Below are 144,179 nucleotides of genomic sequence, written 5' to 3' on the forward strand. Positions count from 1 at the left end.
CTAAATCTGATAGTAGAGAAGTTATGTTGAAGATGTACCATTTGATTCACTGTTGCTCCGTTTAATATCTATGTCACCTGCAAGAACCTAGTGTGTGCAGGTTGATTATCTACATATTATCAGGTTATACATTATTATATCTTACTTTACTATATATTTTCACCATTCATTTTTGTTATCATTTACAGTATCAGTTGCTAATTTTAACTAATTGGCCAGGCCCAAAAGACTATTACCATCTGTTTGTTCTTTAAATCATTTGATATGTACATCAGCAGGGGAGAGGAACACTTTTACCAGCCTTCTCTCCGCCCCCCCCCCCCATCCCTTCTGTGCGGTAAGGGATAAGTAGCTTATCCTCCGCATTGTTTTGTTTTTTTCTGGAAGAGTTTCGTAGTCTCTGCCCAGTTCGTAGAGCCTCTACTTAAAGGGACACTGAACCCAAATTTTTTCATTTGTAATTCAGAAAGAGCATGCAATTTTAAGCAACTTTCTAATTTACTCCTATTATCAATTTTTCTTCGTTCTCTTGCTATCATTATTTGAAAAAGGAGGCATCTAAGCTTTTTTTTGGTTTCAGTACTCTGGACAGCACTTTTTTATTGGTGGATGAATTTAGCCACCAATAAGCAAGGACAACCCAGGTTGTTCACCAAAAATGGGCCGGCATCTAAACTTACATTCTTGCATTTCAAATAAAGATACCAAGATAATGAAGAAAATTTGATAATAGGAGTAAATTTGAAATTTGCTTAAAATTTCATGCTCAATCTGAATCACGAAATTAAAATTTTGGGTACAGTGTCCCTTTAAGTTTTTCCTCTTATATATGTAAAAAGGCTCTCCGGGTCCTAACAAGAAAAATAATGCTGTGTCGTTACTTTTAGATTGTATGTTCCAACAGTTTTACTATGCTTATTAGATTATCAGAAGATTATTTTGATCTAAGTTTTACTAGTGTTTTTTTTTCTGTGACTTTATGTGATGTAATATCTTAAGATACTTCATTAAAACTTATTAGACCTGTTTGAAATTGTTTGGTCACAATACTTTTACTAGTGTATTTGGTCTGATGTTAACTGACGCTAACTGTAAGTAACCTATGTGTCCTCCCTGAACTCTGAAGGGTATGATCCCACCAGTGGATCTGGCTGTCATGGATGACACGGCTAAGTCTTAAAAAAAAAAAAAACGAGGAGCAGAAAAGTTTGATATATAAGACTATGATGTATCGTTTCACCATGTTGTTATATTCACTGTACTGTCAACTTTTGTGAAACCTCTTGTATTCTTGTTTACCCTGTCTGTAACAGAATTTATTTGCTACCTCAATAAAAAAAATAAAAAAAAAATAAAAAAAAAGTTACCAGTGACGTACAGACTGGAATGGAAGGAGGCGAACCAACTGTAGCTATTTTTCTTGAGTTTGCAAAGGATTTTGACATTGTTAATCACACAATTTTAATACAAATCTCAAAGCCTTGGGATTAAATAATAAATCATTAAATTGGTTCTGCTCTTACTTATCAGACAGATCTCAATTTCTAACAATGTCTCCAGCTCTCTCAAAGTAACATGCTGTGTGCCCTAGAGTTCTATTTTAGGACCCCTCTTGCTCTCTATATTCATAAATGATCTTCCCTAAGTTTGCAAAACATCACCTGTCCACATGTATGCAGGATTTTTAGAGGTCAAAAAATGGATCTGTAAAAATAAACTGTTTCAAAAAACAGTAACCATGGCTTTTGGGATGAATCAAAAAATTAAAAAAAATAACGGCGAGTTAACTATAATTACATTATCAAACTCAAAGTTGGCCCCTGTGCACTCCTATAATAATGTTGGTATTTGGCTTGTCCCAAACCTGTAGTTTGGACCTCATATTGACAAACTATTGTCCAAACTGTACCTAGAATTAGAGCCTTTTTTTAAAAATAAATCCTATCTAAATCTTGAGGTTAGTAAACGTATTGTACAATAAATGCTGATCCCAGCAATTGATTATGGGTATGTTGTGTATGCGTCAGCACCTCCCCTATTTAAGAAAACTTGCAACTCTCTAGAACTCATTATGCCAATTTGTCCTGCAATGTGATTACAAAACTCATCATTGTGATGTTTTGAAAGAACTAAACTGTCTCTCGCTTGACTTCAAACGCTTTCTTCACCTATCTTGCCTTGTCTATAACCACATTTCTGAGAAACTCCTGCACTACCTGAGCAGTATGCTCACTCCTGCTCCCCACTCCCCCTGTAACATAAGGCCCTCTTTTTCCACTCTTCCCTCCTCCATTCCCTGTTACAACAGGGAAGTTGGTCGGCCGGTGCTCTTATTCAGAGCTCCTCAACTTTGCAATAACCTCCCGGAAAGCAACCTGAGATCTTTGAAAAGAAAGATCTCTATCTTTACAAACAAATCAATGTTGTAAAGACTGTAAATGATATAAAGACCTACCTTGTGCCTGTGTATAGCTATGTAAAAATATAAAACAAGTCACATTACAACTTAGTTCATGCCCTTTTAAATCCTGTGATCAAGGTTTATCTGCACATTCTGTATATATTTTTTCCTTTTCTCTCACCGACCAAAGTGGGATCCAGTTAGGGACCTACAATCAGGGGATGCAAGTGAAGCAGTGCCTCACCTGTCATATGGGGCAAATAAATCATTAATCCTTCATGGTAAATAATATATATATATATATATATATATACACACACATATTCCATGTTAAGCTATGGAGAGAGGCAGTGAGTAGGTCTGTCTCTCTCCATAGCACAACATGACTACTGTTGTCTACGAGCTGCAAGCTCCAGCGTTTTCGACTGGTGGTTAGAGCTCAGCATGGCCAATAAGTCCCCAATTGAGGCAGCTCTCATAGCTGCCTCTTGGGGGGAGCCAATCAGTGCTGGTCACATGACCGGAGTTACTGGAGTAGACTCACTGACTGAAAGGAGAGAAAGAGGTGGAGCAGTGCTGGGGAGTTGGGAGCAGGGCCGGTGCTAGACTATTTTGTGCCCTAGGCAAGACCTGCTACTTGCGCCCCCCTCCAAAAATCCTCCCCCCTCCCCTGCATATGAAATGACCCAATTTACAAACAGAAGCAGTCTGAAGTCTGTATATATCAGTATCAGGTTCTTTAACCCCCATCCCTATATTAAGGTGTGTTACCTGCATTTATGTATTGACATGACTAAGGACTAGAGGTCCGAAACGTTGTCTTGTATTCTTTGAATATCCCAATAAAGATGGAATCTTTTGCATAAATTGGTGAGTGCTGCTGCCTTCTTTGGACTGTATTAGCAATTTACAAACAGAAGCAGTTTGAAGTCTGTATATATCACTATACATCTTTACAAAAACACACCCAGATGGGCTATATATAAATCAATCATCTACAAAACATGTATGCAAAGAAAAATCTAGTGTACCAATGTCCCTTTAACATAATGATTAATCATGTGAAGTAAATAAATATTTGTATACATGGTTTTGTTCAGGGTTTTCAAAGTCTTGCTGTATAAATTTATTAATAAGGGGCTAGCTTGTATTGGACAATAACAAGCTACATACTGTACATGAAGAGGCAAATATAAAGAGAGGGATCTATACATAACCTTATATATAAGCCACCATTGCCTGCCTAATTACAATTATAGGCCAGTCACTACACATTGTCACCCTCTCTATAAAACAAACCCATGCACTTACTTACAGGCCAGTCACTACACATTGTCACCCTCTCTATAAAACAAACCCATGCACTTACTTACAGGCCAGTCACTACACATTATCATACAATCACCCTCTCCTGTATAAAACAAACCCAGTCACTACATATTGTCATACAGTCCCCTCTCCTCTATTAAACAAACACATGCACTACACATTATCATACAGTCACCCTCTCCTGTATAAAACAAACCCAGTCACTACATATTATCATACAGTCACCCTCTCCTCTATTAAACAAACACATGCACTACACATTATCATACAGTCACCCTCTCCTGTATAAAACAAACCCAGTAACTATACATTATCATACAGTCTCCCTCTCCTGTATAAAACAAACCCAGTCACTATACATTATCATACAGTCACCCTCTCCTGTATAAAACAAACCCAGTCACTATACATTATCATACAGTCTCCCTCTCCTCTATAAAACAAACCCAGTCACTATACATTATCATACAGTCACCCTCTCCTGTATAAAACAAACCCAGTCACTATACATTATCATACAGTCTCCCTCTCCTCTATAAAACAAACCCATGCAATTACTTAAAGGCCAGTCACTACACATTGTCATACAGTCATCCTTTCCTCTATGAAAAATGTCACTGTCCCTTAGCACTAGCTGACAGTCACACCCTCCCCACACCTCACCCATCATCCCTACAAAACCAACTTCACACAGTTGTTTTTCTAATTATATTGTATAAAGAATAAACTGTTCACTTTAACAATCTGCAGAGAAAACCCATGGGTGTGCAAGTATCTTTAGTTTAAAGTGCAGCCTGTCAGAATAACAGTGACAATTATGCAAGCAAGTGTATGACATTTACACTGACTGTGGGACATGGGTGAGACTATAACAGCCATTATACATATATATATATATATATATATATATATATATATATATATATATATATATATATATATATATATATATATATATATATATATTAGGGCTGTCATTGTGGTGACAGGGGTCACTGGGCTTTTGTAAGGAGGAGTGGGAGGAGCAGGGCAGTGATGTTGCTAGCTGTAGCTGTCACCTAACCTGGAGTGCTGCAGTTATGAAAATGAGCCCCTCTGTGGTAAGTAAAAGTTGATAACTCCTTTTGAGTAGTGTTCTGAGAACAGCTTTTCCACAGCCCATATATTCAAATGGGCAGTGGGAAGCGGCTGTTACATTTTTATTCCAGTAGTTTTTTGTGAATGACATGCTGTCTTAGATTTCCCTGGGCATAACATGAATAAGGAAATATACACTGCATCCTCAAGCAGCATGTCTCAAGTCACATAAGGTAAAAATGATTTATTAAAATCTTCAGCCTTTTCTTGTCTCTTTTAAACACATTACTTATCTCTAATATTAGTGTTCCAATATTTTCTTAGTTGTCTTTAACATTTTTTTAAATCTTCTAGTTTAGCCAATGTTAAATGTTTCTATTACTGCTTATTCATAAAGTTTGATTTTTTATGTAATTGATTAATGTTAAGGGAACAGTTATATGCATCAGTGTTTGGTCACCTTTAGTGGTCTTATGAAAACCTTAACAGCCTTCACAAAACACACCAAAATATATATCATAGTACAGCTACAAGGATTGGAATTCTTAACAATTTATTTATTTATGCTGAATTCTGAGAATAAGGGTAAAGGTTAGCATTATTTAATTGTGACTAGAAATATCTTTGTATTGTAATTTTCACTTTCTTTAGCCAAAAACCACAAATAAGTGAATATTTTTTTATTTTATTTTTTTCAAAAAAGCTTTATTGAAGAGTAATTATACAAGTATGATAAAACCACACAACACATAAAGAATATACATGGTAGAATCTCATCACAATAGTGGTAAAGTAAGTCATACACTTCATTTTGATATGTACTCTCGTCCTCAGACCTATGCTGAGCGCGAACGTTTACAAGCTTATACTTTAAACCAGTTTTGATATATTTTTAAGACAATATAATATTCATACTAGATGAGGGAAAGGGTAAAGCAGGGGATAGAGAATAGGGAGAAAGAGAATAGGAGGGACTGAAGAAGTAAGAGTAAGAGAGAGAGAGAGGAGGGAAAATGCTGCGTGAATCGCTCGTCCCTTAGGGAGTTAAGCTTTATGTTGTGCCATGCCAGATTGCTAGCAAAAGTTCATATGGTATGTGGTTTTTGAGGTAATGGTGTCTTTCTAAAAGCAATATTTCTTCCACTTGAAGGTACCATTCCCCCAAGTTGGGGATGGATCGAGTCTTCCACTTTCTAGGAATTAATTTCTTCGCACCTGTGAGCATAATTAACAACAAGGCAAGGTGTGTCTGACTTTGAGTTTTAGGCAACCTCAGAAAAAGTAGAATCTCCGGAGTGTCCGGGATAGGAGAGTGAAGGATCTCAGGCATCCTTTGAACGACCTCTGTCCAAAAAGGTGTCAATGTAGGGCAGGACCACCATATGTGCCACAGGGAGCCACGTGCCCCGCAGCCCCTCCAGCACATAGGGCTGACAGTCGGAAAAATTTTGTGGAGTCTTACTGGTGTCAAATACCATCTGCTTATAAGTTTAATATGTGTTTCTTGTATAGTCGATGAAAACCGATGATTTTTTAATTAGTTTAAACGCCTTTTGCCACTGTTCTAAGCTGATGTCCGACCCAAAGTCCTCCGCCCATCGTATAGTGTATGTCGGGAGTGTATCTGTCCCCTGTAGGACCACTATCTTATATATGAGAGAAATGAAGTGTCTCTGCAAAAATTCTCCAGTACACAGACTCTCGAAAGAAGTAAGAGATCTGCCTAATTCTCGTTTGTGTTTGTGATTAGAGAGGAAGTGTATCAGTTGATTGTAGTGCAGCTAGGAAGAAAAAAATTTAGGTTGAAAGTCCCTAAGAGACTCTTGAGGTTTAATTTTCCCACCCTCCACCACACAGAGGATTGAGCCCTCCTTAATTTTATAAGGTACGATTCTATGGAATCCTATTCTATGATAAGGGATCTCAGGGTTTTCAATAATTGGCAATACGGGAGAGGGGCTTGTAGAAATATTAGTAGAAGTCGCAACAGTCAAGTCCCAATTATTAAACGTTTCCTCAAATAAGTGATATCTATTGATTATTTTTGGGCGCTGTGCGGGTGAAAGCCATGCGAGAGTACCAATGTTACTAACTTTAAGGATCTGTCTATCCAGGGCTACCCATGCTTTGTGATTAGCGTTATGAGCCCATTCCACAATCCTCTGCAGGCCTATTGCCTTTTTGTACAGAGAGATGTCCGGTATACCCAGTCCACCTCTGTCTCTTGGTAAGTACATAGTGCGCTTAGGAACCCTGGGTTTGGTGTTAGCCCATATATATTGCTCAATAAGTTTCTGCAGCTGAGCGATATATCCCCTAGGTAGAGCTATGGGAAGTATTCGGGGCAAGATGTTCATCTTAATAACCCCTGTCCTGCCCAGCCACGAGATGTATTTGTTTTTCCAGGAGGAAAGGTCAGCTGCGACCTCGCTTTTAAGAGGGGCGTAGTTATACTTAAAGAGGTCCGCAGGGTCAGGGGTCAAGAATATACTGAGATATTTTAATTTCTTAGAGGCTAGGGTGATCTTGTACTTTTGCTGCATATTCTGCACCATTTTTGTACATGTGTTAATATTCAAGAGTTCTGATTTACTCAGATTGAGGGAGAAATTAGAGACTTTGCCATAATCTTTTAGTACTTCTAGAAGTTCAGGGAGCGACTTTGGGGCGTTAGGGTGTACAAAACATCATCGGCATAGAGCGCTTGCTTGTGTTCCGTTTCCCCCACTTTGATGCCCTGTATGCGTTGATTTGTCCTCACCTTATGAGCAAGAACCTCTATAGATAGGGCAAAAAGTAATGGGGACAAAGGGCAACCCTGCCGAGTTCCATTTCTTATATCAAATGCATTCGATAAGGTGCCATTGATTGTGATCCTAGCATTGGGACTGGAGTAGAGTGCCATGACATAATGTACGAAAACCTGGCCAAATCCCATCTTCTCCAATACTCGACGCAGGAAAACCCAATTTACCCTGTCAAAGGCTTTCTCCGCCTCAGTGGAGAAGAGCACCATAGGGAGGCCTGAAATTCTAGCGTGATTAATTAATTGAGTCACTTTGACGAGTCCCACCTGATCATTACAGACCAACTGCGGCAAATATTTATTAAGTCTGGATGCTAAAATCTTCGCTAACAACTTCATGTCCGAGTTGATCAGGGAAATAGGTCGGAAGTGTCCAGGGGAATCTGTGGTCTTGCCCGGCTTGGGAATAACCGTGATGTGTGCCTCTAAGAGGACACATGATAAAGTGGGGTTGTCTCGGAGACTATTGAATAATTTGAGGAGCGGTCCGGCCAGAATCTCTTTAAACTTTTTGTAATAGGCCGAGGAAAATCCATGAGGCCCTGGGCTCTTAACCCCTGGGCAATTTTTAATGGCGTCGTAGAGTTCCTCTAATGTTATAGGGGAGTCTAAAAGGTCGGATTCCTCCTTCGAGAGAGAGGGGAGGTCAATATTATCCAGGTAAGAGTTAACAAGGGTTTCATGTTGCGAAGCATCAGCCGTTCGGCCTGGCTCACATGTTAGGTCTTGTATATTGTATAGAGAGTGGTAATATCTGTAAAACTCATTGGCTATCTGCTCACTACTACGCAGCTCTCGACCATCAGCTGATTTGAGGGAGTGAATGTGAGAGCAAAGCTGCCTCTTTTTAAGGGTTCTTGCTAGAATTCTGCCTGGTTTATTACCTCACTCATAATAATGCTGTCTCAAGTGTAATGCTGTCTTTTGGTGGGATTGCGCTAAATGCTTTTGAAATTCAGTTCTAGCCTCCTTCAAGTGATTTATAGTAGTACTACAAGAGGGGTCAGCCTTATGTCTTACTTCTAGTTTAGCAATCTTGGATTGGATATCATTATATTTGGTTCTATATTGCCTATTGAGAAAAGCCATGTGCCTAATCAAGGCCCCTCTGATCACGCTTTTGTGCGCTTCCCATATGACTCCTAAAGAAGAGGACGGATAGGTGTTGATCTCAAAATATTCCTGTAACGTTTTGAGTATGTTGTTAAAGATTATGGGGTTATCTAGGATAGAATCATCTAATCTCCATATTTTTTGTGTGATGGGAATATCTGGCCATAATATCGAGCAAGAAACAGGGGCGTGATCCGACCAAGTTATATGGCCAATAAGGCAGTGGTGGGTGATCGAAAGACCACAAGAGTCTGTTTATATGTAGTCGAGCCTAGAGTAACTGTTATGAGGTATGGAGTAGAATGAGTAATCCCTAGCTGTCGGATGTAATGTGCGCCAGACGTCATGTAACTTTAGGTTTTTAAGTGTGTCATTGACCTGACTAATCGTGGAGGTGGGTGTGCAGGACACCCCTCTCGAGGTGTCAACTAGAGGGTCGGCCACTAAGTTAAAGTTGCCCGCCAGGTATGTGATACCTCTGGAGTGTTCCAGTATAAGGTCAGATATCCGCTTAAGAAAAGTCTCCTGTCCTTGGTTAGGGGAGTATATTGAGACCAGGGTAATGTAATGACCAAAGAGAGTGCCCACTAAAATCAAATACCGCCCATTAGAATCCCTTTCGATAGGTGTCATGAGAAATGGGACTGACTTGTGGAAAACTATACCTACCCCCCCTTTTTTATTTTGGCCCGAGGCGAAATATGCTAGAGGAAATAGGGAATTGTGCCATTTAGGCTCTTTACCTTTTCTATAGTGTGTTTCCTGCAGGAGGATTATATGACTCTGAGATTTATGTAGTTCCCTAAAGGCAATAGAGCGCTTGCCAGGGTTGTTTAGGCCTTTTGCATTAATGGTTGTGAGGTTAATTGAATGGTCACCAAATTTTTTAGACTTATATTGTTGGGACATATTTTCCCTATTGCGTCCGAGGAAGGAGAAAAAAATAAAAGGGTGGAAAAGATAAGGGGGAAGTAGGGGAAAGGGAAGAAGTAAAGCAGAAACAAGAAGGAGGGTGAAAAGCCGAATAAGTGCTACAAGGTAATGGAGATAATGTGATACCTAAGATTTTGGAAAAAAACCTAGGTGCTGTGGTATAATAGAGAATTATATACCTTGTATCTAACAGAAAATACAGAGACAGGGGAAAAGCCACTTTACTGACGTGAATTATATACAAGATAGAAAAAAAATCAACGTTATATTTATAGCATATTTTAGCAGTAGTGCTGACCAACCTTTGAGTTAGTGTTCGAAATATAGCAGCACCGGTCAACCATGTCCTGTGAGATCCAGAGACCAGCCCAAAGCCCCCTCCCCCCTATTTACTTAGGGAAGCGTGTATAACAAGATGAGCTTTATTTATGGGGTGTGACTTGGAAACCCTTGTGGCCAATCAAGTTATCAAATAAGGGGCTGGGGCAGAGGCCAAAGTGGCCTAATACATGGGTCGCGGAGTGCCGCAAAAACCCAGTGACCTGTATTCAAAGGCTAATTGGATTTTTATTGAAACCCCATTAGGAAGGGAAGGCTATATGTTGTATGCATCACATAAGGGCAGAGCGTCATCAAAGATATAAGCAGTAAACATATTAAACTATTAAACATAATAACCGGAACAGGCAACTGTGCATGAATGAGCAATGCCCTTTATGCCCGAACATTTTTACTCTACAAAACACTTTTATAGCATCATATAGAAATACAAATAGTCCCTGACTGTGCAGAAGACCTGGTTGATAAAACAAAAACATTTCAGAACAGATTGAGGACCAGATTTCTGGCATTAAACAATGAGAAGCGTATTAAACAAATAAACCTCAGTGAAAATAGAAAAACAGGTCTTCTCAAGCACACTGGATGCCAGTCCAAGACAACTTTTGCATATACAAAACATTCTTAGGGCATGTTTAAACAGTAATAATTAACACATTAGTCCCATGAGGAACCTGAGTTTCTGAACCAGAAGGCAATGAGTACTTTACCCCACAGAGTCTTCATCAGGGCGATCTCTTTGTGGTCGAGAGGGAGGCGGTGGCCTCTCCATGTCGGATCCGCTTGTAGAAGCGACCGGAATCGCCAAGCTTTCAAAGAAGTCCCTGTGATCCATTCCCGGCCTGAAAATATATGTTTTGTTGTTATTAGTAGCGATGATTGAGACCGGGAAGCCCCATCTATAAAGGACTTTGTGAATTCTGAGAACTGATGTAATATGTCCCAGATCCCTCCGTTTTTGCAGAGTCATGGGGGATAAATCAGAGAAAACCTGAATTTCTTCGCCCACATGGGTAATAGGATGTTTCTTTCTGGTGCCCTGTAGGATTTCTTCCTTATCCTTATAGCTTAAGAATCTAACAATTATGTCCCTCGGAGGTGCTTTATTAGGTGGTTTGGGCCTAAGAGCCCTATGTGCCCTCTCAATGAGAATCTCAGGGGATGATGGGGAGTCCTTGATGATTCGGAATAAGGCTTGTAGATATCCTTCAATATTCTGAGGGGAGACAGCTTCAGACACACCACGAAATCGCAGGTTGTTCCTGCGCCCTCTATTGTCCATGTCCTCAAGTTTGTCATTGAGGAACTGCAGATTGTCGGTATGGTTTTGTATGTCAGTTGCGTTTTGCCGTACTAAAGATGCGTTGTCATTTGAGGTCTTCTCAATTTTAAGCACCCTAGTTTCAAGTGCAGAAAAGTCCTTTCTTAGATCCCAAAATAAGCTCCTCATCTCACACAAAACGCCCTGTATATCCTCTTTAGAGGACAAGTTATGTATGTCCGCTTTAGTGATACACTGAGAGTGGGTGGCATTACTATTTGGGGTGGAGGAGCTCAAGGGGTCCTGTGATCCTTCCATATCTCCCCTAATGGGGTCACTAACTGTGTCTATAGGCTTGAGGTAGTGGCTCATGGGCTTAGAGGCTCCTATCTTATCTGCTTTGCTAGCCCTTTTGTTAGGCATACCCTTTGCAATGTGTCAATAGGTGAAGTCAAATAAGGAATTTACTGATCCTGATAGGCCTAATTAACAAGCCTTAGGAAGTGGCAGTGTGGAAGGGGTGTGTGTTCTTGGCCTTGTAACTGAGACACCAAGTATTAAAAGTTGTGCCGTTGCAATCTACAATCCCCTGTGAGGTAGTGAATTTCAATGTGTTCACCTGCTTGTTGCTATCTATTATCACAGGAAAGACTCAAGGAGGTAATATCCCTGCGTTCTGTATATCAGGGGAATATGTCCCCCAAGGGAAAAATATATGCCTGTCCCCTTTGTAGCCGCTGATGAAGGCGTGGGTCGTTTTAAGGGGAAGAATTTATATGCTGCAAAGAGGCCCTGCTGTTTGAGCCTTAAATATTGGTACCTGTTATGATCCGTGTGTTGTTTCCAGCCCCTCGCTCCCCTAAGCTCTTTGTAATGTGGCCGAGAGGAGTCCCGGTGCAACCCGCAACACTTAACTTCCTGTCGGGTGCTGGGGCCACTGCTGCTGCATTGACGGGATGGTGCACAGGGAGCTCTAAACTCTCTCCTCAGTGAGCCGTGCCCGAAGGCAACTAAGGTAATGTTCACCCGTGCCGCTACTATGCCTCCCTGCTCAGGGATCTCGTGATAGGCCGGGATTACGGAATCAGGCGTCGGGGGTTAGTTGCGCCGCTATCTCCACAAGTTGTGCCTGCAGAGAACAGGTTGCCAGTTCGGTTATGCTCTTCCACCAGAGGTAACTCCTCACCCAGGGCGGATTGCCGGGTCTATTTTGTTTCTGGAGATAGGGTTAGCCTTCACGTGGGAAAGCGGCTTTGCTGTGCGGGTTAGATCCCAAGTAGTCATGAGGAAGCAGCTCGGCTCCGGTCCATAAATCTTGTGTGGGGCAATAAAGCAAAGTTAGTTTAGTACCAGCACTAAAAACTTGAGGTTGGTAAAAGTGCTTAATTACTATAAAAAGCTATAATGTCAGTATAGGTGGCAGGAGCTCTCCTAGTGTGCGACCATCTTCCTGTGTGGTCAAGCTCCGCCTCCAATAAGTGAATATTTTAACTGTAAATAATAACTACTAACATCCAGACTGATTATGGTCTTCCAACGGCTATTAGTCTAAGTCTCCTAATAATTAAAGGGACACTGAACCCAATTTTTTTCTTTTGAGATTCAGATAGAGCATGCAATTTTAAGAAAATTTATAATTGACTCATATTATCATTTTTTCTTCGTTCTCTTGCTATCTTTATTTGAAAAAGAAGGAATCTAAGCTGGGTTTTTTTTGGTTCAGACCCTGGACAGCACTTTTGTATTGGTGGGTGAATTTATCCACCAATCAGCAAGGACAACCCAAGTTGTTCACCAAAAATGGGCCGGCATCTAAACTTACATTCTTGCATTTCAAATAAAGATACCAAGAGAATGAAGAAAATGTAATAATAGGAGTAAATTAGAAAGTTGCTTAAAATTTCATGCTCTATCTGAATCACGAAAGAAAAAATTTTGGGTTCAGTGTCCCTTTAAGGGAACATTAAGGAAAATAAAACAGCATTCCAATATTCCTTTATTATTTGTTTCTCCAGCTTCTGATATAAAATACCTCAGACATGTATACTTGCTTTACTCCCACCAGAATAGCTGGGGTATCTCCATCATACTTAATTATGATGAATTTTACCATAGCCCACAACTTTATACACACTGATTGCACTTGTGTTACTGCACTGCTTATTATTTATTTATTTGTTTTTTTTAATAAAGGCCCCCTAGTAAAATATTATATAACATGAATGCCAGCTGATATATTAAGACAAGATGTGAGGAACAAATAAAAGAATTAAAAACACTGATTTAAGGCCACACTTCTGTTTCTGTGCTAAATTAACTATCTGCCTCTTGCCATTATTCAAGGAATGCTCAAAGGGACAGTCAAGTCCAAAATAAACTTTCATGATTCAAATAGGGCACGTCGTTTTAAACAACTTGCCAATTTACTTTTATCACCAATTTTGCTTTGTTCGCATGGTATTCTTAGTTGAAATCTAAACCTACGAGGTTCATATGCTAATTTCTAAGCCCTTCAAGGCCGCCTCTTCTCTCAGGGCATTTTGACAGTTTTTCACCACTAGAGGGCATTAGTTCACATGTGTGATATATATATAACATTGAGCTCACGCATGTGAAGTTACCTAGGAGTCAGTACTGATTGGCTAAAATGCAAGTCTGTCAAAAGAACTATAATAAGGGGGAAGTTTGCAGAGGCTTAGAAATAAGGTAATTACAGAGGTAAAACGTGTATTAAAATAACAGTGTTGGTTATGCAAAACTGGGGAATAGGTAATAAAGGGATTATCTATATTTTTAAACAACAACAATTCTGGTGTAGACTGTCCCTTTAAAAGGCATGCAGTAACTAAAATGTAGCATTATTTATAAATCACGATGGTAAATCCTAGCGTTTGTGAAAACGCTAGAATTTACCATTGGAACAAATAAAGGGGAAGTATAAAATACTTCATGACTAAAAGTGCCCTTTATTTGTTCCAATGGTAAATCCTAGCGTTTCACAAACCTAGATTTTACCATCACTAAAGTAAACCCTTTATACTTGACCTTCGGCATTCTGCTTTACCTGCCTGTCCTAGATAACAAAATGAGTATAAATAGTTGAACTGTATTTGCCTAATATAAAGAGATTTGAATTAGTTACTTTATCTGTATGCGTGTGTTGTAAAGAATGCTAAGTGTAATTGTGCGATTTGCTAATTTAATCGAGCTTCTTGGGCGTATCAGACATAGCCCGTGCCTCACTATATGACACTTATATTTCGCAATCCCGTACAAATATGCAAAGTAACCTCTAGCTCCTAGTAATAATACGTATGTGTTTATCATAGAAATGTATTTGGGGAAACATGTTAAATAATTCAATAGGTTTCAGCATTTAGCTTCATGATCTATGTAAATTTGCAAGAATGCATCCGGAAATACGATACTTCAGTATTACTATCACTGGAGCTAATGAACACAGGGCTTATCGCGTACTACACGCTGCTATGTTGTCATGGCGACACAAGCTTGTGAATGATTGGATTGGATATATGACATCAGCCCGGGAGCTTCCGGGTTCATGCCATTAGCTGATTCCGTCTATTTAATTGGTTGTCTAGCGCTATTTCGGATGACGTTAGTTCCGAGTCCGGTAGCTTTCAGGATACTAAGAGCAGCGATCTGATAAGCTGTAACTATGGCGCCCAGAGGTAAGTTTAATAAATCTGGAACATTTTAATGTATTTACTGAATGATGTTTTATATAGCGTAGCCATGCGAATGGCATTACAGAGGAACTTCTGTTTTAAAAAAATGCATAGATTAAGTCCTGCTCAGGAGCTTTTTTTGCATTGCCTTTTATTAGCAGCACACAGTGAGCCAATCAGGAGCAGCATATACACATATTTAGCAGCATATTCACATATTTAGCAGCATATACACATATTTGCCAAGCACCGACTGGGATATCTGTGATGCCTTAGTTCATTTCAATTTCAAGCAGAAGCATTTTGGCAATTACAATGTAAACATGCTTGTTTGTTGTGGAGCATACTTACATATACTTCCATATATTTTGTGCTCCCAGATTTACATTTCACAGCGGCTTAGATTGTGGTAGCTTATGTCGTGCCAGCGTATACAAGAAATGCATCACCACCTGCACACTGAGCACTTATGGATATGCTAGTAGTGTGCTCCATAAGTCAAGTTCACAGTAAAACATTATCATTAAAGCAGTGATATGCTTTATTAAAGGGGCATTCAACACTTTGAGATGGTGATATAAAATGATCAATCGTGTATATAAAACATTTCTGCAATATACTTTCATTATTTATTTTGTTCCCTTTTTGTGTAATTCTATTCTGAAATTGTGATCTTTTTAGTTCCTGTTATAAATGGAAGTGTAGAACTCTGTTATATTCCACACAGCCATTAGCTTGCACTCTAGTGACCTATTTATAACTGCCCCAATTGGCTACAGCAGAGAAGGTAACACAAGTTATACATGGTAACTCCTATTGTTTTATAGACACTGAAACTTTACACTTTTTTTTGTCAATATTTAAACAATGTATTCAACTTTAACAAATAAATCTACATGCTATTTTCAGGCTTATCTTTTATTTGACTGCATCATTCTATCAAACATTGATTTAGTGTTTAAAGGGACATGAAACCCAAACATTTTCTTTCATGATTCAGATAGAGAATACAATTTTAAACAACTTTCTAAGTTGTTTTTATTCTCTAATTTGTTTAATTCTCTTGGTATCATTTGTTGAAGGAGCAGCAATGCACTACTGTTTTCTAACTGAACACATGGATGAGCCAATGACAATTGTTATATTTCTGCAGCCACCAATCAGCAGCTAGAACTTAGGTTATTTGCTGCTCCTGAGCCTACCTAGATAAACCTTTCAGCAAAGAATGACAAGAGAAGGAAGCAAATTAAATAATAGAAGTGAATTGGAAAGTTGTTTAAAATAGTATTCTCTATCTGAATCATGAAAGAAACATTTTGGGTTTAGTGTCCTGAAAGTCAAAATTAATCTTGCATGATCCAGACAGAGCATGTCATTTTAAGACACTTTTAAATTCACTTGTATTTTCAAATGTTCTTTGTTCTCTTGGTATCCCTTGTTAAAAAAGTATACACACATATCCTACACTAGTGGGGGCTATTTGCTGATTGGTGCAAACACAGATTTGTCTCTTATGATTGGCTAACTAGATGTGTTCAGCTAGCGGCCAGTAGTACAATGCCGTTCCTTCAGCAAAGGACAACAAGAGAATGAAGCAAATTTGATAAAAGAAGTAAATTGGAAAGTTGTTTAAAATGGTATGTTCTATCCAAATCAGGAAAGAAAATATTAGTTTCCTGTCCCTTTAAGTAAAACACAAAATTCTAGTAAAAGCTATTTAAAGACTGCTTTTAATCAAAATTTGAACTGAACTAATGTGCATTTCCATTTTTTGTTCAGGAATGTCAAGTTAAGACCAACATTTAATTTTCTGTGGCTCTCTTTATAAGACAAAAAAGAAAGGGGCTTTCTTTCAAAAAAACAAAAGCACACATATTATTGTATGCGTTTTTGTGGAAGCTGTGCATTTATAAAGACAAATGCATCATGTGCACACAAAATACAGATGCCCATTCTGTGTTCCAGAGAGAAAATATCTTACTAAGCATTCATACAAATAACAATTCCTATTTGGTTTGTGTGTGCACGCAAAACATACTGTGGATATGAAAATCAAAATTGTAGGCTCTTATCTGAATCATGAAAGCTTATTTTGACTTCAATGTCCCTTTAAGCCTTACCAGATCATTCAGAGCAAGCCTTGCTATGGAATGTGTGTTTTAATGTTAATTACCCTGTGTTTTACTTCATTATTTTGTGATTTCTCCCCAGAAAATGTCAGTCTGCTCTTCAAGTTGTACTGTTTGCTGGTTATGACTTTGGTTGCAGCAGCATACACTGTACTGCTGCGTTATACAAGGACAGTACAAACGGATATGTACTTTTCAACCACTGCAGTCTGTATCACTGAAGTTATAAAATTGGTTCTAAGTGTATGTATTTTGGCAAAGTAAGTGTCCTTTTTAATTAAATATAAGAGCACTGTTTAAATATTTTAAAAAAACATTTTTAATTATTTTTTTTTTAATTTAAAGCTGTTTTGTTCATCATTTCACTAATAGAAGCTCATTAACTAGTACAGGAACATATGTTTAAAAAAAACAAAACAAACACCTCCAAAAAATGAACATGCCTAATGTCCCTTTAAGAATAAACAATAGATTGAACTTATAAAAACATATATTCTCTACTGCTAAATAATGTTTCTTTACACCTCCAAATTAGTATTTGTTTATCTCGTTTGTTTAGATTGTCACATAGATATTGTATTTTTGAATAGCAGAATCCATTAGGACGTTTAATTACTTTATCAGTGCTCCCTATTCCAGTTTTTGTTTTTTTCTTGTATTTTACTGGGATGAATTCTTTCATTAGGTGCTCTGCACATTTATACGTGTATTTGTTGTGTCAGGTTCTGGCTTGTTACGTAGACTACTAGACATGAGTATTATCTTCTATAAGCTTAACCTTAAAGGGTCTTATAACGCAAAAATAACATGCTCATTCATTGGAGCATATAAGTTAGTGAGCCTAAATAACTAAACACATATGTAAAGTCAGACTCTAGAGCTACAATACTTAAAGGGACACTGAACCCAAATTTTTTCTTTTGTGATTCAAATAGAGCATGACATTTTAATCAACTTTCTAATTTTCTCCTATTAAATTTTCTTCATTCTCTTGGTATCTTTATTTGAAATGCAAGAATGTAAGTTTAGATGCCGGCCAATTTTTGGTAAACAACCTGGGTTGTTCTTGCTGATTGGTGGATAAATTCATCTACCAATAAAAAGTGCTGTCCAGAGTCCTGAACAAAAAAAGCTTAGATTCCTTTTTCAAATTAATCTAGCAAGAGAACGAAGAAAAAATTGATTATAGGAGTAAATTAGAAAGTTGCTTAAAATGTCATGCTCTATCTGAATCACAAAAGAAAAAAATTTGGGTTCAGTGTCCCTTTAAAGGGATATTAAACCCACATTTTTTTCTTTCATGATTCAGATAGAGCATGCAACTTTTTTTTCTTCGTTCTCTTGGTATCTCTATTTGAAAAAGTAGGAATATAAGCTAAGGAGCCATCCCATTTTTGGTTAGTGCTTGCTTGATTTGCGAATTTATTTAGCCACCAATAAGCAAGTGCAATCCAGGTCCTGAACCAGAAATGGGCAGACTCTTAAGCTTTACATTCCTGCTTTTCAAATAAAGATACAAGAGAAGGAATACAAATTTATAATAGGAGTAAATTAGAAAGTTGCTTTAAATTACATGCTCTCTCTGAATCATGAACGTTTTTTATTTTGACTTTAGTGTCCATTTTAAAGCACCCGAGTAGGACACATCCAGGGATTTGCAGGTTGATAAGACTGGCCATGCCTTGCTTAATAGCTCCAAGGCTTGTGGCTCTGGTGCATGACTTTACCCACTTTGCGTGGGTTTTACACCGTAATCTGAAATTACTAATGAATTAGACTGGTCAGCTCAGTGCAGAAAAAGAAAGATGTAGAAAAAGATTTTGTATGATCAAAGTCCTTTGAATATAAATATATTCTGTTAATAATTGTACTTTAAGGAATTAAAAGTAAATAATAAGCGAAAAATAAACCATTTTGATTGGTTGATCTCTCTGTTTTAAACTCATTGGGGCCAATTTATCAATGTCTGTCCGATATGATACGCTGTAGCGTATTTATCAATGTCTGTCCGATATGATATGCTGTAGCGTGTTTATCAATGTCTGTCCAATGATACGCTGTAGCGTATTTATCAATGTCTGTCCAATATGATACGCTGTAGCGTATTTATCAATGTCTGTCCGATATGATACGCTGTAGCGTATTTATCAGTGTCTGTCTGATATGATACGCTGTAGCGTATTTATCAATGTCTGTCCGATATGATACGCTGTAGCGTATTTATCAATGTCTGTCCAATGATACGCTGTAGCGTATTTATCAATGTCTGTCCGATATGATACGCTGTAGTGTATTTATCAATGTCTGTCCGATATGATACGCTGTAGCGTATTTATCAATGTCTGTCCGATATGATACGCTGTAGCGTATTTATCAATGTCTGTCCGATATGATACGCTGTAGCGTATTTATCAATGTCTGTCCGATATGATACGCTGTAGCGTATTTATCAATGTCTGTCCGATATGATACGCTGTAGCGTATATATCAATGTCTGTCCGATATGATACGCTGTAGCGTATATATCAATGTCTGTCCGATATGATACGCTGTAGCGTATTTATCAATGTCTGTCCGATATGATACGCTGTAGCGTATTTATCAATGTCTGTCCGATATGATACGCTGTAGCGTATTTATCAATGTCTGTCCGATATGATACGCTGTAGCGTATTTATCAATGTCTGTCCGATATGATACGCTGTAGCGTATTTATCAGTGTCTGACAGACCTCGCTAAATGCAGAACTGCTTGTGCAATGCCGCCCTCTGCAGAATCGCGGCCAATTGGCCGCTAGCAGGGGGTGTCAATCGGCCCATTCGGAGCTTGATAAATTGGCCCCATTGTGTTTACCAAGCATTGCCTTAGAAGTTTTTGCTGATGTAAAGCCATGAAAGAAAAACAAACCATTTGTGCACACTTTTTTATTTCTAGTTTCCATGTTTACTCTTAAGGTGTGGTGCACAGACAGCATGTGAAGTAAAAGGTGAAATCCTTACCAAACTATTTATTGAAATGAAATGGAAAATGTATTTGAAAGTAAAGTAGCTGTTCCATTGTTTTTAAAGAGACAATAATGGCTCCAGTGAGTGGTAAAAGATGTGCACTCTCAGAAATATGATTCCACTGTATATCTGTAGTATTCAAAATCAATTCACACTCTGGAAGAATAAAAAATATCTAGATGCATGAAGTGCTTGTGGATTTTTATAAAGTATACATATTATTATATTGTCAGTTTATTTTTTAGGCATCTGTTCATTATGAACAATATGTTCTTATAATGCCAAATATAGCCGTAACATTTCATGTTTTATTTTATTGTGAAATTTCTATTAATAAAAGCACAATAAAATCCTAACTAATTGGCTGTTCAAAATCTTTAAATGGATAGTAAACCCCAATTTTTTTTAGGATTCAGATAGAACATACAATTATAAACAACTTTCCAATTTACTTCTATTGTCAAATTTACTTCCTTCTCATGTTATCCATTGCTGAAGGGACAACATTGCACTACTGGCAACTAACTGAAAACATCTAGTTATCCAATCAGAAGAGACAAATGTGTACAGGCACCAATTAGCAGCAGCTCCCACTAGTGTATGATATGTGCATATTCATTTTTTAACAACGGATACTAAGAGAACGAAGCACTTTTGAAAATAGAAGTTAATAAAAGTGTCTTAAAATTGCTCTATCTGAATCATGCAAGTTTAATTTTGACTTTCCTATCCCTTTAAACTGGAAGTGGCACATCAATTATAGAATATAGGGGCAAGTATTCAGTTTGCTCAAAATGATCATCAGCTGTAGGTAGTTTTTAGAGAGATACTAAACCCAAATTATTTCTTTCATGATTCGTATAGAGCATGCAATTTTAAGCAACTTTCTAATTTACTGCTTTTTATCAATTTTTCTTTGTTTTCTTGGGATCTTTATTTAAAAAAGCAGGAATGAAAGCTTTGCAGCCTGCCCATTTTAGGTATAGCACCTGGGTTGCACTTGTTGATTGGCTAAATGTAGCCACCAATCAGCAAGTGCTATCCCGGGTTCTGAACCAAAATTGGGCTGGCTCTAAAGCTTTCATTCCTGCTTTTCCAAATATAGATAGCAAAATAACGAAGAAAAATTGATAAAAGGAGTAAATTAGAAAGTTGCTTAAAATTGCATGCTGTATCTGAATCATTAAAGACATAATTTGGGATTAGTATCCCTATCCTTTAAGTGTTCACTATAAATCTTTGTTTAGAACATCTGTGCAATACAGTGTATTAGAAACAAAACACTCATGTATGAAAGTACCTTTTCTATTGGGGAATTAATACTATTACAAGTGATAGCTATCGGCTCTGGTACGGTTTTAAGCTATGACCTAGGATTGAGTTTGGTGCAATAAATAGCTTATGTCCTGCCTTGAGGATAAACAAGTGTAATGGGCAAGCCAAATAGTGTTGTTGATTAATTTTGTACGGTCACAATCTGTGTCTTTTAGTAAAAAGAATACTATTAAAAGCTTGTGCAAATGTCTGATGCTAGGTATTTTATTTTAGCATATTACAAATAAAATCTAATGCTAAACATGGCTACCTTTTTTTTATTCTATGACACCCCTGCCCTCATTTGTGGCAATTTCAGCATCCATGTTGACAATTCCACTACCCCCGGGGGTGCTTTTCTAGTTTATCTTCTTAGATGGCCTGTGACAAAGTGCTCTTTTTCCTTTTCACCAAGATGGGCAACTACTTGATCTTTTCTTTAGTCTCTGATGTTCTGTTCCACAGTTTATTAATGCTCATTATATGGAGCAATGCTATACCCACTAGTCTTCTAACTTCTGGTATCGCTACCAAATTTCACAGTAATATAAAATCTTTACTCACATCTTCTTTCAAAGTGTCTGGCCCCTTTTTTTCCCCCCACCATCTCCACATTCCTCTTTTTTTCTGCCCTGAGCATTTTGTCTCCCAATACAATTCTGCACTAACCTTAGCCCTTGACAAAGTGGCCTTTCCTAGTATACTTGCATATTGTTCACTCATCTCCAGTCGTGGCATATCCAGCTGGAACGCTAATACAAAAAATGTCCATTTACTAAAATGTCTAAAAGTTGGCAGTTCACAAGACACAACCAAGATTCTAGTCCGCTTATCATATCCCACCTTAATTACTACAGCTCCATAGTTTCTAGTCTCCCAAACTGATGTAGTTAGTGTGTTGCTACCTCGGCCATGTTTTCCTGGACACTTATGAGTTACACATGCTGTAGGGTGGGCAGGCAGGAACCTGTATTGTTCTGTTCATCAGCACTATCCATGTGAGGCCCTGCTTACCCGAAAGCATTTGTAACTCATAAGTGTCCAGGAAAACATGGCCAAGGTGCCAACCCTATATGTAGCCCATGCATGCCTCTGACATTTTTTTATTTTATTTTAACTGTGTTTGTTGTCCACCTCATAGTTCTTCAGTTCATGTCCCGATTACCCACTAACAGTACTTGTTTTCAGTATACCTAACCACATCAATTGTAGTTAACAAACATGTTCTAGTCCATGTTAAGTCCAGTAATTTGGACTAGGACTGGACAACACTGTAGTATTCAATTCTCTTTTTTTCTTTAAATTGTAGAGAAACAGGAAGTCTAAGTAGATTGGTGACCTCTTTAAAGGAGAATGTATTGGGAAGCCCAGTGGAGATGATTAAACTTAGTGTGCCCTCTCTTGTGTATGCTCTGCAAAATAATATGGCTTTTCTGGCCTTGAGTAATCTGGATGCAGCAGTTTACCAGGTAAGTAATGACCTTTTATGCATCATAAACTGCGCAAAGGGCAGGTAGCTATGTACCTCCTCCAGGTATTCTAAATATTTTTGTTTACTATAATAGATAATTGTATAGAAAAGTTGTAAGTCTGCTAAGTCTTTCTGGTTTACATTGTTTTCCATTAATTATAATATTATTAGTTGAAATTTAATGATGTATGTACCTGCCAAGAAAAATAGCACATTTTGAAGGAAAAAAATTAAAAATAAAATAGGCAAAGTTTAAAGGGACAGTATACACTCATTTTCATATAACTGCATGTAATAGACACTACTATAAAGAATAAGATGCACAGATACTGATATAAAAATCCAGTATAAAACTGTTTAAAAACTTACTTAGAAGCTCTCAGTTTAGCTCTGTTGAAAAGGTAGCTGGAAAGCCCACTGCAAGTGGCAAATAAGACACTCCCCCTCCCCCTTCTTTTGCATATAAAAAGACCCTTTACACAAACAGGAGCAAGCTGGAGTAGGTATCTGATGGTATTCTCATAAAACTTTGGGGCTTGGTTTGGAGCCTGAAAATCAGAGCAATGTAATTTAAAAAAAAGGAAAACTATACATTTAAAAAACAAAAAAAAAAAACTTTATGGGCTATATAAATCGTCTACAAAACATTTATGCAAAGAAAAAAAAGTGTATAATGGAAACAGAAGGAGAGAGGGGGAAGGAAAGAGAGAGACAAAAAAAACCAAACCACCATAAATGTTTACTCTTATTAATACCCAAAATTGCATCCATCTTACTTCATATGAGAGAGTACACAAAAAAAACCACTGTATATAAAACAGTAAAAAATTAAAATTCCTCCAGGCTTATTTCTCATTTTTACCCATATGCTTTTCCAAGAACAGATTAACCTCTGCAACCTCCGTAAACAATTTATTCCCTTCTTTTGTTTGCACGTTAAAGGTACTATAAAAATGTTTTTCTATTAATGTTTTCAATTATTATTTTTTTACCAGCTGCAGAGTATAAAATGTATGAGATTTGCTTTTTTTAAGGCTTATTTGTGCATATGAATTAGCCGATTTTGTGTTTTGAAGCCACAACCTAATAAAATGGGTTGAGCTTGTAGATATAATCAGATCTCATTACTTTATCACATTGTGTACATATACCTGCTTATTTATCTTATATTTGTTCATAAACCAATCACCAATACTTGGAGAGAACAATGGAAAATTAACATTTTATTACCTTATCTCTTCTATACCCACTGGGAGTGTAATTTCTTCTTCTGCCTGTGTTAACAGTTTGGCCTTGAGGCCAAAAACTTTCAGGATGGGTGGGGATACCACAGGCTAAATAAACTATTTCAAATGCCAATATAAGGGTAATGTAAATACTTGTAAACAATTTAATACACTCCAGCAGGTAAAGTGGATCATTAGGAAGAAATTAAAGAGAACATTTTTGAGTAAACTGTCCCTTTAATTCTTGCTGGGTATAGTAACCTCGCTCTACATCCTTCTTGGGTTAACCTAGTGCATAATGGTGCCATAATGCGCCTTTTGTTAGATGCTTCTATAGAGTAGTTATTAAACATTAATTTTTTTTCCCTTATGATCTCGTTATTTGCTTTCCTGTACGTACTCATGATTTTAACCTTGTCTTAAAAGTTTAAAAGTTTCATGATAACTGGCCTATTAATTCTTGTTCCATCAGTCGCCTTCCTTTCTGGGCCTATTTTATGTATTTGTTCAACCACTATTGCCTGTTCCTCGATTTTAATCTTAGGTATTATCATTAGTTCTGTTTCGGCAAATCTTTTAAGATCTTTTTCGATTATTTCCTCAGTTAAACCTATTTGTAAATTATTCCTCCTTGCCCTGTTTTCTAGATCATCTAGTTTTGCTTTCATAATTTCTATTTGTTCTGACATAGACTATGTAATCGGGTCTCTTTGTGTCTCCCTATCTTCTACGTCTGAAATTCTTTGTTCTGCGTGAGAAAGTCTAGCGGCGAATTGTTTAACCTCGTTTGCTAATGAGGTTATGTTATTTTGAATGAAATCAAATTTAGGTGTAAACAGTGCATCCAGTTGTTTTACTAAGTCCTCATTATTGGTGTTCTGTGTATTAACCCCTTCATTAAACCCAGCCAGGGTCTCTAGTGAGGATCTATTAAATTTTTTTCCCCCCCTGGTTTTTACTTCTAGAAGTCATATTTGGTGAATTTAATTTACTTTTAGTTATATATTTATCCATACAAAGAGTGAAGGAGAAATAGGGAAGTAGGTGAAATAGCAACTATACATATACCTAGTGTTAATAATACCCAGTATTGTGTTTTATTTAGTGTATATCTCTAGTGTTGGCCCTAGAGGCACTCCCCCCCCCTTTCTTTTTCTTCTCCCCTTTCTTTTTCTTCCTTTGCCCTTCCCTTTCCTTTTTTTAAATTGCAGAACAATATAGACGTTTTATGCTCAGTTTAGCCCTTTATAACCTGCTGAGCAAGTATATATACCCAGCTATTATGTTAAAATTAAGTACCACCAATATGAGGGCTTGGAACTATAGTTTCTAGGTCTACCAGTTAAGGTAATCTTATCTTATTCAATAGTAATCACTATTATATCTCAGCAATAATTACTCTTGCCTAGCAGTTTGAAATCATATTCACTTTCTTTATAATCTTATCTAAAACTCTTGACGCTCTGTTTCTGCTGCACACCTCTGTCCCTTCACTGGCTTCCCATTCACAGCAGATTTAAATTCAAAATTCTCACCCTGACCTACAAAGCTCTCACCAATGTTGCCAATGTTGCCCCACCCTACCTGTCCTCAATCATCAACAAATATACTCCAGCCCGCCCCTAAGATCCAACAATGACCTGCTTTTTGCATCCTCTGCCATCACCTCCTCTCATGCTCCACTACAGGACTTCTCTCGTGCGACACCAACCCTCTGGAACGCACTTCCTCGAGCTGACAGACTTTCCCCTAACCTCTCCTTTTTTAAATGTTCCCTAAAGACCTTTTTTGTTCAGGGAAGCTCATCACCCAACTCATTAACAAATTAACTTCACTTAACTAATAGTTGCCCTCATCTATCTCCTCACTAATATCATTCTCACCTTTGCAGTTCCCATCTCCTGTTTCCCATCCTCCTACCAATCTAGATTGTAAGTTCCCACGGGAATAGGGTCCTCAATTCCCCCTGTATTTGTCTGTAAAATTTTGTCTTATTGTTTCTCCATTGTACTTTTATCCTTGTACTCATGGGCAGCACTGTGGAATCTGTTGGTGCTTTAGAAATGAAGAATAATAATTTATATACTCTCTAGAAATTATATTATTTGACAAGGGAGCTGCAGGCTTATTCATTGCATAAATATAGAACCACTTATATATATCCGTATTCAGATAGTTAGATGTATCTGTGACAAAAACCAATTAGGAACAGTTCACTCCCAAACCAAAATCAGTAAATGGCCTTATTTTCAACTGTTTGGGGCCAGTTTCCAGATCTTAGACATCAGCATATAAACTTATTTTCTGATATTCAAATAATACACATGCATATATATCCCAATCAGATTTTTAACTATGCATATTAATCCTCTAAATTAATAGCTCCAAACATTTAAAGCCTGCTCAAATACCTATATAGGCCCAGTTTTCCTACTTGGAAAAAACAGCAACAAAAATAAGGCTTGGAACTGTTATATCTATGCTTTGTCAAATATTATGGTCTTATTTTAAACTTCAATGACCATTCACATTTCCTGTCATGACTTGCTCTAAACATGTGCATGTTACCTATCTAGATATCTCTTTAAAGGGACATTAAATACTTTAAGATGGTAATATAAAATGATAAATTGTATATATTAAAAAGACCTTTGCATTCAACTTTTATTATTTATTTTGTCCTTTTTTTTTTTTTTTTTTTTTCTGTAATGCCATTCTGAAATTGTGAGCTTTCCAGTTCCTGTTAGAAGTGGAAGTGCAATATACTGCTATATTCCACACAACCATTGGCTGCACACGCTAGAGACCTATGTTTAACTGTCCCTAATTGGCCACAGCAGGGAAGGTAACCTAAGTTACAACATGGCAGCTCCCATTGTTTTATAGAGACTATAACTTTACACTTATTTTGTCTATATTTAAACAGATAATTATACTTTAAAAAAGACATGTACATGTTATTCTTAGATTAATCTTTTAATTGAATGCAACATTCTATCTAGCATTTGTTTAGTGTTTAATGTCCCTCTAATAAAGAATAACATGAGAATGAAGCAAATTTGATTATAGAAGTAAATTGGAAGCCTTTTTAAAATTGCATTCTTTATCTGAATCAAGTTTTGGGTTTCATGTCCCTTTTAAAAAGTGTATATTTTAATCCTTGAGGTTTGTTTCTTGAGGCTCCTACCTTCATTAGCCCCAGATATGTGATTAAGCTAGATAGTCTACAGTAAGCCAAATTATGAACAGGATGTTAATGCACTTTTCTGCGCATCAGGAGCACAATAACTTGTGCAGGAAACTTTCTGATTTAGTGGTGTCTGAGTGAGCCGTGTGCATGCTCCATCCCTTAAAGGGACATGAAACCCAAGTTATTTTCTTCTTTCATTATTCAGCTAGAGCATGTGATTTTTAAACAACTTTCAAATTTTAATTCTATTTAGTTTGTTTTGTTCTTTTGCTATCCTTTGTTGCAAAGGTTACCTAGGTAGACTCGGTAGCTGCTAATTGGTTGCCGCACATATATGCCTCATGTTATTGGCTCACCCAGTGCATTCAGCTTGCTCCCAGTAGTGCATTATTGCTTTTTTCAACAGAACATTACAAGGGTATGATGCAAATAAGATAATTGAAGTAAATTGGAAAGTTCCTTAAATTGTATTCTGTCTGAGTTATGAAAGGAAAAATGTTGGGTTTCATGTCCCTTTAACTACTGCCGTGCTGGTCAGTGAAAATCCAGCAGGCCAATAATTGTATGTGATTTTATGTGGTAGAGGGCAGCATGTTGGGTAAAATAGATTCACCTTAATTAGTTGTTCACATCATATGAAGCCTAGTTGTCCAACCTTTATGTTTCCTAAAAATCTATTCTTCCATATAAAAAGACTATTTTCACAAGATAAGCTTCACAAAGCCTGCTGTTTTATACTTCCTGTGTGGTTTGAATGTTCACATTTCTGTGTTGTAGAAGTAACCTCTATTTAGTGCGTCTGGGACTTCTGATCTGTTTATATAAAGTAGATAAGCCACTCTAATCTTTAGCAATACAGTGTTACTGGGGCAGTTTATATCAGAAACATGAGCCTCTCAGATATAGACCGGTATGCCGTACAGTAGAGTGACACAGTATTCACTTGCTGTACTCTGCAACCATTATACAACTTTTATTTAACTTTTTCTACAGGTAACATATCAGCTGAAAATTCCATGTACAGCCTTATGCACTGTGCTGATGCTCCATCGCTCACTCAGCAAACTGCAGTGGTTCTCGGTGTTCATGTTGTGTGGAGGGGTGACACTGGTCCAGTATAATCCGGGAGAGACCGCTAAAGTACAAGTAAGGTTAATCATTCATTTCTTGAATGTTGTCCTAATATCTGTCTAGGCAATGAAATCCATTTTAGCTGTAATCTGAGCTATAAGCACCAGCATGATACATTAACAAAGTCTTACATGATTATTTCCATCCTCATAAACAATTGCCTGAGATACAATATAATAGTTTAATTCAGTTGTATTCTACTAATACCAATGCAAAGAAACATTTACATTTCTGCTCATTAAATGACCTTGATGCCGACAAGAATATGATGGAAACTCATGTGACAAATTATCATTATTGCATTTTATAAACACATGTACATTTTTGTTGCAGAATTAAAATCTACAGTGTCTCTCTTTTAATTTTGTATTATAAAGAGAATGCCAAAATGATAATCTCAGTCAGAGGCACCAGCGTTAGAGGGACATGAAACCCAAAAATGTACTTTCATTATTTAGATGATACATTTTTAAACAACTTTCCAAATTGCTTATTTTAGCAATTTTGCTTCATTTTCTTTATCTTTTATTGAAGAAGCAGCAGTGCACTCATGGAAGCAAGCTGAACACATTTGTAAACCAATGAAAATCGGCATACAAGTTCAGCCACTGATCAGCAGCTAGTTTCAAGCTCCTGAGCCTATCTAGATATGCTTTTCAACAAACAATACCAAGAAATACCAAGAAAATGAAGCAAATCACATAATAGAAGTAAATTGGGAAGTTGTTTATAATTGTATGCTCTTTCTTAATCATGAGAGAACAATTTTGGGTTTCATGTCTCTTTAAAGACCAATGCCACTCTGACTATAAAGTAGATACTGGAACTGATCTGCTTTAAAGGACCAGTTCATACTAGAGCTGCAAATGCTTAGCTGCATTAACACAGTCTTACAAATTAAAATCAATGTATAAACAATAAACTTAGCAATCTAAAAAGTTTTTTTTTTAGTTTGTAATCTCAATGCCACTGGAACTCCCAGTTAAAAGGGCTGGACAACAAAGATCTATTATCACGCCCCCTGACCAATTAAATATAGCTATTTTAATCTATGCAAATTTTATGAGTGTGTATGCTATGTGATGAGCTTCACCTGCATGTATCCTAAATAAAAATGTATTTGGTGTTTATAGCAAAGGGTTAAATGGAGAGTGATTCTTTGACCTAGGTAAAACATTCTGCTCACAAAGCAGAGCGGCAGCCTGTCAGGAAGCCTTGAGAAAGAAAGCCATCAGGAGATCAAACCCATATCAGAGCACTGACTGAATATCTTGACAGCATGCTGCTAAATATGCAGAGCTACAAATGTTGGCAGTTGATTCCATTCTGTGGCAGGGGGAGGGACGATTAGCATGTAATTTAGTAACATGTATAACCTCTCTGACCCCCAAGCCTGTAAATTACTGGACCTGCATTCCTCTTCAATCACATTTACTGCTCTGAAGCTAAGGGAAATTGGGAATTGTACTTTTCAGCAGAGCTCCATCTCATTAAAATGTCACTGTTATCCCGGTGTTCTGTGAAGGGACCGAACTTTGTAAAAGAGCGAGCCATGTCACTTCCTGTGACGTTTCATCAGCTGTTGCACTTATTTTGCCCCTAATGCGCATGCGTGCCAGCGTCATCGCATACCTGGCCGCATATGTCACTGTGAAAATATTTAGACTTGTGAAATTCTGAAACCTTTCTATAGCGCATGCGTGGGCTTTTCTATCACAAATGGGGGGATTTATGGAACAATGTTTATTCAACACTGTATGTGAATTATGGTGTGAAACCGAAATAAATGTATACTTATTTAAAAATATTTATTTATATATAACCTCAAACGCATACAAACAAGAAGGCGTGCATTCAAAGCACTTCTCTTTGTTTACTTTAAAATACGACATGCAGTGACGATAGCCGAGTGGCTGTTTGTCATGCAGGGACGAATAAACATCGTTCCATGTTTGAGGTTACATATAAATAAATATTTTTAAATAAGTATACATTTATTTCTGTTTCACACCATAATTCACATACAGTGTTGAATAAACATCGTTCCATAAACCACCCCCATTTGTGATAGAAAAGCCCACGCATGCGCTATAAAAAGGTTTCAGAATTTCACAAGTCTAAATAGTTTCACTGTGACGTATGCGGCCAGGTATGTGATGACGCTGGCACGCATGCGCATTTGGGGCAAAATGAGTGCAACAGCTGATGAAACGTCACAGGAAGTGACATGGTTCGCTCTTTTGAAAAGTTAGGTCCCTTAACAGAACACCGGCAAGAAAATAAACTATTTACAGATGAACACGGACTCGCTTCCTTGCCATGACGTCACAGTTGGGGGAGGCACATGGGCTCTGCTGCTCTGAAGTGAGTAAAAGCAGACTGGCCGCACGGCCAAAAACTATGTCAATGGGTATTGGTAATGTAGTTTGAAAACTGATATTTAAAAAAAAAAAATTACACACAAAGAAAAGGATTCTTGCAGAGTGTTTGGCAATAATGTATATAACTATTCCTGCAGTTTCTTTTAAAATTAGATAACTTTTTGGGTAAACTATCCCTTTAATGTTTGACAAGATCGTGTGTATACAATGAGTGCATGTTAAATCTTTCAAAAAACCAACGCAGAGCACTCTACACAGGTGCTAAAACATTTTAATTTCTTCCTAAGCAACAAGAAACCTAGAATAGTAACTATCTAGAATGCACAATCAAGCAGACATTCTATGGCTCTGGTGATGTAGCCTCTATGATTCTTAGCCTGTAAACCAAAACAATAAAAAAAGCCATGAATTAAAGTGCATCAGAGAGCTGCAAGCAATATATGTTTATTTCAATTATGCAAACACTACATGTGCTTATTGAAGTACTGTGCTTTTATCCTCACAATACAGAAACTAAAGTTGTGAATCTCCATTTCATATCATGTTAACATCAGAACGGCATTCTGTTCTTTATTTACTTTTTACAGTTGCCTGGATCATTAAAATCACACCTTAATTAGCAGTGACCCAGGATGGAATTATTGACGTGCTGTCTATTACAGCTTACATATTCCAACCAGCTGTTATTATTCTAACTACATTGAATTTAACTAATGTATGTACATCACACAATCCTTTTACCTGGAATGGAGGATACAAATAAGACTGAGTTATAGATCTGCAGATTTTAAATGGTTTCACTTTAATTTTTAAATGTCAAGCAAATGAATAGACCTTTTTTTTTATAAGGTTTGTTTTTTCAAAGATGTCTGCATTTAGGCACCATTGCAGCAGAGTCACTATAAATATATTCTGTGTCCCTGCAAGGGTTAAACGATTAGGAGTGTTTATTAACTCAACTCTAGTGTTCCATGTTCTAAAAATAGCTTGTTTACATAAATGACATTTGCATGTACAGCCCCACCCAAAATCCTTAGTATATTTCACATTCAATAGACCATGATTGTCACTTGCTGATGTGGCACTCTAAAAGCTTTTACACATGTAGAATGTATATGTCTATATAGGAGGGCAGCTTTACAGCAGATGTTCTGGAAAGCTCCCTGATGTGTAATGCTTTTGATTTTTTTTTTTTGCCATGAACATTAATTTAATATAAAAGTGTGGATGAGAAAACATGTTTATTTTGTTTTCTTTCTTAAGACACGGTGAGTCCCCAGAATCATAAATTACTGTTGGGAATATCACTCCTGGCCAGCAGGAGGAGGCAAAGAGCACCACAGCAAAGCTGTTAAGTATCATTTCCCTTCCCACAATCCCCAGTCATTCTCTTTGCCTTCAGTGCAAGGAGGAGGTAAAGTTTAGGTGTCTGTTTTAATATTCTATCAAGATTTTATTATTTTGGAACCCTGAGCAGGTTTGCTCTGATCTTCCCTGACAAGCTCCCTTCAGTAGGGCTGTGGTAGCTTTAATGCAGTTAGGAACTTGTGGGGTGGGCCTCACTGCGTTTTCCTGACAAGATTTCTGCCTTCATACAGAATGCCAGAGTAGGCTTATTCTGTTCCTTCTTTTATCCACAGGTCTCCGTGAGGAGTGGCTTCCTCTCATGCCAGGTGAGCTGTCCTCCTGTCGGACAGTTAAGGGTGCAGGGAAGTGCCATTTTTTCTTTCATGTAATTAGCAAGAGTCCATGAGCTAGTGACTTATGGGATATACATTCCTACCAGGAGGGGCGAAGTTTCCCAAACCTCAAAATGCCTATAAATACACCCCTCACCACACCCACAATTCAGTTTTACAAACTTTGCCTCCGATGGAGGTGGTGAAGTAAGTTTGTGCTAGATTCTACGTTGATATGCGCTCCGCAGCAAGTTGGAGCCCGGTTTTCCTCTCAGCGTGCAGTGAATGTCAGAGGGATGTGAGGAGAGTATTGCCTATTTGAATGCAGTGATCTCCTTCTACGGGGTCTATTTCATAGGTTCTCTGTTATCGGTCGTAGAGATTCATCTCTTACCTCCCTTTTCAGATCGACGATATACTCTTATATATACCATTACCTCTGCTGATTCTCGTTTCAGTACTGGTTTGGCTTTCTACAAACATGTAGATGAGTGTCCTGGGGTAAGTAAATCTTATTTTCTGTGACACTCTAAGCTATGGTTGGGCACTTTGTTTATAAAAAGTTCTAAATATATGTATTCAAACATTTATTTGCCTTGACTCAGAAATGTTCAACATTCCTTATTTTTCAGACAGTCAGTTTCATATTTGGGATAATGCATTTGAATTAATCATTTTTTCTTACCTTAAAAAATTTGACTTTTTCCCTGTGGGCTGTTAGGCTCGCGGGGGCTGAAAATGCTTCATTTTATTGCGTCATTCTTGGCGCGGACTTTTTGGCGCAAAAATTCTTTTCCGTTTCCGGCGTCATACGTGTCGCCGGAAGTTGCGTCATTTTTTGACGTTATTTTGCGCCAAAAATGTCGGCGTTCCGGATGTGGCGTCATTTTTGGCGCCAAAAGCATTTAGGCGCCAAATAATGTGGGCGTCGCTTTTGTCTCCACATTATTTAAGTCTCATTTTTCATTGCTTCTGGTTGCTAGAAGCTTGTTCTTTGGCATTTTTTTCCCATTCCTGAAACTGTCATTTAAGGAATTTGATCAATTTTGCTTTATATGTTGTTTTTTCTCTTACATATTGCAAGATGTCTCACGTTGCATCTGAGTCAGAAGATACTACAGGAAAATCGCTGTCTAGTGCTGGATCTACCAAAGCTAAGTGTATCTGCTGTAAACTTTTGGTAGCTATTCCTCCAGCTGTTGTTTGTATTGATTGTCATGACAAACTTGTTAATGCAGATAATATTTCCTTTAGTAAAGTACCATTGCCTGTTGCAGTTCCTTCAACATCTAAGGTGCAGAATGTTCCTGATAACATAAGAGATTTTGTTTCTGAATCCATAAAGAAGGCTATGTCTGTTATTTCTCCTTCTAGTAAACGTAAAAAATTTTTTTAAAACTTCTCTCCCTACAGATGAATTTTTAAATGAACATCATCATTCTGATTCTGATGACTCTTCTGGTTCAGAGGATTCTGTCTCAGAGGTTGATGCTGATAAATCTTCATATTTATTTAAAATGGAATTTATTCGTTCTTTACTTAAAGAAGTACTAATTGCTTTAGAAATAGAGGATTCTGGTCCTCTTGATACTAATTCTCAACGTTTGGATAAGGTATTTAAATCTCCTGTGGTTATTCCAGAAGTTTTTCCTGTTCCTAATGCTATTTCTGCAGTAATTTCCAAAAGAATGGGATAAATTGGGTAATTCATTTACTCCTTCTAAACCGTCTGACAGATTAGAATTTTGGGACAAAATCCCTAAAGTTGATGGGGCTATTTCTACCCTTGCTAAACGTACTACTATTCCTACGTCAGATGGTACTTCGTTTAAGGATCCTTTAGATAGGAAAATTGAATCCTTTCTAAGAAAAGCTTATCTGTGTTCAGGTAATCTTCTTAGACCTGCTATATCTTTGGCTGATGTTGCTGCAGCTTCAACGTTTTGGTTGGAAACTTTAGCGCAACAAGTAACACATCATGATTCTCATGATATTATTATTCTTCTTCAGCATGCTAATAATTTTATCTGTGATGCTATCTTTGATATTATCAGAGTTGATGTCAGGTTTATGTCTCTAGCTATTTTAGCTAGAAGAGCTTTATGGCTTAAGACTTGGAATGCTGATATGGCTTCTAAATCAACTCTACTTTCCATTTCTTTCCAGGGTAACAAATTATTTGGTTCTCAGTTGGATTCTATTATTTCAACTGTTACTGGTGGGAAAGGAACTTTTTTACCACAGGATAAAAAATCTAAAGGTAAAAACAGGGCTAATAATCGTTTTCGTTCCTTTCGTTTCAACAAAGAACAAAAGTCTGATCCTTCATCCTCAGGAGCAGTATCAGTTTGGAAACCATCTCCAATCTGGAATAAATCCAAGCCAGCCAGAAAGGCAAAGCCTGCTTCTAAGTCCACATGAAGGTGCGGCCCTCATTCCAGCTCAGCTGGTAGGGGGCAGGTTACGTTTTTTCAAAGAAATTTGGATCAATTCTGTTCACAATCTTTGGATTCAGAACATTGTTTCAGAAGGGTACAGAATTGGTTTCAAGATGAGACCTCCTGCAAAGAGATTTTTTCTTTCCCGTGTCCCAGTAAATCCAGTAAAAGCTCAAGCATTTCTTGACTGGAGTAATTATGCCAGTTCCAGTTCAGGAACAGGGGATGGGGTTTTATTCAAATCTCTTCATTGTACCAAAGAAGGAGAATTCCTTCAGACCAGTTCTGGATCTAAAAATATTGAATCGTTATGTAAGGATACCAACGTTCAAGATGGTAACTGTAAGGACTATCTTGCCTTTTGTTCAGCAACGGAATTATATGTCCACAATAGATTTACAGGATGCATATCTGCATATTCCGATTCATCCAGATCATTATCAGTTCCTGAGATTCTCTTTTCTGGACAAGCATTACCAGTTTGTGGCTCTGCCGTTTGGCCTAGCTACAGCTCCAAGAATTTTTACAAAGGTTCTCGGTGCCCTTCTATCTGTAATCAGAGAACAGGGTATTGTGGTATTTCCTTATTTGGACGATATCTTGGTACTTGCTCAGTCTTTACATTTAGCAGAATTTCATACGAATCGACTTGTGTTGTTTCTTCAAGATCATGGTTGGAGGATCAATTTACCAAAAAGTTCATTGATTCCTCAGACAAGGGTAACCTTTCTGGGTTTCCAGATAGATTCAGTGTCCATGACTCTGTCTTTAACAGACAAGAGACGTCTAAAACTGATGGCAGCTTGTCGAAACCTTCAGTCACAATCATTCCCTTCGGTAGCCTTATGCATGGAAATTCTAGGTCTTATGACTGCTGCATCGGACGCGATCCCCTTTGCTCGTTTTCACATGCGACCTCTTCAGCTTTGTATGCTGAATCAATGGTGCAAGGATTACACAAAGATATTTCAATTAATATCTTTAAAACCGATTGTTCGACACTCTCTAACGTGGTGGACAGATCACCATCGTTTAATTCAGGGGGCTTCTTTTGTGCTTCCGACCTGGACTGTAATTTCAACAGATGCAAGTCTCACAGGTTGGGGAGCTGTGTGGGGATCTCTGACGGCACAAGGAGTTTGGGAATCTCAGGAGGTGAGATTACCGATCAATATTTTGGAACTCCGTGCAATTTTCAGAGCTCTTCAGTTTTGGCCTCTTCTGAAGAGAGAATCGTTGATTTGTTTTCAGACAGACAATGTCACAACTGTGGCATACATCAATCATCAAGGAGGAACTCACAGTCCTCTGGCTATGAAAGAAGTATCTCGAATTTTGGTTTGGGCGGAATCCAGCTCCTGTCTAATCTCTGCGGTTCATATCCCAGGTATAGACAATTGGGAAGCGGATTATCTCAGTCGCCAAACGTTGCATCCGGGCGAATGGTCTCTTCACCCAGAGGTATTTCTTCAGATTGTTCAAATGTGGGAACTTCCAGAAATAGATTTGATGGCGTCCCATCTAAACAAGAAACTTCCCAGGTATCTGTCCAGATCCCGGGATCCTCAGGCGGAAGCAGTGGATGCATTATCACTTCCTTGGAAGTATCATCCTGCCTATATCTTTCCGCCTCTAGTTCTTCTTCCAAGAGTAATCTCCAAGATTCTGAAGGAATGCTCGTTTGTTCTGCTGGTAGCTCCGGCATGGCCTCACAGGTTTTGGTATGCGGATCTTGTCCGGATGGCCTCTTGCCAACCGTGGACTCTTCCGTTAAGACCAGACCTTCTGTCACAAGGTCCTTTTTTCCATCAGGATCTGAAATCCTTAAATTTAAAGGTATGGAGATTGAACGCTTGATTCTTCGTCAAAGAGGTTTCTCTGACTCTGTGATTAATACTATGTTACAGGCTCGTAAATCTGTATCTAGAGAGATATATTATAGAGTCTGGAAAACTTATATTTCTTGGTGTATTTCTCATCATTTTTCTTGGCATTCTTTTAGATTACCGAGAATTTTACAGTTTCTTCAGGATGGTTTAGATAAAGGTTTGTCCGCAAGTTCCTTGAAAGGACAAATCTCTGCTCTTTCTGTTCTTTTTCACAGAAAGATTGCTATTCTTCCTGATATTCATTGTTTTGTACAAGCTTTGGTTCGTATAAAACCTGTCATTAAGTCAATTTCTCCTCCTTGGAGTTTGAATTTGGTTCTGGGGGCTCTTCAAGCTCCTCCGTTTGAACCTATGCATTCATTGGACATTAAATTACTTTCTTGGAAAGTTTTGTTCCTTTTGGCCATCTCTTCTGCCAGAAGAGTTTCTGAATTATCTGCTCTTTCTTGTGAATCTCCTTTTCTGATTTTTCATCAGGATAAGGCGGTGTTGCGAACTTCTTTTGAATTTTTACCTAAAGTTGTGAATTCCAACAACATTAGTAGAGAAATTGTGGTTCCTTCATTATGTCCTAATCCTAAGAATTCTAAGGAGAAATCGTTGCATTCTTTGGATGTTGTTAGAGCTTTGAAATATTATGTTGAAGCTACTAAATCTTTCCGAAAGACTTCTAGTCTATTTGTTATCTTTTCCGGTTCTAGAAAAGGCCAGAAAGCTTCTGCCATTTCTTTGGCATCTTGGTTGAAATCTTTAATTCATCTTGCCTATGTTGAGTCGGGTAACACTCCACCTCAGAGAATTACAGCTCATTCTACTAGGTCAGTTTCTACTTCCTGGGCGTTTAGGAATGAAGCTTCGGTTGATCAGATTTGCAAAGCAGCAACTTGGTCCTCTTTGCATACTTTTACTAAATTCTACCATTTTGATGTATTTTCTTCTTCTGAAGCAGTTTTTGGTAGAAAAGTACTTCAGGCAGCGGTTTCAGTTTGAATCTTCTGCTTATGTTTTTCGTTAAACTTTATTTTGGGTGTGGATTATTTTCAGCAGGAATTGGCTGTCTTTATTTTATCCCTCCCTCTCTAGTGACTCTTGTGTGGAAAGATCCACATCTTGGGTAATCATTATCCCATACGTCACTAGCTCATGGACTCTTGCTAATTACATGAAAGAAAACATAATTTATGTAAGAACTTACCTGATAAATTCATTTCTTTCATATTAGCAAGAGTCCATGAGGCCCGCCCTTTTTTTGTGGTCGTTATGATTTTGTATAAAGCACAATTATTCCAATTCCTTATTTTATATGCTTTCGCACTTTTTTATCACCCCACTTCTTGGCTATTCGTTAAACTGAATTGTGGGTGTGGTGAGGGGTGTATTTATAGGCATTTTGAGGTTTGGGAAACTTTGCCCCTCCTGGTAGGAATGTATATCCCATACGTCACTAGCTCATGGACTCTTGCTAATATGAAAGAAATGAATTTATCAGGTAAGTTCTTACATAAATTATGTTATTTCTTAAAAAAATCCCTGGCACTACAGCAGTTAATGCACCTTATAGGAAATGGGGAAGAACAGAGGGGCGCCTCATGTGTGGTATTGTCAGAAGTAAATGAATGATAATCACAATCAAGCCAAATGGATACTCGCATACTCCAGGAGTACACCTATGTGCTAGTAGGGACAGGCTGTAGATTTAGACAGGTGTAACAGCTCACCCACAATGGAATACGATTTCTTTATGCTGCAGTGCTGAAAATGAAATGGAGTACAAAAAGAAAGCACTGCTGCTCGTATTCCATTGTGGGTGAGCTGTTACACCTGTCTAAATCTACAGCCTGTCCCTACTAGCACATAGGTGTGCTCCTGGAGTATGTGAGTATCCATTTGGCTTGATTGTGATTATCATTCATTTACTTCTGAAAATACCACACGAGGCGCCCCTCTGTTCTTTTCTATTTCCTATAGCAAAACCCGGACCAGTCGGTGAGGAGGCAGCCAGCACAGGACATTTTGGATTTAAAAAGGACTTTATTTTATACATTTTGTATTTTAATTATATATCCACTTTATATGTCAAAGGGATCATTTCATATATACAGTAACATATTGCCATCAACCTTGGGTTATTATCCGTATATATTTTGCGGTTATATACAGTATTGTTCTTGTTACTAATATATATGTGTGATCTGGAGGATTGCCTGACTTATATATAGTGTAATCCTATCATTGTGATGTTTATATAAGAAATTGGGAATCAAATTGTTATCCTTATATATAGGGTTAATTTGCTCTTGTATTAGCGCCCCCTCCCTGTGACTAGTCACTAGGCCATATTATAGTTAATGCACCTTATATGTGACTAATTTATTCTGTGATCAGGATATCTTAGACATGATGCAGGGCACTGTGTGGCAGTAAAGGACGTCAGAGTCCTAGAGAATCAGTGTTTTAACGTTATAGAGCAGTGTTTTAACATTATTGGTGGCTCAGTTAGTGAGACTGCTTATATATGCAGTGTTTTTTTTTTTTGGGGGGGGGGGGCTATTTTGTGCCGTTTATAGAAGGAACTGGAACACATATATATATATATATATATATATATGTATATGTATATGTGTATATGTATATATGTATATGTATTTATGTATATGTATATATATATATGTGTATATGTATATGTATATATATATGTATATATATATGTATATATATATATGTAGAGCAAAAGGAAGAATTTTTGCAGACAACGGTCAATATAGATAAAACTTCATCTTTATTGTAGAAAATATTAAAACACTCCAGGGGTCATCACAAGTACACAACACGAGTGTCCGCTAACATGTTTCGGCCCTCAGGCCGTAATCATAGCTAAAGGACTGTGCACCTGAGTTTCTTAAAAAGCAACAGGAACTCTTTGGTTGGTTTAAAATTGAAGGCGTGTTGTGTAAAGGTTAACCCTTTGGGAACCAACTTTAATTTACATACATATATAGATGTGTCTATTGCCCTTCTAAGAATTAAATCTAATCAATACTAGGTAACCGACGTTATTGCATAAATTGCTATACTACTTGCTAATATACAATGTAGAGATTTAAGATGAACTTAGTAAATAAAACATAGGTATTACAATAATAATGCTAATATTAACCCTTTAAGTTCATAGTAGAATAAATAATTCTATAGTTCCTATACGATATTTATCGACAGGTTAATCTCACTAGTATACACTTTAAAAAATTCAAGAAGTATGTTTCTTAGTCGTCTATTGGTATAACCTAAAGTATTGAGGATAATAATAATAATAATAATCTAAACTGTACTCAACTAGATTATTATCCTAGACTGTACTTAACTAAAGTGACTATGAAATGTGAACAAAGATTTATATAAAACATTCCATATAAAATCCGAAAAATTAATTAAGTGTGTAAATATATCAGACAAAGAGGATAGAGATCAGAAAGCTGTTAATATTGGATTTATTATAGGTAAACCTTTTATGGTGAACCTAATGTGGTGTAATACAGGGAACCAGGGGCTCTTAAAGATGTTTAAAGCTGCTATAATATGAACTGAAACATGGGCATTTACACATTATTAGGAGAGCGTAGACAGACCACTGCAGAAGAGGGAAGGGATATTACTCCCAAAAATTGATCAAATCAAATTCCGAATTTAGACCCTTCGGTACACGCGTTTGTAATTTAAAAATCCAGAACATTTCCCTCTTCTGCAGTAGTCTGTCTCTATTGCCCCCTCTAGGCGGACAAAACACTCTCTCAATGGCCTGCCACCTAAGTGTTTCCACACTTTTTTGGTGGTATTTCGCAAAGTGCTGCACCAGAGGGGTAGACGCAACACCTGCCTGGATTGTGGACAAGTGATTTCGGATGCGTACTTTTACCTCGGTGGTCGTGAGCCCAACGTATTGTAGGTGGCAACTAATGCAACTCAGGGCATAAACTACATACGTAGAGGTACATTTGAGGCAAGACTGTATGGAGTAAACCTCTCCAGTAACTTCAGATCTGACACTATCAGACTGTATTACATGTTCACACAGTAAGTTACCAAGGGAGACAGTAAGTTACCAAGTGTAGTCGTTTTTCTATAGGAACAGCGCAGACCTTGAGCAATACAATGCTCCAGTTTGTCATCAGCCGCCAAAAATGAAAAATGTTTTTTAATAATTTTACATATATCGGCATATTCCTGACTGTATTCAGTGACAAAGGTCACTCCCTTATGTTCAACTTTAGACTTAATACCATCCCTGTTTAGAACCGCAGACCTTTCTAGAGGATCAACTTGGCTTCTAGCCTTTCTAATTACATTTGTGTTATATCCTCTGTTTTTCAACCTTTTGGTTAAATCGTCACACTGTTCAGCACATTTTTCTGGCAATGAACAGTTGCGTTTGACCCGGATGAACTGGCCTTTAGCCACAGCAAAAGGTACATGTCTAGGGTGGCAGCTACTTGCGTGCAAGAGGGTGTTACCCGTTATGGGCTTCCTATATATTTCTGTCTCAACCTTTCCATCCGTTGTACCTATAATAGTGATGTCCAAATAATTTATCACATTATCCTGTAGATCACAGGTGAACTTAATTCCAATATTATTGGAATTCAAGTATGTGACAAAGGACATGAACTGTGACTCACTTCCACTCCACACGAGGAGTAGGTCATCTATATAGCGGCCGTAAAAATAAATATATTCTCTGAAGGGGTTTCCATCCCCATAGACGTGGGACAGCTCCCACCAACCCATGAACAGGTTGGCGTAAGAAGGGGCAAACTTAGCCCCCATCGCTGTCCCACGTCTCTGGAGAAAGAAACCACCCTCAAAAGAGAAATAGTTATGGGTTAGCAAAAACTTAAGAACTCTAAGAATAAATTTTCTGAATTCAAAAGAAAAATCTGAAAAAAACTCCAAAAAGTAATTGACCGCTATTAGACCCTCCTTGTGTGGAATGGAGGAATATAGTGCCACTACATCAATAGTGGCCCACCTAAAGCTGGATTGCCAGTCCAGTTGTTCCACTATACATATAATGTCTTTGGTGTCTCGGATATAGCTATGCAGCCTTTGCACTAAAGGCTGCAACAAACTGTCTACCCACTGTGAGACATGTTCCATTAGTGACCCTATACCACTAACAATAGGGCGCCCCCGAACATCCTCAAGGGATTTATGGACTTTGGGCAAGTGGTGGAAAATGGGCACTACCGGGTGATCAACCACCAAATACTCAAACGTTTTACGATCATAGTGCCCACTTTCCAACCCATCATCCAAAATGTCCAAAAGTTCCCTTTTAAATCCAATTGTAGGGTCCCTAGGAAGAGGAATATAGTCCTCAGTATTGTTCAACTGGCGTAAGGCTTCATTGACATAATCCACCCTGTCCAGCACAACGACAGAGCCCCCCTTATCTGCTGAGCGTATGACTATGTCATGATTGTCTTGTAGCTCTTTAAGGGCGGCCCTCTCGCGACTGGACAGATTGGGTGTTTGGTACTTAGTACTATTCTTGAGTCTAACTAGATCACGCTCCACACGTTTGAAAAAGGTTTCCAGGGTATTACCCCTTGACTGGATAGGGTAAAACAAGGATTTATTCTGGAAGCTACCAGATGCATTTACACTCTCTTTATTAGTGTCTGTCAGAGCCTCCCTAGACAAATTTTCCATATTGATTACATCACAAGTCTCATTAAATGTCAATTTACCAAAATACTGATCTTTAGTGGGTACATTCAAATCAGAAACCATTCTATTACCTACAGATTCATATGATTCATTGAAAAAATGTTTCTGCAGTGTCATATTACGTATTAGTTTGTTTACATCCAGAATGGTGTTAAAGACATTAAAGTGATTTGTGGGTGCAAAATTAAGACCTCGGCTCAAAAGGGAAATTTGGGAGTCTGTCAGTGTGAATTTAGACAGATTTATAACATTATTTATTTGTACTTCTGCTTTCCTCTCCGACCTCTCAACTGATAATGCCCCTGGTTCACCTGACCTATCCCGGTGCGTTGGGGAGGAAGAGAAAAAACCTGTTCCAGTTTCCTCTGATCATCTACAGATGCATGTGCTTGAATTGCCACCATGCAGACTACTGCAGAAGAGGGAAATGTTCTGGATTTTTAAATTACAAACGCGTGTACCGAAGGGTCTAAATTCGGAATATGATTTGATCAATTTTTGGGAGTAATATCCCTTCCCTCTTCTGCAGTGGTCTGTCTACGCTCTCCTAATAATGTGTAAATGCCCATGTTTCAGTTCATATTATAGCAGCTTTAAACATCTTTAAGAGCCCCTGGTTCCCTGTATTACACCACATTAGGTTCACCATAAAAGGTTTACCTATAATAAATCCAATATTAACAGCTTTCTGATCTCTATCCTCTTTGTCTGATATATTTACACACTTAATTAATTTTTCGGATTTTATATGGAATGTTTTATATAAATCTTTGTTCACATTTCATAGTCACTTTAGTTAAGTACAGTCTAGGATAATAATCTAGTTGAGTACAGTTTAGATTATTATTATTATTATTATTATTATTCTCAATACTTTAGGTTATACCAATAGACGACTAAGAAACATACTTCTTGAATTTTTTAAAGTGTATACTAGTGAGATTAACCTGTCGATAAATATCGTATAGGAACTATAGAATTATTTATTCTACTATGAACTTAAAGGGTTAATATTAGCATTATTATTGTAATACCTATGTTTTATTTACTAAGTTCATCTTAAATCTCTACATTGTATATTAGCAAGTAGTATAGCAATTTATGCAATAACGTCGGTTACCTAGTATTGATTAGATTTAATTCTTAGAAGGGCAATAGACACATCTATATATGTATGTAAATTAAAGTTGGTTCCCAAAGGGTTAACCTTTACACAACACGCCTTCAATTTTAAACCAACCAAAGAGTTCCTGTTGCTTTTTAAGAAACTCAGGTGCACAGTCCTTTAGCTATGATTACGGCCTGAGGGCCGAAACATGTTAGCGGACACTCGTGTTGTGTACTTGTGATGACCCCTGGAGTGTTTTAATATTTTCTACAATAAAGATGAAGTTTTATCTATATTGACCGTTGTCTGCAAAAATTCTTCCTTTTGCTGAGCACTTTACTGGGCTGCAGCAACGGTCTAAGGACTCTAAGCTCCAAAGTTCACGGAGGTCTTTTTTCAAGTAATACAGTTTTCTTCTCCAATTGGTTTACGGAAACCACATGATGTCAGAGGATCGGAACACACCCCCTCCCGCATAGTGGGACGCTCTGCCGAAGACGCCACAGCTGTTTGGACAAAGTCAGCTCTAGAGTTTTGATGCCTAAGGGACGCTGAATATACACACCAGACAAGAGGTCAATCGGTGCACCCGTGGGGTGGTGAGTCGAGGCGGTAGTGCCTCCTGGGAACACGGTTTTTCCCCCTGATTGTTTACCTTATACCTGTGTGTAGTATAAATATACATAAACCTGCTATGCTCTAGAGCTGTGAAACACTGCGTTACTGGGCTGTTACCTGCTGTCTTCTATTAAATGCACAGGGCGTGTGTAGGGGGAACCTCTATTGGATCAGTACTTTTGTCACATATTGGTTAATGAATACTGTACCCTTCGGATCAGAACTTTGTTTCAATATTTAAAGGCTTAAACAATTTATTTTGAAACATTTTGGATGTTGCAGTTATTTCTACTTTACTGTTTCTATATATATATGTATATATATATGTATATATATGTGTGTGTTATTTATTTATTTAAAGGTTTATTTGCAAGATGGACCTAGAGTCTATGCCTGTTATAGATTGCAAACTTTGCTTGAACTCCCAAGTTCCCTTTGCCCTTTTTTAGTTCTTGTATTGAAATAATGTATAAATACAGACTGTTTGTTTCTGAGCCACCATTCTCTCAGGTTGATACTATTCAGGCAATGCCACAGTCTATTCCTCAAGTGTCACAAACTGTATTAATGTCACATGCAGTGCCCTGCGGTTCCTCTCAAGCTCCTGATGGAGTGTATTTGAAGGCCAAAATTGCTGCCCAGGTATCCTTGGCGGTATCTGAGGAGCTAGCTGCCATCCCCATGCTGCAGGGGAAACGTATGAGGAAAATTAGAATCAGATATTAAGGTATCGGATCCTGTTCAGGCTAACCAAGTTAATCTTTCCCTTAAGTCGGAAGAGGAGGATACTTCGGTGGCATCTGAGGGTGAAATCACAGATTCGGAAAGTGTAATTCCTGCTTCTGATGCTAAAGTGGTTTCCTTCAGATTTAAGCTTGAACACCATTGTGTTTTAATTAGAAATACTGAGAAATCTAGCAAATTAAAGTGAAGGTCAATTTGGATAAATTAGTGCCCGTTTTTTAATAAACCTATTAAAAACAAGGGCACTTTAATTCATCAAAATTGACATTTCACTCCTTTTCTTCAAAACGTACCTTTTTTAATCATGAATGCTGCTCCAGCGATTCCCCCGGCCGTTGGAAGACTCTTCTTACATCCGAATTGACAAATCCGGCTTCCTCCAATCACGGCTATCCCCCGGGGGATCATGGCCTGATGGAATGCCGTGATTGGAGGAAGCTGGATTCGTTATTTTGGACCCGCGAAGAGGACTTAGGACGGGCGGAGGAAGCGCTGCAGCAGTTGACAGGATTAAGGGCTAGATTTATCAACGCTGAGGCGTACAGGGGCGCGTATACGCTCCCCTCTACGCCTCAGCTTGCCTGTTGCGGGGCGAAATTACCCGCAGGTAATTAACATTGCACACGAGCGCAATTTTGCGCTCGCGTGCAATCCCGCCCCCTGCCCGCGCACAGCCAATCGCGCGGGCAGGAGCTGTCATTTGAATTTCGCCACAATAGAGGTGGCGTAGATGTTAGGAAAGCAGCGGTCTGGTGACCGCTGCTTGATAAATCACGGCGAGCAAGTTCTTGAGAGAACTTGCTGCTGACGTAGGGGCTTAATAAATCTAGCCCTAAAAGGTAAGTTTTTGAAGAAAAGGAGTGAAATTTCAATTTTCATGATTTAAAGTGCCCTTGTTTTTAATTGGTTTATTAAAAATCAGGAACTAATTCATCCAAATTGACCTTCACTTTAAATAGATACTTTGATGTCCCCTCCCCAGGGGGAGGTGTTTCCAGTGCCAGACCGTGCTACGAAAATTATTGCCCGGGAATAGGAGAAACCAGGAATTCCCTTTTCTCCCTCTCCAGTCTTTAGGAAGATGTTCCCGGTGGCTGATTCCATCAAGGAGTCGTGGCAGATGGTCCCCAAGTTGGAAGGGGCGATTTCTACACTGGCCAAGAGGACTAAATATTCCTATTGAAGATAGTTGCTCTTTTAAGGACCATATTGACAAGAAGCTGGAGGCTTCTTAAAGAAGATGTATATTCATCAGGGTTTACAATGGCAACCGGCGCTGTGTATTGCTACAGTAATAAGTATGGCAGCTGGAAGGTGCATTTGGAGAAAAGTTCTCTTATTCCGGCTACAAGGGTGGTCTTCTTAGGAACCATTATAGATTCCCTATCAATGAAAATATTTCTAACAGAGGTCAGAAGAGCCAAGATTCTTTCCTCTTGCCTATCTCTACAGTCTGTGGTACGACTATCAGTGGCCCCAATGTATGGAGGTAATTGGTCTGATGGTGGCTTTCATGGACATAGTTACCTTTGCTCGTTTCCATCTGAGAGCCCTACAGCTATGCATGCTCGGTCAATGGAACAGGGATTATGCAGACCTGTCTCAGGGGATAGTTCTGGATCAATTAACAAGAGACTCTCTGCCGTGGTGGCTGTCTCAAGAACATTTTGCCCAGGGGACATGCTTTCGGAGACCCTCAAGAGTAATTATGACCACGGACGCTAGCCTCATGGGTTGGGGAAAAGTCTGGGACTCGTTGAAGGCACAGGGACTTTGGTCTCAGGAGGAATCTGCTCTCCCCATATACATATTGGAGTTGAGAACGATCTGCAATGCCTTTATGGCTTGGCCTTAACTGGCTTTAGCCCGGTTTATCAGGTTCCAGTCATACAACATAACCTCAGTGGCTTACATCAACCACCAGGGGGGGAACTCGGAGTTCCTTAGCCATGAAGGAGGTGGCAAGAATCATTCAGTGGGCGGAGGCTCACAATTGCTGTCTATCTGCCATCCACATCCCAGGAGTGGACAATTGGGAAGCGGATTTCCTGAGCAGACAGACTTTCCATCCGGAAGTGTTCTCCAGATTAAAGGGATAGTCAAGCCCAAAATTTTTTTTCATGATTTAAATAGGGAATGTAATTTTAAAACACTTTCCAATTTCCTTTTATCACCAATTTTGCTTTGTTCTCTTGGTATTCTTAGTTGAAAGCTAATTCTAGGAGGTTCATATGCTTATTTCTTAGACCTTGAAGACTGCCTCTAATCTGAATGCATTTTCACCACTAGAGGGCATTAGTTGATGTGTTTTACATAGATAACATTGAGCTCATGCACGTGAAGTTACTCTGGAGTGAGCACTGATTGGCTAAAATGCAAATCTGTCAAAAGAACTGAAATATGGGGGCAGTTTGCAGAGGCTTAAATACATGGTAATCACAGAGATAAAAAGTGTATAACAGTTCTATAACAGTGTTTGTTATGCAAAACTGGGGAATGGGTAATAAAAGGATTATCTTTCTTTTTAAACAACAAAAATGCTGGTGTTGACTATCCCTTTAACAACCAAATGGGGTTTACTGGAATTGGATCTGATGGCGTCTTGTCAGAACGCCAAGCTCCCAAAGTACGGTTCGAGGTCGAGAGATCCTCCGGCCTTCTGATGGATGCTCTGGCAGTTCCTTGGAACTTCAGGTTGGCATATCTGTTTCCTCCGTTTGCTCTCCTTCCGCGGGTCATTGCTCGGATCAAGCAGGAGAGAGCGTCAGTGATTCGAATTGCTCCTGCGTGGCCTCGCAGGATCTGGTATGCAGATCTAGTAAAAATGTTGTCTCTACCTTCGTGGAGACTTCCTCTGAGGAAGGACCTTCTACTTGAGGGGCCCTTTCTTCATCCAATTTTTTTCTCTGAAGCCGACTGCTTGGAGATTGAACTCTTGGTTTTAGCTAAGCGGGGTTTTTCCGAGTCGGGACCATGATTCAGGCTTGTCACTAGAAGAATTTACCATAAGATATGGTGTAAATATCTTTATTGTTGTGAGTCTAAGAGATATTCTTGGAGTAGGGTCAGGATCCCAAGAATTTTGTCTTTTCTACAGGAAGGCCTGGAGAAGGGTTTGACTGTCAGTACCCTGAAGGGTCAGATCTCTGTATTATCTATTTTGTTGCACAAGCATATGGCGGATGTGCCAGATGTGCAATCCTTTTGTCAGGCCTTGGTTAGAATCAGGCCTGTTTTTTTTTTTTTCTCCTCCCTCGACGGTCATCTGGTAGCCCTAGCCGGCCGGACTATCAGATTTCCGCCTCCTCTCTCTCCCCCCCCCCTTTTTTTTTCCCTGTCAGATTGGCAGATACATACATATATATGATATATTTTTCTAGGATGTATGCCTTCCTTAGTCCAAGTTAACAGATTTGTTGTTGTTTTTTTTTAAAAGGGTACTTGTAACACGTTGATTCATTGTTTATATAGTTTGGTTTAAACTATGTATCATTTGATGTGTGCAATGAATAGTTTCTTTTTTTTAGTTCTTATTTGTTAGTAATTGTATTATCCTTGTTGTGTATGTATACCTTTTTAGATTTAACATACAGTAATCACACTGAATTATTTATTTAAAGTGATTTTTAATTTTTTTTTTTTTAATTATAGTTATATAATGTTTTAATGATAGCTTTATCTTTGCACACACCGTCGGATAATATATTTCTTTAGTTATATAAAAACACCACTTCCATATGGGAATCTTAGTATCATTGCCAGAACTATTCCCCTGATGCCCTTTTCCAAGATGGCGATTTTAGAGTATCCTATCAGCCAAATCACTGGAGATAATCTATTGGTTGGACAGGAAATAGGTTGCCTTTTGAGCATTTAACAGCTCCCTACTCACTCTACACCTGATGAAGGGGCGTGACCCAGAAACGCGTAGTGAGTATATTGTTTGTTGTCTGGCCAGACCAGTAGGTTGTGACTTGCTGTTAACATTTGCTCATTTTTATTGCCATATATTTTTATTTTGTATGTATTTGTTTTTATTGTGATACATTATAACACCATGTCTAGTTCCTTTGCACTGTATTGATACCTCATACGTTTGCAAGTAGGCATTGATGTATTCGGATATAATTCACTTGCAACACATTCTCACATGTTTGTATTGCTAATCAAGCTGTGATTAATCACTCTGTATAGCGGTATAGAGATTGCAACTATGTTTGCATTGTTTGCACATTGTGTTTTATATATTTAAATAAACATTAGTATTGAAACCACCAGGTTGTTTTGCACAATTATTTGTTAGCGCTGTTACCATTTGTTATTTATTTTTCTGTGTTTAAATCTGTTGCTCCTCCTTGGAGCCTTAACCTTGTTCTTAAAGTTTTGCAACAGGCTCCGTTTGAGCTGATGCATTCCATAGATATTAAGTTATTATCTTGGAAGGTTTTGTTTCTGACTGCTATCTCTTCTGAACTCTCAGCTTTAAAGTGTGATTCTCCTTATCTCATATTTCATGCAGATAAGGCAGTTCTTCGTACCAAGTTTGGTTTTCTTCCTAAGGTTATTTCGGACAGAAATATTAACCCTTTGAGTGCTAATGACGGCTCTGAGCCGTCGGAAATTTTCCCACTCCGGTGCTAATGACACTAGCACTCCCCCACTTTGATGGAGGTCTGAGGACCCCCATCCACTCCTACACCGGCGATCTGGCCTGGATAGTCAAAGGCATAGCCGTGGCTTTCCTCCCCTCATGGTGACTTCACGTGCAATGACGTGATAACGTCATTGCGCAACTTTATTTAAAACTGACAATTGTCAGTTATAGGGAGATGGGGGCATGCTGCTTAGATGCCTGTATCTCAAAAAAGTAAAAAAATAATTATTTAAAAAAAAGGATTTGGGGGTCTCTAAAGGCACATAAATAAAGATCAAAATTGCCTAGAGACCCCCAAAATACATTTTATAAAATAAATATTGTTACCGCAGTGATCACCTAGCTGTGAAATGTTGCATTCCATTTTACAATACAGATCGATTATTATATTTGTAATCCCATGATCACCTGGATAATGTGGGTACATATTTTTTTTTTTTTTCAATTCTTTTTTATTAAGGTAAATAATATATAGACCAAAACAGAATTTAACATTATGATGATCAAAGTAATACGATATTATATTACATTCCATACATAACAATATTCTCAGTATATTTCACACATGCTCTGTATGAGAACAATATAAATACAATACCCATACCTTAAAAAAATTTTTTTCAAATATAAAACAAAAAAAGGAAAAAAAGGGAGAACCCCCCCCCCCCCCCCAAAAAAAATAAAGAAAAACCTTTTCCTTTCTCTTCTTTTTTTTTTGGAGACACAGCTCCTAGTCAACCCATATACGAAAAATAGATAATTTGAATACAATATCCAAGACATGTATCTTGGTTTATAACACCAAGATTACTCTAAACCTTATAAATAGGACATTTAAGAAAGCAAAATAAATGGTTCACAGTACAGTAGTTCAAACAAAATAATTACTAGTGTCTGACCTTCATAACATCACTGGAGTTTTTTTTTTTTCCTTTTTTTTCCCTCCGCCTTTCTTCCTCCTTCTTCTCCTTTTCTCTCCCTTAAATACTAACCAAACAACACAAAAAAAAAAAAAAAAAAAAAACAACAACCCAACAAAAAAAACAAAAACAAAGATATATCTTTCTTTTCTTATCCCTCCTCCTCCACCTCCCAACATCACCATACGTAACCATCAACCTTAATATTTAATGTCTTCTCACTAACTACCTGCCCATTCCCCTTCTCTCCCCTTCCCTTTCTCTCCAGAATAATCCAAATCCTATCTCATATAGTAATCTCCCTGTAACCGGGTACCCATAGTGGTGGGAACAATCCTAATATAACCAATTCTAGGAAAGCTATCGTATTTAAGAAAGGCTGTAAGATACGCCTTTGAACCTGAAGCGTATAAGATATAATTAGCGGAAGCCAATCCATAAGGAAAACTCTGATTCTACTATCCGTCAAGGATTTAGTGTGAAAGGATTCAAATAAAATTTGAAACTGAATTTCTTTAAAAAACTCTGAAACCCTGGGGGCTATATGGTCTTTCCAGCCCTTAACAATTAACTGTCTTGCAGTTAAGATAATAGTATTTAGTATTTTTATCACACGCTTAGGGCGCAAATCAGCATTGGTTAAAAAGAATATCTCCTCAGCAGCTATCGGAATCATATCTTTATAGTGTTTACTATACCAATATCTTATCTTTTGCCAGAATTGTTGAATCTTGGGACAAGACCAGAATATATGGAGAATATCAGCCTTATCCAAAGAGCACCGTGAACAGACATACTTTTGGGTGGGAAAAAATCTGGCCATCTTAGCAGGAGAGAGATAGTAATTGTTGACTAGTTTTAAATGCGTTTCTTTCCATGATATAGAGATTTGTAATTTTCCTAACTCTCGGAAGCTGTACTCTATCCTATTCTCGTCCAATTGTGGGAGGTATCTCTTCCAAAAAATATATAATTTATCCAAATTGAGATCCCCCTGCTTAGCCAGGAGAATATCATAAATTAAGGATATAGAGGAGCGACCCAAAGAGAATTGACGGATTATATTCTTAATATCCAGCCAATCCACAAACACCTCAGTGTTCCACTTTTGCGAAAATATATAATGACGTAGCTGAAAGTACGCGAATAAATTTGAATGAGGTAAATTAAACTTATGAAATAATAGTTCTGAGGAGATTAGCTGATTAGAGTCAAATAACTGATGAACATATATCAGACCTGCCTCCGCCCACAATCTAAACACCCTCTGGTTTAAACCCGCAATAAATTCGGGATTACCTGTTATCGGGAGGAATTCAGAGAATAATGGAGATATTTTTAATACTCTGCATATTTTATGCCAGGCTATAATAACGTTTTTAAAAGAGATCAATTTATTAAGATTCGAAGGCAATTTTTTTACCGGACAGTGAAGAATAGCTTTTAGAGAGAAGGGAGAAATCAAAAAAGTTTCCAGTTCTACTGAGACAAATTTGTCTAACCCTGTAATCCAATCACAGGCCAATTTGACTAGACAGGACCAATTATATAACCTAAAGTCTGGGAGGGCAAGCCCTGCCTGAGAACGTTTCTGCATTAACTTGTTCAAACTAATCCTAGGCTTTTTATTACCCCATATAAATTTAGATTGCCAAGATTGTACATCTCTAATATCTTTATTAGTCATTAGTAACGGCAGATTCTGAAGAAGATATAAAACTCTGGGGAAAATAAAAGTTTTAATCAAATTAACTCTTGCAGATGATATTGGCAAAGAGGACCAGTTTTCTAGGTCATGTTTAATTTTCGACAAGACTGGGGGGAAATTTAGTTTGTACCAATTTGCTGGATTTCTGTGAAGGATAATCCCTAAATACCGAAAGGACTCAACTACTTTGAAAGGATGCTCTCCCCAATAGTAGCCGTTCTTATGTATCCAGAGGAGTTCACTCTTATCAAAATTAATTTTGTATCCTGAGAAGGAGGAGAATGCCTTAAATAATTGTAACACTATAGGAATATAATGTTTAGCCTTATCCAAGAATATTAACAGATCATCGGCGTACAAAAGCGTTTTTAGTCTGGTGTGACCCAGTGGGATTCCCGGTAACCTATCCCGTAACAGAATGGCAAATGGCTCCAATGCCAAGTTAAAAAGCAGGGGGGATAGAGGGCATCCTTGCCTAGTTCCTCTTTTGAGTGATATGTATGGGGAAGGGAAGCCGTTGATGCAGAGATAGGAAATCGGATTTTTATATAAATTTTTAACAAATTCAAGAAACTGATTCCTAAACCCGAAATGCTCAAGAGCCGTAAACAGGTAATTCCAATTCACTGCATCAAAGGCTTTCTCAGCGTCTACTGTCAAAACAGCAGCTTCCCTGATCTTCTTAAATTCCTCCTTTTCAGGATCTAAATTCCAAGCATAGTCCAGAAAAGTGGTAACTTTACGGATATTCTTAAGGGAGTTCCTGCCCTTCATAAATCCAGTTTGATCAGGATGTACGATCCCATCTAATGATTTAGCCAGTCTTGTCGAAACAATAGCCGTCAGCAATTTGTAATCAGCATTGAGTACAGATATGGGTCTATATGACCCAGGATCCTCCGGATCCTTACCTTTCTTTAGAATCAGAGATATACGTGCAGCAGAAAAATAATTAGACATTGACTTACCAGAGGAAAAATAATAATTAAACAGATTAACTAATGATAACTTGATTTCTTCCTTTAATATTTTATAAAACTCTACCGGAATCGCGTCCGGTCCGGGAGATTTATTAATATTAGCTGATTGTATAGCCTCCAAAACTTCCTCCTCTGAAATAGGCCTATTAAGATCTAGCAGAATCTCTTCCGTAACACCCGGAAGTTTCAGACCGGTCCAAAAATTTGCTGCATTATCCAAGTTTACCTCAGATTCTGAGTACAGCTTTTCGAATACCTTAAAGAAAACTTGACTAATATCCTCTATATTAGAATACTTCACATTATTAAATTTGATAGCCGAGATTAAATTCTTGTTTTTCCTAACTTTTACTATGCTAGCCAAAAATTTAGCAGAGTTCCCATAGTGGCCTCTAAATTGATAATTTAACTTTAATTCTTCTTCTTGGGACCTTTGTTTTAAATAAATGTCTCTTTCCCTTTTTAATTTACAATATCTGTCCCAGTTATCTTTTGTCTTATCATTATAAAATTTCCCGAGCGCATTTCTGACTTGGGCAGCTAATTGTAATTCCTGCTCCAGAGTTTTCTTCCTCCATGTAGCTAGATAAAGTTTAATTTCCCCCCTCAAGACAGCTTTTGCTGCTTCCCAAAAGACCTCTGGTTTACTAAATTGCCCGATATTAAAGGTAACATAATCCTTCCACTTTTGTTTTAACCAATTGCCAAACCTCGGGCTATCAGCCAGATACCGCGGAAAGAAGAAAGATGTATTAGGCATCTTAGAGGGGGAGCTAGCCGTCAATGTGAAAGAGATTACTGCATGGTCAGAAATAGTAATATCGTAGATATTAGCTTCTGATCTGCAAAGAGCTAGTGACTTAGAAATTAAAAAAAGATCAATTCTAGAGAGTGTCATATGGGATTTGGACTCACAGGTAAAACTACGTTGTTCTGGATTTTTAAATCTCCATATATCAATTAATCTTAGTTCGTGACAGAAAAGTTTAAAATATTTTGCCAATTTGGCGTTTTCACGTAAATTTTTTAACGATGATCTATCCAAAATAGGGCACAATGTCATATTAAAATCTCCCCCTAAAATTAAACTAGCTGCTGAAAATAAGAATAATTTGCTTCTAATGGAGTCCCAGAAAGCCGGGGAAAAAGTATTGGGGCCATATAGATTACATATAACAAAGTTACAATTATTAATCTGGATCTGTACAATCAAAAATCTACCCTCTGGATCAGCCTCCGTTTTTACAATATTATAAGCTAAGTTTTTATGTAACAATATTGCTACTCCTGATTTTCTTTTAACACCTGACGCTGCAAGGCATTCACCTACCCATTTACACCTCAATTTAGCGGCTTCAACCATATTAAGATGTGTTTCCTGTAGCATCACAAGATCAGGTTTAAATTTAGCAAGATATTTAATAATTAGCTTGCGTTTTCTAGGAGACGTGATGCCCCCTACATTCCAAGAAAGTATATTAATCTTGGAAGCCATCAATCCTTAACATAAAATAATAGATAATATTCCATAGCTTTTTGGGCTGTACATATAACCCTGGGCGGGAGGAGGGGGGAGAAGAAAGAGAAAGAAAAAAAAAAAAAAAAAACATAATAAAAATATATTTTTTAAAAAAAAATCTGCCATCCTGTACCAACATAATGAACCTAAAAGGTATCTAAACTTAGAGTAGAAAACATACAGTTCCAAAAAAGATTTTTTTCCCCTATTAAAAATATTAATAACCAGTGTATCCAGCCAGAATATAACTAAAACAATATAACCACTTAAATAATACATCAGTCTTATTCAAAGCAGATTTCCATTCTGGAAAAAAATTAATTCTCCTAAAATGCTATAGGGTACTGATGAACTCATGGGCCTCTTGGGGATTGTTCAAAACTCGCCTAACTCCATTCTCTTCCATTACCACCTTCGCAGGGTATACCACCCAGGCTTTAAACCCTTTATTAATAATTTTAGTACATAACGGAATCATTTGTTTCCTTTTTGTGGACGTTTCTATTGAGAAATCCTGAAACATTAACAACTTGTTGCCTTCAAATACACATTCCCCTATCTCTCTATATGCTTTTAATAGGTCTACCTTATCCTGATATCTAAGCAGTTTAAAAATGACCATTCTACTTCTATTGCCCACAGCTATACTTGTTCTACTATATCCAACTTTATGGGCTCTTTCAACTGCAAGGGGGAGTCGTTGTTCAGGGAAACCTAATGCCTTGGGGAGTAATAAGGAAGTTACTTTAATAAGGTCCTCATACTTGGGGGATTCGGGGAGTCCAATAATTCTAATGTTATTCCGTCTGGAGCGATCCTCTAGATCCTCCAGACGGCTTTGTAGGGATGAGATTTTAGCTTCATGGTCATGCGTTAGTTTATCTTGAATGTTAACCTGGTCTTCCAAGTCAGAGATCCTATTTTCTGCCTCCCCTATTCTAGCGGCAAACTGCTTAACCTCGTTTGACAATGAATTAATGTCTATAGATATACTGCTAAGCTCTTTCTTGATTGTATCAAACTGAGGAGTAAATATGTTGGTTAGTTGCAATACTAAATTACCTGTATCTAAATGGGCCATACCCCCCTCCACAGAGGGGTCCAGTGAGGTGTCTGCACTCCTAACCTTTCTGTCCTTACTTTTTGGCGGCATTATAGGGGAACTCTGTTTCGCATGTATAACAAATCTTTCCATATACCCTGTGTTTACAAACAATATGTGTAGAGCTGCAAATGCAGCGGAGAAAAAAAAGGAAAAAAAAAAAAAAACAAGAAAAGAAAAGAGGAAAAAAAATAGCGCGTGCAATAACCCTCAAAAACAAACACAAATTAAACTCTGTGTGATTTCTGTGTATTCAGATCCAAAGAAAACTGAAGTCCCTTTAAGTGAAAGCAAACAAAAATGGATTCAGCTGTGAAGGTGTTTTTTTTTTTTTTTTTTTTTTTTTTTTTTTGTATTTTGTGGTTTTTAAATCTATGTATAAAAGATAGGTTAATAGTGATATTAGAGCCTGATGGCTTTAAAAATTATAATTATAGGTAGTGAACACCTATGTGATCGAATTAGTATAGTATACAGCTATCTATTAATACAGAGTAAGCCCCTTTCTCTAAGAAAATTTTACCATTAAATTTTAGCAGAAAAATGTATACTCTCTCCAGCTAGACACTGTTCTAACCAAAGGGAGGGGTGAAGACCCCTAAGAGAATCTCTGCTATGGGAGAGAAAAAAAAAAAAGCAAAAATAGAAAGAACAAGCAAACATCAGTTTACATTAGCCAACATTAAGCAGTCCTTTGATAAACATTAAATCTCTTTTTTTTTTTTTTTTCTTCTTTCCCCCCTTCTTCCTTCCCCTCCTCTCCTTCTTCACTCCAACCTCTCCCCTTCTGTCACCTCTCTTCTTCTTCTTACTCTCAGCCTACAAATAAATCCACAACCGATGGGACAAATAAGGTGGAGAATGGAGGGTCAGAGAATATCAAAGTCCTGCAGCAGGTATGCTGCACAAACGACCTCCAACTACCTCAGATGAGATCACATAGACTAAAGTTATCACCACTAGAACAAAAGTCAAGTATAATGCAGATTCTCCTTATATCTCAGGATTTACTTTCGTGCAATAAAAGGGGGGGGGGGGGGTGATAGGTATGACAAGTTCCATTATGCTGTAGTATCAAGGATCAGAATCTCCCACATTCATTGTTGGCAAGCACTTCTCCCCAATATTACCCAGCAACTCTGATGGAAGTAAGTCTAAGGTAGCAAGTGCAATATAGGTAGTTAGTGAGGGTTTCTTGTCGCTGGCTCACTTCAGGGCAAAGCCCCCTTGACAAAACAAAGCAAGTGTCTCAGCTTATATGCAGGTCTCGACCCCCAAAGGCATAGGATACATCAATGTAGGGGGAGTATATGCCCAAAGGCTCAGCAAGTCTTACCAGCTCCTATTAAACTTGGCAGTCCGCTTGCGAAGAACTGTACAGGGGTAAGTCGGCGTCTCCTCTCCTTCCAGTCAACCAGGTGTAACACTCTTCACCGCGAGGAGGGAGCGCTGCCTGCCGATCTCTCAACAGACAAACTGCCCCCTCCTACCAGCGGCTATTCCCAGTAATAAGTACGACTGTTTCAAGGGGAAAGATCCAGCTTTCCCGCCTTTGACGCCCCTCGTCCCTCTCTGCACGGCTCCTCCAAGGTGATTGCGGTATCCACCGCCGGGCTTTACCGCCAGTACCAAGGCTTCCTCTGCACAGGCGTAGACGCCGCCTGTTAGCCTGCACCGGACCCCAGCGATTCTGGGTCACGCAGGCAAGTAAGTGCTGGGGGAGATTTTCTGGCTCCTATTCTCCGGAGCACCCGAGCTGTGCAGCAACAGCGTGTCCAACAGCTCCGCCCCCACCGGAAGAGGAGTTATTAGCGCAGGGCAATGTGGGTACATATTAATAAATGGTATAGAAATGCTATTTTAAAAAAACCCCACCAAATAATAATTTTATAATCAGTCTTTTAGCGTGCGTGGAAGATGAGTAAAACACCCTCTTTACGGAGCTTTCTGGATTTTTACTGCAAAGAAGCTTTCTTTTTTGCAATAAAAATTATATATTTTCTAGGGACATAATTCCTTTAAAGATATCTTTTTACAAAAAAAAAATAGAATTATGGCTAAGAGTCTGAGTGCTGAGGAAGCAGCTGAGTTCTCTCTGATTCCTTCACTGATGATGCATATGGTATATAAACTAAATATTGCTAGAAAGTACACACCAAACCGCTTCAAATGAGGGGCCACATTCATTATTGCTAGCACAAAAATAGACAATGTAATAATAAGTGGAATATGGCTCTTTGCTAAAAAGCACACCTCATTTATGTGCTATAGATATATCTAGCCCCTCATTTGATGCGCCAAAGGGAGTACTTTCTACAAATGTGTGCTTTGTGTACCATATTTTAATTTTCCAATTGGCTAGAACTGTTTAATTGTAGACATAGCAATCTTGAAATTGTCCCAAAAAAATAGCCTTTCAACTTTTATGGGTTATGTCTGCAATCAGACAGCTGTAGAAGCCTGGGAAACTAAGATACATTAAATAAAGTACACATTTTTGGAAAGTACACCCCTTGGCGCATCAAATGAGGGCTACATGTATTGCTAGCACAAAAATAGACAGTGTAATAATAAGTGAAATATGGCTCTCTGCTTATTATTGTTTTTAAGCAATGCAACATATTCCATTAATTGCTGTGCACCCCAAATTCATGCTAGAAATAGTTGTAGCCCCTCATTTAATGCACCAAGGGGTGTTCTTTCTGCAAATGTGTGCTTTGTGTACCCCATTTCAATTTCTCAGGTGGCTAGAACGGTTTAATTGCTGAAAACAGTACAGTAAATTCTAAGATGCTCTTTTTGATAATTTATCAAATTGACATGCCTGCAATAAAACAGTGGAAAACAACTGAGATTTTCTTAGTTTCTGCTTATTTCAGACAGGTTACCTACTACAAATATTTATCCACACAGGTTTTGATGATAGAGCTAAGAAAAATAAAATTACATACTATCATTTATTCAGTCAGGAGTAAAAAAAATACACTTTTTCACATTTTATGCGCTACTTTTTAAACCTGATGATACATACACATATAATAATGGTATATTTTGAATCTGCTGGGTCTGCTGAAAAAAATCAATATATAGTTTGTATGATTTATTCGCACAAACTTTACTTCTAAAAGTGTTTAAATGTGAACTGCAACAAAGAGCTCAAAACCAGCTTAGCACACAGGTGGGAAATGGCTTTGCAGCCAAAGGGTTAATCAGGAAATTGTTCCTTCTCTTTGTCCTAATCTTTCTCATAAGGAACGTTTGTTACACAACCTTGATGTTGTGTGGGCTTTAAAATTTTATTTGCAGGCGACTAAGGATTTTCGCCAGTCTCCAGCATTGTTTGTGTTTTTCTGGGAAACGCAAAGGTCAGAAAGCTACTGCTACTTCTTTCTCTTTGGTTGAGAAGTATAATTTGTTTTGCGTATGAGACTGCTGGTCAGCAGCCCCCTGAGAGAATTACAGCTCATTCCACTAAGGCTGTTTCTTCTTCTTGGGCCTTCAAGAATGAAGCCTCTGTAGAACAGATTTGCAAGGCTGCGACTTGGTCTTCTTTGCATACTTTTTCTAAATTTTTAAAATTTGATACTTTTGCCTCGACTGAGGCTTCTTTTGGGAGAAAGGTTCTTAAAGCGGTGGTGCCTTCTGTTTAGGTTCCTTCCCTAATCATCTGTGTCCTCTAGCTTGGGTATTGATCCCCAACAGTAATTGATGATTCCGTGGACTCACCATATCTTAAGAAAGAAAACAAAATTTATGCTTACCTGATAAATATTTCTTTCTAGACACGGTGAGTCCACGGCCCACCCCTTTTTTCAGTGTTTTTTTTTTGTCTAAACCTCTACACCTTGTGTTATTTCCTTTCTCTCCTTTTCCTTCGGTCGATTGACTGGGGATTGTGGGGAAGGGAACTGATACTTAACAGCTTTGCTGTGGTGCTCTTTGCCTCCTGCTGGCCAGGAGTGATATTCCCAACAGTAATTGATTCTGTGGACTCACTGAGTCTAGAAATAAATTTATCAGGTAAGCATACATTTTTGTTTTTTCCTTTCTTTTGTTTAAACAAACTCTTTATACTTGTTCACCCACACACATGCTAAAATGGGCATTAAAGGGTTATTATACAAGATATAATAATGTATAGCAGTTCGCCTGAAAATAATATATACATTTTTTTTAAATTATATTGTTAAGATATTGAAGATATAAGTGCATAAAGGTTTAGTTTTTATATACTAATACTTTAATTATAAAGTCCACTTATCTCTCATATCTGCTGAGGACAATCAGAGACAGATATAATATGGATAAAAAAAGAGAATATGCAAACAAGGCTGTGTTGAATATAGGATTTGTAAAGTAACTAACAGGATTTCCACTAGGGAAAATAAGACAACTTTTTTTTTTTTTCTCTCGTGTAAGTGCAACACACAAAGGCCTGTGCAAATCCAGATCTTTGTGTGTACACTTTCACAAGAAGAAATATGGCTCTGAAAAAAAACTGAATGCTGCTAGCGGCGGCCATCACATACACATCCCTAGTTTTCACACTAACTTGTTTGGAAAGTCTATTTTTTTGTGTTATTTATATCTTTACCAAATTGTCATTAGCAGAAAAAACAGATAAAGGCAAAAAAAATCCTAGGTTCAAACATGGTGGCACTCATTATTTAATAGAAATCAAGTGGAATGGAGACAAACATTTTTTATACATAAGTAAACATATTTTACTATCTCAAACAGTTTAAAGGGATACTAAATGGATTTCATGCACCTCCCTCTAATCATGGGTGGTGCCATTATAGAACTTGTCTTACACTGCAGGTATCTGAAGGAGAGTAAATAAAAACATAATTTATGCTTACCTGATAAATTCCTTTCTCCTGTAGTGTAGTCAGTCCACGGGTCATCATTACTTATGGGATATTAACTCCTCCCCAACAGGAAGTGCAAGAGGATCACCCAAGCAGAGCTGCTATATAGCTCCTCCCCTCTACGTCACACCCAGTCATTCGACCGAGAACCAAAAGAGAAAGGAGAAACTATAGGGTGCAGTGGTGACTGGAGTATAATTTAAAATTTAGACCTGCCATAAAAAACAGGGCGGGCCGTGGACTGACTACACTACAGGAGAAAGGAATTTATCAGGTAAGCATAAATTATGTTTTCTCCTGTTAAGTGTAGTCAGTCCACGGGTCATCATTACTTATGGGATACCAATACCAAAGCTAAAGTACACGGATGACGGGAGGGACAGGCAGGATCTTTATACGGAAGGAACCACTGCCTGAAGAACCTTTCTCCCAAAAACAGCCTCCGAAGAAGCAAAAGTGTCAAATTTGTAAAATTTGGAAAAAGTATGAAGAGAAGACCAAGTTGCAGCCTTGCAAATCTGTTCAACAGAGGCCTCATTCTTAAAGGCCCAAGTGGAAGCCACAGCTCTAGTAGAATGAGCTGTAATTCTTTCAGGAGGCTGCTGTCCAGCAGTCTCATAGGCTAAACGTATTATGCTACGAAGCCAGAAAGAGAGAGAGGTAGCAGAAGCTTTTTGACCTCTCCTCTGTCCAGAATAAACGACAAACAGGGAAGAAGTTTGGCGAAAATCTTTAGTTGCCTGTAAATAAAATTTCAGGGCACGGACTACATCCAGATTGTGTAGAAGTCGTTCCTTCTTTGAAGAAGGGTTAGGACACAATGATGGAACAGCAATCTCTTGATTGATATTCCTATTAGTGACTACCTTAGGTAAGAACCCAGGTTTAGTACGCAGAACTACCTTGTCTGAATGAAAAATCAGATAAGGAGAATCACAATGTAAGGCCGATAACTCAGAGACTCTTCAAGCCGAGGAAATAGCCATTAAAAACAGAACTTTCCAAGATAACAATTTGATATCAATGGAATGAAGGGGTTCAAACGGAACACCCTGTAAAACGTTAAGAACTAAATTTAAGCTCCATGGTGGAGCAACAGTTTTAAACACAGGCTTAATCCTGGCCAAAGCCTGACAAAAAGCCTGAACGTCTGGAACTTCTGACAGACGTTTGTGTAAAAGAATGGACAGAGCTGAGATCTGTCCCTTTAAGGAACTAGCAGATAAACCCTTTTCTAAACCTTCTTGTAGAAAAGACAATATCCTAGGAATCCTAACCTTACTCCATGAGTAACTCTTGGATTCGCACCAATGTAAGTATTTACGCCATATTTTATGGTAAATCTTTCTGGTAACAGGTTTCCTAGCCTGTATTAAGGTATCAATTACTGACTCCGAAAATCCACGCTTTGATAAAATCAAGCGTTCAATTTCCAAGCAGTCAGCTTCAGAGAAATTAGATTTTGATGTTTGAAAGGACCCTGAATCAGAAGGTCCTGTCTCAGAGGCAGAGACCAAGGTGGACAGGATGACATGTCCACTAGATCTGCATACCAGGTCCTGCGTGGCCACGCAGGCGCTATTAGAATCACCGATGCTCTCTCCTGTTTGATCCTGGCAATCAATCGAGGAAGCATCGGGAAGGGTGGAAACACATAAGCCATCCCGAAGGTCCAAGGTGCTGTCAAGGCATCTACCAGGACCGCTCCCGGGTCCCTGGACCTGGACCCGTAACAAGGAAGCTTGGCGTTCTGGCGAGACGCCATGAGATCTATATTTGGTTTGCCCCAACGTCGAAGTATTTGGGCAAAGACCTCCGGATGAAGTTCCCACTCCCCCGGATGAAAAGTCTGACGACTTAGGAAATCCGCCTCCCAGTTCTCCACTCCCGGAATGTGGATCGCTGACAGGTGGCAAGAGTGAGACTCTGCCCAGCGAATTATCTTTGATACTTCCATCATCGCTAGGGAGCTTCTTGTCCCTCCTTGATGGTTGATGTAAGCTACAGTCGTGATGTTGTCCTACTGAAACCTGATGAACCTCCGAGTTGTTAACTGAGGCCAAGCCAGAAGGGCATTGAGAACTGCTCTCAATTCCAGAATGTTTATTGGAAGGAGACTCTCCTCCTGAGTCCATGATCCCTGAGCCTTCAGGGAATTCCAGACAGCGCCCCAACCTAGTAGGCTGGCGTCTGTTGTTACAATTGTCCAGTCTGGCCTGCTGAAGGGCATCCCCCTGGACAGATGTGGCCGATAAAGCCACCATAGAAGAGAATTTCTGGTCTCTTGATCCAGATTCAGAGTAGGGGACAAATCTGAGTAATCCCCATTCCACTGACTTAGCATGCACAATTGCAGCGGTCTGAGATGCAGGCGTGCAAAGGGTACTATGTCCATTGCCGCTACCATTAAGCCGATTACCTCCATGCATTGAGCCACTGACGGGTGTTGAATGGAATGAAGGACACGGCAAGCATTGTGAAGCTTTGATAACCTGTCTTCTGTCAGGTAAATCTTCATTTCTACAGAATCTATAAGAGTCCCCAAGAAGGGAACTCTTGTGAGTGGTAAGAGAGAACTCTTCTCTTCGTTCACCTTCCACCCATGCGACCTTAGAAATGCCAGTACTAACTCTGTATGAGACTTGGCAGTTTGTAAGCTTGACGCTTGTATCAGAATGTCGTCTAGGTACGGAGCCACCGAAATTCCTCGCGGTCTTAGTACCGCCAGAAGAGAGCCCAGAACCTTTGTGAAGATTCTTGGAGCCGTAGCCAACCCGAATGGAAGAGCTACAAACTGGTAATGCCTGTCTAGGAAGGCAAACCTTAGATACCGGTAATGATCTTTGTGAATCGGTATGTGAAGGTAGGCATCCTTTAAATCCACTGTGGTCATGTACTGACCCTTTTGGATCATGGGTAAGATTGTCCGAATAGTTTCCATTTTGAACGATGGAACTCTTAGGAATTTGTTTAGGATCTTTAAATCCAAGATTGGTCTGAAGGTTCCTTCTTTCTTGGGAACCACAAACAGATTTGAGTAAAACCCTTGTCCGTGTTCTGACCGCGGAACCGGATGGATCACTCCCATTAGTAAAAGATCTTGTACACAGCGTAGAAACGCCTCTTTCTTTATCTGGTTTGCTGACAACCTTGAAAGATGAAATCTCCCTTTTGGGGGAGAGGTTTTGAAGTCCAGAAGATATCCCTGAGATATGATCTCTAACGCCCAGATCCTGGACATCTCTTGCCCAAGCCTGGGCAAAGAGAGAAAGTCTGCCCCCCACTAGATCCGTTCCCGGATCGGGGGCCCTCAATTCATGCTGACTTAGGGGCAGCAGCAGGTTTTCTGGCCTGCTTGCCCTTGTTCCAGGTCTGGTTAGGTTTCCAGCCTTGTCTGTAGCGAGCAACAGCTCCTTCCTGTTTTGGAGCAGAGGAAGTTGATGCTGCTCCTGCCTTGAAGTTACGAAAGGCACGAAAATTAGACTGTCTAGCCCTAGGTTTGGCTCTGTCTTGAGGCAGGGCATGGCCTTTACCTCCTGTAATATCAGCGATAATTTCTTTCAAACCGGGCCCGAATAAGGTCTGCCCCTTGAAAGGTATGTTAAGTAATTTAGATTTAGAAGTAACATCAGCTGACCAGGATTTTAGCCACAGTGCTCTGCGTGCCTGAATGGCGAATCCGGAATTCTTAGCCGTAAGTTTAGTTAAATGTACTACGGCATCCGAAATAAATGAATTAGCTAGCTTAAGGGTTTTGAGCTTTGAAATCTCATCTATTGGCGCTGAGTCAAGAGTCTCTTCCAGAGACTCGAACCAAAATGCGGCTGCAGCCGTGACAGGCGCAATACATGCAAGGGGTTGCAATATAAAACCTTGTTGAACAAACATTTTCTTAAGGTAACCCTCTAACTTTTTATCCATTGGATCTGAAAAAGCACAGCTATCCTCCACCGGGATAGTGGTACGCTTAGCCAGAGTAGAAACCGCTCCCTCCACCTTAGGGACCGTCTGCCATAAGTCCCGTGTGGTGGCGTCTATTGGAAACATTTTTCTAAATACAGGAGGGGGGGAAAAAGATACACCGGGCCTATCCCACTCCTTGGTAATAATCTCTGTAAGCCTCTTAGGTATAGGAAAGACGTCAGTACACGCCGGTACCGCATAGTATCTATCCAGCCTACATAATTTCTCTGGGATTGCAACGGTGTTACAATCATTCAGAGCCGCTAATACCTCCCCTAGCAGTACACAGAGGTTTTCTAGTTTAAACTTAAAATTTGAAATGTCTGAATCCAGTCTATTTGGATCAGATCCGTCACCTGCAAAATGAAGCTCTCCGTCCTCATGTTCTGCAAATTGTGACGCAGTATCTGACATGGCCCTAGTATTATCAGCGCACTCTGTTCTCACCCCAGAGTGATCTCGCTTACCTCTAAGTTCTGGTAATTTAGACAAAACTTCAGTCATAACATTAGCCATGTCCTGTAGGGTGATTTGTAATGGCCGCCCTGATGTACTTGGCGTTACAATATCACGCACCTCCCGAGCGGGAGATGCAGGTACTGACACGTGAGGCAAGTTAGTCGGCATAACTTCCCCCTCGTTGTTTGGTGAATGATGTTCAACATGTACAGATTGACTTTTATTTAAAGTAGCATCAATGCAATTAGTACATAAATTTCTATTGGGCTCCACCTTGGCTTTTGCACATATAGCACAGAGATATTCCTCTGAGTCAGACATGTTTAACAAACTAGCAATTAGACTAGCAAGCTTGGAAATACCTTTCAACTAAATTTACAAGTAATATGTAAAACGTACTGTGCCTTTAAGAAGCACAGAAAAAACTATGACAGTTGAATAACAATGAACCGGAGTAGTTATAAAAACCAAATTTTTCCCGGTAAAAGCATAAATTTAGCAAAGGATTGCACCCATTAGCAATGGATGACTAACCCTTAATAGCAGAAAAAAATGTATAAAATTTAAAATATAAACGTTTTTTATCACAGTCAAAGCACAATCTCACAGGTCTGCTGTGAGTGATTACCTCCCTCAAAATAAGTTTTGAAGACCCCTGAGCTCTGTAGAGACGTTCCGGATCATGCAGGGAGAGAAACAGACTTGTGACTGAATTTCTAATGCGTAGCAAAAGCGCCAAAATAGGCCCCTCCCCCTCACACACAACAGTGAGAGAAGTTCAGTGAAACTGTTTTAAATTTAAAATAAACGACAGCCATGTGGAAAATAGTGCCCAAAACAATTTTTCACCAAGTACCTCAGATAATTAAACGATTTAACATGCCAGCAAACGTTTAAAATCTATAATATGAAATGTCATTAAAAAGCCTGCTGCTAGTCGTTCCCACTGCAAGTTAGGCGAAAAGTTATATGCATACAGTATTGTCCCAGTGAAGTGCCATTCCCCAGAATACTGAAGTGTAAACATATATACATAACAGCCTGATACCAGTTGCTACTACTGCATTTAAGGCTGAACTTACATTATATCGGTATTGGCAGTATTTTCTCAGTCAATTCCATTCCTCAGAAAATAATATACTGCAACATACCTCTTTGCAGGTGAACCTGCCCGCTGTCCCCTGATCTGAAGTTTACCTCACTCCTCAGAATGGCCGAGAACAGCAAAATGAATCTTAGTTACGTCCGCTAAGATCATACAAAAACTCAGGTAGATTCTTCTTCAAATTCTACCTGAGAAGAAACAACACACTCCGGTGCCGTTTAAAATAACAAACTTTTGATTGAAGATATAAAAACTAAATATAATCACCACAGTCCTCTCACACATCCTATCTATTAGTTGGGTGCAAGAGAATGACTGGGTGTGACGTAGAGGGGAGGAGCTATATAGCAGCTCTGCTTGGGTGATCCTCTTGCACTTCCTGTTGGGGAGGAGTTAATATCCCATAAGTAATGATGAACCGTGGACTGACTACACTTAACAGGAGAAAACAAACGCTCAACCTGGGAACGAACAATAGCATAATAGCTTGTTCTATGGCTAGTTACCACCACCAGAGAAGGATTGCCTGGTATTTTTGGGGCTGGACTGTACTGTGAAGTCAGGATCAGACTGATATGCTTCAGGAAAGTTCTTCTCTGTGAAAGGCACATGTTGAGCAAAAAGAGGCTGCTTCTTGGGTGGTAACTAGCCATAGAGCAAGCTAGTATGCTATTGTTCGTTCCCAGATTGATCGCTTATCTCTTTATTTATCTGAAGGAGAGTTGCTACATGTGCAAACAGATCAGCACTGGAATCTTGGCTTGTCTGAAAGAGTAAATGCTCTACAATGAATTAATTTAATTCACAATATTTATGTAGACAATTTCTTCTAACTAACACAAAGTAGCTTATAGTTAGCAAGTATTTCACAAAGAAAAATACTTTATACTATATGGTCATAAAAAATAATCACCCATCTACCTACCAGCGCACACACTGTGCACTATCCAACTTCCTGTGATGCTTGTGCATTTGCTGAGAATAAACACATAACTTTTACTCTCACTGGACATGTCTCAAGTCCCTGTTTTTGCACATTTATCTTAGGTGGTACCTTAGCGACCCACATAGTAACCCATTTTGGATTATTACTTACCAAAGTGTTTGTAACATTTTTTTTTTAGTAATAAATGTACTAAATTCAAGATTTGTGAAATGCTTTCTTTGACAAATAATCTTACATATGTGTTCATCACTGCCCTCTAATAATGCTTACAATGTTATACACAGCTGCTCTATTTGTAAACCTTTATTTCTATTGCTTTGCAGATTGAACAGAATCATTTGTTGGGCTTTAGTGCTGTGGCTGTGGCTGTATTATGCTCTGGATTTGCTGGTATGTGCTGCATGGGCCCTTTTTTTTTATTTTATTTTTTTTATTTTTTATTGAGGTTATAAAAAATGATACAGGCAAGTTGCATCTCAATGACATAAACATATGAGAATCACAAGACAATATACAATTTAAAGATTGAGATAAACATACAAATAATCGCCCAGTTAAGGAAGGAAAATAAAGATAAGAGTTAACCTCAGATTTTCAATTAAGGATTATCCCCCTAAAATAAATTATATTGATAGATAAAGTGATGTCCCTCAGTAAGAAGAAAAAAAAAAAAAAGGAAAATATTGAGGCCACTCTTGGACCTCCTGAAAGAGAATGTAAATCTAAGGGGGCATTTTTAGGGGGGGAGAAATAAAATAACAAAATGGGCCACTTTTGGACCCCAAATGAAACTTATTAACTTGCATAGTCGTTGCAGACTTGATATATGCTAAAAATATATAATTGGACACAAAAAACTCTGTAATGCACCCATCTACATTATATGTCCTCTCATGCAAACTCAAGCTGTGATGGCTCTGCAATAACAATAGCAAACTATAGGCTCGGCGATCCAGGCATAACACTCCAGGGAGACCTTATTAGTGCGGCATCTACCTCCCAACAGGCTTGGACTAGGCATATATGTTTATAGGGGCCATTCAAACTGGCATAAGGCCAACATAAAAACTGAACTCAATATGAGGTTGAAACCAAGAAAAACATTAAGGCAAGGTTCAGTTATATGGAATGCTATGGAGGTGTAGGAGCTGAGTCAACTAGTTATATTACCTAATATGCAAGCTCACATTTTACTACTTACTCATCTAGGGTTTGGGGTAGCTAGGGATGAATATAGAGTCCCCCAGAACACTAACATAACTGCCACACCAATTTAGGGACAAATGCTATGCACATTCCTAGCAACTGTGATATATGGATAACTGTAACCCTCAGCTTAGATGGAGGATAGGATGAACTGCATACATCCACAGTCAACCTCCCCAGGGCATATGGTAATATAAACGACAGTCTGAACATGAAACATCATCCTCAATAACTAGGTGTTATTTAAAGGCACTTTAAAAGTTGACATAGGAGCTTTTAATGGATTTATAGGGTAGAGTAGAGGTATATCATGACATAAAGAGCAAAAAGTGTATAGTGTACAAATGTGACCCTTGTAAAACAAAACAGTATGTATCAAGGAGCTTAGGTCATTAGCTTGGATATCCCCAGCATACACTCACAGGTTTAACAGTGACAACATTAGGCCAAGAGAGTACAGAGTGCCACCTCATAAATAAACTATAGGGGCTCACATTTAAGAAACAGCAGTCCCATGTTATACGGAGAGTTCAGGAAATACTTGCCAGGGGCCAAAAAGAAAAGTAAAGGAGGGTAATCATACATATCGTGCAACTTCAGATGCCAGTTTCCTGAAACAAAGCTAATGCACTGTTCCGGTGTACATAGATCAAAGGTCCGAACTTGGCCTGTGTGACAAAGATCTTTAACCAACCTCGGGCCCTGCAGAGGTAAAGACCTGCTCTGCGCTGCATGTTCTCAACTGTTGTGAAAATGCCTATACCGCGCAGCGTCCCTTGCAGCTAGCCACGGTTTCCAACATACCTGGGAGCCCCCTGGATCAAAAGTCCGGCTGCTGCAATGGGTGGTTAAGAAGGCAGAAGGAAGATGAAAAGTTCCCTTAAGCATGTCCAGACCTGCTGCACGATCTCTCGATATCTCTCTCTCCGGGGCAAGGCGATGGTGAGTAGCAAACGGTTTTAGTGCCTTGATCGTGTTCCAGCTCCCTGCGGTGGCACTCAACACAGAGCAAGCGGGTTCCGTCTTAGGCAGATCCAATTCACCCTCTGTCCACGCTGTTTTCCGCGGCGGCAGCAGTGCCGATAGCTTCTCATGTCTGGCAGCCGCCGGGCATTGGCTTGTAGCCAGTGATCGGTACCTCTCGCCCGAGGACTTTGTGCGGCCCACAGACTGTTTTGGCCGCAAAGCCATAGTACACGAGTGAGTGGGGGCGTTATTCTCGCGTTGAAGGGCTGCTGTAGCTGCCATCTTTGACAAAGCGCTCAACGCTGGCGCAACTGTCAGTTCCCCTTCTGGTTCAGTCTCCTTTAGTAAACCTGGTTTATGTAGAGGCCCCGGGGAAATCAGCAGCCCCAGCATTCGGCCCAATTCCAGCTCTTCAAAGTGAGACTTGAGGAGAGATCGCATCTCATATTCCCACCGGTCTACAGCACTCATTATAGTTTCCATGTCGCGTCTCCACTTACTATCAGATCGCAGCTTTCCGGGTTGCTTGATTTTAATGGCTGTCTATGAGGTGGCAGTCTGCAACCGCTTTGGTAGCACAAAAACAATTATCCAGCTATATATAAACTGGTTTGGTAACCCAGTGACCTGGGGGGGTATTAGTGCGGAAGCCCCTACAGCACTAACAGTCAGACAGAAGAGGCCTCTCGACCTCGTGGCTAGTTGTAGTGGAGTAAGCTGAGGAGCATAGGCAGGTCCGAGAAATGTCATAGATTCCTGAATCTCTCTCCAATAATAAGATTGCTTATCTTGGGTTCCTCAGCAAGAAAAGTAGAAATAAAAGTTGAACCAAGTCCTTAAATACAGCTTAAATGTAGATTAAATGCAGGAGCTCCCAACAAACACGTCCTCCCGCAACAGCTATAGGCTCCGCCCCCCCGGGCCCTTTTTTTTTTTATAGTTTCCTCAGTTGTTTTAGATGTACTTGCTCATGTTTCCAGAGGCTCAGGAATTTTATTGTGGCCTTTAATCTGCTCAGCCACATACCCAAACCTTCAATATATTTAGGCCAAACCTAATTGATCAGCCCTCAGTGTATTTATGTCTATTTGGTTATTTAAAATATTAATGTACCATTTTCTTTCTAATGGTTGTAAGTCCACAACCTTACTCTTGGGAAATACTTCACCTGGCCACCAGGAGGAGGCAAAAAACACCCCACACCAGAGCTTTAAGTCTCTCTTTCTCTCTCTTTCTCGCGCTCTCGTGTTGGAGTAATACACTGAAGTGCTGGGAGGAGGATGGTTTGCAGTATCATGCAAGGATGTGGCCATAGTTTGCTCCAGTGGCAGGGGAAGGGTTAAGACTGCAGTAAATTTCATGCTTTTAGAAAGCTTTTTCCCTGTACCAAAATCTGATAAAACATAATGAAAAAGAGGGAAAATACAGAAAACAGTGACCCAAAAAGAATGTCCGTTATTTCCTAATAATTGATCTTGTAAACATTATCTGTGGGAACAAAGAGTCAGTAATTATAAGTTATTAGACAGAGGAATATACCAGTATAGTTACCATTGAGTTCAACCTATACAAATCTTTTAATTTTAAAATAAAAGCTCCAGTTCAGTTTGTTAATCCAATTAAAAAAAGGTTACACATTTAACACAAGTAATTATATCCCTGAATTCTGTTTCTAGACAGAAATTAATCAAAGCCATTTTTAAATGTATCGAAGGTATTGGCATTTACTACCTCCTAAGGTAATGAGTTTGACAGTTTTATTGCTCTAAGAGTGGAAAAAACATAATTTATGTAAGAACTTACCTGATAAATTCATTTCTTTCATATTAGCAAGAGTCCATGAGCTAGTGACGTATGGGATATACATTCCTACCAGGAGGGGCAAAGTTTCCCAAACCTCAAAATGCCTATAAATACACCCCTCACCACAAATCACTTTAACGAATAGCCAAGAAGTGGGGTGATAAGAAAAAAAAGTGCGAAAGCATAAAAAATAAGGAATTGGAATAGTTGTGCTTTATACAAAAAAATAATAATCACCGCAAAAAAAGGGTGGGTCTCATGGACTCTTGCTAATATGAAAGAAATGAATTTATCAGGTAAGTTCTTAAATAAATTATATTTTCTTTCATGTAATTAGCAAGAGTCCATGAGCTAGTGACGTATGGGATAATAAATACCCAAGATGTGGAACTTCCACGCAAGAGTCACTAGAGAGGGAGGGATAAAATAAAGACAGCCAATTCCGCTGAAAAATAATCCACACCCCCAAACAAAGTTTAAATCTTATAATGAAAAAAACGGAAATTATAAGCAGAAGAATCAAACTGAAACAGCTGCCTGAAGTACTTTTCTACCAAAAACTGCTTCAGAAGAAGAAAACACATCAAAATGGTAGAATTTAGTAAAAGTATGCAAAGAAGACCAAGTTGCTGCTTTGCAAATTTGATCAACCGAAGCTTCATTCCTAAATGCCCAGGAAGTAGAAACTGACCTAGTTGAATGAGCTGTAATCCTTTGAGGCGGAGTTATACCTGACTCAACATAAGCATGATGAATCAAAGACTTTAACCAAGACGCCAAAGAAATGGCAGAAGCCTTCTGACCTTTCCTAGAACCAGAAAAGATAACAAATAGACTAGAAGTCTTTCGGAAATCTTTAGTAGCTTCAACATAATATTTCAAAGCTCTTACTACATCAGAATGTAATGATCTTTCCTTAGAATTCTTAGGATTAGGACACAATGAAGGAACCACAATCTCTCTACTAATGTTGTTAGAATTCACAACCTTAGGTAAAAATTTAAATGAAGTCCGCAACACTGCTTTATCCTGATGAAAAATCAGAAAAGGAGATTCACAAGAAAGAGCAGATAACTCAGAAACTCTTCTAGCAGAAGAGATGGTCAAAAGAAACAAAACTTTCCAAGAAAGTAATTTAATATCTAAAGAATGCATAGGTTCAAAAGGAGGAGCTTGTAGAGCTCCCAGAACCAAATTCAAACTCCAAGGAGGAGAAATTGACTTAATGACAGGTTTGATACGAACCAAAGCCTGTGCAAAACAATGAATATCAGGAAGATTAGCAATCTTTCTGTGAAACAGCACAGAAAGAGCAGAAATTTGTCCTTTCAAGGAACTGGCAGACAAACCTTTATCCAGACCATCCTGAAGAAACTGTAAAATTCTAGGAATTCTAAAAGAATGCCAGGAAAATTGATGAGAAGAACACCAAGAAATGTAAGTCTTCCAGACTGGATAATATATCTTCCTAGACACAGATTTACGAGCCTGTAACATAGTATTAATTACGGAGTCAGAGAAACCTCTATGACTAAGAATAGAGCGTTCAATCTCCATACCTTCAAATTTAATGATTTGAGATCCTGATGGAAAAATGGGCCTTGAGATAGGTCTGGTCTTAACGGAAGAGTCCAAGGTTGGCAACTGGCCATCCGAACAAGATTCACATACCAAAACCTGTGAGGCCATGCTGGAGCCACCAGCAGTACAAACGAACGCTCCTTTAGAATCTTGGAAATCACTTTTGGAAGAAGAACTAGAGGCGGAAAGATATAGGCAGGATGATACTTCCAAGGAAGCGACAATGCATCCACTGCCTCCGCCTGAGGATCCCTGGATCTGGACAGATACCTTGGAAGTTTCTTGTTTAGATGAGAAGCCATCAGATCTATTTCTGGAAGACCCCATATTTGAACAATCTGAAGAAATACCTCTGGGTGAAGAGACCATTCGCCCGGATGCAACGTCTGGCGACTGAGATAATCCGCTTCCCAATTGTCTATACCTGGGATGTGAACCGCAGAAATTAGACAGGAGCTGGATTCCGCCCATCCAAGTATTCGAGATACTTCTTTCATAGCCAGAGGACTGTGTGTCCCCCCTTGATGATTGATATATGCCACGGTTGTGACATTGTCCGTCTGAAAACAAATGAACGATTCTCTCTTCAGAAGAGGCCACGACTGAAGAGCTCTGAAAATCGCACGGAGTTCCGTAATGTTTATTGGTAATCTCGCCTCCTGAGATTCCCAAACCCCCTGCGCTGTCAGAGACCCCCATACCGCTCCCCAACCTCTCAGACTCGCATCTGTTGAGATCACAGTCCAGGTTGGAAGAACAAAAGAAGCCCCTTGAATTAAACGATGGTGATCTGTCCATCACGTCCGAGAGTGTCGTACAATCGGATTTAAAGATATTAACTGTGATATCTTTGTATAATCCCTGCACCACTGGTTCAGCATACAGAGCTGAAGAGGTCGCATGTGAAAACGAGCAAAGGGGATCGCGTCCGATGCAGCAGTCATAAGACAGAGAATTTCCATGCATAAGGCTACCAAAGGGAATGATTGAAACCGAAGGTTTCGACAGGCTGAAATCCATTTCAGACGTCTCTTGTCCGTCAGAGACAAAGTCATGGACACTGAATCTATTTGGAAACCTAAAAAGGTTACCCTTGTCTGAGGAATCAATGAACTCTTTGGTAAATTGATCCTCCAACCATGTTCTTGAAGAAACGACACAAGTCGATTCGTATGAGATTCTGCTAAATGTGAAGACTGAGCAAGTACCAAGATATCGTCCAAATAAGGAAATACCACAATACCCTGTTCTCTGATTACAGATAGAAGGGCACCGAGAACTTTTGAAAAGATCCTTGGAGCCGTTGCTAGGCCAAACGGCAGAGCCACAAATTGGTAATGCTTGTCTAGAAAAGAGAATCTCAGAAACTGAAAGTGATCTGGATGAATCGGAATATGCAGATATGCATCCTGCAAATCTATTGTGGACATATAATGCCCTTGCTGAACAAAAGGCAGAATAATCATTATAGTTACCATTTTGAATGTTGGTATCCTTACATAACGATTCAATATTTTTAAATCCAGAACTGGTCTGAAGGAATTCTCCTTCTTTGGTACAATGAATAGATTTGAGTAAAACCCCAGCCCCTGTTCCAGAACTGTAACTGGCATGATTACTCCAGCCAACTCTAGATCTGAAACACATTTCAGAAATGCCTGAGCCTTTACTGGATTTATTGGAATGCGAGAAAGAAAAAATCTTCTTGCAGGTGGCCTTACCTTGAAACCTATTCTGTACCTTTGTGAAACAATGTTCTGAATCCAAAGACTGTGAATCGATTTGATCCAAATTTCTTTGAAAAATCGTAATCTGCCCCCTACCAGCTGCGCTGGAATGAGGGCCGCACCTTCATGTGGACTTGGGAGCTGGCTTTGGCTTTCTAAAAGGCTTGGATTTATTCCAGACTGGAGACGGTTTCCAAACAGAAACCGTTCCTTTAGGGGAAGGGTCAGGCTTCTGTTCCTTATTCTGACGAAAGGAACGAAAACGATTAGCAGCCCTATATTTACCTTTTAGATTTTTTATCCTGAGGTAAAAAAGTTCCTTTCCCCCCAGTAACAGTTGAAATAATAGAATCCAACTGAGAACCAAACAATTTATTACCTTGGAAAGAAAGGGAAAGCAAAGTTGACTTAGAAGACATATCAGCATTCCAAGTTTTAAGCCATAAAGCTCTTCTAGCTAGAATAGCTAAAGACATATACCTGACATCAACTCTGATGATATCAAAGATGGCATCACAAATAAAGTTATTAGCATGTTGAAGAAGTTTAACAATGCTATGAGAATTATGATCTGACACTTGTTGCGCCAAAGCCTCCAACCAAAAAGTGGAAGCTGCAGCAACATCAGCCAAAGAAATAGCAGGCCTAAGAAGATTACCTGAACATAAATAAGCTTTCCTCAGAAAGGAATCAATCTTCCTATCTAAAGGATCCTTAAAGGAAGTACTATCTGCCGTAGGAATAGTAGTACGCTTAGCAAGAGTAGAGATAGCCCCATCAACTTTAGGGATTTTGTCCCAAAACTCTAATCTGTCAGATGGCACAGGATACAATTTCTTAAATCTTTTAGAAGGAGTAAAAGAATTACCCAGATTATTCTATTCCCTAGAAATTACTTCAGAAATAGCATCAGGGACAGGAAAAACTTCCGGAACAACTACAGGAGGTTTAAAAACCGAATTTAAACGCTTATTAGATTTAGTATCAAGAGGACTAGAATCCTCAATTTCTAAAGCGATTAAAACTTCTTTAAGTAAAGAACGAATAAATTCCATTTTAAATAAATATGAAGATTTATCAGTGTCAATATCTGAGACAGAATCCTCTGAACCAGAAAAATCCTCATCAGAAACAGACAAATCAGAATGATGATGTTCATTTAAAAATTCATCTGAGAAATGAGAAGTTTTAAAAGACCTTTTACGCTTACTGGAAGGAGGAATAACAGACATAGCCTTCCTAATAGATTTAGAAACAAAATCTCTTATATTAACAGGAACATCCTGAGTATTAGATGTTGATGGAACAGCAACAGGTAATGGAATATTACTAATGGAAATTGAATCTGCATTAGCAAGTTTATCATGACATTCATCACAAACTACAGCCGGAGGAACAGATACCACAAGTTTACAACAAATGCACTTAACTTTGGTAGAGCCAGCATCAGGCAGCGTTTTTCCAGAAGTAGCTTCTGATCCAGGGTCAATCTGAGACATCTTGCAATATGTAAGAGAAAAAACAACATATAAAGCAAAATCTATCAAATTCCTTAAATGACAGTTTCAGGAATGGGAAAAAATGCCAATGAATAAGCCTCTAGTAACCAGAAGCAAAAGAAAAATGAGACTTAAATAATGAGAAAAAAAGGTGGAGACAAAAATGACGCCCACATTATTGGCGCCTAAATGCTTTTGGCGCCGAAAATGACGCCACATCCGGTGACGCCTACACTTTTGGCGCAGAATGTCAAAAAAAGACGCAATCACGAACAACTTCCGGCGACAAGTATGACGCCGGAAATGACAAGGAATTTTTTTGTGCCAAAAAAGTCCGCGCCAAGAATGACGCAATAAAATGAAGCATTTTCAGCCCCCGCGAGCCTAACAGCCCACAGAGAAAAAAGTCAATTTAAAGGTAAGAAAAAAATTGATAATTCATATGCATTATCCCAAATAATGAAACTGTCGGTCTGAAATAAGGAATATTGATCATCCTGAATCAAGGCAAATAAATGTTTAAACACATATATTTAGAACTTTTACATAAAAGTGCCCAACCATAGCCCTTAGAGTGTCACAAAAAATAAGATTACTTACCCCAGGACACTCATCTACATGTAGTAGAAAGCCAAACCAGTACTGAAACCAGAATCAGTAGAGGTAATGGTATATAAGAGTATATCGTCGATCTGAAAAGGGAGGTAAGAGATGAATCTCTACGACCGATAACAGAGAACCTATGAAAAAGATCCCGTAGAAGGAGACCATTGAATTCAAATAGGCAATACTCTCTTCACTGCACACTGAGAGGAAAACCGGGCTCCAGCCTGCTGCGAAGCGCATATCAACGTAGAATCTAGCACAAACTTACTTCACCAACTCCATGGGAGGCAAAGTTTGTAAAACTGATTTGTGGGTGTGGTGAGGGGTGTATTTATAGGCATTTTGAGGTTTGGGAAACTTTGCCCCTCCTGGTAGGAATGTATATCCCATACGTCACTAGCTCATGGACTCTTGCTAATTACATGAAAGGAAAAACCCATTTAGGTTGCTTGAGATTAAATCTCTTTTCCTCCAGCCTTAAAGGGATACTAAACCCAGATTTTTTTTCTTTCACGATTCTGATAGAGCATGCAATTTTAAGCAACTTTCTAATTTACTCCTATTCATCCATTTTTCTTTTTTCTCGTTATCTTTATTTGAAAAGCAGGAATGTAAGCTTAAGAGCCAGCCCATTTTTTGTTTAGCACCTGGGTAGTGCCTGCTGATTGGTGGCTAAATGTAGCAAACCAATTAGTAAGCTCTACCCAGGTGCTGAACCAAAAAAAGGCTGGCTCCTAACCATACTTTCTTGCTTTTTCAAATAAAGATAGCAGGAGAACAAAATAAAAATAATAAAAAATAAAAGGCTTTTTTTTTTTCAGTCAGTGTAGGATCCCCTTCAAAATAGATCTCTAAGCCTCTAGCTGTTGGCCGCCATCTTAGGTACTGTCTGCCAGTACCCAGTTTGCTGCAGGTTTTTTATCATTTTTTTTTTCTGTAGTGTAGCGCCTATCCCCCCTCATTTCCCACCCTCTACCCCACGTTTTATAACAGGAGCCCCCTCCCCCTGATTCCTCCTCACTGCCCTGTAATAAAAAAAATCCGTAATGTAGCGGTCCCACATGCTGTCCGATGCAGAGTGGGCCACAGAGTGTCCCTCTCTGCATCGGTAACTCTGCCAGTCTATTTCTGCACTGCCCCACTCGTGCAGTTTTTAGCTATATTTTAGCAAGATTGCGGCAGAGAGAGGCACAGGACAGCAGTGACGTACAGGGTACGTCGCTGGTTCTTAAGGGGTAACATATTTGGAATAGGTGGCCAATTCTTACACCCTTCAGTAAATTGTTTAGGGTCTGGGATCTAACAGATCAGGTGACCTCACTCTGGAGCAGGATTACCTCACTGCTATGGCTACTATTAATATTATACATACTGTTATATAAGGAGTATAATTCATTTCTTTCTAATGACACGGTGAGTACACAGATAATCTAATTACTATTGGGATATTCACCTCCTGGCCAGCAGGAGGCGGCAAAGAGCACCACAGCAAAGCTGTTAAATATCACATCCCTTCCCTCCAACTCCAGTCATTCTCTTTGCCTACATTAGAGTAAGGAAGTGGTAAAGTTAGGTGCTGGAAAGATTCTTCAATCAAGATTTTATTATTTTATTTGCAGTACAAGTATGTGCTGTTTTTACTCCAGGGTGTAGCTGTAGTCCATTTCAGTCTCTTCAGTAGAGCATTGGTGGCTTTTAAACAAAGGGAACTTGTGGGACATAATTCTAACTGCGCCTCCCTCGTATTTAAATAAGTTGCTGCCCTTATTATTTTCCACAGGTCAATGTGAGGGAAAGGACCTCTCCAAACCTAGTGAGCTGCCTTGCTGCTAGGCAGGTTATTGAGGTAAGTGCCAATATATTTTCTTAAGCAGCTTTAAGGAAAAAACATGGCACTTTACTATTTCCCTAGCAGGGATATTTAATACATTACTCCTAGTGTTGTAAGGGGGATTATGTATGGCAGTTTTGCAGGCACTGGGGACTTGAGGAGAACTTTGCTCATTTTGGTGGTTTTATTAGGGCTTGTGCAAGGTAAAAATGTATCTGTTGCACACTTATTTTTCTCTCATTTCCTGTATATGGAGGAGAGATATCTGCATCTTAACGTTTTTCAAATCAAACGGTTATTTGCTAGCCTGACATTTCTGAAACCGCTCCATTTTGAATTTAAGAATCAGTTGTTTTGTTATCCTGCTAGGATAGGCACCTCAGCAAAGCTATAGCTGAGGTGTAGAGGCTGTTTGAGGTGTTAAGACGTTTTTATTTCACATATCTTGAAAAATAAAGCAGTAACATTTTTGTTTTTATTCAAAAAATAAAGCAGTTTCTCTTTTGCATTGCATCAAAAATAAAGCAGTTTCTTTTTAAAATTTAAAGACAGTAACGCTTTTTTTCTATATTAAATTTGTTCATAATTTAATTATTTATTTATTCTGTTAAGATGGGCAAAGACTGTTGTAGATTACAGATGTCCTTTGTGTTTGAATGCTAATATTGAACCACCAATTCCTTTTTTTTCCTCATGTGTTGAGAGAACTTAAAATTTTAAGGATAGACTTTTTGAGCCAATATTGTCTAAGACGAATGCTGTCCAGGAGTCTTCTGACAATGTTCAAAATATGCTGCATTTTTCTCCTCAGGTGTCCCAAATTTTAGTACCCATTAATTCAGTGCCCTGCGCTTCCTCTCAAGCTCCAGCTGGAGTCTCCTTGCAAGACATGTCTTCTGCAGTTTCTGATGCGTTGTCTGCTTTTCCCATGCTATAGGGAAAGCGCAAGAGGAAGTCTAAAGAATCAGTGCCTAAGGTGTCTGACTCGGTCGTGGCTATTCCGAATATTCCCTCTCATAGATCTGATGGGGAGGATTCTTCGGTAGCATCTGAGGGTGAGATCTCAGATTCTGACCGTGTAATTCCTTCCTCTGATGCTGAAGTTGTATCCTTCAGGTTTAAGCTAGAGCACCTCCGTTTACTACTCAAGGAGGTTTTAGTTACTCTGGATGACTGACACTACTGTCGTTGTCAACCCTAAAAAATCTAACAAACTTAACAAGTACTATGATGTACTTTCCATGCTGGAATGTTTTCCCGTACCAGATCGGGCTACAGAAATTATTATTAAGGAAGGGAGAGGGTTTTTCTCCTTCTCCTATTTTTAAGAAGATGTTTCTCATTGATGACTCTATTAAGGAGTCTTGGCAAACGGTCCCCAAGATGAAAGGGGCAATTTCCGCTTTAGCTAAGAGAACTACTATTCCCATAGAGGATAGCTGTTATTTTAAGGATCCTATGGATAAGAAACTGGAGGGTTTTCTTAAGAAAATGTATGTTCACCAGGGGTTACAATGACAACCTGCGGTGTGTATTGCTACTGTTTGTAGTGCGGCGGCATACTGGTTTGATGCGCTGTCTGATTCCATTCAAACATACACTCCCCTTGAAGAGATCCAGGACAGGATCAAGGCTCTTAAATTGGCTAGTTCTTTTATTTCTGATGCTTCCCTTCAGGTTATCAAATTGGGAGCAAAGATTTCTAGTTTTGCCATTCTCAGAGCTTTATGGTAGAAATCTTGGTCTGCAGATGTCGTCTAAGTCTAGGCTTTTGGCTATTCCTTACAAGGGTAAGACCTTGTTTGGCCCAGCCTTGGCTGAGATTATTTCTGACATTACAGGAGGAAAAGGACATTTCCTTCCTCAGGATAAGAGAAATAAGCAGAAGGGACTTCAGAGTAATTTTCGTTCCTTTCAAAACTTCAAGGGTAAACCTTCTTCTCCCTCTACAAAACAGGAACAGTCCAAACCTGCCTGGATACCCAACTAATCTTGGAATAAGAGAAAGCAATCAAAGATGCCCGCTAATGAATTAAAGTCAGCATGAAGGGTCTGCCCCCGATCCAGGACTGCATCTTGTGGAGGGCAGACTTTCCTTTTTCGCTCAGGCTTGGGTTCGGGATGTTCAGGATCCTTGGGCGATAGACACAGTGTTCCAAGGATACAAACTAGAATTCAAGACCTTTCCCCCCAGGGGCAGATTTCTTCTCTCAAGATTATCTGTCGACCAGATAGAGGCGTTCTTACGTTGTTTTCGGGATCTATCCTACCTTCATGTTCCCATCCACAGGGATCATCACAAGTTTCTGAGATTTGCCTTTCTCCACAAACACTGTGGCTCTTCCCTTCGGACTTGCTACAGCTCCCAGAATTTTTTCAAAGGTTCTGGGATCTCTGTTGGCAGTGCTCCGGTTACAGGGTATTGCAGTGGCACCTTATTTGGACGACATTCTGGTTTAGGCCCAGTCCTTTCAATTAGTAATCTCCCACACAGAGATGCTTTTATCCTTCCTGCGTTCTCACGGTTGGAAGGTGAATCTGGAAAAGAATTTCTTAATTCCATCTACAAGGGTAGTCTTCTTTTGGAACCATAATAGATTCAGTTCTAATGAAGATATTTCTGACAGAGGTCGGAAAATCCAAGATTTTCGATTCTTGTCTGTCTCCTCAGCCATCAGTGGCTCAATGTATGGAGGTAATAGGTCTGATGGTAGCCGCCATGGATATTATTCCTTTTGCTTGTTTCCATCTCAGACCTCTGCAATTATGCATGCTCAGGCAGTGGAATGGGGATTATGCGGATCTGTCTCTGCAAATTCATTTGGATCAGATGACAAGAGATTCTCTTCCTTGGTGGTTGTCACAGGATCATCTCTCCCAGGGAACCTGTTTTCGCAGACCTACCTGGGTGATCGTGACAACGGATGCCAGCCTGATAGGTTGGGGAGCAGTCTGGGGCCTCCTAAGTGCTCAGGGGACATGGACTCGGGAAGAATCTGTTCTCCCCATAATCATTCTAGAGCTAAGAGCAATCTTCAATGCTCTTCTGGCCTGGCCTCAGTTAGCTTCTGCCCGGTTTATCAGATTTCAGTCGGACATCATAACCTCAGTGGCTTACATCAAACACCAGGGTGGAACTCAGAGTTCTTTAGCCATGAAAGAGGTGTCCAAGATGATTCAGTGGGCAGAGACCCACAACTGTTTATCTGCGATCCACATTCCAGGAGTGTACAATTGGGAAGCGGATTTTCTGAGCAGACAGACCTTTCACCCGGGAGAATGGGAATTGCATCCGGAAGTGTTTTCCAACTAGATTCTCAAATGGGGACAGCCGGATCTAGATCTCATGGCATCTTGTCAGAATGCCAAGCTCCCGAGGTACGGGTCGAGGTCCAGGGACCCTCAGGCGGTTCTGATAGATGCTCTGGCAGTTCCTTTGAACTTCAGTCTTGCATTCCTATATCCTCTGTTCGCTCTTCTTCCTCGAGTCATTGCTCGGATCAAGCAAGAGAGAGCATTGGTGATTCTCATTCCTCGGGCGTGGCCTCGCTGGATTTGGTATGCAGACCTAGTGGAGATGTCATCTCTCCCCCCTTGAAAGCTTCCTCTAAGGTAGGACCTTCTACTTCAAGGGCCCTTCCTTCATCCAAATCTAGTTTCTGTAAAGCTGACTGCTTGGATATTGAAAGCTTAATTTTATCTAAGCGCGGTTTTTCGGATTCGTTCATTGAGACCATGATTGAGGCTCACAAGCCTGTTACCAGGAAAATTTACCATAAAATATGGCGAAAATATCTGTATTGTTGTGAATCCAAAGGCTACTCTTGGAGTAGAGTTCAGATTCCTATGATTTTATCTTTTCTCCAAGAAGGTTCGGAGAAGGTTTTTATCGGCAAGTTCCTTGAAGGGTCAGATTTCTGCCTTGTCTATTTTGTTACATAAACATCTGGCAGAGGTTCCAGATGTTCAATCATTCCATCAGGCCTTGGTCAGAATCAGGCCTGTGTTCAAACCTGCTACTTCTCCCTGGAGTCTTAATCTTGTGCTTAAGGTTCTTCAGCAGGCTCTGTTTGAGCCTATGCATTCCTTAGATATTAAGTTATCTTGGAAGGTTTTGTTTCTTGTTGCTATTTCTTCTGCTCGTAGAGTCTGAGCTCTCTGCTTTACAGTATGAGTCTCCGTACCTTATTTTTCATTCGGATAAAGTTGTTTTCCGTACTAAATTAGGTTTTCTTCCTAAAGTAGTTTCAGATCGGAACATTAATCAGGAGATTATTCCTTCTTTATGTCCTAATCCTTCTTCTCATAAGGAACGTCTTCTGCACAACCTAGACGTGGTTCGTGCTCTGAAATTCTATTTACAGGCGACTAAGGATTTTCGTCAGTCTTCTGCTCTTTAGTTTTCTCTGGGAAACGTAAGGAGCAGAAAGCTACGGCTACTTCTCTCTTTGTGGCTGAATGTATAATTCGCTTTGCCTATGAAACTGCTGGACAGCAGCCTCCTGAGAAGGTTACGGCTCATTCTACGAGGGCTGTTTCCTATTCCTGGGCATTCAAAAATGAAGCTTCTGTGGAACAGATTTGCAAGGCTGCAACTTGGTCCTCTCTACACACTTTTTCAAAATTCTATAAGTTTGATACTTTTGCCTCGGCTGAGGCTTCCTTTGGGAGAAAGGTTCTTCAAGCAGTGGTGCCTTCTGGTTTTTAGGTTCCCTGTCTTGTCCCTCCCTTATCTGTGTCCTCTAGCTTGGGTATTGATTCCCAATTGCAATTAGATGATCTGTGGACTCACTGTGTCATTAGAAAGAAAACAAAATTTATGCTTACCTGATAAATGTATTTCTTTCTTGACACGGTGAGTCCACAGCCTGCCCTGTTTGATGACAGGGTATTTTTTTGTTATGTTATAAACCTCAGGCACCTCTGCACCTTGTTGCTTCCTTTCTCTCCTTTACTTCGGTCGAATGACTGGAGTTGGAGGGAAGGGAGGTGATATTTAACAGCTTTGCTGTGTGCTCTTTGCCGCCTCCTGCTGGCCAGGAGGTGAATATCCCAATAGTAATGAGATGATCTGTGGACTCACCATGTCAAGAAAGAAAGAAATTTATCAGGTAAGCATACATTTTGTTTTTTCAGGGGGTCAGTGTGTTATCAGTCAGTGTGGTATACAGACATTAGCACATCTTTGTGACCTAGGCTTAAAGGGACAGTCAAGTCCAAAATAAATTTTGATGATTCAAACAGGGAATGCCATTTTAAACAACTTTCCAATTTTGCTTTGTTTTCTTGGTATTCTTAGTTGAAAGCTAAACCTAGGAGGTTCATATGCTAATTTCTTAGACCTTGAAGGCCGTCTCGATTCTGAATGTATTTTGACAATTTTTCACCACTAGAGTGCGTTAGTTCATGTTTACCATATAGATAACATTGAGCTCACGCACGTGAAATTACGTAGGAATGAGCAGTGATTGGCTAAAATTCAAGTCTGTTAAAATAACTGAAATAAGCGGACAGTTTGCAGAGACATAGATACAAGGTAATGACAGAAGTAAAAAGTGTTTTAATATAGCTGTGTTGGTTACACAAAACTAGAAATGGGTAATAAAGGGATTATCTATCTAATTAAACAATGACAATTCTGGTGTTGATTGTCCCTTTAACACTCCACATTTCTGTTCTGTTGGTACCATTAAAGGGATAGTAAACCCTGAAATTTTCTTTTGATTCAGATAGAACATAATTTTAAACAACTTTACAATTTAATTCCATTTTCAAATTTTCTTCATTCTCTTGTTATCCATTGCTGAAGGAACAGCATTGCACTACTGACAGGAAGCTAAAAATATCTATTTAGCCAATCCCAAGAGACAAATGTGTGGAACCAATTAGCAGCAGCTCCCACTAGTGTATATGTGCGTATTCATTTTTTAACACGGGATACTAAGAGAATGAAGCACATTTGAAAATAGAAGTGAATTTAAGTGTGTCTTAAAATAAGGTGCTCTATCTGAATCATGCAAGTTTAATTTGCACTTTCCTATCGCTTTAATGGTTATAAGCTTCTAACAGGCACCTAGCTGTGTACTGTTTACATAAGAAAACCCCATGTGACTACATTGCTGCATATACACTAAAAGGCCAAAAGTATGTGGACATGTGACCATCACATCTTTATGAGCTTGTTGGATATCCCTTTCTAAAACCATGGGCGTTAATATGGAGTTGCCCCCCATCTAGTGCCTTGCAAATGTATAACATTGTTGAAAATATTTCTGCAACACTGTTGCCATATAGTGATTCAGACACGTGCATTCTGGAGCCTGCCTGCTTGCTTTTAAACAAAGAAATAAGTACATTTGATAATAGTATTTTTTTTAGTTATATGTCTGAAATAAAATGTTTGGGTTTAATGTCTCAATAAGGTGCTATGTTTTATAGTCCACTATAAAAATATACCATTAGCATTTATGCACAGGTAAGAAAGTCTTGGAGATTACGGTAGACTGTGACAACAACCTCCTTAAAGGGACACTGTTCTATAACATTTGTTTCCCCTTAATGTGTTCCAAATGACCTGTTATACCCACTGTATTAAATGTATGGGAAATTGTTCCTTCTGTAGTGTGTAGTGTTCTGTGTGTTCTGTATTTGAAATAGCTGTATTCCCCCCATTAAAACCATCACCTAAGACATGCCCATAACAATGGGCTTAACCTCCATTTATGTTAGACATTGAAATGCTAATTATGACGGGGTTGAATGAGCTGAAGCAGCTATGTTGCATACAAAATCTCCCTCCTTAATACCTCCACTGGGGAATTAATCAGTGATTATTGTCCTATTTTCATAGCTTTTCTACAGAGATTGTTACTTATTTTCTGTGTAGGTGGGGATACAACAGGCAAAAGTAGCTATTTCAAGTGACAAAAGCAGGTAAAATGGACCTTTGGGAACACATTAAAGAATATTGTATACTACGTCTCTTTAAACCAATTAATTTAAGTTAATTAAATTAATCTGTTCTGTGTCTATATATTGATCTAGTACTCTTGCAGTTTAAAATAATAAAAAATGTGAGTATATATGTATGTACCAGCCACTTAATTAGGTACACCTTGCTAGTACCGGGTTGGACACCCTTTTGGCTTCAGAACTTCATTAATTCTTTGTGGCAAAGATTTAACAATGTGTTGGAAACATTCCTCAGAGATTTTGGTCCATATTGACATGATAGCATCACGCAGTTGCTGCAGATTTGTCGGCTGCACATCCATGATGCGAATCTCTTGTTCCACCACATCCCAAAGGTGCTCTGTTGAATTGAGATCTTGTAGGAGTATAGTGAATGCATTGTCATGTTCAAGAAACCAGTTTGAGATGATTTAAACTTTGTGACATGTTGCATTATCCTGCTGGAGGTAGCCATCAGAAGAACACTGTATTCATAAAGGGATGGACATGGTCAACAACAATACTCAGGTAGGCCTTGGCATTTAAACAATGCTCAGTTGGTACTAAGGGGCCCAAAGTGTGCCAAGAAAATATCCCAGACAGCATTACACCACCACTAGCCTGAACCATTGATACAAGGCTGGATGGATCCATGCTTTCATGTTGTTGTTTACGCCAAATTCTGACCCTACCATCTGAATGTTGCTCGCAGCTGAAATTGACTCATCAGACCAGGCAACGTTTTTTCCAATCTTCTATTGTCCAATTTTGTAGCCTCAGTTTCCGGTTCTTGGCTGACCGGAGTGGCACCCGGTGTGGTCTTCTGCTGCTGTAGCCTATCTGCTTCAAGGTCCGATGTGTTGTAGGTTCAGAGATGGTATTCTGCATACCTTGGTTGTAACGAGTGGTTATTTGAGTTACTGTTGCCTTTCTATCATCTCAAACCAGTCTGCCTATTTTCCTGTGACCTCTGACATCGAGGCATTGTCGTCCACACAACTGCCGCTCACTGGATATTTTCTCTTTTTCTGACCATTCTCTGTAAACCCTAGAGATGGTTGTGCGTGAAAATCCCAGTAGATTAGCAGTTTTTGAAATACTCAGACCAGCCCATTTGGCACCAACAATCATGCCACGTTCAAAGTAACTTAAATCCCCTTTCTTTGGGGGCGGAGTCTGGCCACACAGGGAGATGGCCGCGCATTAGAAGGACTCCTAATCCCCAAACTGGCTAAATAAGTTTAAAAGGCATAATCCTCCCATCCTACCCCTAACATTAGGGCTATACCTTTGGGGAACGTCTTCCACAAGTGCTGGGCTGAGTAGCGGTCGATAGATTGCAGGGCATAGCTGAGCACCGGAGGAGAAGCGGTGAGCACGGGCTTGGGACTGTAAGTAGAGCACCGCAACATTGGGGCTCTCAGGATCACTGTACTCTTGGTGAGTGAGAAGGACTCAATCAGCACTGTGTCCCACAATCATCAGAGCGCCACACGGAGCCTCAGACCTACTAATAAGGCTGAAGCTTGAACTCTAGAAAAAAAAAAAGAGCAGACTCAAGTGCAGAAGTCAACAGATCACAAAAGCGCACATTTGTAGAATTGCACTTACATTCTACAAATGTGTGCTTTTGTGATCTGTTGACTACCGCACTTGAGTCTGCGCTCTTGTGCTTTTTTCTTCTAGAGTTCAAGCTTCTGCCCTACTCCATTTGGTGTGAAGGATACAAATGGTAAAATAAGCAGCATCAGACTCCGTGAACCCATCCTGAACTTGGACTTTGTATTTGGGTAACGTTAAAAACGTCCTTTTATGTACAATTGTGAATATATTTCTTACAGGCTGTTATTCAATATTTATTTTTTTTGTCTAATTCTTTTTGTTAAAGGGACAGTCTAGTCCAAAATAAACTTTAACGATTCAGATAGAGAATGTAATTTTAAACGATTTTCCAATTTACTTTTATCACCAATTTTTCTTTGTTCTCTTGGTATTCTTTTTTGAAAGCTAAACTTAGGAGGTTCATATGCTAATTTCTCTTGTTAAGTGTATCCAGTCCACGGATCATCCATTACTTGTGGGATATATTCCCTTCCCAACAGGAAGTTGCAAGAGGATCACCCACAGCAGAGCTGCTATATAGCTCCTCCCCTCACATGTCATATCCAGTCATTCTCTTGCAACCCTCAACATAGATGGAGGTCGTGAGAGGACTGTGGTGTTTTATACTTAGTTTATTTCTTCAATCAAAAGTTTGTTATTTTTAAATGGCACCGGAGTGTGCTGTTTTTTCTCAGGCAGTATTTGGAAGAAGAATCTGCCTGCGTTTTCTATGATCTTAGCAAAAGTAACTAAGATCCACTTGCTGTTCTCACACATTCTGAGGAGTGAGGTAACTTCAGAAAGGGAATGGCGTGCAGGTTTTCCTGCAACTAAGGTATGTGCAGTAAATATTTTTCTAAGAAATGGAATTGACTAAGAAAATGCTGCTGATACCGAAGTAATGTAAGTAAAGCCTTAAATGCAGTGAAAGCGACTGGTATCAGGCTTATTAATAGAGATATATACTCTTTAAAAAATGTGTTTTAAAACGTTTGCTGGCATGTTTAAAGGGACACTGAACCCAATTTTTTTATTTCATGATTTAGATAGAGCATGCAATTTTAAGCTACTTTCTAATTTATTCCTATTATCAATTTTTCTTTGTTCTCTTGCTATCTTTATTTTAAAAAGAAGACAACTAAGCTTTTTTTTATTATTTAGAACTCTGGACAGCACTTTTTTATTGGTGGATGAGTTTATCCACCAATCGGCAAGAACAACCCAGGTTGATCACCAAAAATGGGCCGGCATCTAAACTTACTTTCTTGCATTTCAAATAAAGATACAAAGAGAATGAAGAAAATTTGATAATAGCAGTAAATTAGAAAGTTGCTTAAAATGTCATGCTCTATCTGAATCAATAAAGAAAAAATTTGGGTACAGTGTCCCTTTAATAGTTTTTTAACGTACATTTGGTGATAAAACTTATTGGGGCATAATTTTTCCACATGGCTGGCTTAATTTCTGCATAGAAACAGTTAACTGAGACTTCCCACTGTTGTAATATGAGTGGGAGGGGCCAATTTTAGCGCTTTTTTGCGCAGTAAAAAATTCAGACTCAGACTTCCTGCTTCTTCCTGCATGATCCAGGACTTCTCTAGAGGGCTCAAAAGGCTTCAAAAGTCATATTGAGGGAGGTAATCAGTCACAGCAGAGCTGTGACAGTGTGTTTGACTGTTTTAAAAAACGTTTTTTCTCTATTGTTTATCCGGTTTGGGTATTAAGGGGTTAATCATCCATTTGCAAGTGGGTGCAATGCTCTGCTAACTTAATACATTTACTGTGAAAATTTGGTTGGTATAACTGCTTTGGTTCATTGTTATTTCAACTTGAGACAAGTTTTGTGCTTCTTAAAGGCGCAGTAGTGTTTTTTATATTGCTTGTAAACTTATTGTGAAGTGTTTTTCAAGCTTGCCAGTCTTATTGCTAGTCTGTTTAAACATGTCTGACATAGATGAATCTACTTGTTCATTATGTTTGAAAACCAGTGTGGAGCCCCATAGGAATATGTGTACTAAATGTATTGATTTCACTTTAAATAATAAAGGTCAGTCTTTATCTATAAAAGAATTATCACCAGACGACGAGGGGGAAGTTATGCCGACTAACTCTCCTCACGTGTCAGTACCTTCGCCTCCCGCTCAGGGGGCGCATGCTATTATGGCGCCAAGTACATCAGAGACGCCCATAGCAATTACTTTAAAGGACATGGCTACAATCATGAATAATACCCTGTCTGAAGTATTATCTAGATTGCCAGAATTGAGAGGCAAGCGCGATAGCTCTGGGATTAGGAGAAATGCAGAGTGCGCTGGTGCTGTAAGAGCCATGTCTGATACTGCGTCACAGTTTGCAGAACATGACAACGGAGAGCTTCATTCTGTGGGTGACGGATCTGATCCGGGGAAACCTGATTCAGAGATCTCTAATTTTAAATTTAAGCTTGAGAACCTCCGTGTATTGCTTGGGGAGGTTTTAGCTGCTCTGAACGACTGTAACACAGTTGCAATTCCAGAGAAATTGTGTAGGCTGGATAGATACTATGCGGTACCGGTGTGTACTGATGTTTTCCCTATACCTAAAAGGCTTACATAAATTATTAGCAAGGAGTGGGATAGACACGGTGTGCCCTTTTCCCCACCTCCTATATTTAGAAAAATGTTTCCAATAGACGCCACTACACGGGACTTAAGGCAGACGGTCCCTAAGGTGGAGGGAGCAGTTTCTACTTTAGCAAAGCGTACCACTATCCCAGTTGAGGATAGTTGTGCTTTTTCAGATCCAATGGATAAAAAAATAGGTTACCTTAAGAAAATGTTTGTTCAACAAGGTTTTATCCTGCAGCCCCTTGCATGCATTGCGCCCGTCACTGCTGCTGCGGCATTCTGGTTTGAGTCTCTGGAAGAGGCCATTCACACGGCTCCATTGGATGAAATTATGGACAAGCTTAAATCACTTAAGCTAGCTAACTCATTTGTTTCTGATGCCGTTGTACATTTGACTAAACTAACGGCTAAGAATTCCGGATTCGCCATCCTGGCGCGGAGAGCACTATGGCTTAAATCCTGGTCAGCTGACGTGACTTCTAAATCTAAATTACTTAATATTCCTTTCAAGGGGCAGACCTTATTCGGGCTCGGCTTGAAAGAAATTATTGCTGACATTACTGGAGGTAAGGGTCATACCCTTCTTCAGGACAGGGCCAAATCAAAGGCCAAACAGTCTAATTTTCGTGCCTTTCGAAATTTCAAGGCAGGAGCAGCATCAACTTCCTCCGCTCCAAAACAGGAAGGAACTGTTGCTCATTCCAGACAGGCCTGGAAACCTAACCAGTCCTGGAACAAGGGCAAGCAGGCCAGAAAACCTGCTACTGCCCCCAAGACAGCATGAAGGAACGCCCCCCTATCCGGAAACGGATCTAGTGGGGGCAGACTTTCTCTCTTCGCCCAGGCGTGGGCAAGAGATGTCCAGGATCCCTGGGCGTTGGAGATCATATCTCAGGTATATCTTCTGTACTTCAAGGCTTCTCCTCCTCAAGGGAGATTCCATCTTTCAAGGTTATCAGAAAACCAGATAAAGAAAGAGGCATTCCTACGCTGTGTACAAGACCTCCTAGTAATGGGGGCGATCCACCCAGTTCCGCGGACGGAACAAGGGCAGGGGTTTTATTCAAATCTGTTTGTGGTTCCCAAGAAAGAGGGAACCTTCAGACCAATCTTGGATCTAAAGATCTTAAACAAATTCCTAAGAGTTCCATCATTCAAAATGGAAACTATTCGGACCATCCTTCCCATGATCCAAGAGGGTCAGTACATGACCACAGTGGACTTAAAGGATGCCTACCTTCACATACCGATTCACAAAGATCTTCATCGGTTCCTAAGATTTGCCTTTCTAGACAGGCATTACCAATTTGTAGCTCTCCCCTTCGGGTTGGCTACGACCCCGAGAATCTTTACAAAGGTTCTGGGCTCACTTCTGGCGGTTCTAAGACCGCGAGGCATAGCGGTGGCTCCGTATCTAGACGACATCCTGATACAGGCGTCAAGCTTTCAAATTGCTGAGTCTCATACAGAGATAGTTCTGGCATTTCTGAGGTCGCATGGGTGGAAGGCGAACGTGGAAAAGAGTTCTCTATCACCTCTCACAAGAGTCTCCTTCCTAGGGACTCTGATAGATTCTGTAGAAATGAAAATTTACCTGACGGAGGTCAGGTTATCAAAACTTTTAAATGCTTGCCGTGTCCTTCATTCAATTCCACGCCCGTCAGTGGCTCAGTGCATGGAAGTAATCGGCTTAATGGTAGCGGCAATGGACATAGTGCCATTTGCGCGCCTGCATCTCAGACCGCTGCAATTGTGCATGCTAGGTCAGTGGAATGGGGATTACTCAGATTTGTCCCCTCTACTAAATCTGGATCAAGAGACCAGATATTCTCTTCTCTGGTGGCTATCTCGGGTCCATCTGTCCAAGGGTATGACCTTTCGTAGGCCAGATTGGACGATTGTAACAACAGATGCCAGCCTTCTAGGCTGGGGCGCAGTCTGGGATTCCCTGAAGGCTCAGGGATCGTGGGCTCAGGAGGAGAAACTCCTCCCAATAAATATTCTGGAGTTAAGAGCAATATACAATGCTCTTCTAGCTTGGCCTCAGTTAGCAACACTGAGGTTCATCAGATTTCAGTCGGACAACATCACGACTGTGGCTTACATCAACCATCAAGGGGGAACCAGGAGCTCCCTAGCGATGTTAGAAGTCTCAAAGGTAATTCGCTGGGCAGAGTCTCACTCTTGCCACTTGTCAGCGATCCACATCCCAGGCGTGGAGAACTGGGAGGCGGACTTTCTAAGTCAGACTTTTCATCCGGGGGAGTGGGAACTCCATCCTGAGGTGTTTGCTCAACTGGTCTATCGTTGGGGCAAACCAGAACTGGATCTCATGGCGTCTCGCCAGAACGCCAAACTTCCTCGTTACGGATCCAGGTCCAGGGACCCGGGAGCGACGCTGATAGATGCTCTAGCAGCTCCTTGGTTCTTCAACATGGCTTATGTGTTTCCACCGTTTCCTCTGCTGCCTCGACTGATTGCCAAGATCAAACAGGAGAGAGCATCTGTGATTCTGATAGCGCCTGCGTGGCCATGCAGGACCTGGTATGCAGACCTAGTGGACATGTCGTCCTGTCCACCATGGACTCTGCCTCTGAGGCAAGACCTTCTAATACAAGGTCCTTTCAATCATCCAAATCTAATTTCTCTGAGACTGACTGCATGGAGATTGAGCGCTTGATCCTATCAAAGCGTGGCTTCTCCGAGTCAGTTATTGACACCTTAATACAGGCACGAAAGCCTGTTACCAGGAAAATCTACCATAAGATATGGCGTAAATACTTGTATTGGTGCGAATCCAAGAGTTACTCATGGAGTAAGGTTAGGATTCCTAGGATATTGTCTTTTCTCCAAGAGGGTTTGGAAAAAGGCTTATCTGCTAGTTCGTTAAAGGGACAGATTTCTGCTCTGTCTATTCTTTTGCACAAGCGTCTGGCAGAAGTTCCAGACATCCAGGCTTTTTGTCAGGCTTTGGCTAGGATTAAGCCTGTGTTTAAAACTGTTGCTCCTCCGTGGAGCTTAAACTTGGTTCTTAAAGTTATTCAAGGAGTTCCGTTTGAACCCCTTCATTCCATTGATATTAAACTTTTATCTTGGAAAGTTCTGAGTTATCTGCCTTACATTGTGATTCTCCTTATCTGATTTTCCATTCAGACAAGGTAGTTCTGCGTACTAAACCTGGGTTTTTACCTAAGGTGGTTTCTAACAGGAATATCAATCAAGAGATTGTTGTCCCATCATTGTGCCCTAATCCTTCTTCAAAGAAGGAACGTCTTTTGCATAATCTGGACGTAGTCCGTGCCTTGAAGTTCTACTTACAGGCAACTAAAGATTTTCGTCAAACATCTGCCCTGTTTGTCGTTTATTCTGGACAGAGAAGAGGTCAAAAAGCTTCGGCAACCTCTCTCTCCTTTTGGCTTCGAAGCATCATACGCTTAGCCTATGAGACTGCTGGACAGCAGCCCCCTGAAAGGATTACAGCTCATTCCACTAGAGCTGTGGCTTCCACCTGGGCCTTTAAAAATGAGGCCTCTGTTGAACAGATTTGCAAGGCTGCGACTTGGTCTTCGCTTCACACTTTTTAAAATTTTTACAAATTTGACACTTTTGCTTCTTCGGAGGCTGTTTTTGGGAGAAAGGTTCTACAGGCAGTGGTTTCTTCTGTTTAAGTTCCTGCCTTGTCCCTCCCATCATCCGTGTACTTAAGCTTTGGTATTGGTATCCCACAAGTAATGGATGATCCGTGGACTGGATACACTTAACAAGAGAAAACATCATTTATGCTTACCTGATAAATTTATTTCTCTTGTAGTGTATCCAGTCCACGGCCCGCCCTGTCTTTTTAAGGCAGATCTAAATTTTAAATTAAACTACAGTCACCACTGCACCCTATGGTTTCTCCTTTCTTGTCTTGTTTCGGTCGAATGACTGGATATGACATGTGAGGGGAGGAGCTATATAGCAGCTCTGCTGTGGGTGATCCTCTTGCAACTTCCTGTTGGGAAGGGAATATATCCCACAAGTAATGGATGATCCGTGGACTGGATACACTACAAGAGAAATAAATTTATCAGGTAAGCATAAATTATGTTTTCTAAGCACTTGAAGGCTGCCTCTTCTCTCAGGGCATTTTGACAGTTTTTCACCACTAGAGCATGTTAGTTCATGTGTGTCATATAGATAACACTGCTCCTGAACGTGGAGTTCCAATGAGCCAGCTGTGATTGGCTAAAATGGTTGTCTGTCAAAAGAACTGAAATAAGGGGGCAGTTTGCAGAGACTTAGATACAAAGTAATCACAGAGGTAAAAAGTGTATTTATATAACTGTGTTGGTTATGCAAAACTGGGGAATGGGTTATAAAGGGATTATCTATCTTTTTAAACAATAAAAATTCTGGTGTAGACTGTCCCTTTAAGTTTGTGTATATATCTTAATAGGGCGCCTTTTGCCTATAGACCTTTATCTGTGTGCGCATGAACACACTGTGTTTTAACGTATAACATTTATATTTTTAGTTCAAGTTTGTGAACTAATATGTACCGCTCCAAATTTCCCCTAGCAAGGGCTGGTAGCGCCAATTAATTTTGTGTGAGTGTAATAATAAGGCTGCAACTTTGGCCTATCTCGAAACCGGAGCATTGCTTGACTAGGCCTGAGACAGATCTCAGACCTACGAAACTGATGACGCATGACCCTCAATGCAGAAAAGAATTCTGAAACACAATAGGAACATCCTATGCACATACAACACAACAATCCAGGGCCTAGCTGAAGTAAGGCAATTGCCTTCAACAAGAACTGACATAGAGGAAACAGGCACAGAATGGCAGAGTGTCTTAATACGGCAGGACTGGAGACTCCAAAGGAGGAGACTTAAAATATACCTCATAAGGGATATAAAAGATCCCTTAAATCAAACATAGAAAAAGCTCGATCTTGGACACACCTTAGACCGTTTTTTTAAGGCTTGCTTCAACAAAACCCTTTGAAAACATAGGACACTATTAGCCCAGAACAGCTTATCAGTGAAGAGCACTTTTTCATCTTATACAGGTTAATTGCAGCTATTATACACTCTTAATTTTCCTAGCCAAACATTCTGAGCACCAAATAAGGGACCAGTTACCTTTTATAGACCATTGTTAAACCAACACAGGCTTAAAACACAGATCGGCATTGGAGTATTTTTAACATATACACACTGACTGACCAGGGAGGATGCCTAATAAAAAAACAAAGTAAGATTGACAAAAATCCATCTGCTAAACTACTTCAATCAATACCTCAAGCTGGGTGAAACACAGACCAACCGAGAAGAAATCGCTAACCGTCAGCACAATACAACAGCACAAGTACATAATGTAGAACCCCCTGCACCACAATATGTAACCAAAAATGACTTACAACAACTCTCATCTAAAGATATCATCAATTGAAGTCACAGGAACAATCTGCGTATACGAGGAGTCTCAGAAATGATACATCCTCCAGCAATAGAAGGATATCTTCAAGCCCTATTTTGAATGAAAAGGCAATCCCACCTCACCAGATATCCTTATTAAAAGGGCCCACCGGGCACTAAGACCAAAACCCCCCATCAAAGCCTCACCCCGGGACATTATCGTGAAACTCTTAAACTACAAAGATAGAGAAGAACGTCTTCAGTGCGCTAGAGCTAAACACCCTATATTCCATACTGGAGAAGAAATACATCTCTTAACAGATTTATCTCCAGTAACACTCCAAAAAAGAAGAGATCTTGCACACAACACATCAACTCTTCGAGCAAATAAAATCCAATATAGATGTCAGCCCTGCCTATGACCCTACCATTTTGTGATGGTGTAACGGCATACACTGAATGGACTTTGTTTTGAACTATGTCTGACACTTGCCTAACAATCTAATAATTATGTATATCTGTCCGACATATGCTATCACTGTATATTACCCTAAAATACCTTAATAAAGCTTGTTTAATTTTTAATTTTTTTTTTTTTTTAAATCCCCTTTCTTCCCCATTCTGATGCTTGGTTTGAACTTCAGCAAGTCGTCTTCACCACATCTAGTTGCCTAAACGTATTGAGTTGCTGCCATGTGAATTAGTTGATTAGCAATTGAACAGGTGTACGTAATAATAATATATTGGGCCTAGAACAATTTACTTTTTTAAAATGTTTCTTAAAGTAACAATATGATACTATTTAATAACAAAACACAAGTACGATTCATTTCTCACTTTTTTGATTTTGGTTGTAGGAGTCTACTTTGAAAAGGTTTTGAAGAGCTCTGAAACATCTTTGTGGGTGAGAAACATTCAGATGTACATATCTGGTATCGCTGTGACATTAGCCGGAGTCTACATGTCAGATGGTGCACAAGTCATTGAAAAGGGATTTTTCTATGGTTACAATTATTTGGTGTGGGTTGTAGTTTGTAAGTACTTTTTTTTTTTTTTTCCTTTTAATATTGTTAGCTCATCAATGTTGTCCTCAATTTTATTAATATGGACCAGTGGTTCCCAAAGTGGACGGTACTACCACTTGGTGGGGCGGTGGGATAACTGAGATGGGGCACTATAGGCATAAAACATAGAAAGGATTGGCCCTGGGATTACCGTAGGGGGCACTAGTAGGTAAGGAGTGGAAGAGGATACTAGTGAGTCCCTTGAAGCTCAATGATCATAATTAGTTGCCATTTAGTCTAGATGTCGAAAGCTAAACAACTTTCTTACTTTGCATTTGATATTTTACCGCTCTCTGCTTTTAAAGGACCAGTAAATTAAGTAGATTTGCATAATCAACAAATGCATGATAAAGACAATGTAATAGCACTAAGTCTGAACTTCAATTGAGTAGATTTTATTTTGACAAATTGCAAAGTTATGTATATTTCTACTCCCCCTGTACATTGTGACTGCCATCAGCCAATCACAAATGCATATACGTATATTCTGTGAATTCTTGCACATGCTCATTAGGAGCTGGTCATTTAAAGTGTAAATATAAAGACTGTGGACATTTTGTTAATGGAAGTAAATTGAAAAGTTGTTTAAAATTGCCTGCTCTATCTAAATCATGAAAGTTTAATTTGACCTGAGTGGCCCTTTAAGTCTTTTCCTTTTATGATAATTTAGCTTTATCCTCACCTTTCTGGACTGCAATAGATTAAAAGGCTTGCAATCTTTGTTTTACCAGTGCTATACATTAGCACGTTTTGTAAACATTAACTTCACAGTTTGGAATTGCTGTGTAGTAACAGGAAACATAGCAAAAGGCCTGTTGTGCCTGTCTGAGTAGCTTTGCACACAGTCATCTAACAATGGTTTTCTAGTCTTCAATCACCAGAAATAAACTGTGCAGTGTGCACTACATAACACTTTGGTAAGTAGAATACATTTTCCATAAAATGTATTGTTGCTGTTGTACAACTATGCTCCAAGCAAAGAAAGCCACTCCAGATTTCTAAACCTGGTGATTTAAGACTTATATTAAGTAACATAAAACCAGGCACTGAAAAACTGCTATCACTTTATCAAGGCCATCCATCACATTAACACATTTTTGAATAGTCTAAATGCGGTATATAAGACTCTTGCATAGTGACTATCAACTTTAAAAAAGTGAAAAAGCTTGTATTCGAATATTAAGATAATACATTTTTAATTAATTAAAAAAAAAATTTGAAGGCATGTTTAATATTTTTAACGGGTAAGATAGGGGTAGATAATAGTTCGTTTATGGAACCAGTTTGACATTGTATGCTCTATATAAATCCTGAAAGAAAATGTTGGGTTTTATGGCCCTTTAAAGTGAATATGGTAGATTTAAAGGGATGATATTTTATTTTAATTTTGTTTATCTGCCAGAAATTATTTCCAGCATTTCACAAGACCTGCATGCAAAATTCATTTTTTAAGGCCTTGAAAACTTTCATTTTGTTTGAAATATAAATATTGTTTTTCAGACCCAGGACACACCCCTTAAAAACATTAAAATATTTGTTTCTTACTTTGCTTTTGCTGATTGGAGCAGATATAAACATGCTCTTACACATATCAGGCAATGACTGTGAAGCATGTAGACATGTCCATGGAATCTGATGTTACAAATGTAAACAGTGATATTTGATGGAGAAGCAGCAGCATGAACATAGGATGGGGTGGAGCAATTGCTATTGGCTTCGCCACCTGGCTGTCAAAATAAGAAGGGGAAAAAAAGCTTTACATTGAGGTGCCTAGGTGACGGTTAAAGGGACAGTAAAGTTAAATTTAAACTTTCATGATACAGTGAGGGAAAATGTATTTGATCCCCTGCTGGTTTTGTATGTTTGCCCACTGACAAAGAAATGATCAGTCTATAATTTTAATGGTAGGTTTATTTGAACAGTGATGGACGAAACAACAAAAAATCTAGAAAAACGCATTTAAAAAAGTTAAATTGATTTGCATTTTAATGAGTGAAATAAGTATTTGACCCCTTTGCAAAACATGACTTAGTACTTGGTGGCAAAACCCTAGTTGGCCACCAGGTTTGCACACATCTCAGGAGGGATTTTGTACCACTCCTCTCTGCAGATCCTCTCCAAGTCATTAAGGTTTCGAGGCTGACGTTTGGCAACTCGAACCTTCAGCTCCCTCCACAGATTTTCTATGGGATTAAGGTCTGGAGACTGGCTGGGCCACTCCAGAACCTTAATATGCTTCTTCTTGAGCCACTCCTTTGTTGCCTTGTCAGAGTGTTTTTGGTCATTGTCATGCTGGAATACCCATCAATGATCCATTTTCAATGCCCTGACTGAGGGAAGGAGGTTCTCACCCAAGATTTGACGGTACATAGCCCTGTCTATCGTCCCTTTTGATGCAGTGAAGTTGTCCTGTTCCCTTAGCAGAAAAACACCCCCAAAGCATAATGTTTCCACCTCCATGTTTGACGGTGGGGATGGTGTTCTTGGGGTCATAAGCAGCATTCCTCCTCCAAACACGTTGAGTTGATGCCAAAGAGCTTGATTTTGGTCTCATCTGACCACAACACTTTCACCTAGTTCTCCTCTGAATCATTCAGATGTTCATTGGCAAACTTCAGACAGGCTTGTACATGTGCTTTTTTGAGCAGGGGGACCTTGCGGGCGCTGCAGGATTTGAGTCCTTCAAGGCGTAGTGTGTTACCAATTGTTTTCTTGGTGACTATGGTCCTAACTGCCTTTAGATCATTGACAAGATCCTCCTGTGTAGTTCTAGGCTGATTCCTCACTGTTCTCATGATCATTGAAACTCCACAAGGTGAGATCTTGCATGGAGACCCAGACCGAGGGAGATTGACAGTTATTTTTGTGTTTCTTCCATTTGCAAATAATCGTACCAACTGTTGTCAGTTGCTTGGCGATGGTCTTGTAGCCCATTCCAGCCTTGTGTAGGTCTACAATCTTGTCCCTGACATCCTTGGACAGCTCTTTGGTCTTCACTATGGTGGAGAGTTTGGAATCTGATTGATTGCTTCTGTGGACAACTGTCTTTTATACAGGTAACAAGGTGAGATTAGGAGCACTCTTTAAGAGAGTGCTCCTAATCTCAACTCTTTACCTGTATAAAAGACACCTGGAAGCCAGAAATCTTGCTGATTGATTCGGGATCAAATACTTATTTCACTCATCAAAATGCAAATCAATTTAACTTTTTTTAAATGCGTTTTTATGGATTTTGTTTTTGTTGTTCTCTCTCTCACTGTTCAAATAAACCTACCATTAAAATTATAGACCATTTCTTTCAGTGGGGGAACAAATATTTTTTCCCCCTCACTGTAGGATGTTTTTAAACAATTTACAAAGTGAATAAAGCAAATTTGATAATAGAAGTAAATTGGAAAGTTGTTAAAGTAATGTATGATTAACAAAAGAGCAGATAATTATGGGGAAACTAATACTGAACAAAAATGCCAAAGTTGACTGTCATTTAAGAACGGAAAATGTAAAAAAAATCCTCTCCTTGAGAACATGGTACCTAAGTGAATAAATGATATGATGGAAAGTTGAATTGTGTGACATTTTTCACAAAAAATACTTTGTGAAGCTTTTAATGAAAATAAGTTAATTTGTTAACATTTTTAATTAAACAGACATCAACGTCGAAACTAAACTTAAAGGGACAGTCTAGTCAAAATTAAACTTCCATGATTCAGATAGAGTATGCAATTTTAAACAACTTTCCAATTTACTTATATTAACAAAATGGGCAGTCTTTTTATATTTACCCTTTTTATTCACCAGCTCCTACTGAGCATGTGCAAGAATTCACAGAATATACTTATATGCATTTGTGATTGGCAGATGGCTGTCACATGATACAGGGAGAGTGGAAATAAACATAACTGGAATTTGTCAGAAAAATAATCTACTAATTTGATGTTAAGACTAAGTGCTATTGCATTGTCTTTTTATCATGCGTGTGTTTGTTATGCAAATCTATTGCAGTTACTGGACTTTTAAGCGGTTAAATCTGCATACTTATTCTACTATATAGAGTGACACTGAAAACTAAGGGCGCGATCCGATATAGATCGCAGTTTGCGGCGCAAGCGAGGGAACCGGCGTCGCCCGCAGTTTCAGCTCGCAACTCGAGCCATCCCATATAAGTCGCCGTCAGATGCTAACGTGCCGTAAGTCTCACAAACCAGCGATGTCCAGAAATCTGCGTAAGTACAAATTTCTGGCGTCGCCAGTGACTTGCGGCACGTTAGAAACTGCCGGCGCCTATAAAACCTGACTAAAGTTTAAAACACCCGCACTGTCTAACACGCCTCCCTAACATAGCCCGCACTGTCTAACACGCCTCCCTAACATAGCCCGCACTGTCTAACCCTCTATCCGCTATCCCCCCTCACTAGCCTAACAATAAAAAAAGCTATTAACCCCTAAACCGCCGCTCCTTTACCCCGCCGCAACCTAATAAAGTTATTAACCCCTAAACCGCCGCTCCCGTACCCCGCCGCCAGCTATATTATATCTATAACCCCCTAAAGTGAGCCCCTAACACCGCCGCCATCTATATTAAAATTATTAACCCCTAATGTAAGCCCCTTACACCGCCGCCATCTCTATTAAAATGATTAACCCCTAATTTAATCTACCTACCCCGCCGCCAGCTATATTATCTATATTAACCCTAAGTATATTATAGTTAATATAGTTATTACATTATATATATTAACTATATTAACCCTAATTATATTAGGGTTAATATAGTTAATATAGTTACTATAGTATTTATATTAACTATATTAACTCTATCTAACCCTAACTAAATTTATATTAAATTAATCTAATTCATTTATAAACTAAAATATTCCTATTTAAATCTAAATACTTACCTATAAAATAAACCCTAAGATAGCTACAATATAATTAATAATTACATTGTAGCTATGTTAGGGTTAATATTTATTTTACAGGTAAATTGTTAATTATTTTAACTAGGTATAATAGATATTAAATAGTTATTAACTATTTAATATCTACCTAGTTAAAATAATTACCCAATTACCTGTAAAATAAATCCTAACCTAAGTTACAAATACACCTACACTATCAATAAATTTAATAAACTACAAACATCTATCTCAAAATACAATTAAATTAACTAAACTAAATTACAAAAAAAAACAAACACTAAATTACAAAAAATAAAAAAAAGATTACAAGATTTTTAAGCTAATTACACCTATTCTAAGCCCCCTAATAAAATAATAAACCCCCAAAATAAAAAAAATTCCCTGCCCTATTCTAAATTAAACAAATTTCAAAGCTCTTTACCTTACCAGCCCTTAAAAGGGCCTTTTGTGGGGCATGCCCCAAAGAATTCAGCTCTTTTGCATACAACAAATACAATACCCCCCCCCATTACAACCCACCACCCACATACCCCTATTCTAAACCCACCCAAACCCCCCTTAAAAAGCCTAACACTACCCCCCTGAAGATCTCCCTACCTTGTCTTCACCACACCGGGCCGAACTCCTGATCCGATCCGGGCGATGTCTTCCTCCAAGCGGCAAAGAAGAATTCTTCCTCCGGCGATGTCATCCTCCAAGCGGCAAAGAAGAATTCTTCCTCCGGCGACGTCTTCCTCCAAGCGGCAGCAAAGTCTTCATTCTTCCGGGGGCATCTTCAATCTTCTTTCTTCGCTCCGCCGCCGCGGAGCATCCATCCCGGCCGACTGCTGAACTTGGAATGAGGTACCTTTAAATGACGTCATCCAAGATGGCGTCCGCCGAATTCCGATTGGCTGATAGGATTCTATCAGCCAATCGGAATTAAGTTAAAAAAATCTGATTGGCTGATTGAATCAGCCAATCAGATTCAAGTTCAATCCGATTGGCTGATCCAATCAGCCAATCAGATTGAGCTCGCATTCTATTGGCTGTTCCGATCAGCCAATAGAATACGAGCTCAATCTGATTGGCTGATTGGATCAGCCAATCGGATTGAACTTGAATCTGATTGGCTGATTCAATCAGCCAATCAGATTTTTTTAACTTAATTCCGATTGGCTGATAGAATCCTATCAGCCAATCGGAATTCGGCGGACGCCATCTTGGATGACGTCATTTAAAGGTACCTCATTCCAAGTTCAGCAGTCGGCCGGGATGGATGCTCCGCGGCGGCGGAGCGAAGAAAGAAGATTGAAGATGCCGCCGGAAGAATGAAGACTTTGCTGCCGCTTGGAGGAAGACGTCGCCGGAGGAAGAATTCTTCTTTGCCGCTTGGAGGATGACATCGCCGGAGGAAGAATTCTTCTTTGCCGCTTGGAGGAAGACATCGCCCGGATCGGATCAGGAGTTCGGCCCGGTGTGGTGAAGACAAGGTAGGGAGATCTTCAGGGGGGTAGTGTTAGGCTTTTTTAAGGGGGGTTTGGGTGGGTTTAGAATAGGGGTATGTGGGTGGTGGGTTGTAATGGGGGGGGGGTATTGTATTTGTTGTATGCAAAAGAGCTGAATTCTTTGGGGCATGCCCCACAAAAGGCCCTTTTAAGGGCTGGTAAGGTAAAGAGCTTTGAAATTTGTTTAATTTAGAATAGGGCAGGGAATTTTTTTTATTTTGGGGGTTTATTATTTTATTAGGGGGCTTAGAATAGGTGTAATTAGCTTAAAAATCTTGTAATCTTTTTTTTATTTTTTGTAATTTAGTGGGTTTTTTTTTTGGAATTTAGTTTAGTTAATTTAATTGTATTTTTAGATAGATGTTTGTAGTTTATTAAATTTATTGATAGTGTAGGTGTATTTGTAACTTAGGTTAGGATTTATTTTACAGGTAATTGGGTAATTATTTTAACTAGGTAGATATTAAATAGTTAATAACTATTTAATATCTATTATACCTAGTTAAAATAATTAACAATTTACCTGTAAAATAAATATTAACCCTAACATAGCTACAATGTAATTATTAATTATATTGTAGCTATCTTAGGGTTTATTTTATAGGTAAGTATTTAGATTTAAATAGGAATATTTTAGTTTATAAATGAATTAGATTAATTTAATATAAATTTAGTTAGGGTTAGATAGAGTTAATATAGTTAATATAAATACTATAGTAACTATATTAACCCTAATATAATTAGGGTTAATATAGTTAATATATATAATGTAATAACTATATTAACTATAATATACTTAGGGTTAATATAGATAATATAGCTGGCGGCGGGGTAGGTAGATTAAATTAGGGGTTAATCATTTTAATAGAGATGGCGGCGGTGTAAGGGGCTTACATTAGGGGTTAATAATATTAATATAGCTGGCGGCGGTATAGGGGGGGATTAGATTAGGGGTTAATAATTTTTATATAGGTGGCGGCGGTGTAAGGGGTCAGATTAGGGGATAGATAAGGTAGATGGCGGCGGTTTTAGAGGCTCACAGTAGGGGGTTAGTTTATGTAGATGGCGGCGGGGTCCGGGAGCGGCGGTTTAGGGGGTAATAACTTTATTAGGGATTTCGGGGGGGGGGGGGATCGCGGTTGACAGGGAGATAGACATTGCGCATGCGTTAGGTGTTAGGTTTATTTTAGCAGATCGCGGTTGACAGGGAGATAGAGATTGCGCATGCGTTAGGTGTTAGGATTATTTTCTAGTTAGTTTAGGGAGTTACGGGGCTCCAATAGTCAGCGGAAGGCTTCTTACGGCTGCTTTTTGTGGCGAGGTGAAAATGGAGTAAGTTTTCTCCATTTTCGCCACGTAAGTCCTTACGCTGCATATTGGATACCAAACTGCGCGGGTTTGGTATACCTGCCTATGGCCCAAAAAACTGCGGGCGACGGCAGAAATATACGGGCGTAACTTCTAGGTTACGCCGTATATGTGATGCCAAACCCGCGCAAATATTGGCGTCGCCGGCTTTTGCGGGCGACGATTTATATCGGATCGACCCCTAAGAGTATTGGTGGTTATAAAAAATCTGTTATACTCTTCAATAGGCAACAGACTGTCTTCTTACATCAATTAAGGAAATGCCTCTAAAAAAAAAAATTGCACCCATATTTATTTTTTTCCCCAGCACACAGCAAATTCCCACTACTAGATAGTCAGATTTTAGGTAAAATAAATCTACAGCCCTTGGAATATTGTATGTTGCCTCAATTTTTAGGTATCCTTATAGAATGACATGCCTTGTAGTCCTGTCCAGATAAGCAGAATGTATTTCCTTTATCATATTTTATTTGATTTGTTGTAGCATCTGCCGCTGTAAGATAACTTCTAGCAGTACATCTTGTGGCTTATCCTACTATTTATGCAGCTTTAGTGCACAAAGGAAAATATATAGCATCCCTTTCTAATGTGACATAACAATTTTGTTTTTTCTTTTCTCAAGTGCTCGCTAGTGCTGGAGGTCTCTATACATCTGTGGTTGTAAAATACACTGATAATATCATGAAAGGGTTCTCTGCAGCCGCAGCAATTGTTATTTCAACTATTGCATCCGTGATTCTCTTTGAATTACATATAAGTAAGTTCTACTCTTTGCTTACATTTTAATAAATAATATATATATATATATATATATATATATATATATATATATATATATATATATATATATATATATATATATATATATATATATATATAATGAAATATGCGTATGGAGCTAAATATAGCATAATAAAGACATGGTTTGTAGAAATAAAGGAAAATATATTTATTAGCAATTTTTAAATATTTCCACTATGTCCTTGAGAAATGTCCTTATGTACTAATATGATTGGGTTCTAAGAGCCACCCAGTTTAAGTGGGTAAATTAATTTGTCAAATTAGTTCATTTACCATTACTCACATGTAAAAAAACTATAAATAATATAATTCTACATTTATCTACAGTGAGGAGTTTTATAAAAAATATCAGTATATAACATATTTTTTTTTAAATTTACAAAGATGTTCCTTATTAAGTAAAAGCACATGAATTTTTTTTATTTTTTTTTACTAAATGTTTTAAACATACTTTAGAATATTTCCTGGTTTGTTTCTGTTGGGTTTTTTTCCTTTTGACTTTGTTTTAAATCCCTCCCCTCCTGGTCTTTTTTTTTTTTTTTTTTAAAAATAAAAAAATATTCCAATCCATTAGAGAAAATATATATTTATACTGTGTATGTGTATACAGTGGGTATTAAAAAGAATCGCCCCCTTGAAAATAATCACATTTTGTTGCTTTGCAGCCGGAAATAAACAGTTTTTGTTTATCCAGTTGTAATTACTCAGTGCAACTTATAACACCAACATGCCAGGCAAAAATAAAGACAATTAAAAAATAGAATCACTGAAAAAGGATCACCCCCTCCTAAAATTACTTGTAAGCTCAATCAGATGTAGCTAATCACCTTCCCAACGGCACACACAAAACCATTTGACCTTCAACTGTGATCAGCTGTGGGCATATTGATTAGCTCAGCATGTAAATTGCTTTCCTGGAGCATCTCAGTCCCTGGTAGTGAAACTGAAGCAAACAATCAACTATGGGTGGCAAGGCACTGACAAAATATCTCCGGGATAAAGTTGTGGACAGGCACAAGTCAGGAGATAGATACAAGAAAATATCAAAGGCTTTATCAATGCCTAGAAGCACAGTAAAGTCTATTAAGAAGTGTAAGGTATTTTTTACAACACAGACCCTCTCTATATCAGGACGTCGCTCCAAACTGGATGAAAGAGCCAGGAGGAAACTGGTCAGAGAGGCTACCAAGAGGCCCACAGCAACTCTGAAGCAGTTATTTATGACAGAGTGGTCATTGTGTGCATGTGGCAACAATATAAGGAATTCTCCACAAATGTAGCTTGTAAGGGAGGGTTGCAGGAAAAAAAGCCACTCCTCAAGACAGGCCACATGCAGTCACGACTGAGCTTTGCCATAACACACCTAGGAGATTCTGAGGCCACATGGAAAAAAGGTGTTATGGTCAGATGAGACTAAAATTTAATTATTTAGCCTCAACACCAAACGATATGTCTGGAGGAAATCTAATATAGCTCACCATCCAAATAACACCATACCTATTGTAAAGCATGGAGATGGTAATAATCCTGTTATGGGAGTGTTTTACTGCAGCAGGCACTGGAGTACTTGCCCGGATAGAAGGAATAATGGATGGGGCAAAATACCATCAAATTCTCGAGGAAAATCTGCTGCCCTCTGCCAGGAAGTTGTCAATGCGAAGAAGGTTTACCTTCCAACATGACAATGACCCAAAGCACACAGCAAAAATGACTGCAGTGGTTGAAGGAGAAAAGGTGAATGTCCTTGCATGGCCTATTCAGAGCCCAGATTTAAAGGGATATTCCAATCAAAATTGAAATGCATATAAATTAATTACCGTACATTTTTGAATGGAAACATATTTTCAATATACATGATTAAAAGTAATCACTGATTTAGTGTTAACATTTTTCTCTGCACGTGCATGTGAAGCATTGCTAGATATTTTTAGTGCTCCAGCATATAAAATACCGCAGCTGTTCGGAGCACAAGTGGGGCTTTTATCATTTCCGTAATTAACAAATCGAGTTATTACCAAGATGGTACAAGCACCTTAGGCTCTCTGAGCAGCTGCAGTATTTAAAATGCTGGTGCATGGTGCATATTTAAATACTTTTAAAACCGCCATAGCTTTTATTAGAAACATTTTTGCAAATACATTACATGTACATTACAAAAATGCTTCTATTCAAAGCTGAAATGCATCCATGGCTGGAATGTCCCTTTAAACCCCATTGTGGACTGCAGTCTTAATCATGCCACAGATATTCAAACGGTCACCATCAAATGTAACGGAACTGGAGCAGTTCTGCAAAGAGTGGGCAAATATTGCACAGTCTAGATGTGCAAAGTTAGTAGAGACATATCCACAGACTAAAGGCTGTAATTAAAACAAAAGGTGGTTCAACAAAATACTGACACAAGGGGGTGATCCTTTTTCCAACTCAGGGATTCTGTTTTTGAATTGTATTTATTTTTGCTTGACCTGTTGGTGTTACATCTTTTACTTGGATGTTATAAGTTGCACTGAGTAATTACAACTGGATAAACAAAAACTGTCTTTATTTCTCCTACATTGGTGTGTCCGGTCCACGGCTTCATCCTTACTTGTGGGATATTCTCATTCCCTACAGGAAGTGGCAAAGAGAGCACACAGCAAAGCTGTCCATATAGCCCCCCCCCCCTCTAGCTCGGCCCCCAGTCATTCTCTTTGCCGCTCTGTACAAGTAGCATCTCCACGGGGGTGGTAAAGAGCATGTGGTGTTAGTTGTAGTTTTTTATTTCTTCTATCAAGAGTTTGTTATTTTAAAATAGTGCCGGTTTGTACTATTTACTCTACAACAGAAAGTGATGAAGATTTCTGTTAAGAGGAGTATGATTTTAGCACCAGTAACTAAAATCCATTGCTGTTCCGACGCAGGACTGTTGAAACCAGAGAACTTCAGTTGGGGGGAACAGTTTGCAGGCTTATCTGCTTCAGGTATGATCAGTCACTTTTCTAACAAGACCAAGTAATGCTAGAAGACTGTCAGTTTTCCCTTCTGGGATAGGTAAGCCATTTTCTTAGACTCAGTAACAGAATTAAGGCTTATAACTTGGGCTCTATGCTGGTTGACACTATTGTGGGCTAAGTCGTTTGATTTTTAACATGTTTATGCGACATTTGGAGTGTTTTCAAACTTGAAACACTTTTGGGGAATTTTTATTTGCGTCTGGCAGCCGTTTAGACACTTAATCTTGTCAGAAAAGGCCCCTTCACTCTGGAATGCAGTGGGAGGAGCGGAGGCCTCATTTTCGCGCCTCAGTTGCGCAGTTACTTTTCACTAGGCAGTTCATGCAGCTTCACGTGGAAGGTCCAGAGGCTTGGAAAAGGATTTCAGAGAGGCTTGTTACTGTTTTGAATAACCCCTAAGGAAGGTAAACGCTGCAGCAGAGACTGTGGCAGGGGACTGTAGTGTGTTTAACCGGTTAATTGTTATTTTAGCTCCGGTTTGGGCATTCAAGTGTTAATTTGCCTGAAAAAATTTCCTTGATGTTTTTCTGACGTTTCAGTAATAAAGTGTGACCTTTTATTATTTAAAGAGACAGTAACGGTTCTGTATAAAATAACTTGTATTGCATTAAAGACCTGCCTAAGTCTGTTTAACATGTCTGTGCCTTCAGATAGCCTATGTTCTGTGTGTATGGAGGCCAAGGTGGTTCCCCCATTAAATGTATGTGCAAATTGTGCCATAGCGTCCAAACAGATTAAGGACAGTACTGTCACATTTAATAATGTTGCCCAAGATGATTCTTTAAATGAAGATAGTGGGGATAGTTCATCATCCTCTCCTTCTGTGTCAACACCAGCTTTGCCCGCGCAAGCGATACCTAGTACATCTAGCGCGCCAATGGCTGTTACTATGCAGTAATTAGCAGCAGTAATGGATAATTCTCTAGCAGCCTTTTTATCCAAACTGCCAGCTTTTCCTAGAAAGCGTGATTGCTCAGTTTTAAATACAGAGGATGAGCAAGCAGGCGCAGAAGATAATTTATCTGTTATGCCCTCACATCAATCTGAGTTGGCAGTGAGGGAGGGCCTGTCCGAGGGAGAAATATCTGACTCAGGAAAAATTTCTCAGCAGGCAGAGCCTGATATCGTTGCATTTAAATTTAAGCTAGAACATCTCCGCGCTCTGCTTAAGGAGGTGCTAGCTACACTTGATTGTGATCCTTTGGTGATTCCAGAGAAATTATGCAAAATTGACAAATTTTTAGAGGTCCCAGTGCACGCTGATGCGTTTCCGATACCCAAGAGGGTGGCGGATATAGTGACTAAGGAGTGGGAGAAGCCAGGTGTACCTTTTGTTCCCCCTCCTATATTTAAGAAAATGTTCCCCATTGTTGACCCCAGAAGGGACGCATGGCAGACGGTCCCTAAGGTAGAGGGGGCAGTTTCAATGTTGGCTAAACGCACAACTATACCAATAGAAGACAGTTGCGCTTTCAAAGATCCTATGGATAAAAAATTCGAAGGGTTGCTTAAGAAAATCTTTGTTCAGCAAGGTTTCCTTCTTCAACCAATTTCGTGCATTATTCCTGTCACCACGGCGGCGTCTTTTTGGTTCGATGAACTAGAAAATTTCGCTCCAGAAGGAGACTCCATATGATGAAGTCATGGACAGAATTTCATGCACTGAAGTTGGCTAATTCCTTTATTTTAGATGCCGCTTTTCAATTAGCTAAACTAGCAGCGAAAAATTCAGGTTTTGCAATAGTGGCGCGCAGGGCGCTTTGGTTAAAATCTTGGTCGGCGGATGTGTCGTCCAAATCAAAATTACTTAATATTCCTTTCAAAGGCCAGAATTGAAAGAGATTATTTCAGACATCACTGGGGGAAAGGGACATGCCCTTCCACAGGATAGACCTTTCAAAGCAAAAAATAAGTCTAATTTTCGTTCCTTTCGCAATTTCAGGAACGGACCGGCTTCTAACTCTGCAGCCTCTAGACAAGAGGGTAACACTTCCCAGCCCAAACCAGCATGGAAACCATTGCAAGGCTGGAACAAGGGAAAACAGGCCAAGAAGCCTGCTGCTGCTACCAAATCAGCATGAAAGGATGGTCCCCGATCCGGGACCGGATCTGGTAGGGGGCAGACTCTCTCTCTCTTTGCTCAGGCTTGGGCAAGAGATGTCCTAGACTCCTGGGCTTTAGAGATTGTCTCTCAGGGGTATCTCCTAGAATTCAAGGACCTTCCTCCAAAGGGAAGGTTTCACATATCTCGCTTGTCTTTAGACCAGACAAAGAGACGGGCATTCTTACATTGCGTAGAAGACCTTTTCAAAATGGGAGTGATACACCCAGTCCCAAAAGCAGAACAAGGACTGGGTTTTTACTCCAACCTGTTTGTAGTTCCCAAAATGGAGGGAACGTTCAGGCCAATTCTGGACTTTAAGATCCTAAACAAATTCCTCAGAGTTCCATCATTCAAAATGGAAACAATTCGAACAATTTTACCAATGATCCAGGAGGGTCAATACATGACTACCATGGACCTAAAGGATGCATACCTGCATATTCCTATCCACAAAAGTCACCATCAGTTCCTAAGGTTCGCCTTTCTGGACAAGCATTACCAGTTCGTGGCCCTTCCTTTCGGGTTGGCCACCGCTCCCAGAATTTTCACAAAGGTGCTAGGGTCCCTTCTAGCGGTACTAAGGCCGCGGGGCATTGCAGTAGCACCTTACCTAGACGACATATTAATACCGGCGGCGTCATTTCACAGAGCCAAGGCTCATAGGGATATCGTTCTGGCCTTTCTAAGGTCTCACGGGTGGAAGGTGAACATAGAAAAGAGTTCTCTGTCCCCGGTCACAAGGGTTCCCTTCCTGGGAACAATAATAGACTCAGTAGAAATGAAATTCTTTCTGACGGAGGTCAGGAAGTCAAAACTTTCAAATGCTTGTCGAGTTCTTCGTTCCATTCCTCAGCCGTCTGTGGCTCAGTGCATGGAGGTAATCGGTCTAATAGTTGCGGCAATGGACATAGTCCCGTTTGCCAGAATTCATCTAAGACCACTGCAATTGTGCATGCTCAGACAGTGGAACGGGGATTATGCAGACTTGTCTCCCAAGATACAAATGGACCAGGAAACCAGAGACTCGCTCCTCTGGTGGTTGTCTCAGGATCACCTGTCTCAGGGAATGAGTTTCCGCAGACCAGAGTGGATCATTGTCACGACCGACGCCAGTCTCTTAGGCTGGGGCGCGGTCTGAGACTCCCTGAAAGCTCAGGGTCTATGGTCTCGGGAAGAATCTCTTCTCCCGATAAACATTTTGGAACTGAGAGCGATATTCAATGCGCTCCTGGCTTGGCCTCAACTAGCGAAGGCCAAATTCATAAGATTTCAGTCGGACAACATGACGACTGTAGCGTACATCAATCATCAGGGAGGAACAAAGAGTTCCCTGGCGATGAGAGAAGTATCCAAGATCATCAAATGGGCGGAGGATCACTCCTGCCATCTATCTGCAATTCACATCCCAGGAGTAGACAACTGGGAGGTGGATTATTTGAGTCGTCAGACTTTCCATCCGGGGGAGTGGGAACTTCACCCGGAGGTCTTTGCCCAGTTAACTCAACTATGGGGCATTCCAGATATGGATCTGATGGCGTCTCGTCAGAACTCCAAGGTTCCACGCTACGGGTCCAGGTCCAGGGATCCCAAGGCGACATTAGTAGATGCATTAGTGGCGCCTTGGTCGTTCAATCTAGCTTATGTTTTTTTCCACCGTTTCCTCTCCTTCCCAGGCTAGTAGCCAGGATCAAACAGGAGAGGGCTTCTGTGATTCTAATAGCTCCTGCATAGCCACGCAGGACTTGGTATGGAAGCTACCTTTGAGACAGGACCTTCTAGTTCAGGGTCCATTCGAACATCCAAACCTAGTTTCTCTGAAACTGACTGCTTGGAAATCGAACGCTTGATTCTATCTAAGCGTGGGTTTTCGGAATCTGTTATAAATACTCTGGTTCAGGCCAGAAAGCCTGTGACCAGGAAAATTTACCATAAGATATGGCAAAAATATCTCTGTTGGTGCGAATCCAAGGGGTTACTCATGGAGTAAAATTAGGATTCCAAGAATACTTTCCTTTCTCCAAGAGGGTTTGGAGAAAGGTCTGTCAGCTAGTTCTCTAAAAGGACAGATATCTGCTCTGTCTGTCTTGTTGCACAAACGTCTGGCAGCCGTGCCAGATGTTCAAGCGTTTGTACAGGCGTTAGTCAGAATCAAGCCTGTCTACAGACCTGTGACTCCTCCATGGAGTCTAAACTTAGTTCTTTCAGTTCTTCAAGGGGTTCCGTTTGAAACTTTACATTCCATAGATATTAAGTTACTATCCTGGAAAGTTCTGTTTTTGGTTGCTATTTCTTCTGCTAGAAGAGTTTCTGAATTGTCTGCTTTGCAGTGTATTTCTTCCTATCTGGTGTTCCATACAGATAAGGTAGTTTTACGTACCAAGCCTGGTTTCCTTCCAAAGGTGGTTTCCAACAGGAATATTAACCAGGAAATAGTTGTTCCTTCTCTGTGTCCGAATCCAGTTTCGAAGAAGGAACGTTTGTTACATAACTTAGATGTGGTTCGTGCTTTAAAGTTCTATTTAGAAGCAACTAAGGATTTCAGACAGACATCATCCTTGTTTGTCGTCTATTCTGGTAAGAGGAGAGGTCAGAAAGCTACTGCTACCTCTCTTTCCTTTTGGCTAAAAAGCATCATCCGATTGGCTTATGAGACTGCCGGACGGCAGCCTCCTGAACGAATTACAGCTCACTCTACTAGAGCTGTGGCTTCCACATGGGCCTTCAAGAATGAGGCTTCTGTTGAACAGATCTGTAAGGCAGCGACGTGGTCTTCTCTGCATACATTTGCCAAATTTTACAAATTTGATACTTATGCTTCTTCGGAGGCTATTTTTGGGAGAAAGGTTTTACAAGCAGTGGTGCCTTCCGTTTAGGTTACCTGACTTGCTCCCTCCCTTCATCCGTGTCCTAAAGCTTTGGTATTGGTTCCCACAGGTAAGGATGAAGCCGTGGCCCGCCCTGGCTTTTAGTCAGGTTTAAAGTTTTTGGTTTTGTACACTACAGTCACCACTGCACCCTATGGTTCTCCTTTTTCTCCTAACCGTTGGTCGAATGACTGGGGGGCGGAGCTAGAGGGGGGGCTATATGGGCAGCTTTGCTGTGTGCTCTCTTTGCCACTTCCTGTAGGGAATGAGAATATCCCTCAAGTAAGGATGAAGCCGTGGACCGGACACACCGTAGGAGAAAGAAAGAAATTTATCAGGTAAACATAAATTCTGTTTTCTGGCTGCAAAGCAACACAATGTGATTATTTTCAAGGGGGGGGGGGGTGATTCTTTTCAATACCCACTGTATCTATCCATTTATCTATCTCCATAGCTTCTTAGTTTCAGACTTCAGAAACACTGAAGTAGGGTATCTGATTGGATGTGTACCGCCTTACCTGTATGAAATGAGAAAACTCAAATAGAAACACAGTAGTGTTCTAATGCAAGTATATAAAAATATAGTTTAGTGTCCCCTTAAAGGCATATGAAGCCCCAAATGTTTCTTTTGTGATTCAGACAGCACATACAATTTTAAAATGTCATCAAATTTACTTCTGTCAAATTAGCTTCATTCCCATGGTAATCTTTTTTGAAGAGATACATAGGTAGGTGTCTTGAGCACTACATGGCAGGAAATACTGCTGCTATCTAGTGCTCTTGCAGATGGAACACTTTCTTGCAAAACTGCTGCCATAAAGTGATCCAGAAAGACAAGTGCACGCTCCTGAGCGAATATCCCTGCTTTTAAACAAGATACCAAGAAAACTAAGAATATTTAATAATAGAAGTAAATAAGAAAGTTGTTTAAAACTGCATCCTGTGACTGAATCATGACAATTTTTTTGGGTTTCATGTCCCTTTAAATGCAGAAACCTATTTTGAAGGGAATAGAAGCTAAGGTACGTTTTCAGAATCAGCTACACATGTTTATATAACAATAACATTATTTCATTTTTCTTCTAGCATTAACATTCTCTGTCGGTGCGCTCCTTGTGTGTGTGTCAATATACGTATACGGATTACCCAAGAAAGACACTACCAAGATAGAAACAAGCGAACCTGCAAAAAGTTTAAATGAAAAACTTATAAGTGTGTGATTTTCATCCAACAAATGACCACTTGGAGAAATCAAAAGAAACACTTTTGCCTCAACATAAGGACCATTAAAGGGCCGTTAGACTGGAACTGGGAAGCAAGTTTACAGTTGAGATCTAAATATGCAGTATGGTTACATCATTTGGTGATCAACAATGTAAATAGTGTATTTTAATATTTGTGTTCAAAATGCATTTTTTGTAACCAAGAACTGGCTGATAGAGACGTTTTAGATATGGAAAAAAATACTTTGTCAAAGTAAAGTTCAAGAATTTTTAAAGAAGAGTTAAGAGAAACCATGAGGTGAAGACAAACATTTTTCTATATCTCGTTAGTCACAGATTCTCCATCCTTAAGGCAAGAAATTGGCAAACGGAAGCAATTAAGTTATTGAAGATTTGACGTCTAACGCAAAAATAAGGATCTGAGAATCTATACTTAGGTTAAGCAAATTCAACCATACTTTGACTTCCTGAACTTAAAACTTATACCATATACAGTGAAATATACTGTTTTTTATAATTAAAACAAATGAAAAAACAAACTTCAGGGTCGCCAATACAATTTTGCACTTATTGTAAATATTTTAATATTTTTATTTGATTGGTAAAAACAAATGAAGTTGGGTATTTTAAAACATATATGCATGTTATCTGTTAACATTTAATTGACATAGCAAGACCCTTGTTTAATGAAATAGCCACTCAGATCAAGTGATTGTAAAAACTGCAAATAACGCCAGAAATAGAGATTTAGGTGTGGGTAATGATTCTTGGTTGTCAGACATAAACAAATTATTGTTTTTATTGTGGTTACAATGGGTTGTTTCTAGTATTTAATTTAGTACAGGAAAACATAGTATTCTGTATCAATATTCTGTGCATATCATTTATATTCTTTATCCATGAGAATGTTATGACCTACACAAACACAATTGTGTGGAAGATATTCATTGACATAATAATAAATTGTGGTATTCAATTCAGGGACAGAAATACGTTTGTCTGGACTTTGTTACAGAAGCATTTAATTTAGGGCTTTACAAATCCTGGGAGACAGGGCTGTTTTAATTTCTGGCTCCCAGATTTTTGTATTGTATTACATTTTCTCATGTTCTAGTGTGGTTTCACATGAAATACTAAAGTGAATTAAAAATGTATTTCGCAATAACATGTTAGAGTAGTTTTTTTTTTTTTTTCATTGTTCCTGTAATTTAACTGTTGAAATTTACCCCCCTCCCCCAGAGAGACTGGAGTGTCTGATGCAGAACCTTTGCAAAATTCCTCAGATTGCATAAGTATTGTATGCCTTCATTTACATATGGCCCAGAAGAGAAGATGAGCATTCTTTAGAGATTTTTTTTAAAGTGGTGTTTCTCTGTACTTCAAAACAAAATGCAAATTTGAATATTACAAAAATTGGTTTTAAAGTGTTATTTTGTGTACAGATCGTTTTATGTGTATATATATATGTATATATATGTGTGTGTGTGTGTATATATATATATATATATATATATATATATATATATATATATTAGCTTGAACTTTTCTTGTATAACCTCTGTCTTGTCCTTTGTAAAACAATATATAATGTGTTTTTGTTTATTGCATACTAAATAGTACATACTATAGAAAATGGAAAACAAAGGTAGCCAAATATAAACTAAACAAGATCATTACAGCTAGTCATGCTAGTAATACTGTCCCTTCCTGTGCTGGACCTCCTGTCCCTGTACATGTACATTATAGTTCCATACACTATGACTGTATATTGTAAAAGTACATTTTGCAGCATAGAGGAAGCTTGCTGTATTTTAATGCAACCTGTTCATCATAAAGTATCTCCACAAGTCAATATATATTTCTCTTGTAAGGTGTATCCAGTCCACGGATCATCCATTACTTGTGGGATATTCTCATTCCCAACAGGAAGTTGCAAGAGGAAACCCACAGCAGACCTGCAATATAGCTCCTCCCCTAACTGTCATAGCCAGTCATTCTCTTGCAACTCTCAACAAGCAAGGAGGTCGTAAGAGAGAGTGGTTAAATATAGCTAGTTTATTTTCTTCAATCAAAAGTTTGTTATTTTTAAATAGTACCGGAGTTGTGCTATTTTATCTCAGGCAGTAAATAGAAGAAGAATCTGCCTGAGGTTTCTATGATCTTAGCAGGTTGTAACTAAGATCCATTGCTGTTCTCACATATGTCTGAGGGGATTACACAGATGAGGTAAAACTTCAGCGAGAGAATGGCGTGCAGTTTATTCTGCTATCAGGTATGTGCAGTTATATTTTTTTCTAGAGATGGAAAACACTAGAAAATGCTGCTGATACCGGATTAATGTAAGTTAAGCCTGAATACAGTGATTTAATAACGACTGGTTACTTCATGCTTACTCCCAGGGGTAATACCCTTATGATATTTACAATATAAAACGTTTGCTGGCATGTTTAATCATTTTTATATATACTTTTGTGATAAAACTTTATTGGGGCCTAGTTTTTTCCACATGGCTGGCTTAAATTTTGTCTAGAAACAGTTTCCTGAGGCTTTCCACTGTGTTACTATGAGTGGGAGGGGCCTATTTTAACGTTTTTTTTGTGCAGTTAAAATTACAAACTAAGACATCCAGATTCCCTCAAAGGCCCTCTGAATGCTATAGGACATCTCTAAAGGGCCCAAAGGCTTTCCAAAGTCGTTTATTGGGGAAGGTAGGGCTACAGCTTGCTGTGGCAGTTGGTTGGACTGTTAAACGTCTATTTCGTTTTTTTGATCCGTTTTTTTAACTAAGGGGTTAATCATCCATTTGCAAGTGGGTGCAATGCTCTGCTAGTCTATTACATACACTGTAAAAATTTCGGGCCTGGTTTGAAGGAGATTATTGCTGATATCACTGGAGGAAAAGGTCATGCCCTTCCTCAGGACAGGTCCAAATCTAGGGCCAAACAGTCTAATTTTCGTGCCTTTCAAAACTTCAAGGCAGGTGCGGCATCAACTTCCTCTAATAATAAACAAGAGGGAACTTTTGCTCAATCTTAGACGGTCTGGAGACCAAACCAGACCTGGACAAAAGGTAAGCAGGTCAAAAAAGCCTGCTGCTGCCTCTAAGACAGCATGAAGGAACGGCCCCCTATCCGGTAACGGATCTAGTAGGGGGCAGACTTTCACTCTTCGCCCAGGCGTGGGCAAGAGATGTTCAGGATCCCTGGGCGTTGGAAATTATATCCCAGGGATATCTTCTGGACTTCAAAGCTTCCCCCCCAAAAGGGAGATTTCACCTTTCACAATTATCTGCACACCAGATAAAGAGAGAGGCATTCTTACACTGTGTACGAGACCTCCTAGTTATGGGAGTGAACAGGAACAGGGTTTTTACTCAAATCTGTTTGTGGTTCTCAAAAATGAGGGAACCTTCAGACCAATTTTGGATCTAAAGATCTTAAACAAATTCCTCAAAGTTCTGTCGTTCAAGATGGAAACTATTCGTACCATCCTACCACTGATCCAGGAGGGTCAATATATGACTACAGTGGATCTAAAGGATGCTTATCTTCACATTCCAATACACAAAGATCATCATCGGTTTCTCAGGTTTGCCTTTCAAGACAGGCATTACCAGTTGTAGCTCTTCCCTTTGGATTAGCTACAGCCCCAAGAATCTTTACAAAGGTTCTAGGGTTGCTTATGGCGGTCCTAAGGCCGCGGGGCATAGCAGTAGCCCCTTATTTAGAAGACATCCTGATACAGGCGTCAAACTTCCAAATTGCCAAGTCTCATACGGACGTAGTACTGGCATTTGAGGTTGCATGGGTGGAAAGTGAACGAGGAAAAGAGTTCTCTATCCCCACTCACAAGAGTTTCCTTTCTAGGGACTCTGATAGATTCTATAGAAATGAAAATTCACCTGACGGAGTCCAGGTTATCAAAGCTTCTAAATTCCTGCCGGGTTCTTCATTCCATTCCGCGCCCTTCGGTGGCTCAGTGTATGGAAGTAATCGGCTTAATGGTAGCAGCAATGGACATAGTGCCGTTTGCACGCTTACATCTCAGACCGCTGCAACTATGCATGCTCAGTCAGTGGAGCGGGGATTACACAGATTTGTCCCCTCAACTGAATCTGGACCAAGAGACCAGGGATTCTTTTCCCTGGTAGCTATCTCGGGTCCATCTGTCCAAAGGTATGACCTTTCGCAGGCCAGATTGGACAATTGTAACAACAAATGCCAGCCTTCTAGGTTGGGGTGCAGTCTGGAACTCCCTGAAGGCTCAGGGATCGTGGACTCAGGAGGAGTCTCTCCTTCCAATAAATATTCTGGAACTAAGAGCGATATTCAAGGCTCTTCAGGCTTGGCCTCAGTTAGCAACTCTGAGGTACATCAGATTTCAGTCGGACAACATCACGACTGTAGCTTACATCAACCATCAAGGGGGAACAAGAAGTTCCCTAGAGATGTTAGAAGTTCAAAAATAATTCACTGGGCAGAGATTCACTCTTGCCACCTATCAGCTATCCATATCCCAGGTGTAGAGTACTGGGAGGCGGATTTTCTAAGTCGTCAGACTTTTCATCCGGGAGAGTGGGAACTCCATCCGGAGTTATTTGCACAACTGATTCATCATTGGGGCAAACCAGAACTGGATCTCATGGCGTCTCGCCAGAACGCCAAGCTTCCGTGTTACGGATCCAGGTCCAGGGATCCCAAGGCAACACTGATAGATGGTCTTGCAGCGCCCTGGTCTTTCATCCTGGCTTATGTGTTTCCACCGTTTCCTCTGCTGCCTCGACTGATTGCCAAGATCAAGCAGGAGAGAGCATCAGTGATTCTGATAGCACCTGCGTGGCCACGCAGGACCTGGTATGCAGATCTAGTGGACATGTCATCCTTTCCACCATGGTCTCTGCCTCTGAGACAGGACCTTCTACTTCAGGGTCCTTCCAACCATCCAAATCTAATTTCTCTGCGGCTGACTGCCTAGAGATTGAATGCTTGATTTTATCAAAGTGTGGCTTCTCAGAGTCAGTTATTGATACCTTAATACGGGCACGAAAGCCTGTCACCAGGAAAATTTACCATAAGGTATGGCGTAGATATCTTTATTGGTGTGAATCCAAGGGTTACTCATGGAGTAAGGTCAGGATTCCTAGGATATTATCTTTTCTCCAAGAAGGTTTGGAAAAAGGATTGTCAGCTAGTTAAGCGTCTGGCAGATGTTCCAGACGTTCAGGCATTTTGTCAGGCTTTAGTTAGAATCAAGCCTGTGTTTAAACCGGTTGCTCCACCATGGAGCTTAAACTTGGTTCTTAAGGTTCTTCAAGAAGTTCCGTTTGAACCTCTTCATTCCATAGATATCAAACTTTTATCTTGGAAAGTCCTTTTTTTTTGGTAGCTATTTCCTCGGCTCATAGAGTCTCAGTTATCTGCCTTACAATGTGATTCTCCTTATCTGATTTTTCATACGGATAAGGTAGTCCTGCGTACCAAATCTGGGTTTTTACCTAACGTGGTATCTAACAAGAATATCAATCAAGAGATTGTTGTTCCATCCTTGTGTTTCACAATCTGGACATGGTCCGTGCTTTAAAGTTTTTACTTACAAGCTACTAAAGATTTTCGTCAAACATCTGCTTGGTTTGTTGTCTTCTCTGGACAGAGGAGAGATCAAAAGGCTTCGGCAACCTCTCCTTTTTGGCTAAGAAGCTTAATCCGCTTAGCCTATGAAACTGCTGGACAGCATCCTCCTGAAAGGATTACAGCTCATTCCACTAGAGCTGTGGCTTCCACTTGGGCCTTTAAAAATGAGGCTTCTTTTGAACAGATTTGCAAGGCGGCGACTTGGTCTTCGCTTCATACTTTTTCAAAATTTTGCAAATTTGATACTTTTGCTTCTTCGGAGGCTATATTTGGGAGACAGGTTTTACAGGCAGTGTTTCCTTCCATTTAAGTTCCTGCCTTGTCCCTCCCTTCATCCGTGTACTTTAGCTTTGGTATTGGTATCCCACAAGTAATGGATGATCCGTGGACTGGATACACCTTACAAGAGAAAACACAATTTATGCTTACCTGATAAATTTATTTCTCTTGTGGTGTATCCAGTCCACGGCCCGCCCTGTCATTTTAAGGCAGGTAATTTTTAAATTTAAACTACAGTAACCACTGCACCCTATGGTTCCTCCTTTCTCGGCTTGTTTTCGGTCGAATGACTGGCTATGACAGTTAGGGGAGGAGCTATATTGCAGCTCTGCTGTGGGTTTCCTCTTGCAACTTCCTGTTGGGAATGAGAATATCCCACAAGTAATGGATGATCCGTGGACTGGATACACCACAAGAGAAATAAATTTATCAGGTAAGCATAAATTGTGTTTTCCAATGATAAGGTGAGTCCACAAATCATCATCAATTACTGTTGGGAATATCACTTCTGGCCAGCAGGAGGAGGCAAAGAGCACCACAGCAAAGCTGTTAAGTATCGCTTCCCTTCCCACAAACCGCAGACATTCTCTTTGCCTGCGGTGCAAGGAGGAGGTGAAGTTTTCGGTGTCCAATAAGAGTTTTCTGCAATCAAGATTTTATTATTTTAAAGCAGAGTAGGTTTACTCTGATCTTTCCTGGGGTCTAGCCTTAGTCCATGTCAGTCTCTTCAGTAGGGCAGTTGTGGCTTTTCAGCAATTGGGAACTCGTGGGGTACAATCCGCACTGCGTTTTCTCATACAGTTTTGCTGCCTTATCAGAAAGCCTGAGTAAGCTTACTCGGTTCTTTCTTCTTCCACAGGTCCATGTGAGGGATGGCACCCTCTCAAACCAGGTGAGCTGTCCTTCTGCCGGACAGATGAATATTTAGGTAAGTGCCAAGAATATTTTTCTTTATTATGAGGGAATCTTTGGCACTTAAGCAGTTTTATTGCAGGGGGCATTGTATCATTTACCCTAGGAGGTTTAATTACATTGGCAGACAGAAGGCACTGTGTACGATGGGGAGTGTTTTTATTACTTTGAATTTTGATTTAGTTAGTGTCCTTAGCTCTGGCTGGGTTCCAGTTAAGGGCTATGTATGGAGTGTGCAGTTTTATTTTAACTATTAGTATGGCCATGCACTTTTATGTACTGTTATGGGTTTTTCACTGCGCCCTTAATGGCCGCCGGGACCGCCCCTGATTACAGAGAGGCGTTCTCCTTCTGTGGCGGCAGCCAGTTTTGGCGGCTTTCGGACTTACTTCCTGTGTGTTACGGAGCGGATACATAGCTTAGATCGGTTATAGTGACGTCTTTACAGCTGTCTAGTTGAGTTCTGGAGTGAGAACCGTATCGTATATATTTGAGACCTATACTCAGTCAGCAGGACAGGTAGGCACCTCAGCAAAGAGCTGAGGTGTAGAAGGTGCCTGGGGGTTGTAATATTATATTGCTCCACTTAGTTTTTATCAATGCAATATTGTGAACAAATATAATTTAAAGGGACAGTAACCGTTTTTAGTAAAGTGAAATAGAAGCTGTTTTCTCTTAAGTGTAGTCAGTCCACGGGTCATCCATTACTTACGGGATTATATCTCTTCCCCAACAGGAAGTTGCAAGAGGATCGCCCAAGCAGAGCTGCTATATAGCCCCTCCCCTCACATGTCATATCCAGTCATTCTCTTGCAACCTAACTAAAGATAGGTCGTTGTGAGAGGTCTGTGGTGTTTTTAAACTTAGTTTATTTCTTCAATCAAAAGTTTGTTATTTTAAATGGCACCGGAGTGTGCTGTTTGTTTCTCAGGCAGCATTAGAAGAAGAATCTGCCTGCGTTTTCTATGCTGGTATTAGGCTGATGAGTGTGTGTACACTGAAGTATTTTTCTAGGGAATGGAATTTGACTCAGAAAATACTGTTAATACTGAAGTAATGTATGAGCCTTAACTGCAGTAAAAGCGACTGGTAGCAGGCTTATTAATAACACTTCATAACTTTTAAAATGTATGTTCAAAACGTTTACTGGCATGTTAATCGTTTTTTGTGAGGTACTTGGTGATAAAACTTATTGGGGCATGATTTTTACCACATGGCTAACTTTTGTTTCTGCATAGAAACAGTTAACTGAGCTTCCCCACTGTTGTAATATGAGTGGGAGGGGCCTATTTTAGCGCTTTTTTGAATTCAGTCACAATCTTCCTACTTCATCCTCCATGATCCAGGACGTCTCTAGAGAGCTCAGGGGTCTTCAAAATTCATTTTGAGGGAGGTAATCAGTCACAGCAGACCTGTGACAGTGTGTTTGACTGTGATAAAAACGTTAATTATTAAATTGTTATCTGTTTTTGGGTATTAAGGGGTTAATCATCCATTTGCTGGTGGGTGCAATCCTTTGCTAACTTAATACATTTACTGTGAAAATTTGGTTGCTATAACTAATTTGGTTCATTGTTATTTCAACTGTGACAGCTTTTTTGTGCTTCTTAAAGGCACAGTAGCGTTTTTTATATTGCTTGTAAATTTATTTGAAAAGTATTTTCCAAGCTTGCTAGTCTCATTGCTAGTCTGTTTAAACATGTCTGACACAGATGAATCTGTTTGTTCACTATGTATGAAGGCCAATGTGGAGCCCCATAGAAAGTTGTGTACTAAATACATTGATGTAACTTTAAATAAAAGTCAGTCTTTACATGTAAAGAAATTATCACCAGACAACGAGGGGGAAGTTATGCCGACTAACTCTCCTCACGTGTCAGTACCTTCGCCTCCCGCTCAGGAGGTGCGTGATTTTGTGGCGCCAAGTACATCAGGGAGGCCCTTACAAATCACTTTGCAAGACATGGCTGCTGTTATGACAGAAGTATTATCTAAATTGCCAGAATTAAGAGGCAAGCGTGATAGCTCTGGGTTAAGGACAGAGCGCGGTGATGATGTGAGAGCCATGTCCGATACTGCGTCACAATTTGCAGAACATGAAGACGGAGAGCTTCATTCTGTGGGTGACGGATCTGATCCAGGGAGACTGGATTCAGAGATTTCTAATTTTAAATTTAAGCTATGTAGGTTGGATAGATACTATGCGGTACCGGTGTGTACTGACGTGTTTCCTATACCTAAAAGGCTTACAGAGATTATTAGCAAGGAGTGTCTGCCTGTCACTGCTGCGGCGGCATTCTGGTTTGAGTCTCTGGAAGAGGCCATTCGCACAGCTCCATTGGATGAAATTATGAACAAGCTTAAAGCACTTAAGCTAGCTAACGCATTTGTTTCTGATGCCGTCGTACATTTAACCAAACTTACGGCTAAGAACTCCGGATTCGCCATCCAAGCGCGCAGAGCGCTATAGCTTAAATCCTGGTCAGCTGACGTGACTTCTAAATCTAAATTGCTTAATATTCCTTTCAAAGGGCAGACTTTATTCAGGCCCGGCTTGAAAGAAATTATCGCTGACATTACGGGAGGTAAGGGCCATGCTCTGCCTCAGGACAGGGCCAAATCAAAGGCCAAACAGTCTAATTTTCGTGCCTTTCGTAACCTCAAGGCAGGAGCAGCATCAACTTCCTCCGCTCCAAAACAGGAAGGAGCTATTGCTCGTTACAGACAGGGCTGGAAAACTAACCAGTCCTGGAACAAGGGCAAGCAGGCCAGAAAACCTGCTGCTGCCCCTAAGAAAGCATGAAGAGAGGGCCCCCTATACGGAAACGGATCTAGTGGGGGGCAGACTTTCTCTCTTCGCCCAGGCTTGGGCAAGAGATGTCCAGGATCCCTGGGCGTTGGAGATCATATCTCAGGGATATCTTCTGGACTTCAAAGCTTCTCCTCCACAAGGGAGATTTCATCTTTCAAGGTTATCAGCAAACCAAATAAAGAAAGAGGCGTTTCTACGCTGTGTACAAGACCTCTTACTAATGGGGGTGATCCACCCAGTTCCGCGGACGGAACACGGGCAAGGATTCTATTCAAATCTGTTTGTGGTTCCCAAGAAAGAGGGAACCTTCAGACCAATCTTGGACTTAAAAATCCTAAACAAATTCCTAAGAGTTCCATCATTCAAAATGGAAACTATTCGAACCATCCTACCCATGATCCAAGAGGGTCAGTACATGACCACTGTGGACTTAAAGGATGCCTACCTTCACATACCGATTCACAAGGATCATTATCGGTACCTAAGATTTGCCTTCCTAGACAGGCATTACCAGTTTGTAGCTCTTCCCTTCGGGTTAGCTACGGCTCCAAGAATCTTTACAAAGGTTCTGGGCTCACTTCTGGCGGTACTAAGACCGCGAGGCATAGCGGTGGCTCCATACCTAGACGACATTCTGATACAAGCGTCAAGTTTTCAAACTGCCAAGTCTCATACAGAGATAGTTCTGGCATTTCTGAGGTCGCATGGGTGGAAGGTGAACGTGGAAAAGAGTTCTCTATTACCACTCACAAGGGTTCCCTTCCTAGGGACTCTTATAGATTCTGTAGAGATGAAAATTTACCTGACGGAGGCCAGGTTATCAAAACTTCTAAATGCTTGCCGTGCCCTTCATTCCACACCCGTCAGTAGCTCAGTGCATGGAAGTAATCGGCTTAATGGTAGCGGCAATGGACATAGTACCATTTGCGCGCCTACATCTCAGACCGCTGCAATTGTGCATGCTAAGTCAGTGGAATGGGGATTACTCAGATTTGTCCCCTCTACTAAATCTGGATCAAGAGACCAGAGATTCTCTTCTATGGTGGCTTTCTCGGCCCCACCTGTCCAAGGGGATGACCTTTCGCAGGCCAGATTGGACGATTGTAACAACAGACGCCAGCCTTCTAGGTTGGGTGCAGTCTGGAATTCCCTGAAGGCTCAGGGATCATGGACTCAGGAGGAGAAACTCCTCCCAATAAATATTCTGGAGTTAAGAGCAATATTCAATGCTCTTCTAGCTTGGCCTCAGTTAGCAACTCTGAGGTTCATCAGATTTCAGTCGGACAACATCACGACTGTGGCTTACATCAATCATCAAGGGGGAACCAGGAGTTCCCTAGCGATGTTGGAAGTCTCAAAGATAATTCGCTGGGCAGAGTCTCACTCTTGCCACCTGTCAGCGATCTACATCCCAGGCGTGGAGAACTGGGAGGCGGATTTTCTAAGTCGCCAGACTTTTCATCCGGGGGAGTGGGAACTTCATCCGGAGGTCTTCGCTCAACTGATTCATCGTTGGGGCAAACCAGATCTGGATCTCATGGCGTCTCGCCAGAACACCAAGCTTCCTTGTTATGGATCCAGGTCCAGGGACCCGGGAGCGGTGCTGATAGATGCTCTGACAGCCCCTTGGGTCTTCAACATGGCTTATGTGTTTCCACCATTCCCGATGCTTCCTCGACTGATTGCCAAGATCAAACAGGAGAGAGCATCGGTGATTCTGATAGCGCCTGCGTGGCCACGCAGGACCTGGTATGCAGACCTAGTGGACATGTCGTCCTGTCCACCATGGTCTCTGCCTCTGAGGCAGGACCTTCTAATTCAGGGTCCTTTCAACCATCCAAATCTAATTTCTCTGAGGCTGACTGCATGGAGATTGAACGCTTGATTCTATCAAAGCGTGGCTTCTCGGAGTCGGTTATTGATACCTTAATACAGGCTAGGAAACCTGTTACCAGAAGAATTTACCATAAGATATGGCGTAAATATTTATATTGGTGCGAATCCAAGAGTTACTCATGGAGTAAGGTTAGGATTCCTAGGATATTGTCTTTTCTACAAGAGGGTTTAGAAAAGGGCTTATCCGCTAGTTTATTAAAGGGACAGATTTCTGCTCTGTCTATTCTTCTACACAAGCGTCTGGCAGAAATTCCAGACGTTCAGGCTTTTTGTCAGGCTTTGGCTAGGATTAAGCCTGTGTTTAAGACTGTTGCTCCGCCGTGGAGCTTAAACTTAGTTCTTAACGTTCTGCAAGGCGTTCCATTTGAACCCCTTCATTCCATTGATATCAAGCTGTTATCTTGGAAAGTTCTGTTTTTGATGGCTATTTCCTTGGCTCGAAGAGTCTCTGAGTTAGCTGCATTACATTGTGATTCCCCTTATCTGATCTTTCATTCAGACAAGGTAGTTCTGCGTACTAAACCTGGGTTCTTACCTAAGGTAGTTTGTAACAGGAATATCAATCAAGAGATTGTTGTTCCATCATTGTGTCCTAACCCTTCTTCAAAGAAGGAACGACTTTTGCATAATCTGGACGTAGTCCGTGCCCTGAAGTTCTATTTGCAGGCAACTAAAGATTTTCGTCAAACTTCTTCCCTGTTTGTCGTTTACTCTGGACAGAGGAGAGGTCAAAAGGCTTTCGGCTACCTCTCTCTCCTTTTGGCTTCGTAGCATAATACGTTTAGCCTATGAGACTGCTGGACAGCAGCCTCCTGAAAGAATTACAGCTCATTCTACTAGAGCTGTGGCTTCCACCTGGGCCTTTAAAAATGAGGCTTTTGTTGAACAGATTTTACAAATTTGACACTTTTGCTTCTTCGGAGGCTATTTTTGGGAGAAAGGTACTTCAGGCAGTGGTTCCCTCCGTTTAAAGTTCCTCCCTTGTCCCTCCCTTCATCCGTGTACTTTAGCTTTGGTATTGGTATCCCATAAGTAATGGATGACCCGTGGACTGACTACACTTCTTAACAAGAGAAAACATAATTTATGCTTACCTGATAAATTTATTTCTCTTGTAGTGTAGTCAGTCCACGGCCCACCCTGTCTTTTAAGGCAGATCTAAATTTTAATTAAACTCCAGTCACCACTGCACCCTATGGTTTCTCCTTTCTCGTCTTGTTTCGGTCGAATGGCTGGATATGACATGTGAGGGGAGGGGCCATATAGCAGCTTTGCTTGGGTGATCCTCTTGCAACTTCCTGTTGGGGAAGAGATATAATCCCATAAGTAATGGATGACCCGTGGACTGACTACACTACAAGAGAAATAAATTTATCAGGTAAGCATAAATTATGTTTTTTTATTTTTTTTCTCTGTTTTGTTGTACTTTTTGAGCCTAAAGATGGATCAAGAGGCCTTGCAGAGTGTTACATGTAGTCTGTGTTTTGACTCCCAGGTGGAATCACCAGTACCTTTTCTCTTGCAAGGTGTATCCAGTCCACGGATTCATCCTTTACTTGTGGGATATTCTCATTCCCTACAGGAAGTGGCAAAGAGAGCACACAGCAAAGCTGTCCATATAGCTCCCCCTCTAGCTCCACCCCCCAATCATTCTCTTTGCCGGCTCTAAGCACTAGGGTCTCTCTACGGGAGGGTAAAGTGAATGTGGTGTTAGAATATAATCCATCTTCTTTGTTTGTTATCTATTCTGGTAAGAGGAGAGGTCAGAAGGCGACTGCTACCTCTTTCCTTTTGGCTGAAAATAATCAGTTTGGCCTATGAGACTGCTGGCCAGCAGCCTCCTGAAAGAATTACTGCTCATTCTACCAGAGCAGTGGCTTCCACATGGGCTTTCAAAAATGAGGCTTCTGTTGAACAGATTTGTAAGGCAGCGACTTGGTCTTCACTGCATACTTTTGCCAAATTTTACAAATTCGATACTTTTGCTTCTTCGGAGGCTATTTTTGGGGGAGAGGTTTTGCAAGCAGTGGTGCCTTCCGTTTAAGGTACCTGTCTTGTTCCCTCCCTTCATCCGTGTCCTAAAGCTTTGGTATTGGTATCCCACAAGTAAAGGATGAATCCGTGGACTGGATACACCTTGCAAGAGAAAACAGAATTTATGCTTACCTGATAAATTACTCTCTTGTGGTGTATCCAGTCCACGACCCGCCCTGGCATTTAAGTCAGGTAAAATATTTTTTGTTTAAACTACAGTCACCACTGCACCCTATGGTTTCTCCTTTTTCTTCCTAACCTTTGGTCGAATGACTGGGGGGTGGAGCTAGAGGGGGAGCTATATGGACAGCTTTGCTGTGTGCTCTTTGCCACTTCCTGTAGGGAATGAGAATATCCCACAAGTAAAGGATGAATCCATGGACTGGATACACCGTAAGAGAAAGTAATTTATCAGGTAAGCATAAATTCTGTTTTTCTTCATGTACTGAGAAAACTTTGTGTTACAGGGATAGACATTTTGATTCTGAGCCATCTTTAGCTAAGGCGGATGCTGTTCAGGTGTCTCATGTATCGGATATGCCGCAGCTTTCTCCTCAAGCAACCCAATCTTTGTCGTCCACACATGCAGTGCCCTGCGTTTCCTCTCATGCTCCGGTTGGAGTTTATTTGCAAGATATTGCTGCCCAGGTATCCTCTGTGGTGTCTGAGGTGTTGTCTGCTTTTCCCATGCTGCAGAGGAAGCGCAAAAGGAAATTTGAAGAGTCAGTAAGTAAGGTTATTGATCCAGTTGTGGATACTCAAGGTGCTTCCTCTCAGAAGTCTGAGGAGGAAGACATTTTGGTAGCGTCTGAGGGTGAAATCTCACTCAGACAGTATAATTCCTTCTTCTGATGCTGAAGTTGTATACTTCAGATTTAAGCTTTAACACCTCCGTCTGTTAATTAAGGAGGTTTTGGCTACCTTGGATGACTCCGACACGACTGTCGTCAACCCTAAGAAGTCTAGTAAACTGAACAAGTACTTTGATGTTCCCTCCGCGGTGGAGGTATTCCCTGTACCAGACCGGGCTACAGAGATTATTGCACGGGAGTGGGAGAGTCCTGGAATTCCTTTTTCTCCATCTACAATTTTCAAGAAAAGGTTTTCAATAGCTGACTCCATTAAGGAGTCATGGCAGACTGTTCCTAAGGTGGAAGGGGCGATCTCCACTTTGGCTAAGAGGACCACTATTCCCATAAAAGGATAGTTTTTCTTTTAAAGATCCAATGGATAAGAAGTTGGAGGCATTGCTAAAGAAAATGTATGTTCACCAAGGTCTCCAATGGCAGCCTGCAGTGTGTATTGCCACTGTCACCAGTGCGGCAGCCTACTGGTTTGATGCCTTGTCTGATTCTATTCAAACAGATACTCCTCTTGAGGAGATCCAGGACAGGATTAAGGCTCTTAAGTTAGTCAATTCCTTTATCACGGATGCTTCCTTACAAGTCAATAAGTTGGGAGCAAAAATTTCTGGTTTTGCGGTTCTAGCTTGCAGAGCCTTATGGTTGAAGTCCTAGTCTGCGGATGTTGCATCTTAGTCCAAGCTCTTGGCGCTCCCTTACAAGGGTTAGACCTTGTTTGGGCCTGACTTGGATGAAATAATTTCTTATATCACAGGAGGAAATGGATCTTTTCTCCCTCAGGATAAGAATAAGCAGAAAGGACGTCAGTAATTTTCGTTCCTTTCGTAACTTTAGAGGTAAACCCTCCCCTCCTTCCTCCAAGCAAGAACAATCCAAGTCTTCCTGGAAGCCTGGTCAGTCTTGGAACAGGGGGAAGCAATCTAAGAAACCAGCAGCTGATTCCAAGTTAGCATGAAGGATCGGCCCCTGATCCGGGAGCGGATCCAGTAGGGGGCAGACTTTCTCAATTCGCTCAAGCCTGAATACGAGATGTCCCGGATCTCTAGGAGGTGGACATCGTACCCCAGGGGTACAAAATATAATTCAAGACCTTCCCTCCCAGAGGCAGGTTTCTCCTTTCAAGATGATCTGTAGACCAGATAAAGACAGAGGCGTTCTTAAATTGTGTAAAGGATTTTTCCGCCCTGTGAGTAATGGTTCCAGTTACTCTGCAGGAACAGGGTCTGGGATTCTACTCAAATCTGTTCGTGCTTTCCAAAAAAGAGGGAACTTTCAGACCCATTTTTGACCTGAAATGTCTAAACAAGTTCCTCAGAGTACCGTCCTTCAAGATGGTAACTATTCGTTCCATTCTTCCCCTGGTCCAAGATGGTCGGTTCATGACAACTATAGACCTAAAGAATGTATACCTTCATGTTCCCATTCACAAGGATCATCACAAGTTTCTGAGGTTCGCCTTCTTGGGCAATCACTTTGTTTGTGGCTCTTCCATTTGGCCTTGCCACAGCTCCCAGAATTTTCTCAAAGGTTCTGGGGCCTCTATTGGCAGTGATCCGGGGCATCGCAGTGGCGCCATATCTGGACGATATTCTGGTGCAGGTGCTGTCTTTTCAACAAGCAAACTCTTTTATACAGAGACCTTGTTGTCCTTTTCTTGGTTTTCACAGATGGAAGGTGGTATTCGTTGTATCTAGTAGAAGAAAAGGAAATTTATGCTTACCTGATAAATTGATTTCTTATACGATACGACGAGTCCACGGCCCTCCCTGTCATATTAGACAGATTATATTTTTGTTTTCAAAACTTCAGTCACCTCTGCACCTTTTAGCTTTTCTTTTCTCTTCCTATACCTTCGGTCGAATGACTGGGGGTGGAGAGAAGGGAGGAGTTATATATACAGCTCTGCTGTGGTGCTCTTTGCCACTTCCTGTTAGCAGGAGGATAATATCCCACAAGTAAGGATGAATCCGTGGACTTGTCGTATCGTAGAAGAAATCAATTTATCAGGTAAGCATAAATTTCCCTTCCCTCCCACTCCAGTCATTCTCTTTGCCTGCGTTAGTGATAGGAAGAGGTAAAGTGAGGTGTTTAGAAAAGATTCTTCAATCAAGTGCCAGAGTGCTGCTTTGTTCTAGGGTGTAGCCGTAGTCCATATCAGTCTCTTCAGTAGAGCTTTAGAGCAATAGGAACTGGTGGGACATAATTCTCACTGCAGCTCCTATATATTGATGCTGCCCTTCTCCTAACAGCCTAAGCAACATTAACTCAGGCTTTATGGTTTTCCACAGGGCTATGGGAGGGAGAGAACCTCCTAAACCTGCTGAGCTGCCCTGCTGTCGGGCAGATTTTAAAGGTAAGTGCTGCCTTTTTTATTCTGGGTCTGATGGAAGAGAATATTCAGGACAGAAGTGTGGCACTTGAGTGGGACATTTATCTCCTATTTCTAATGTAAAGGGGATCCTAAGTGACAGCATAGTTTTAGCAGGCACTTGGGCTGAGGAGAGTGGCTTATCTCGGGGCTTTAATGAAAATTATTTCATTCCTTGGACCGGGCTGAACAGGGCTCAGGAGGGGTGTCTGCTTGGTGTACTATCATCAAAGACATTATTATATGGTATGTTTATTTGCCCCCAGGCTTTCTATAAAGGGTTCAGTTTTTCTCCTGGTGGCTTATCTTTAAAAGTATCATTTGTTTTCAGTCCAAATGTTTTCATTAGATAATTGATTTTTATTTTATCTTATTATTTTTTGTCCTTATAGTCTATAATACAAATGTTAAGACAAGGATCACTAATGCACTTTAGGCACAAATATAAAGGATACATGCAATGTCCTCTTTTTAAGAGGAATTATTCACCAAACAAAAAACAAACATCAAAGGGTTAAAGGATTACTTTCTTTTTTTTAAGCTAAACAACTAACATATTAAAGTTAATAAACATTAATTAAAACCTACTGACCTATATTTTTTCCAAAACGAAGTTTCATAACGTTCTAAAAGTTATATCTTTTATTCGCCGATGATGTCACGTTATCCTGCCCACTATTTTCAGCACTGCATGTTCAAAATACTTAAACCAATAACTTTGTGTTTAAAGCGCCATTTTGAAACCTGGGTATTGTAAACGGATTGGTACAGAGCAAAGGATACCCACGGAGTGGGTTTGGAAAACAATTAAATTTGCAGACAAGATTTCTGCTATACGGTAGAGATATGTTAATGAAATGCTATTGATAAAAAGCGTATTTGGGGTAGTTAGTAACAGGCATAGAAAATATTTACTTACAGTGGCCCTTTAATCAAATAACCCTTTAAATAGAGGAGAATAGCCGGAAACAGGTATCTTGACAAAGGCTCCCTGGTGAGCTGAAACGCGTAGAACCTGTTACCCGGCATCACCGAAAAGAAGATGCTCAGCTGAATGATTGCTACTTGCTCCAACTCCCAGAACCGCCACGCCAGCTTGTGATCACAGTCGTCCCTCACAAGCAGAAAAGACGGTAGGAGTATATCTAAGGATTATAAGACATTTTCATAAGTGTGCACACTGAAAAGAGACATTTTAACTAGTTCTTTATTTCAACTGAATCGGATCTTTATTAAACAAGCGGCAGAATAGGAACTCCGCCCCCACAGTTGATACACTGGGTAAGTGCGAGAACCGCTTGAAGATATCGATCATCTGAGACATTAAGACTTCGCTTTTATATCATGTCCTAGATGATTCACGCTTATAATAAGTGAAGTTTCTAAAGACAAGGATTATCACCACTGTGGTTCTTATACAAATTTCAGGAACCAGTTTACTTATAAAGACTTTGTCTTATCCTTTATCTGATCGTCATATTGAATAGCTAGCTACCAGCTATCTGTGCAAAGCATAGCTTGATATTGTTTGTCAGTTTATCCGGTCAAACGATGTACTAAAGTGATCCAGAGAGGACAGTTCTATTGTTTTATGGTTACGATTGTACCAACGTTACTATTTATTGTGATCTAGTATATATTAGCCTGGAAGTATTTTTAGCTAATACTTTATAGTTAGTTTTAAATGTTTTGGTTTTAGTCTAACACCGGTGTTATTTAAAGGGACAGTCAAGTCCAAAAAAAACTTTCATTTTTCAAATAGGGCATGTAATTTTAAACAACTTTCCAATTTACTTTTATCAACAATTTTGCTTTGTTCTCTTGGTATTGTAGTTGAAAGCAAGGTAACTGCTCTGGTGGTAGCGATTGTTTCTGGGTAGGACTGACTGTAGGTGCATGCAGCAGAAAGCTGGAGTGGCAAGCACGTGAGGATTTGAGCACCTGTGCAGCTGTATACACTGCCTCTTCAGTCTTGAGGCTGTGTGACTCATCTCACACTGTATCCATGCAGCCTTGGACAGACAGCATTCAGTCTGCTGGTCCCCTTAGCCCTGCTCTTTCTGCTGTGGCCCTAAGATCAACTAACTGAAGTTTGTTAGGGGAACAGTGCTTTGTAGAAAGGTGTTAGTGGGAAGAATAAGTGAGTGCACACACACCCCTCCCCATGCAGCATTGTCTAGTGCAAGGTGAGAGGGGACTTGTTCCTAGCAAAGAAGTGACATGTGCTGCTGTGGCTGATGTATAGTGTCATGCTGATACTTCACACATTAATGTAAGGTTTATTTTTTATAGTTTTTGTTTTCTCTCTGTCTCAGATTTTACAGCTTCCCATAGTAGTTCTGCTGTTCCAGTCAGTAAACTTATTCTGCACCTCCATGCTTCCTCCTCAGTCTTTACCTTGCTTTGCTCCTTTTGGCTGCCCTAAATCTCTTTAATCAGCTAACCTCACACCAGAATCACATTCAAAAGAATATTAAATGAATCCACAGTGGAGGAATTTATATATTTATTTACTTATTAGTACTGCTTAGGTCCAGTTTCACATATTGCAATTTATTTCATTTTTTAAATGATTAGCTCAGCAGTGGATAATCCACTGCTGGGCTAATAATAAAAAAAAATAGATTTAGTTGTTTTTTGGGATGTTGGGGTGGAGAGCGAAATTGCATGGGGGGGGCCCAAGAAAATTTTCGCCCAGGGTCCAGTCAATATTAAAGACGGCCCTGTGTAGGCCATATAGATAGCATTGTGATCACACCCGTGGCTAGTGGCAGACACTGCACTAATTGGCTAAAATGCAAGTCAATAGATAATAACTAAAAGTCATGTGATTAGGGGCGGTCAGAAGATGCTTAGATACAAGTTAGTCACAGAAGTAAAAAGTGTATTAATATAACAGTGTTGGTTTTGCAAAACTGGGGAATGGGTTATAAAGGGCTTATCTATCTTTTTAAACAACAAAAATTCTGGTGTTGACTGTCCCTTAAACTAGGAACGACTCTATTTAGAGATCTTTTAAACAATAAATCTGTAATATGAGATTGTCATATATAAATTTAGAAAATTTGATGTTTGAATAAACTTAAATATATTCTACCAATATAGCAATTTGTTTTATTTTATTTTCTTAAGAGGATTATTATTTTTTTTATTATTTATTATAATCCTTTATTAATATTATACATATATTTTTCAATACTGAAGTTATTAATTATCATTAACTGTCGGACGGTTGTAGGCGCCACCTCCATTCTTTGCTTGTTTTTTCCCCCCATGTGGTGTGGTGTTAGATTTGTAGTTTTTTATTTCTTCAATCAAGAGTTTGTTATTTTAAAATAGTGCCGGTTTGTACTATTTACTCTGAGGCAGAAAGTGATGAAGATTTCTGCTGAGAGGAAAAAGATTTTAGCATGTTGTAACTAAAATCCATTGCTGTTCCCACGCAGGACTGTTGAGTACCGGAGAACTTCAGTTGGGGGGAACAGTTTGCAGGCTTAACTGCTTAAGGTATGCTCAGTCATTTCTTCTGTTAAGTGTGATCAGTCCACGGGTCATCATTACTTGTGGGATATTAACTGCTCCCCTACAGGAAGTGCAAGAGGATTCACCCAGCAGAGTTGCTATATAGCTCCTCCCCTCTACGTCACCTCCAGTCATTCTCTTGCACCCAACGACTAGATAGGATGTGTGAGAGGACTATGGTGATATATTTAGTTTTTATATCTTCAATCAAAAGTTTGATATTTTATAATAGCACCGGAGTGTGTTATTCCTTCTCTGGTAGAATTTGAAGAAGAATCTACCTGAGCTTTTCTATGATTTTAGCCGGAGTAGTTAAGATCATATTGCTGTTTCTCGGCCATCTGAGGAGTGAGGTAAACTTCAGATCAGGGGACAGCAGGCAGATTAATCTGCAAAGAGGTATGTAGCAGTTTATTATTTTCTGACATGGAATTGATGAGAAAATCCTGCCATACCGTTATAATGTAAACTCAGCCTTGAATGCAGTAGATGTAGCTGATATCAGGCTGTCATGTATGTATATTTTACACTTCAGTTTTCTGGGAAATGGTACTTCTCTGGCTTTTAAACTGTATACATAGACTTAACCTATTTTGCAGGGACTTGCAATAGGTTTTAAATGACAATTAATTATTGAGGTAAAATGTTTTTTTGCTGGCATGTAAAAACGTTTTTTTCTCTGAGGTACTGGGTGAAAAAATGTTTTGGGCACTTTTTTTCCACTTGGCAATAGTTTTGATTTAAATTAGAGCAGTTCACTGATCCCTCTCACTGTTATGTGTGTGGGGGAGGGGCCATTTTGGTGCTTTCACTATGCATCAGAAAAACTCAGTCAGAGGTTCATTTTCTTCCTGCATGATCCGGTTCATCTCTACAGAGTTCAGGGATCTCAAGAGTCTTTTTTGAGGGAAGTAATCATACAGCAGAGCTGTGCTGATTGTATTGACTGTGATATAAAAAACGTTTATTTGTGTATTTTTTTTCTGCTGCCTGGGTTAGTTATCATTTGCTGAGGGGAACAATCCTTTGCTAAAACTGTATATTCTGACAAAGATTGATGCTATAACTTAATTATTTTATCTGTTATAATATTTTTCTGTGCTTCTTAAAGGCACAGTTTGTTTTCATATTATTTGTAAATTACTTTGAAAAGTATTTCCAAGTTGCTGTTTATTTGCTAGTGTGTTAAACATGTCTGATTCAGAGGAAGATATCTGTGCTATATGTGTTAATGCCAAAGTGGAGCCCAATAGAAATTTATGTACTAAATGTATTGATGCTACTTTAAAAAATAGTCAATCTGTACAAATTGAACATATTTCACCAAACAACGAGGGGAGAGTTATGCCGACTAACTCGCCTCACGTGTCAGTACCTGCATCTCCCGCTCAGGAGGTGCGTGATATTGTAGCGCCGAGTGCATCTGGGCGGCCATTACAAATCACATTACAAGATATGGCTACTGTTATGACTGAAGTTTTGGCTAAACTACCAGAACTAAGAGGTAAACGTGATCACTCTGGGATGAGAACAGAGTGCGCTGATAATGCAAGGGCCATGTCTGATACTGCGTCACAGTTTGCAGAACATGAAGACGGAGAGCTTCATTCTGTGGGTGACGGTTCTGATCCAAATAAACTGGACTCAGACATTTCAAATTTTAAATTTAAGCTTGAGAACCTCCGTGTGTTACTAGGGGAGGTATTAGCGGCTCTGAATGATTGTAACACAGTTGCAATCCCAGAAAAAATGTGTAGGTTGGATAAATATTTTGCGGTACCGACGAGTACTGACGTTTTTCCTATACCTAAGAGACTTACTGACATTGTTACTAAGGAGTGGGATAGACCCGGTGTGCCTTTCTCACCCCCTCCTATATTCAGAAAAATGTTTCCAATAGACGCCGCCACACGGGACTTATGGCAAATGGTCCCTAAGGTGGAGGGAGCAGTTTCTACTTTAGCTAAGCGTACCACTATCCCAGTGGAGGATAGCTGTGCTTTTTCAGATCCAATGGATAAAAAATTAGAGGGTTACCTTAAGAAAATGTTTGTTCAACAAGGGTTTATATTGCAACCTCTTGCATGTATTGCGCCTGTCACGGCTGCAGCAGCATTTTGGTTTGAGTCTCTGGAAGAGACACTTCAATCATCCACACTAGATGACATCACACACAAACTTAAATTCCTTAAGTTAGCTAATTCATTTATTTCAGATGCCGTAGTACATTTAACTAAACTTGCGGCTAAAAATTCAGGATTCGCCATTCAGGCACGCAGAGCTCTGTGGCTAAAATCCTGGTCAGCTGATGTTACGTCTAAATCTAAATTGCTTAATATTCCTTTCAAAGGGCAGACCTTATTCGGGCCCGGCTTGAAAGAGATTATTGATGACATTACAGGAGGTAAAGGTCATGCCCTGCCTCAGGACAAGGCCAAAGCCAAGGCTAGACAGTCCAATTTTCGTTCCTTTCGTAATTTCAAAGCAGGAGCAGCATCAACTTCCTCTGCACCAAAACAGGAAGGAGCTGTTGCTCGCTACAGACAAGGCTGGAAACCTAACCAGTCCTGGAACAGGGGCAAACAGGCCAGAAAACCTGCTGCTGCCCCTAAGACAGCATGAATTGAGGGCCCCCGATCCGGGACCGGATCTAGTGGGGGGCAGACTTTCCCTCTTCGCCCAGGCTTGGGCAAGAGATGTTCAGGATCCCTGGGCGTTAGAGATCATATCTCAGGGATACCTTCTGGACTTCAAATCCTCTCCCCCAAGAGGGAGATTTCATCTGTCAAGGTTGTCAACAAACCTAACAAAGAAGGAAGCGTTTCTACGCTGCGTACAAGATCTTTTATTAATGGGAGTGATCCATCCAGTTCCGCGGTTGGAACAAGGACAAGGGTTTTACTCAAATCTGTTTGTAGTTCCCAAAAAAGAGGGAACCTTCAGGCCAATCTTGGATTTAAAGATCCTAAACAAATTCCTAAGAGTTCCATCGTTCAAGATGGAAACTATTCGAACAATTTTGCCCATGATCCAAGAGGGTCAGTACTTGACCACAGTGGATTTAAAGGATGCTTACCTTCACATACCGATTCACAGAAGTCATTACCGGTATCTAAGGTTTGCCTTTTTAGACAGGCATTACCAGTTTGTAGCTCTTCCATTCGGACTGGCTACGGCTCCAAGAATCTTCACAAAGGTTCTGGGCACTCTTCTGGCGGTACTAAGACCGCGAGGAATTTCAGTAGCTCCGTACTTAGACGACATACTGATACAAGCGTCAAGCTTTCAAACTGCCAAATCTCATACAGAGATAGTACTGGCATTTCTAAGGTCGCATGGATGGAAAGTGAACGAAGAGAAAAGTTCTCTCTTTCCACTCACAAGAGTTCCGTTCCTGGGGACTCTGATAGATTCTGTAGAAATGAAGATTTACCTGACAGAGGACAGGTTAACAAAACTTCAAAGTGCATGCCGTGTCCTTCATTCCATTCAAGAGACCAGAAATTCTCTTCTATGGTGGCTTTATCGGCCACATCTGTCCAGGGGAATGCCATTCAGCAGGCCAGACTGGTCAATTGTAACAACAGACGCCAGCCTACTAGGTTGGGGCGCTGTCTGGAATTCTCTGAAGGCTCAGGGACTATGGAATCAGGAGGAGAGTCTTCTTCCAATAAACATTCTGGAATTGAGAGCAGTCCTCAATGCTCTTCTGGCTTGGCCCCAGTTAGCAACTCGGGGGTTCATCAGGTTCCAGTCGGACAACATCACGACTGTAGCTTATATCAACCATCAGGGAGGGACAAGAAGCTCCCTAGCAATGATGGAAGTATCGAAGATAATTCGCTGGGCAGAGTCTCACTCTTGCCACCTGTCTGCAATCCACATCCCGGGAGTGGAGAACTGGGAGGCGGATTTCTTAAGTCGTCAGACTTTTCATCCGGGGGAGTGGGAACTTCATCCAGAGGTCTTTGCCCAAATACTTCGACGTTGGGGCAAACCAGAGATAGATCTCATGGCGTCTCGACAGAACGCCAAGCTTCCGCGCTACGGGTCCAGATCCAGGGATCCGGGAGCGGTCCTGATAGATGCCTTGACAGCACCATGGACCTTCAGGATGGCTCATGTGTTTCCACCTTTCCCGATGCTTCCTCGATTGATTGCCAGAATCAAACAGGAGAAAGCATCAGTGATTCTAATAGCGCCTGCATGGCCACGCAGGACTTGGTATACAGATCTGGTGGACATGTCATTCTGTCCACCTTGGTCGTTACCTCTGAAACAGGACCTTCTGATTCAGGGTCCTTTCAAACATCAAAATCTAACTTCTCTGAAGCTGACTGCTTGGAAATTGAACGCTTGATCTTATCAAAGCGTGGTTTTTCTGAGTCAGTTATTGATACCTTAATACAGGCTAGGAAGCCTGTTACCAGAAAGATTTACCATAAAATATGGCGTAAATACCTATATTGGTGCGAATCCAAAGGTTACTCTTGGAGTAAGGTTAGGATTCCTAGGATATTGTCTTTTCTACAAGAAGGTTTAGAAAAGGGGTTATCCGCTAGTTCCTTAAAGGGACAGATCTCAGCTCTGTCCATTCTGTTACACAAGCGTCTGTCAGAAGTTCCAGACGTTCAGGCTTTTTGTCAGGCTTTGGCCAGGATTAAACCTGTGTTTAAAGCTGTGGCTCCACCATGGAGTTTAAACCTTGTTCTTAACGTTTTACAGGGTGTTCCGTTTGAACCCCTTCATTCCATTGATATAAAGTTGTTATCTTGGAAAGTTCTATTTTTAATGGCTATTTCCTCGGCTCGAAGAGTCTCTGAGTTATCAGCCTTACATTGTGATTCTCCTTATTTGATTTTTCACTCGGATAAGGTAGTTCTGCGTACTAAGCCTGGGTTCTTACCTAAGGTAGTCACTAACAGGAATATCAATCAGGAGATTGTTGTTCCATCCTTGTGCCCAAATCCTTCTTCGAGGAAGGAACGTCTTTTGCACAATCTGGATGTAGTTCGTGCCCTTAAATTTTATTTACAGGCAACTAAAGATTTTCGACAAACGTCTTCCCTGTTTGTCGTTTACTCTGGTCAGAGGAGAGGTCAAAAAGCTTCTGCTACCTCTCTCTCTTTTTGGCTTCGTAGCATAATTCGTTTAGCTTATGAGACTGCTGGACAGCAGCCTCCTGAAAGAATTACAGCTCATTCCACTAGAGCTGTGGCTTCCACTTGGGCCTTTAAGAATGAGGCCTCTGTTGAACAGATTTGCAAGGCTGCAACTTGGTCTTCGCTTCATACTTTTTCCAAATTTTACAAATTTGACACTTTTGCTTCCTCGGAGGCTATTTTTGGGAGAAAGGTTCTTCAGGCAGTGGTTCCTTCTGTATAAAGAGCCTGCCTATCCCTCCCGTCATCCGTGTACTTTTGCTTTGGTATTGGTATCCCACAAGTAATGATGACCCGTGGACTGATCACACTTAACAGAAGAAAACATAATTTATGCTTACCTGATAAATTCCTTTCTTCTGTAGTGTGATCAGTCCACGGCCCGCCCGGTTTTTTAAGGCAGGTAAATATTTTTTAAATTATACTCCAGTCACCACTACACCCTTGGCTTCTCCTTTCTCGTTGGTCCTTGGTCGAATGACTGGAGGTGACGTAGAGGGGAGGAGCTATATAGCAACTCTGCTGGGTGAATCCTCTTGCACTTCCTGTAGGGGAGCAGTTAATATCCCACAAGTAATGATGACCCGTGGACTGATCACACTACAGAAGAAAGGAATTTATCAGGTAAGCATAAATTATGTTTTTTTTCTAACAAGACCTGGTAATGCTAGAAGACTGATAGAAATCCCCATGTGGGAAGGTAAGCCATTTTCTGAGACGCAGTATAGAAGGATGGCTTCTGTGAAGGGCTTAAATACTGGTAGACACTGTGATGGGCTAAATCGATTACTTTATTAGTGTAATCTTACATTTATCAAGTGTTTTTAGACGTTGGAACACTTTAGGGTTTTTTTTATTACACCTGGCATATTGTAGGACACCTAATCTGACTCAGGAAGGCCCCATAACTCCGGAATGAAGAGGGAGGGGGCCTCATTTTTGCGCCTCAGTTGCGCAGTTGTTTTGCAAGGCAGCTTCATGCAGCTTCACGTGTAGAGTCCTGAGAGTACAGGAGGACTTCAGGGAGGCTTATTTCCTTCTGCAAATAACCTAAAAGGAAGGTAGGGCCACAGCAAAGACTGTGGCACCATGCTGTAGTGTGTTAAACCGGTAATTTACTTAAATTTGCTCAGGTTTGGGCAATAAGGGGTTAATTGATTTGTGTGCAATAATTTCAAAGCATTGGGATCATGTGGTGAAAATTTCATAAAGATCGGATGTTTTTTGGTGATTTGGTAAAAAACTGTGTGCTTTTTATTATTTAAAGACACAGTAAAAAAATTTCAAAAAGTGACTTTTACTGTATTGTAGTGCTGTCTAAGTCTGTCAAACATGTCTGAGCCTTCAGATAGACCTTGTTCTTTATGTTTAAAAGCCATGGCGGTACCCCCATTGCATTTGTGTTTAAAGTGTGCTAAAACATCTAAGCATTTTAAAGACCATGCAGTGACACTTAAAAATGTAGCCCAAGATGATTCTTTAACGGAAGGTAATGAGGATAGTCCTTCTTCCTCTCCCCATGTGTCGACACCAGTTACGCCCGCGCAAGCGATGCCTAGTACCTCTAGCACATTGGCCCCTATTACTTTACAACAATTAGCAGCAGTAATGGATAATTCCCTTGCAGCATTTTTATCCAAACTGCCAGTTTTTCCAAGAAAGCACGATGGCTCAGTTTTAAATACAGAGGATGAGCAATCAGAAGCTTTGGATGATTTATCTGTAGTACCCTCACAACACTCAGAGGTAGCAGTGAGGGACGGTCTGTCTGAGGGAGAAATTTCTGACACAGGAAAAGTTTCTCAGCGGGCAGAGTCAGATTCCTTAGCGTTTAAATTTAAGCTGGAACACCTCCACGTCCTGCTTAAGGAGGTTTTAGCTACGCTGGATGATTGTGACCCCATGGTGGTCCCAGAAAAACTGTGTAAAATGGACAGGTTTTTAGAGGTCTCTGTATACACTGAGGCATTTCCAATCCCAAAGAGGGTGGCGGATATTGTGACTAGGGAGTGGGAGAGACCAGGTGTACCCTTTGTTCCCCCCCCCCAATCTTTAAGAAAATGTTCCCCATAAACGACCCCAAGCGGGACGCGTGGCAGACGGTCCCTAAGGTAGAGGGAGCTGTTTCAACACTTGCTAAGCGTACAACTATACCAATAGAGGACAGTTGTGCTTTCAAAGATCCTATGGATAAAAAAGGATTGCTGAAGAAAATATTTGTTCAGCAAGGTTTTCTTCTTCAACCAATTGCCTGCATTATTCCGGTAACTACTGCAGCGGCATTTTGGTTTGAGCCTCTGGAGGAGTCGCTCCAGAGGGAGACTTCATACGACGAGGTCATGGATAGAATTCATGCTCTAAAGCTGGCTAATTCTTTTATCACTGATGCCGCTTTGCAATTAGCTAAGTTAGCGGCGAAAAACTCAGGTTTTGCCATCATGGCGCGAAGAGCGCTTTGGCTCAAATCGTGGTCGGCGGATGTGTCGTCCAAAACGAAACTGTTAAATATTCCCTTCAAGAGGAAAACCCTGTTTGGCCCAGAACTGAAAGAAATTATTTCGGATATCACTGGGGGAAAGGGCCATGCCCTTCCACAAGATAGGCCGTTTAAGGCCAAAAACAAGGCTAATTTTCGCTCCTTTCGCAACTTCAGGAGCGGACCTGCTGCAATCTCTGCTGCCGCAAAGCAGGATAACGCTTCACAGCCCAAAGCAACCTGGAAACCCTTGCAGGGCTGGAATAAGGGTAAACAGGCCAAGAAGCCTGCTCCTGCTTCCAAGACAGCATGAAGGGGTAGCCCCCGATCCGGGACCGGATCTAGTAGGGGGCAGACTTTCTCTCTTTGCTCAGGCTTGGGCAAGAGATGTTCCAGATCCCTGGGCATTAGAAATAGTTGCTCAGGGGTACCTTCTAGAATTCAAGGATTCTCCCCCAAGGGGAAGGTTCCAGATTTCTCGTTTGTCTTCAGACCAAACAAAGAAACAGGCGTTCCTACGCTGTGTAGAAGATCTTCTAAAAATGGGAGTGATACACCCAGTTCCAATTGCAGAACAAGGACTGGGCTTTTACTCAAACCTGTTCGTAGTTCCCAAAAAGGAAGGAACTTTCAGGCCAATCCTGGATCTAAAAATTCTAAACAAATTCCTCAGAGTTCCGTCTTTCAAGATGGAAACCATTCGGACAATCTTGCCGATGAACCAGGAAGGTCAATATATGACTACCGTGGATCTAAAGGATGCGTACCTACATATCCCTATCCACAAAGATCACCATCAGTTCCTAAGGTTCGCCTTTCTGGACAAACATTACCAGTTTGTGGCCCTTCCTTTCGGGTTGGCCACCACTCCCAGAATTTTCACAAAGGTGCTAGGGTCCCTTCTAGCGGTACTAAGACCGCGGGGCATTGCAGTAGCACCTTACCTAGACGACATCTTAATACAGGCGTCGTCTTTTCACAGAGCCAAGGCTCATACGGACATTGTTCTGGCCTTTCTAAGGTCTCACGGGTGGAAGGTGAACATAGAAAAAAGTTCTCTGTCCCCGCTCACAAGGGTTCCCTTCCTGGGAACATTAATAGACTCGGTAGAAATGAAAATCTTTCTGACAGAAGTCAGGAAGTCAAAACTTTTGAATACTTGCCGAGTTCTTCATTCCATTCTTCGGCCTTCTGTGGCTCAGTGCATGGAGGTAATCGGTCTAATGGTTGCGGCAATGGACGTAGTCCCTTTTGCCCGAATTCATCTCAGACCACTGCAACTGTGCATGCTCAATCAGTGGAATGGGGATTATGCAGATTTGTCTCCTCAAATACATATGGACCAGAAAACCAGAGACTCTCTTCTCTGGTGGTTGTCTCAGGATCACCTGTCTCAGGGAATGAGTTTCCGCAGGCCGGAGTGGATCATTGTTACGACCGATGCCAGTCTGTTAGGCTGGGGTGCGGTCTGGGACTCCCTGAAAGCTCAGGGTCTATGGTCTCGGGAAGAATCTCTTCTCCCGATAAACATTTTGGAGCTGAGAGCGATATTCAATACGCTCCAGGCGTGGCCTCAACTGGCGGAGGCCAAATTCATCAGATTTCAGTCGGACAACATCACGACTGTAGCGTACATCAATCATCAGGGAGGAACAAAGAGTTCCCTAGCGATGAAGGAAGTATCCAAGATCATCAAATGGGCGGAGGATCACTCCTGCCATCTATCTGCAATTCACATCCCAGGGGTAGACAACTGGGAGGCAGATTTTCTAAGTCGTCAGACTTTCCATCCGGGGGAGTGGGAACTCCACCCGGAGGTTTTTGCTCAGCTGACCCAACTATGGGGCACTCCAGAATTGGATTTGATGGCGTCCCGTCAGAACGCCAAACTTTCCCTTTACGGATCCAGATCCAGGGATCCCAAGGTGGCATTGATAGATGCATTAATAGCGCCTTGGTCATTCAGTCTAGCTTATGTCTTTCCACCGTTTCCTCTTCTTCCTCGGCTAGTAGCCAGAATCAAACAGGAGAAGGCTTCGGTAATTTTGATAGCACCTGCGTGGCCACGCAGGACTTGGTATGCAGACCTAGTGGACATGTCATCGGTCCCACCATGGAAACTGCCATCGAGGCAGGATCTTCTAATTCAAGGTCCTTTCAAGCATCCAAATCTAGTTTCTCTGCAACTGACTGCTTGGAGATTGAACGCTTAATTCTAGCTAAGCGTGGTTTCTCTGAATCGGTTATAGATACTCTGATACAGGCCAGAAAGCCTGTCACCAGGAAAATTTACCATAAGATATGGCGGAAATATCTTTGTTGGTGTGAATCCAAGGGTTACTCGTGGAGTAAGGTTAGGATTCCAAGGATATTGTCTTTTCTCAAAGAAGGTTTGGAGA

General features: G+C 40.0%; 1 protein-coding gene across 1 annotated transcript; it reads left to right on the forward strand.

Moving 5' to 3' along the window:
* Positions 1 to 14,877: 14,877 nt before the first annotated feature.
* Positions 14,878 to 114,993, forward strand: SLC35A1 (solute carrier family 35 member A1). Its single transcript, XM_053710524.1, has 8 exons — positions 14,878 to 14,951; positions 17,160 to 17,337; positions 22,706 to 22,865; positions 28,277 to 28,429; positions 67,546 to 67,612; positions 95,861 to 96,037; positions 104,464 to 104,598; positions 113,690 to 114,993. The coding sequence occupies exons 1-8, from the start codon at positions 14,939 to 14,941 to the stop codon at positions 113,821 to 113,823; spliced, it is 1,017 nt and encodes a 338-aa protein (XP_053566499.1). The 5' UTR covers positions 14,878 to 14,938; the 3' UTR covers positions 113,824 to 114,993.
* The last annotated feature ends 29,186 nt before the right edge of the window (positions 114,994 to 144,179 follow it).

The sequence above is a fragment of the Bombina bombina genome, chromosome 4, assembly GCF_027579735.1.
Source record: "Bombina bombina isolate aBomBom1 chromosome 4, aBomBom1.pri, whole genome shotgun sequence".
NCBI classification, from domain to species: Eukaryota; Metazoa; Chordata; class Amphibia; order Anura; family Bombinatoridae; genus Bombina; species Bombina bombina.

Excerpts from the sequence above, each read along its gene's own strand:
- SLC35A1 (XM_053710524.1), top strand. Across the intron at positions 17,338-22,705 it reads AGTGTATGTATTTTGGCAAA|AGAAACAGGAAGTCTAAGTA; the intron begins GTAAGTGTCCTT and ends TTTAAATTGTAG. Across the intron at positions 96,038-104,463 it reads TTTGGTGTGGGTTGTAGTTT|TGCTCGCTAGTGCTGGAGGT; the intron begins GTAAGTACTTTT and ends TCTTTTCTCAAG.